We start from the raw sequence: 144179 nt of genomic DNA on the forward strand, positions 1-144179 counted from the left end.
GATAGCCCTTGGAGAAGCTACCACGTCAGGGACTCCTCTCTTCCTCTTCAGGGGGGAGGAAGTTGCCACTGATTTGTGACCCAAGTCAGAAAGCACAGGCTTCATAGCCTGCATAAGCGCTCTGACAATGGTACCAAACCAGGGCTGCTGACTGACAGTCACGCTGTCAGATACTCCCTCTGGAGGGAAGGGGATCGTTCGATCCCTTGGAGGAGTCGACGCATGGGGGTTCACCTGTTGAAAATCTGCAATGGAGGAAGAAGATAGTCCTTAGACCTGTCCTGGAACCTCCCCTCCTCTGGCGATCGCGCTGTTCTGCGCTTGCGGGGAGGGGAACGCGATGATGACCTGCCCGCCTGTATCCCTATAACTCAAGCGTGATCGCGTTGGCGATCGGTGCGCCGATCACGCTGGTGATCGCGTGAAAAGCCCTGTTCTGGGTCGCGCGTGAATGAATCTTGCGCAGCCAAATATTCATGCTCTCGCGCGCGCGTAAGCGTGGGCGTGCGAGGTTGAGGGCGCAGGTGCGTGGGCGTGCAAGGTTGAGGGCGCAGGTGCGTAGGCGTGCGAGGTTGAGGGTGCAGGTGCGTGGGCGCGCGTAGGGGATGGCGAGGGCGTGTGGCGCACAGGAGCTATCTTATGAGGCGAGGTAGAAGGCTGGATGCGAGGTAGAAGGCTGGATGCGAGGGAGCGCAGTAGGCTGATGTGCTACTGATGAGCGCGAGTGCGCAGCAGCACGCTGGCGTGTGTCTGTCAAGACCGGGCGTGGGCGTGATTGCGCGAAGGTGAGTTTAGGCGCTGGCACGTAGGCGAGCGGTGTGCAGGTTGCGCAGTTGCCTTAGGCGATCGCAAGATAGCTGAGCGAACAGGATGCGCAGGGTGATCGTGAGATAGCCGGGCGCACCGGAGATCGTGGGCGAGCATGGCGCACATCAGGATGTGGGCGCACAGGTGTGCGCTGTTGCGATGGGCGCACAGGGCACGCAGCAGGAATTGAACCCGTAGGTGTGCACTGTTGGGTTGGGCTCGCATTGCGCAAAACTGGAACTGGGCGCGCAGCTGGAACCTCGCGCGTTACTGGAACCTTGCGCACAGTCAGTATATTGTGCGCAGTAAGTAGAGAGTCCAGGGGAGCCCGTGAGCGCCCGTGCCCTATCTTTGGAACCTCCTGGACTGCGCGCTGGGATGTAGAAGCGCGCTGATGCGTTGGCGAGCGCGTGTGCCCTATAACAGGAACAGCGCAAGGTTGGCGCGCATCACTCTTGGTAATATAAGAGTGCTGGGGGTCTAGAGGCACCTGTGAGAGCCTGTGCGCTAACTTAGGTGCCTCTTGGACAGCGCGTTTAACAGGAACTGCCGGGCGCGTTTGCGCAGGCGAGCACGCTAATTCAGGAACTGCTGATGGGTGCGGGCGTGCCGAAGGTTGTGGGCGCACAGGGGAACCCTGGCGCGTAACTGGAACATTTGCGTGCACGCGCGCAGGTGAGCACAGTGGCGCTAAATCAGGATCAGCAGCAGCAACAGCAGAAGGGCGCGCAGGTATAACTTGGCGCGCAAGGGTTTGATGCGCAGTTTTGCGCTCATTACCCTTTTGCCCCGAAGGGACCGATGCCTGCGCAATGTCAGGTTTAGATGACACATAGCGCGCATCATCCTTGAAAGGAGACGGCAGGTCATCATGTCTGGAGGGTGACTGGATACAAAGTCCCGAAGGACGACCATCCTCCGACGGGGATCGCGAACGATCTCTGGAGAGGTCTAAGGTGGTAGCTGGCAGGAACGGTGATCGGCGAGTTGTCTCCTCCGCAGAGGACTGCGAGGATGACGAGCCGAAGAGGCTCCTCTTAACTCCCTTGTTAGGAGAAGGAAGACCTCTACGGCGAAGGGGAGGCCGAGCCTTCCTCCTTATATGCACAAGAGGGGCCGTTGGATCAGAACTCTGACCTTCGTAGGACCTCCGCAGAGGAGTCTCTGTTAGTGAACTCCCCCTGAGGTGGAGAATCACCGGCACGAGAGACCGTAGGACTTAGTTCCTCCCTCGAAGGATGTTCGGAGGGGGAAACTAAGCCTTCAGCTACCTCAGCAACAACAGGCACAGGTGTTTGATCAGAAACACTCGATGCCTCTGTTACAACAACGTCAACGACAGACAGAGGATCTATCCCTGCTGTCGTCGGCGATTGTTTAACAGCTGCACCCAGTTTGATCATGTCAAACAGGGCTTCCTTAGAGGGCAAACCCTGAAGCCCCAAAGAAGCCCAAAGCTGTAATAAATCATTATTATTAACAGGCAATTGAAAATCAATATCCTCCTCCGGGGGAGGAGGGGCAGCTGCCTCGCTATGGGAGGCAACTACCTCTCCCGCACCCAGGGATCGGTCAACAGCAATGCGGTCTATGCTACCACTCGCCGGCCTCTCAGAAGAGACCGATCGAGTGGGAGCTTCGGAGGAGGAAAGGGCTACGGAAGAAGAAGCCTTGGAATTTTCTCTCTTCAAAGAAACCTCTGAAGGAGAAATATGACAAATTCGGAGATAATTTGTATTTTTCCTAACCATACAAACCTTAGCTATTTACATAGGGTTTACTTTCAGCGTAGCTGAAATGACGAGCCATTAGATTTTAACGAGGGTTAAACTATCCCCCCGCGCTAGTTAGCACGGGGGTAGGGGAGGGGTAGCTAGCTACCCCTCCCCCCCTACACCAGTGAGCTGCCTCACTTCACTTAGAGGTAGGACTTGTCTTGGGGGACAGGGCTGGTGGGCAAATATGTGTAAATAGCTAAGGTTTGTATGGTTAGGAAAAATACAAATTATCTCCGAATTTGTCATTTGTTCCGTAACCGAAATACAAACCACGCTATTTACATAGGGTGACTTACCCTTAGGTAGGGTGGAAAGTCCCCAGCCTTACTGGCTTTGGCTTACCCGCTGACTCAGAATCCGAGTGAGCAGCAGTTCAAGAAGATGAGTCCCTGCGCCTCGCAGGTTTCTTGCTACGCAAGAAACGAGCGGCCTACATAAGTTGTGTGTGGAGAGATGAAGTGTGACTCGTCCTAGGAAGTTGACCTGATGTCCTTTATATGGAATTCTAGGCTAAGACGTCCCCATACCACCTCGTCAGGGTATGGGGACGCGACAGTATTATACTTTATACTAGGAACACAAGGAAGCATGGTTTACCTGCAGAGGCTTAAGGTCAGCTATGCAGAGACCCAGGATACTGCACTCCCCAAGAGAGGGGAGAATGAAGAAAGAAGTAAGGGCCAGACATACTCTTTCATTCACGCAGACTAAAACCGGGTAACAGTGCCCTCAACCTTCTGCTACTTGTCCATTAAGGAGCCTGAGGTTAGGCCAGCTGTTGTGCAGCCACCACAGGGCCGATAGAAAAAGTATCGAGGCTCCTGTGGGTCACGTACTGCAGGTAGTGGGCTGTGAAGGTCGTTTGACGCTTCCAGACCCCAGCTTGTAGCACCTGCGTCACAGAGAAGTTTCTCTTGAAGGCCAGGGACGTAGCTATGCCCCTGATATCATGTGCCCTAGGGCGACATGACGGAGGAAGGTCCGTCGAATCCAGGCTGAGATGGTATTCTTGGTGACCCTCCTCTTCGTCCTTCCCGTGCTCACAATCAGAGCTTGCACGCGGGGATGGACTGCAGCTGTTCTCTTGAGATAATGTCTCAGACTTCTTACTGGACAGAGTAGCAGATGATCTGGGTCATCTGTTACGGAACGGAGACTCAACCCTGAAGGAGTCGAACCGTGGGTCCGGCACTCCAGGGTTCTGAGTCTTGGCAACAAACTCAGGGACGAACCTGAACGTTACCTCCCCCCATCCCCTTGAATGGGCGATGTCGTATGAGAGACCATGAAGTTCACTGACTCGCTTGGCCGAAGCCAGAGCGAGCAGGAATACCGTCTTCCAAGTCAGGTGTTGGTCAGAAGCCTAGCGTAATGGTTCGAACGGAGGTCTCTTCAGAGCCCTGAGGACCCGAACCACATTCCAAGGAGGCAGTCTCACTTCCGACTGAGGGCAGGTAAGCTCATAGCTACGTATGAGTAAGGAAAGTTCCAGCGAGGAGGAAATGTCTATTCCTTTCAGCCTGAAGGCAAGGCTTAAGGCTGAGCGATAGCCTTTCACCGCAGAGACCGAAAGGCGCATTTCCTCCCGCAAATAAACGAGGAACTCCGCTATTGCTGGAATAGAGGCATCGAGGGGAGAGATACCCCTCCCACGACACCAACCACAGAAGACTCTCCACTTCGCCTGGTAGACCCCTGCGGATGACTTTCGCAGGTGTCGAGACATCCTTTCCGTAACTTGTTGCGAAAAGCCTCTCTCAGTGAGGAGACGCTGGATAGTCTCCAGGCGTGAAGCCGAAGTGATACTACGGCTTTGTGGAAGATGTTGCAATGTGGTTGTCTGAGTAGTTCGTGTCGTGGGGGAAGCTCCCTCGGGGGTTCCGTCAGGAGCTGCAGAAGGTCCGGGAACCACTCTGCATGATGCCATAGCGGAGCTATTAAGGTCATCGACAGGTTGACCGATAGTCTGGTCTTGTTGAGCATCCTTCACATCAGACAGAACGGTGGGAAGGCGTACACGTCGATGTTGTCCACCGTTGTTGGAAGGCATATTGCTAGAGTGCCTTGGGGTCCGGGACTGGGGAGCAGTACAGCGGCAGCTTGAAATTCAAGGCTGTCGCGAACAGGTCCACTGTCGGGGAACCCCACAAAGTCAGGACTTTGTTGGCTACTTGAGGATACAAAGACCACTCGGTACTCACTATCTGCGAAGCTCTGCTCAGACTGTCGGCGAGCACATTCCTTTTGCTAGGAATGAAGCGAGCCGATAGTGGAATCGAGTGGACTTCGGTCCATCTCAGTATCTCTACTGCAAGATGGGATAGCTGTAGTGAAAAGGTACCTCCCTGCTTGTTGATATAAGCCACTACTGTGGTGTTGTCTCTCATCACCACCACGGAGTGGCCCGCCAGGATCTGTTGGAACTGTTGAAGGGCCAGAAATACGGCCTTCATCTCTAGCAGGTTGATGTGGAGGTACTTTTCTGATTCTGACCATAGGCCTGAGGCCCTCTGGTTCAGAACGTGGGCCCCCCACCCTTCTTTTGATGCGTCCGAAAACAGCATCAAATCCGGGGGAAGGACGAGAAGATCCACTCCCTTTCGAAGGTTGTCGTCGGTCAGCCACCATCGCAGGTCGGTCTGTTCCGCAGGTCCTATCGAGACCAGAGAGTCAGGGGAATCGATGCCTTGATCCCACTGGGACTTGAGCCGCCACTGCAGGGATCTCATCCTGAGGCGGCCGTTAGGAACTAGACGGGCCAAGGAGGCTAGGTGACCTAAGAGACGTAACCAAGATTGGGCTGAAAGGTCTTCTCGTCTGAGGAAAGGCTTTACAACCCTCCTCAGCCTTGCTATCCTGTCGTCTGATGGAAAGGCTTTGTGGAGATTGGTGTCTAATATCATGCCTAGATATACCAGTCGTTGTGTTGGGAGCAGAGAGGACTTCTCCAGATTTACCATGATCCCTAGATCTTGGCAAACTCCCAGAAGCCTGTCTCGGTGTTGAAGAAGGGTCGACTCCGAGTCTGCCAATATCAGCCAGTCGTCCAGATAACAGAGGAGACGGATGCAGTTCCTGTGCGCCCACGAAGATATCAGTGTGAACACTCTGGTGAACACCTGAGGTGCTGTGGAGAGACCGAAACACAGCACCTTGAACTGGTAGATCTTGTTGTCTAGGCTGAATCTTAGGTACTTCCTGGAAGACGGATGGATTGGGATCTGGAAGTACGCGTCCTTCAGATCCAGTGTGCACATGAAGTCTTGCGGTCTCACTGCAAGTCTGACCGTGTCTGCTGTCTCCATGCTGAACGAAGTTTGCTTGACAAACTTGTTCAGGGCTGAGAGGTCGATGACGGGTCTCCAGCCTCCAGATGCCTTCTTTACAAGAAAGAGTCGACTGAAGAAGCCTGGGGAGCCGTCTACGACCTCCTGGAGAGCATCCTTCTTGAGCATGGTCTTGACTTCTGCCCGATGGGCTAGCCCCTTTGCCGATCCCATGGCATAGGAGCTCAACGACACTGGATTTGCTGTCAGGGGAGGTTGAGATGATATGAACGGGACGCGATATCCTTGTCCGATCACAGGGACCGTCCAGGAATCAGCCCCGTGTTGCTGCCACCTGAGCACGCAAGTTTGCAGGTATCCCCCCACAGGTGGACATGCAGGAGGATTGCCACTCCTAGCGTTTGTGGCCTCGGCCGCTCCTTCTAGGATTTCTGCCTCCCCTGGAGGACTTTCCGCCCTTCTTGTCTTTGACAGGGAAGGGCTGCGGTTTAGACACCTTGGTCTTAGCTGCCGGAGCCTGCTTCAGTGTCCTGCAAGGCTGCTGTTGTTGTTGAGGAGCTGGAGGTTTGTAGGGCCGAGATGTAAGGGCCTTCTGGAGGAGCGAATCATGACTCGTCTTCCTCCACCTCTCAGCTGTCCGTTCTACATCCTTGGGCTCAAACAGGTTTCCACCAAGGATGGAGGAATGTCTGAGCTTGCTGACATCCATAGCGGGGACCTTCGGGTGGAACCTCTCAGTCACCGCATCACGACGCTTAAGAATCGAGTTAGCCCACAGGTTAGTGACCTGGTGAGCTAAAAACTCGATGGAGCGCGTGCCCGAGAGGAGGAAGGTCTCCAGGGCCTTCCTATTGCTCTCCTTGGACAAGTCCTCAGAGAGCAATAGGATGCCCAGAGACCCTAGCCAGACATTCAGCCATGAAGTGGCCTGCATGGCACACTTCGCGACTTTCTCTTGGCTCAGGATCTCGACGCTGAGAATGTCACCTGCCGGGCATTGAGTTTCTCTAAAGAGAGACCCCTGGTGAGCTCTTCCACGGAGTGGTGGAGGGGAAGAGCTAAACAAGACTCCTCCATGATCTTGAAGTACCTCCTTTGCTGAACGCGAGGAGGTGGGAGGAGCTTGTTCCCGGCAAAAGAACGGCTGGAGGAGGCGAGCTCGGAAAGCTGGCCCTCGACCTTGTCCCTGGCACTCTTCACCCCCTGGGACCAGGGCAGGGCTGCACTATTCTTGGGGGGCTTCTGAATACCGTAAACATGGTCCAGGACCGTATCCTTGTCTTCGCGAGGGGCGGTCTCCGGGTCCTTAAAACTATTGAGTTGCTTCATTAGATTAAGGACCTGCCAGAAGGCGTGCTCCGACTCGCGCTGCTCTCCTCCTTGTGGACTGGCAGCTAAGTCTCCTGTCCCCATTGGCTCTTCATGGGGGGGACACACGGACGTTCTCCCGGGGAAAGGTTGGCTCTGGACGACACCTCGATGATGACTTGGGTATCGTCTTTGAGTCCTTGGGTTCCCTCCTGGGAGGGATACAGGACTCCAGCAAAGAGGTCTGGAAGGTCCCTCCTACGCAAGACGTTTCTCTTCCTTGAGGTGGGGTTCCTCAATGTGCCGTGGAAGAGTGCCTCAGCTCACTGGATTCTCCCGAGGACGGGAAAGGTTCGTCCACAGGAGAAGGAGAAAACGCCTGCAAAGGGGAAGGGGCCTTCCCGACGGACCTCTTGGGAGCCAGCTTAACCCTGGGAGAAGTTACCGCGAAATCCACTCCTCTCCTTCTCTTCAGCGGGGGCGAGGGAGCCTTTGGTTTTAGTCCCAGATCGGCGAGGGCTGGCTTCATAGCCTGCACGACCGCTTTCATCAGGGAACCAAACCAAGGCTGATGGCTGACTGACGTAGTGTCAGCGATTCCCGCTGGAGGGAAGGGGATCGGCTGATCCTTAGGAGTGGAAACTACAGGGCCAGCCTGAAAAGAAGAAAGGGAAGAAGAATGTTGCCTGGAACTCTCCGATGAGTCTTCCTGCTCCTGGACGCGTGCTCGGCGCTTTCGAGATGGCGATCGCGAGGACAATCTGGAAGCATGCGGCCCCGGTAACTCGCAAGGTTGGGCGCGCTGCGAAACCCGGCGGGAATCGCGTTGGGGGTCGCGCGATGGCAGAATCGCTGAGTCGCGCGTGGGCGCTGGGTTGCGTGTGGGCGCTGGGTCACGCGCGGGCGACCGTTGGCGTGCAGGCGCGCGGAGATGAGGGCGCGGGCGCGCGTGGGTGTGCTGGCGAGTTGGCGCGCGGGCACATGGGCGCGAGGGCGAGTGGGCGCGTGGACGCGTTGGCGAGGGGGCGCGTGGACGCGTTGGCGTGGGGGCGAGGGGGCGCGCAGGCAAAGGTGTGCGTGAATGCACAGGTGAGGGTGTGCGCGAGTGCCTGGGTGATTGCTGGCGATCAGAAAAACGATGGCGCATAGGCGAATGGTGGAGCCTTGGCGAGAGGAGGCGCGTTGGTGAGCGATGGCGTGTTGGCGAGCGATGGTGCGTTGGCGAGCGATGGCGCGTTGGCGAGCGATGACGCGTTGGCGAGCGATGGCGCGTTGGCGAGCGATGGCACGTTGGCGAACGAAGACACGTGCGAGTAGGCGACCGACTGCGCACAGGCTAGTTACAGCGTGGGCGAGTCGGAGACCTGTGGCGATCAGACGCGTGGGCGCGTTGGTGAGCGTTCGCACACAGGCGAAGGATCGCGCAGGCGCGTAGGAGAACGCTAGCGTGTAGGAGATCGCTGATGCGTAGGATGGCGCACAGTGGCGCGGAGAGAAGTTGCCAACTGGGGCGCAGGGCCAGGGGGCGTTGAAGTGCTCGAGGGCGAAGTCTCGTGGGCGGGCTCAGGAGTTGACTCGTGGGCGCAGGGGCGCGCATGCACTTTAGAAGTGCGCGCAGGAGAAAACGCACGGTGTTGCGTAGGCGGCGGTCGACGCGCAGGGGAATGCTGGCGAGGCAACGGAACAATGTCCTTGCCTGCACCCAGATCCGAAGATCGTGGGTGCGTGGGCGAACGTTGGCACGCATCAGGAACTGGGCGTGTAGTAGTGGGCTGACGAGCAGGAGGTTGACGGCTCTCAGGAGACTGTTGACGCGCAGGGCGCGCAGCAGGGACCGAAGGGCGCGTGCGCGCAGGCAAGTGCTGGCGAGCAGGAGAGCGCTGGCGAGCAGGTGAACGCTGGCAAGCAGGAGAGCGCTGGAGATCAGGAGAGCGCTGACGAGCAAGAGAGCGCTGGCGATCAGGGGTGCGTTGGCGATCAGGAGAGCGATGGCAAGAAGAGTCTGACGACTCGTCCGCAGGAGAGCGCTTGCGCGCAGGAGGGCGCTGGCGAGTAGGAGAGCGCTGGCGAGCAGGTGAACGCTGGCGAGCAGGAGAGCGCTGGTGATCAGGAGAACGCTGGCGAGCAGGAGAGCGCTGGTGATCAGGAGAGTGCTGGCGAGGAGAGTCAGGAGACTCTTCAGCAGGAGAGTGCTGGCGAGCAGGAGAGCGCTGACGATCAGGAGGGCGCTGGCGATCAGAAGAGCGATGGAGCTTGCACGCTACTAAAGGGCGCACAGGTCAAACCTGGCGCGGAAGAGACTTACCCACATTGTGGGATAAGCCCTTCTGCCCCGAAGGGACCGTTGCTTGCGTAGGCAAGGAAGATCTGGAAGGCACAGGAGATCGCGAACGATCTGCGGAGAGGTCCAGTGATGTTACTGCCACGGTCTGCTCCCGACGAGAAGAGTCCTTTGCAGGGGACGACGAGGATGAAGACCCGAAGAGAAGGCGCCTCTTAACTCCCTTGTAAGAAGGAAGGCCTCGGCGACGAAGAGGAGGGCGAGCCTTGCGGCGAACACGACCTCGAGGCAGGGTATCACCGTCGTCAGTCCTCCGAAGAGTAGTCTCTGTTAGTGCACTCCCCCGAGGGGGAGCAACACTCGCAGTAGAGACCGTTGGACCCAGCTTCCCCCTCGAAGGATGTTCGAAGGGGGAACCTGAGCCTTCAGCAACATCCGCAACAGTAACAGCTGGGGGTTTGACCCGACCCGTCGGACACCTCTGCCACAACAACGTCGACAATAGCCAGAGGGTCTACCTCTGGTATTACCGGCGACTGTTGGACAGCTGCCCCCAACTGGATCAGATCAAACAGGGCTTCCTTGGAGGGCGAGCCTTTAAGCCCCAAGGAAGCCCAAAGCTGGAAAAGATCATTGTTAGAAAGTCTGGTCATAATCCACAAAATCAATAATATCCTCCCCCGGAGGGGGAGGGGGAGCTGCCTCGCTAAGGGAGGTAACACCCTCTCCCGAACTCCGAGATTGGGAAACAAAAGAAGGACCTACGCTACCACTCGGCGGCCTCTCACGAGAGACCGAACGAGTGGGAGCTTCGGAGGAGGTTCGGGCAATGGAAGAAGAGTCCTTGGAGCCTTCCTTCCCCAGGGCAGTCGCTGAGGGAGAACAGTCTCACTTAGAACACTTCTTACGCCGCCGGGCAAACCTCTCCAACTGGGCGGTAGGCCACTCCCTACATTCCATACAAACATTATCACTTTCACACCGTTGACCTCGACACTGCGGGCAAATGGAGTGAGGGTCTGTATCGACCGCCGACATGAATATTCCACAGGGGCGGTCGGGAAGTCCTGGGCATTTCCGCATAATGGGAAGAAAAGGTAAACGCCAACTTCAAATACACACACACACTGAAAGAAAAAGAAAAACAGATTAAGGCTGTCAAATATGCGAGGACGGGACAGACACGTCTGTACATCGTCCGAGCCAAAAGTGAAGTGAGGCAGCTCACCGGTGTGTGGGGGGGAGGGGTAGCTAGCTACCCTTCCCTACCCCCGTGCTAACTAGCGCGGGGGTAGTTTAATCCTCGTTAAAATCTAATGGCTCGTCATTTCAGCTACACCGAAAGTAAACCCTATGTAAATAGCGTGGTTTGTATCCCTTTTAGCCTTCTTCTTGCGGCGCCGGGCAAACCTCTCCCACTGGGAGGTAGACCACTCCCTACACTCAATTCATAAGTTAGACCTATCATACCGTTGGCCCCTACACTGAGGGCATGAGGAGTGAGGATCGGTGTCCGTGGCCGACATAAAGGTACCACAAGGGCGGCCGGGTTGTCCAGGGCACATACGCGTGATGAAAGAATAGAGGCCAACTTCAAACACACATTGAAAGAAAAAGCAAAACAAATTATGGCAGTCAAAACGCAGGAGAGCGCAGACAGGTCTGTCGTCTCTCCGAGCCAAAAGCAAAGTGAAGCACTCACTGTGTGTGTGTGAGGGGGGAGGGGTAGCAAGCTACCCCTCCCTAACCCCCGCTAACTAGCGATGGGGTAGTAAACCCTCGTTAAAATTCTTATGGCTCGTCATTCAGCTACGCCGAAGTAATTACCCTATGTAAATAGCGTGGTTTGTATTTCAGTTACGGAACAAAGACAAAATAGCTCACTGTACCCAACAGCCTTAAATTTAAATTGTGAATGAAAGAAGTTTAGTAAAAATAACAGGATATATGTTGTAATAACAAATATAACAAAGAGATGGTAGGTAGAGAAACCCTAGATATATATTGTGTACAGAAGAAGGTGAGATATAACGGAGAAGATACAAAATCAACCTGTAGAAACTGCATAATGTAGAAGAGATATGAGGGGAACCATGTTTTGTTTAACCTCACAACAGGAAGACCTGACAAATATTCAAAATAGGCTACTGATAGCAGAAAATTCATTGTAAGGCACTTTGAATATTCTATATCACCAAGGATTAGCTGTAAGATATCTGGCACCAGCCATGTTCATTAACCACAACCGTTTGTTATGAAGTTTGAGAAAATGGCATAACATATCAAAACCACCACTTCTCTGATAGTGTTACCACAAAAGTAGAGGTTGTTTTCATCCCCCTAATACAGTATTACCAGATTCTGAGTTGAAGATTTCAATAGGTATTGTCTACTATCATCGTACTGTTTTGGTCAAAGTTCCTTCATACACCTTGCAAGGATTTCTTACTCACTGAACAGCTGATTGACATAAACTACCGGTTCATTCTTTTCCAGGGAACAGCATTTATCTGCTGCTAGATGGTTCTAACATCACAAGAAATGCTTCCTTTTTTCTTAAATAAATCTATCACACTTTCCTGCACATTTTTGAAAGAATTTTATATTGCCCTTTAAAACTTTCTTGTAAAATTTCTATAATTTTCCAATACTTTCTAATAACTTCAATAACCTTTGACACTTTCCTGTATGAAATCTATAGATTCCTTTCAGATTGTCAGAATGACTAAAAACTCCCTTGACAGGAAAGGACGATCACTTCTCTTTCTTATGAGTTTGCATGTGCTTCTTCAGAGTGCTCGAGTGAGAGTACTTCCGCTGACATTCCATGCAGGAGAAGGCTTTTTCCTTCGTGTGAGTCCTCATATGAATTTTCAGGTTACTCAACTGTGAAAACTTACACGGACACTGGATGCAGCAAAAAGGTTTTTCCCCCGTATGCGTCCTCATGTGCAGCTTCAGATTACTCGACTGGGAAAAACTGTTCCGACAGATGGTGCAAGCAAACGGCCTTTCACCTGTATGCGTCCTGAGGTGATTCTTCAGAATACCCAGCTGGGAAAAGCTGGTGCGGCACACGGGGCACGTAAAAGGCTTCTCGCCAGTATGAACTCGCATGTGTAACTTGAGGTTGCTGGCGAGGGAAAAACTGCTCAGACACTCCGTGCAGGGAAAGGGCTTTCCTCCCGTGTGCTTGCGCATGTGCCTCTTCAGAGTGTTCGACTGTGAGAAGCTCCTTTGGCATTCGACACAGGTGAACGGTTTTTCTCCCGTGTGAGTCCTCATGTGCACCTTCAGCTCATTTGAGCGAGAGAAGGTCTTCTCGCACTCTGTGCAAGGGAAGGGCTTCTCACCAGTGTGCTTTCTCATGTGAGTCCTGAGGTGGTTCAGCTGGGAAAACCTGGTCTCGCATTCCGTGCAGGCGAAGGGCTTTTCTCCGGTGTGCGTCCTCATGTGTGACTTAAGATTCACCATAAGGGAGAAACGGCTGTCGCAGACAGTGCAGGCAAACGGCTTTTCGCCCGTATGGGTTCGCAGATGCAATTTGAGATTGCTCAGGAGAGAGAAACTGCTCTGGCAGTCATCGCACTTGAACGGTCTCTCCCCCGTGTGCGTCACCATGTGTCTCCTAAGACTGCTCGACTGCGAAAAACGACTTTGGCAAACCTCACAAGAATAGGGTTTTGTTCCGGTGTGTATCCTCATGTGTAGTCTAAGGGTACTTGATTGGGTGAAATTTCTTTGACATTCGGAGCAAGTAAATTGTTTCTTTCCCCTTTTTGGGTTATTTGTGGGACTGAGTAGTGGCCCACTTTCTTCAGCCCCATCAGTGGACATCAGTCGACTCTCCCAGGCATCAGTTCCCCGAGATAAAACTTTTTCTTCTTCATCGCCATTGTTCTTGTGACTCTCCCGATCTAATGGGCCTTCTGTATCATTGTTTATTACCTTCAGTTGGACATTTTCTTCTGTCCCTTTATCTTCCAACCCTCTATCACAGCTTAGAGGGTCTTCTTCGACCTTGACTGACGATTTACGTGAAAATTTTGCACAAAATTCATCCGAGTTTGTAAACCCCTCTTCATTCTTGACTTCTATGTATTCAAAAGGTTCTCGTTTGATTGGCGACATCAATGACTGGTCTCTTGCTTCCATCATTACAAGGAACGGTGTCTAAAGCACACAAGGAAGCTCTCTTTGGCCATATTTTTACCTTAAAAAAATAAAGACAAATATTACAAGATCAATGATATTTTCTTCTTAACACTAACTATTTCTTTTATTGCAACTGACATGACAAATTTGGAGGTAATTTGTATTTTCCTGATGATACAAACCTTAGCTATTTATAGGGGTATTACTTTCGGCGAACCTGAAAGGACAAGCCATTGATTAATAGGGGTGACTCACCCATTAGGAGGGTGGATGTCCCTGCCAATCTGACTTTTTGGCCTTACCCAGGGTACTCCCTATTGTGCAGAGATTATTGCGACAATACGGAGACCCTAATACCTCGCTAAACCTGCTAAGCATGGTCTGCGGCCTACGCAAGCTGTGTGTGATGAGAAAGTAGCAATGTGACTGTCGAGGTAAAGGTTATTATGAGACTTTCAGGGAATAACCGAGGAGACCGAGAAATTCCCAATACCACCTCGCCAGGTATGGGTACGCAACAGTATTGGGAAAATACTAGGATACACAAGGGAGCAATGGTTTACCTGCAGAGGTTTGAGGTCAGCTTCTGCAGAGGACCGAGGATGCTGATTTCGCTAAGAGAGGGGAGGATGAAGAAAGGAAAAGAGCAAGACTTTCCCTTTCATTCACTCAGACTAAAACCCGGGTAACCAATGCCCTCAACCTGCTGCTACTTGTCCAATAAGGACCTCAAGGTACTAAACCAGCTATTGTGCATCCACCACAGGACCGATAGAAAATGTATCAAGGTTCCTATGTGTCACGCTTTGCAGGTAGTGGGTGGTGAACGTAGTTTGGAGTCTCCACACGCCCACTTGCAATACATGCGTCACACAGTAGTTCTTCTTGAAGGCCAAGGACATAGCTACACCCGACATCGTGAGCTCTGGGACGACGTGCTAGAGGAGGATCGGGGTTCAGAGCAAGGTTAACGACCCTGCGAATCCATGCGTAGATTGTGTTTTCCGTGATCTTCCTCTCGTTTCTGCCTGTGCTGACGATCAGTGAGGGCACTCTGTGCCAAAGCTAATGCTGATCTCTCGAGGTAGCGCCTCAAACATTCTACTGGGCATAGTAACAGATGATTGGGTTGTCAAGGATAAATATGTTGTTTTAAACAAAGGCTAAGCAGTAAAGTAGGGCAGATATTGCCGAGCAATCACCTTGTCTCCCTGATCCATGGGTTTTTGGGAAGCAGTTCAAGCCGCTTTCATTTTTGCTTGGTATAATTGTATTTGTTGATTCAAGCACATGTGTACTGAATCCGTTTCCATGTCAACAGGTACACCGGGGAGAGGGGACGTAGAGTGAGAACCAGTATGGTGCGGTTACGTCACCTGCCACCCACAGGCGAGACAGGCCAGACACCCCCAGCAATGTAGGGGAAATAAGAAAGCACAATCCATGCAACAGTTAGTTGAGTTTGAGTCCTACTCGTGAGTTTCTTTTAATTTAAATGTCCTCCCGTCCGCTCTCCCCGGGTATTGTACCAGGTAAAAGTAAATTTGTAATTGACTGATGAAATCATTTAAGAGCCAGTGAGAACTTACAACTCTTTTGATATGCACCCTCAAGATTTAAAGTTGTTTCATCTCGCTTTCAAGACGATTTCTACTCATTGTAATTGTGAAAATTAACTTTGATAATAAATCCTCTTCGAGTTTAAAAGCTCGTCTGATTCATCGCCTCTGACCATGTATTATCATGTAGTTTCCCACGCCCTTATGACAGGGTCAACAGTCACAGAGCAGAGACTTGTTATCCGGAACTAGTCAAATCTAGGATCCAAAACCCTGGATTCTGAGTCTTGGCAACAAGCTCGGGGACGAAGCTGAAGCTTACCTCTACCCACCGTCTTGAATGGGCGACATCAAACGAAAGACCATGAAGTTCGCTAACTTGTTTGGATGAGACCAAGGTGAGCAGGAACATTGTCTTCCAGGTTAGAAGGCAAACTGTTGCCTGTTGTAATGGTTCATACACGGATCCTTTTAGGGTCCAAAGAACTTGAACCACATGTCATGGGGGAGGTCTCACTTCTGACTGAGAACAGGTAAGATCATAACTCCGTATGAGGATGGAAGCTCTAAAGATGAAGGAAGGCCCATTTCTTTCAGTTTAAAAGCGAGACTCAAGGTTGAAAGATAGCTTATAACCGTTGAAACCGAAAGATTCATTTCCTCCCTCAATGCACGAGAAATTCTGCTATTGCTGGAATAGTGGTATTGAATGGATTGAGACCCCTTCCGCGGCACCAACCACAGAAGACATTCCACTTCGCCTGGTAGAATGAAGCTGATGACTTTCGCAGCTATCCAGACATTCCCTTTGCAACTTGTTGTGAAAACCCTTGTGGAAATGTTGACATGTGGTTGTCTGAGTACATTGTGTCATGGAGGAAGTTTTCTTATAGGCTCCATCAGGAGCAGCAGAAGGTCAGAGAACCATTCCACGTGATGCCATAGCGGAGCTATGAGGGCCATTGAAAGACTGATTGATGTTCTGGTCTAGAGTACTCTTCTCATCAGATAGAATGGTGGGAATGTGTATATGTCGATGTTGTCCCACCGTTGTTGGAATGCATCTTGTCAGAAGTTTGGAATCTGGGACTGGGGAGCAGTCCAACGGGGTCCTGAAGTTCAGGGCTGTTGCACACAGGTCCACAATCAGGATGAAGCAAGCTGATAGTGAAACCGAGTTGATTTCACCTCAACTCAGTATCTCTACTGCTAGATGGGATAGAGCTGCGAAAAAATATCGCTTTGCTCCTTGATCTAAGCCACTACTGTGGTGTTGTCGCTCATCGCCACCACTGAGTGAACAGCCAGGAACTGGTGGAACTCTTGAAGGGCCAGAAAAAAATGGCCTTAATCTCTAGTAGATTTATGTGAAGGTACTATTCGGACTCTGCCCAAATATCTGAGGCCGTGTGGTGCACCAAGTGGGACCCTGCCCCCACTTCTTTTGAAGCGTCTGAGAACAGCATCAAATCAGGAGGGATGAGAAGATCAACACCTTTCAGGGGATTCTTTTCTGCCAGCCACCATTCAAGATCAGTCTTTTCTTCTAATCTCATGGGAATCACAGTGTCCAGGGAATCGAAGGCCTGATTCCAAATGAACTTCAGACGCCACTGGAGAGAGCAAATCCTGAGGTGACCGATGGTAACTAGCCGGGCCAAGGATGATAGATGTCCAAGGAAACGTAGCCCCTTCTGGGCTGGGAGTTCTTCTCGTTTGAGGAAAGGCCTTGTGACTTTCCTCAGCCTTGCTATCCTGTCGTCTGATGGGAAGGCTTTGTGGTGTTTGGTGTCTAATACCATGCCCAGGCATACCAGTCTTTGAGTGGGAAGCAGGGAAGACTTCTCAAGATTACCATGATCCCCAGATTTTGGCAAAGCCTCAGAAGTGTGTCTCGGGGCTGAAGAAGGGTTGCCACTGAGTCTGCGAGGATTAGCCAGTTGTCCAGGTAACAAAGGAGACAAATGCCAAATCTGTGAGCCCAAGATGACACCAGGGCAAACACTCTTGTGAAGACCTGAAGTGCTGTGGAAAGGTCGAAAGACAGCACCTTGAACTGGTATGTCTTGTTGTTGGTGTTGAATCTCAGATACTTCCTTGACGGATGGATTGGGATCTGGAAGTATGTGTCCTTTAGATCCAGTGTACACATGATGTCCTGTGGTCTTATCGCTAGACAGACCGTGTCTGCCGTCTCTATACTGAACGAAGTCTGTTCGACAAACTTGTTCAAAGCTGAGAGATCTTTAACTAGCCTCCAGCCTCCAGACGCCTTTTTCATAAGAAAGAGTCGACTGAAGCTTGGGGAAGAGTCGAGGACTTCCTGGAGAGAGCCCTTCTCCACCATGGTCTGGACTTCGGTCCGAAGGGTCTGCTCAGAAGCACTGGATTCTTGATTAATGGAGGGAGAGGTAAAATGAACGCGACACGATACCCTGAATGAATCATGGAGATCGTCCAAGGTTCGGCCCTGAGCTGCATCCACCTGGTCCAGCAGTTTTGTAGGCATCCCCTTACTGGTAGACAAGCAGGGAGATGACCTCTCCTAGCGTTTGCAGTTTTTACCGCAACCTCTGATGTTTTCCTCCATGATTGGACTTGTTGCCTTTCCTGTCCTTGATAGGAAAGGGCTTCTACGACACCTTCGTTTTCTAAACCATTGACGTTTTAATAGTTGGTTTCGTAAGGCTGGTCTTTGGAGGGGCTGGAGGTCTGTAGGGCCGAGCTGTTAGGGCTCTAAGAAGGAGGACATCCATGTTGGAGTTCCTCCACCTCTCTGCAGCCTGCTCAACATCCGTTGGATCGAAGAGGAAGAACCCCTTCATGGAGGAGTTTTGGAGCCTAGCGATCTCAGCGTTAGGGACCTGCTGGTGCAATCTCTCGGCCACGACATCCCTTCGGGCAAAAGCCTGGTGTGCCGGAGGATGTTGAGATGAAAGCGGAGACAGAGGCAAAGGTCGGTAACCAGAGGAGACAGGATGGACATTTTCTTCTGAAGAAGAAGACTGAGGAGGCGAAGAGGTGAAAGGGCTCGTGCCGCCAACTGACGATGTACGAGCGTGGGATGGGCAGGCTGATCAACAGCAGGCCTCCAAAGAGGAAAGGGAATTTCGTCAGAGAGACGTGCCTTGGACTTTGCTCTCCCCTTGAAGGATGTTCCTCAGAGGAAGGAGCACAGACCTCGGCAGCGGAAGATGGAGAAGACGCAGTCCCAGGAGCAGCTGGCAGGACAGCAGACGAGCTCTCCGAAACAACACGTCGACAATGTACAAAAGGTCAACGTCCCATGCTGACGCTAATAAGAGTTGACGAGCGATACCGCGAAAAACGTGGGGTCGATCGCTACCGTCGAGCGAGAGGTGGGGCGGTGAATCAACTACTCTCGACGAGGCGATTCATGAATCGCTGGATGTTTCAGACTGGTGTTATCCCACTGGGTCACTACCTGGTGGGCCAGAGAGAAGGAAGGTCTCCAAAGCCTTCCTGGTACAACAGTGAACTATTGTTACCCAACCTACCTTCCTAGCAGCCACAACCACCGCCTTTGGTGGCTGTAGTTGGTGATCCTCTTTGCATTAGGATGTGATGGCCACTGACGCGTTGGAGAGTGTCGGGAAATCTCCTGCTCAAGACGCGATGGTGATTGCTAACGTAAAGACCGATGACTTGATGATCGATAAGAGTCCCCGCATTGACGAGCGATACCACGATCAATCGTTACCGCTGCACAAGAGGCAGGTCGGTGTGTCGACAATCCATGAGTAGGCGATTCACTCGTAGCCGATGAGAGATGATTCACGGTGAAGTGAATCACGAACAGGTGGGCGAATGCGTTCGGTAAGGAAGCAACGTGATGGTTTGGGAACGCTTTCAGTTACAGCCGAATGCTGGTTCGTTAAATGACGGATGAGCGATTCTCGAGACGATAAAAGCCTAATGAATGAATGAATGAATGATTTAAAGTTTTCAGGCATCCTGACATCTAAGGTTATTGACGCCGGAGCGACGCTTGTGGTCGCTGAGGAAAACGCTGTTTGTAAGAAGCTGAGGAGCAGGTGAACGTTAACAAGCAGGCGATTTCCGAGGTGGTGGAAGAGCAGGCGATTCTTGCATAGCAGAAGCTTGACGAGAAGTTGAATGCGTAAGCGATTCACGTGTAACTGAACGCTGTGGTAGTACACGAGTTGTCGATTGTTGACGATGATCAGGCGATTCACATGTAACTGAACGCTTAGGTGGTACATGAAATGTGGATCGTCGACAATGGTCAGGGGATTCACAAGATGATGAAAGCGTCGGCGATTCACGTTCTACTGAACGTTGGTGGGACTGTCGAGCAGGTGAGTGTTGTGAAGGCTGAGCGATTCACGCTCCGGAGGGCGATTACGTTCCGAAGGGGAGAGACGCGTTAGACTGAAACGCTCTGAACAACAGCTGAACGCTGGCTTGTTGAGCAAGAGTTTAACCGTTGACGAGTTACGAATCCCTGGACGAGCAGGTAGGCCGACGATTCACACTGAGGCAATTCATGCACCGTTGGGCGTTTCATGCTCTGACCGTGATCAATGCGTTTTGGTTACAAGACACGTGAGAACACTGTCGGGGAGGAGATTGAAGTTCCCGACACTGCTGAGTACGCGATTCCAAACAGCTGGAACAGCCGGCTATTGTCGAGATGCAAGTGGTTCACGCGTAGCAGGCGATTCCCAAGAGGGAGATGGAAGAGCAGGCGGCTGTCGAACTGCAGGCGATTCTCGCGTAGCAGGAGAAATACGAGAGGTTGAACGAGCAGGCGATTACAGTATTGATATACAAGTGATTCTCGCGTAGCAAGCAATTTACGAGAGGTTAAACGAGTTGTCAGCTGTACGCAATTGGCTAGGCAATATACGAACTGACGGGACGGTGGGAAATTCTCACGTTGCAGATCGATGGTGAACCTGACGAGCTGTAGAACATCAAGCAGATGCCTGACGAGACGGAGAATGCTGCCGATGAATTGCAGCTGGGAGCTCAGGCAGAGCAATGTGACCCTCGTGAGGAGACACATACTCAGGAGGAGATCGAAAACGATCCCTTGCAGGCGATGAATGAAGCGAAGTTCGTTGAGGAAAGGCCGATGACGGAAGCGAAGGTCGGGAACCAAAAATAGGCAGGCTACATAGGTTCCTCTGAAGAGGAAGACTGCGGAGGCGAGGATGAACACAGCGAGGACTTCTGCCACCAACCCAATATCAAACAGCAACCAATGGATCAGCAAGCTAACTGTCAGCAGGTCTCTAAAGAGAAGAGGAGTCTCTATGAGAGCCCCTTCACTTGAAAGGGGAGCCCTCACAGGAGAGACAAGAGATGATGATGGGAAGTTTTCTCTCAGTAGGGAGAAACAAAGCCCAACATCTGGGAAGAAAAACTCTCCCTCGGAAGGTTAAGAAATCCAACCCCTGGAGATGGCCCGCCAGGCAGGGCTCTTTGCTTCCCATCAACAAGCCTTTGTTCAAGTTGAAGGTCTGCATTGAGCATTACCTGAGAAAATGTAGCCGGAACTAGTTCCTCGAGGTTAGCGTGATGATCAGGAGCTGCCGCAGGCGCAGGAGAACAGGAAAGTGATGGCCCAGTGACAGCAGATTTCCCCGGGTTGAAAGGTACTGGTTTTTTACGTCTGTTATCATAGTCAAACAAAGGAGAACGGCAGCGCTAACTGAGGAAATTAAAACAAACTATGTAATAAAAAACTCCCTCGGGAGGCGCACCTATTTCGTGGACGGGAAAGATGTCCACCAAGAGAACAGACAAAAATTAAGGACTGCGCACTCCCTTCCCCAGCCGACATCAATGGGAGGGGGAGAGCCAGCATAAAAACTGTAACAAAACAAGAATTACAATTAATTAATTCAGCTGAGAAAAATAACTATTCGAGAAAACCACAACCCTCCGACGGGAAGGAGGGGGACCCCACAGACACAAAGCTGAAAGTTTAATTACGACAGTTATAATTTTACTTAATTAATGAAGAAAACCATTCGGAAGCGTAACCCAACCCGCGAACGGGAAAGGTGTTACCCCCGTGCAGTATACTGCTGGCCGCCCACTCCCTTCCCCCAGCAGATTCTTCTAAGAACACGTTCGGCGTCAATGACCTTAGATGTCAGGATGCCTGAAAACTTTAAATCAATCAATCAATCTACGAACACCTAGAGGGGAGGATGGCAATAACAGCCGAACGGAGGAGTATCTAAATGATGACAATTCCCCAGTGATGGCGGCCGTTGTACGGAAGGCCATCCACCAACGGGAAGACTGATGACCAAGAAAGAACGGTCGGAAGGGAAGGTTCTCCGTCCTTGAGAACCTGCCAAACTACGCTGTCACACACACACCACAACACTAAAAAGAAAATCTGCAGCATATATATAAAAACATGACAAATTCGTAGGAAATTTGTATTTTTCCTAACTATACAAACCTTAGCTATTTAATATGGGTAATTACTTTCGGCGTAGCTGAAATGACGAGCCATTAGATTTTTAACGAGGGTTTACTACCCCACCGCTAGTTAGCGGGGGGGTAGGGGGATAGCTTGCTACCTCCCCCCCTCACACACACCTGCGCTTGAGCTCACTTTGCTTAGAGGTAGGACTTCACGGGGGATAGGGCTGGCGGGCAAGTTTGATTAAATAGCCAAGATTTGAATAGTTAGGAAAAATACAAATTACCTACGAATTTGTCATTTGTTCTGTAACTGAAATACAAACCACGCTATTTAATATGGGTGACTCACCCCTTAGGAAGGGTGGTAAGTCCCAGCCAGTGCTGGGTTTTGGCTTTGCCCGGAGACTCAGTATCTGAGTGTATCAGCACTCAACAATAAAGAGTCCCTGCATCTCGCTAAAACCTTGCTGGGCAAGGGCTGCGGCCTGCATAAGCTGTGTGTGAAGGTATGAAGTGTGACTCGTCCTAGGAAGTTGACCTGTAGTCCTTTATAAGGAAACTTAGGCTAGGACTCTCCCAATACCACCTCGTCAGGGTATGGGGACGTGACAGTATTACCTTAATACTAGGAACACAAGGAAGCATGGTTTACCTGCAGTGGTTTGAGGTTAGCTGTGCAGAGAACCAAGGATGCTGCTTTCCCCAAGAGAGGGGAGGATGAAGAAAAGAATAAGGAGAATAAGGGCCAGACAAACCTTTTCATTCACGCAGACTAAGACCGGGTAACAATGCCCTCAACCTTCAGCTACTTGTCCATTAAGGAGCCTGAGGTTTTAAACCAGCTGTTGTGCAGCCACCACAGGGCCGATAGAGAACGTATTGAGACTCCTGTGGGTCACGTCTTGCAGGTAGTGAGCTGTGAAGGTCGTCTGACGCTTTCACACCCCTGCTTGTAGAACCTGCGTCACAGAAAAGTTCTTCTTGAAGGCCAGGGACGTAGCTACGCCCCTGACATCGTGTGCTCTAGAGCGATGTGACGGAGGAGGGTCAGGATTCAGGGACAGATGGATTACCCTACGAACCCATGCCGAGATGGTATTCTTGGTAAACCTCCTCTTTGTTCTCCCAGTGCTCACAAACAATGCTTGCACCTGGGGGCGAACTGCAGCCGTTCTTTTGAGATATAGCCTCAGACTCCTTACTGGGCAAAGTAGGAGATGGTCTGGGTCATCTGTTACAGAACGAAGACTCGAAATCTGGAAAGAGTCGAACCTAGGATCCCACACTCCCGGATTCTGAGTCTTAACAATAAACTCAGGGACGAATCTGAACGTTACCTCCCCCCATCCCCTTGAATGGGCGATGTCATACGAGAGACCAAGAAGTTCACTGACTCGCTTGGCCGAGGCCAAAGCTAGTAGGAACACCGTCTTCCAAGTTAGGTGGCGATCTGAAGCCTGGCGTAATGGTTCGTAGGGAGGTCTCTTAAGAGACCTGAGAACTCAAACCACGTTCCATGGAGGAGGTCTCACTTCCGACTGAGGGCAGGTAAGTTCATAACTTCGTATGAGTAGGGAAAGTTCCAGCGAGGAAGAAATGTCCACTCCTTTGAGCCTGAAGGCTAGACTTAAGGCTGAGCGATAGCCTTTCACTGCCGAGACTGAAAGGCGCATTTCTTACCGCAAATACACGAAGAACTCCGCTATTGCTGGAATAGTGGCATCGAGTGCAAATATACCCCTTCCATGACACCAACCACAGAAAACTCGCCACTTTGCCTGGTAGACCCCTGCGGATGACTTTCGCAGGTGTCCAGACATCATGTTCGCAACTTGTTGCGAAAATCCTCTCTCAGCGAGGAGATGCTGGATAGTCTCCAGGCATGAAGTCGAAGCGAAGCTACGGCTTTGTGAAAGAGATCGTGTCGTGGAGGGAGTTCTCTCGGAAGTTCCGTTAGGAGCTGCAGAAGGTCTGGAAACCATTCCGTGTGATGCCATAGTAGAGCTACAAGGGTCATTGAGAGATTGACCGATATTCTGGTCTTGTTGAGCACCCTCCTCATCAGACAGAACGGGGGAAAGGCGTACAAGTTGATGTTGTCCCACCGTTGTTGGAAGGCATCCTGCCAGAGTGCCTTGGGATCCGGGACTGGGGGGCAGTATAGCGGGAGCTTGAAGTTCAGTGCTGTAGCGAACAGATCCACAGTCGGGGAACCCCACAAAGTCAGGACTTTGTTGGCTACCTGATGATCCAAAGACCACTCGGTACTCACTATCTGTGTCGCTCTGCTCAGACTGTCGGGGAGCAAATTCCTCTTGCCTGGAATGAAGCGAGCTGATAGTGGGATCGAGTGGACTTTGGTCCATCTCAGCATCTCTACTGCGAGATGGGATAGCTGCTCTAAAAAGGTACCTCCCTGCTTGTTGATGTAAGCCACTACTGCGGTGTTGTCGCTCATCACCACCACAGAGTGACCCGCCAGGTATTGTTGGAACTGTTGAAGGTCCAGGAATACGGCCTTCATTTCTATCAGATTTATATGGAGGCACTTTTCTGATTCTGACCACAGGCCTGAGGTCCTGTGGTGCAGAACGTGGGCCCCCCACCTTTTCTTTGATGCGTCCGAAAACAGCATTAAATCCGGGGGGAGGACGAGAAGATCCACTCCCTTTCGTATGTTCTCGTCTGTCACCCACCACTGAAGGTCCGTCTGTTCCGCAGGACCCATAGGGATCATGACGTCCGGGGAATCATGACCTTGATTCCACTGAGACTTGAGTCGCCATTGAAGAGATCTCATTCTGAGGCGACCATTGGGAACTAGACGGGCCAGGGATGAGAGGTGACCAAGGAGACGTAACCACGATTGGGCTGGAACCTCTTCTCGTCTGAGGAAAGGACTCGCGACCCTCCTCAGCCTTGCTATCCTGTCGTCTGATGGGAAGGCTTTGTGGAGATTGGTGTCTATGACCATGCCTAGATAAACCAGTCTTTGAGTGGGAAGCAGAGAAGAGTTCTCGAGATTTACCATGATCCCTAGATCTTGGCAAAGTCCCAGAAGTTTGTCTCGGTGTCGAAGAAGGGCTGACTCCGAGTCTGCTAAGATCAGCCAGTCGTCCAGATAACGGAGGAGACGGATGCCGATCCTGTGTGCCTACGAAGATATCAGGGTGAACACTCTAGTGAAAACCTATGGTGCTGTGGAAAGACCGAAACACAGCACCTTGAACTGGTACACCTTGTTGTCTAGGCTGAATCTTAGGTACTTCCTTGAAGACGGGTGGACTGGGATCTGGAAGTACGCGTCCTTCAGGTCCAGTGTACACATGAAGTCTTGTGGTCTCACTGCAAGTCTGACCGTGTCTGCTGTCTCCATGCTGAACTAGGTTTGTTTGACAAACCTGTTCAGGGCTGAGGTCGATGACTGGTCTCCAGCCTCCAGACGCCTTCTTTACAAGAAAGAGTCGACTGAAGAAGCCTGGGGACCCGTCGACTACCTCTTGGAGAGCGTCCTTCTTCAACATGGTCTGGACTTCTGCCCGAAGGGCCTGCCCCCTTGCCGATCCCATGGCAAGGGAGCTCAACGACACTAGATTCGCTGTCAGGGGAGGTAGAGATGCTGTGAACGGGACGCGATATCCCTGACTGATTACGGAAATCGTCCAGGAATCGGCCCCAAGTTGCTGCCACCTGTTTGCACAACTTTGAAGGCATCCCCCCACTGGTGGACATGCAGGGGGACTGCCAATACTAGCGTTTGCGGCCTCGGCCGCTCCCTCTAGGATTCTTTCCTCCCCTAGAGGACCTTTTGCCTTTCTTGTCCTTGACAGGAAAGGGCTTAGACACCGTTGTCTTCGCTGCAGCTGCCGGTTTCTCAGCAGCCTGCTCCACGGCCTTAGGCTCGAACAAGGTCTTCCCCAAGACGGAAGAATGTCTGAGCCTGCTGATACCTACACTGGAGACCTTATGGTGGAATCTTTCAGACACTGCATCTCGACGTTTCAAGATGGAATTAGCCCACAAGTTCGAGACTTGGTGGGCTAGAAACTCGATTGTACAAGTGCCTGAGAGTAAAAAGGTCTCCATGGCCTTCCTGGTACTCTCTTTGGACAAGTCCTCGGATCGTAACAGGATGCCCAGAGACCCCAGCCAGATATCCAGCCACAAAGTTGCCTGCATGGCACACTTCGCCACCTTCTCCTGGCTAAGGATCTCCGTTGCGGAGAATGAAACTGGCCGGTTAGAGAGTCTCTCTAAAGGAACTCCCCTGGAAAGCTCTTCCACAGAATGGAGTAGGGGAAGAGCTAAACAAGTCTCCTCCATGATCTCAAAGTACCTCCTCTAATGGACACGAGGAGGCGGGAGGAGTTTGTTTCTGGCACTGAAACGGCTGGAGGAGGCGAGCTCGGAGAGCTGGCCTTCGACCTTATCTCTGGCACTCTTAACCCCTTGAGACCAGGGCAAAGCTGCGCTGGCTCTAGAGAGTTTTTGAGTACCAAAGGCCCGGTCCAAGACCGTGTCCTTGTCCTCACGAGGAGGAATCTCTGGATCCGCAAACCCGTTGAGATTCCTCATAAGGGTCAGAACCTGCCAGAAGGCATGCTCTGATTCCTGCAGCTCTCCTCCTGAAGGGCTAGCAGCGAAGTCTCCTGTCCCCAAAGGCTCTTCTTGGGGGGACTCGTGGACGTTCTCTGAGGGCTTGGCTGGCTCTTGTCTAGTCCTTGAGGATGACTTTGGGAAAGTCTTAAGAGTCTTTCAACTCCCTCCTGGGAGAGATGCAGGACTCCAGCAGTGATGGTGGGAGGCTCTTCTCCACCCCTACCCGAGAAGACTTCTCGGCACGAGACGGGGTTTCCCCCATTGGTGCGGTGGGGAACGCCTCACCTCGTGTAACTCCCCTGAGGACGGGAAATCTTCGTCCAAAGGGGAGGGAGAGAAAGTCTGGGGGGGTGGAGAGGCCTTCCTCAAAGACTTCCGAGGAGTCAGTTTCGCCCTTGGAGAAGTTACCACGTCAGATACTCCTCTCTTCCTCTTCAGGGGAGAAGAAGCTGCCAATGATTTGTGGCCCAGCTCAGAGAAGACAGGCTTAAAGGCCTGCATGACCGCTCTGACGATGGACCCAAACCAAGGCTGCTTACTGACAGCTGCTCTGTCAGAAACTCCCTCTGGAGGGAAGGGGATCGTTCAATCCCTAGGAGTAACCAAAGGAGGGTTTGCCTGAAAAGATGAAGATGAAGGGGAAAGTTCCCTGGACCTATCCGGAAGCTTCCCTCCCTCTGGTGAGCGCGCTGTTCGGCACTTGCAGGGGGGGGGGGGTGGAACGTGATGATGATGACCAGGCCGCACGCTGTCCTGCAGCCTCACGTGTGGGATCGCGCTGGGGATCGCGCTGGCGCGATAGGATTTGCCCTGGTTCGCGCGCGGGGGCGATGGCGAGGGCGCGCGATCTGGGAATGGCAGAGGGTGCGCAGAAGGCTGGATGAGCGCTCGCGCGCGCGAACGCGATTGTTCGCGTGAGCGCAGGATCTGGCTGGAGAGCCTGTGAGGCCGATAACGTTGGGCGCGCGCGCAGGGGATATATCCCTTGCGCGCGGGCGCGCATGACAGCACACATGGTGCGCAATCTCGTGGGCGCGCGATGGAGATTGCGCGCGATGGAGACTGCGCGCGATGGCGCGCAGGTGAATACTCGAACGCAGGCGGGGTCCGATGGCGCGCAGGGGAAGAGGATGTCTTCCCCATTGCGCCCGGATCTGAAGATCGTGGGCGTGCAGGAGATCGTTGGCGCACAGGAGAACGTGGGTGCGCATGGCGCGTATCAGGATGAGGGCGCGCAATAGCGCGTTGCCGATCAGGAGAGCGCTGGCGCGCTATAACAGGAACAGCTGGCGAGCGCTTGCGCGCTATAACAGGAACATTAGCAGGTGAGCGCTTGCGCACTATCACAGGAACAACTGCAGGCAAGCGCTTGCGCGCAGGTGAACAATGGCGCGCAAGGGACTTATGCACAATTTTGCGCGAGTCCCTTATGCCCCGAAGGGACCGTTGCCCGTTTAATAACAGGATGAGTAGGCGACCACAGCGCATCAGCAGCCAGGAACGGCGACGGCAGGTCAGCAGGTCTGGAGGGTGGAAGGTCGGCGTGCCCTTTGTAAGGACGACCTTCCACCGAAGGAGATCGCGAACGATCTGCGGAGAGGTCCAGTGATGTAGCTGGTAGGGTTGGTGAACGACGGCGAGGTTCCTCTGCGGTGGACTGCGGAGATGAAGAACTGAAGAGGCGCCTCCTAACACCTTTGTGAGGTGAGGTGAAGGAAGGCCTCTACGGCAAAGAGGAAGGCGGGCCTTACGCCTTATACGCCCTCTGGGGGCCGTGGGGTCAGCGGGCTGACCATCAGCAGTCCTCCGAAGAGGAGTCTCTGTTAGTGAACTTGCAGGAGAGACCATTGGACTTAGCTCTTCCCTCGAAGTATGTACGGAGGGGGGAACTAAGCCTTCAGCTACATCAGGAACATCAGGAACAGCAGGAGCAGAGGTTTGAAACAACTCATCGGAAGCCTCTGCCACAACAACGTTGACAATAGACAGAGGATCAATCTCTGCTAAAGTCGGCGATTGTTTGACAGCTGCTCCCAACCTGATTATGTCAAACAGGGCTTCCTTGGAGGGCAAACCCTGAAGCCCCAAGGAAGCCCAAAGCTGCAACAAATCATTGTTAGACATAGATACATTAATATCCTCCCCCGGGGGAGGAGGAGGAGCGGCCTCGCTATTAGAGGCAACTCCCTCTCCCAAACCCCGAGATCGGTCAACAGAACTACGGCCTACGCTACCGCTCGACGGCCTCTCGGAAGAAGCCGATTGAGTGGGAGCTTCGGAGGAGGTTTGGGCCACGGAAGAAGAGCCCTTGGGATTTTCTCCTTTCAAAGAAATCTTCGAAGGAGAAATATCCCGTCTGGACTTCTTCTTCCGGCGCCGCGAAAACCTCTCCCACTGGGAGGTAGACCACTCCCTACACTCACCACACATATTACTCTTATCACACCGTAGGCCCCTACAGTAAGGACACAAGGTGTGGGGGTCCGTGTCTACCACCGACATATACGTACCACAAGGGCAGTCAGGTAATCCAGGACACTTACGCATCGCAGAGGCCAACTTCGCACACAATCTGTCAAAGGAAAAGCAAAAAATGACAAATTCGGAGATAATTTGTATTTTTCCTAACCATACAAACCTTAGCAATTTACATAGGGTTTACTTTCGGCGTAGCTGAAATGACAAGCCATTAGATTTTTAACGAGGGTTAACTACCCCCCGCTAGTTAGCAGGGGGTAGGGAAGGGGTAGCTTGCTACCCCTCCCCCCCCCACACACCTGTGAGTTGTCTCACTTCACTTAGAGGTAGGACTTGACTTGGGGGACAGGGCTGGCGGGCAAATATGTGTAAATAGCTAAGGTTTGTATGGTTAGGAAAAATACAAATTATCTCCGAATTTGTCATTTGTTCCGTAACCAAAATACAAACCACGCTATTTACATAGGGTGACTTACCCCTTAGGAAGGGCGGAAAGTCCCCAGCCTTACTGGCTTTTGGCTTTACCCGGGGACCCGAAAACTGAGTGAGCAGTACTCGAGAAAAGGGGTCCCTCCACCTCGCACTTTCCGATGCTTGCTACGGACGTGCGGCCTACATAAGTTGTGTGTGGAGGAAGTTGTGACTCGTCCTAGGAAGTTGACCTGGAGTTCTTTAGATAGAAATCTAGACTAGGACGTTCCCAATACCACCTCGTCAGGGTATGGGGGATGCAAACAGTATTACAGTTAATACTAGGAGCACAAGGGAGCATGGTTTACCTGCAGAGGTTGAGGTCAGCTATGCAGAGACCAGGATGCTGCTTTCCCCAAGGGAGGGGAGAATGAAGAAAGAAGGAAGGGCCAGACATACTCTTTCAATCACGCAGACTAAAACCGGGTAACAATGCCCCCAACCTTCTGCTACCTGACCATTAAGGAACCTGAGGTTAGACCAGCTGTTGTGCAGCCACCACAGGGCCAATAGAGAATGTATCGAAGCTCCTGTGGGTCACGTCCTGCAGGTAGTGGGCTGTGAAGGTCGTCTGGCGCTTCCACACCCCAGCTTGCAAAACCTGCGTCACAGAGAAATTTCTCTTGAATGCCAGGATCGTAGCGATGCCCCTGACATCGTGCGCTCTAGGGCGGCATGACGGAGGAGGGTCAGGATCCAAGGTATGTTGAATAACCTTCCGGATCCAGGCTGAGATGGTGTTCTTGGTGACCCTCCTCTTTGTCCTTCCTGTGCTTACGAATAACGCTTGCACCTGAGGACGGACTGCAGCTGTTCTTTTCAAGTAATACCTCAGACTCCTCACTGGGCAAAGTAACAGATGGTCTGGGTCACTTGTTACAGAACGAAGACTCGTTACCCTGAAGGAGTCGAACCGTGGGTCTGACACCCCAGGGTTCTGAGTCTTGGCAACAAACTCAGGGATGAACCTGAACGTTACCTCCCCCCATCCCCTTGAATGGGCGACGTCGTAAGAAGGACCATGAAGTTCACTGACCCGCTTGGCCGAGGCCAAAGCGAGCAGGAAAGCCGTCTTCCAAGACAGGTGGCGATCAGACGCCTGGCGTAATGGTTCAATCGGGGCTCTCTTCAGAGCCCTGAAGACCTGAACCACGTTCCAAGGAGGAGGTCTTATTTCTGACTGAGGGCAGGTAAGCTCATAGCTGCGTATGAGTAGAGAAAGTTCTAACGAAGAGGAAATGTCCACTCCTTTCAGCCTAAACGCCATGCTTAAGGCTGAGCGATAGCCTTTCACCGCTGGAACTGAAAGGCGCATTTCCTCTCGTAAATACACAAGAAACTCGAGTGGAGAGATACCCCTCCCACGACACCAACCACAGAAGACTTTCCACTTCGCCTGGTAGACTCCGATAGAGGACTTGCGTAGGTGACGAGACATCCTGTCCACAACCTGTTGCAAAAATCCTCTCTCCGTGAGGAGACGCTGGATAGTCTCCAGGCGTGAAGCCGAAGCGACGCTACGGCCTTGTGGAAGATGTTGCAGTGTGGTTGTCTGAGTAGCTCGTGTCGTGGGGGGAGTTACCTCAGAAGCTCCGTCAGAAGCTGCAGAAGGTCCGGGAACCATTCCGCGTAATGCCACAGCGGAGCTACAAGAGTCATGGAGAGATTGACCGATAGTCTGGTCCTGTTGAGCACCCTTCTCATCAGACAGAATGGTGGGAAGGCATAAACGTCGATGTTGTCCCACCTCTGCTGAAAAGCATCTTACCAGAGAGCCTTGGGGTCCAGGACTGGAGAGCAGTACAGGGGCAGCTTGAAGTTCAAGGCTGTCGCGAACAGATCTACTGTCGGGGAATCCCACAAAGTCAGGACTTTATTGGCTATCTGAGGATCCAAAGACCACTCGGTACTCACTATCTGCGTCGCTCTGCTCAGACTGTCGGCGAGCACATTCCTTTTGCCCGGAATGAAGCGAGCCGAAAGTGTGACCGAGTGGGCTTCGGACCACCTCAGAATCTCTACTGCAAGATGGGATAGCTGTCGAGAAAAGGTACCTCCCTGCTTGTTGATGTAAGCCACTACCATAGTGTTGTCGCTCATCACCACTACGGTGTGGACCCGCCAGGGTCCATTGGAACTGTTGAAGAGCCAGGAAAACGGCCTTCATTTCTAGCAGGTTGATGTGGAGGTACTTTTCTGATTCTGACCCGAGGCCTGAGATCCTTTGGTTCAGAATGTGGGCCCTCCACCCTTCTTTTGACGCGTCCGAAAACAGAGTCAATTCCAGGGGGAGGACGAGAAGATCCACTCCCTTCCGAAGGTTCACGTCGTTCAGCCACCACCGAAGGTCCGTCAGTTCCGTGGATCCTATAGGAACCAGAAAGTCCGGAGAATCGGAGCCTTAATTCCACCGGGACTTTAGCCGCCACTGCAGGGATCTTATCCTGAGGCGGCCGTTCGGAACTAGACGTGCCAGGGAGGAAAGGTGACCTAGAAGACGCAACCACGAATGGGCCGGAAGCTCTTCCCGCCTGAGGAAAGGTTCTGCGACCCTCCTCAGCCTTGCTATCCTGTCGTCTGATGGAAAGGCTTTGGGGAGATCGGTGTTTAATATCATGCCTAGATATACCAGTCATTTCGTCGGAAGCAGAGAGGACTTCTCGAGGTTTACCACGACCCCCAGGTCTCGGCAAACCTCCAGAAGCCTGTCTCGGTGTCGAAAACTCCGAGTCTGCCAGGACCAGCCAGTCGTCCAGATAACGGAGGAGACGTATGCCGTTCCTGTGCGCCCAAGACAAAATCAGAGCGAACACTCTGGTGAACACCTGAGGAGCTGTGGAGAGACCGAAACACAGCACCTTGAACTGGTAGATCTTGCTGTCTAGGCTGAATCTCAAGTACTTCCTGGAAGACGGATGGATTGGGATCTGGAAGTACGCGTCCTTCAGATCCAGTGTGTGCATGAAGTCTTGCGGTCTCACTGCAAGTCTGACCATGTCTGCTGTCTCCATGCCGAACGAAGTTTGCTTGACAAACTTGTTCAGGGCTGAGAGGTCGATGACTGGTCTCCAGCCTCCAAACGCCTTCTTTACAAGAAAGAGTCAACTGAAGAAGCCTGGGGAGCCGTCGTCGACCTCCTGGAGAGCATCCTTCTTGAGCATGGTCTCGACTTCTGCCCGAAGGGCTAACCCCTTTGTTGATCCCATGGCATAGGAGTTCAGCAGCACTGGATTCGCTGTCAGGGGAGGTGGAGATGTCGTGAATGGGACGCGATAACCTTGGCTGATCACAGAGACCGTCCCAGAATCGGCCCCAAGTTGCTGCCACCTGTGCACGCAACTTTTCAGGCATCCCCCCCACAGGTGGACAATCCTAGCGCTTGCGGCCTCAGCCGCTGCCTCTAGGATTCTTACCTCCCCTAGAGGACTTGCCGCCCCTTCTGTCCTTGGTCTGAAAGGGCTGCGGCTTAGACATCCCTGTCTTAGCTGCCGGAGCCTGCTTCGGTGTCTTGCAAGGCTGCTGTTGCTGTTGAGGTGCCGGAGGCTTGTAGGGCCGAGATGTCAGGGCCCTCTATAGGAGAAAATCTTGATTCGATCTCCTCCACCTCTCGGTTGTTCGTTCTATGTCCTTGGGCTCGAGCAGATCCCTCCCAGTAATGGAGAAGTGCCTGAGCCTGCAGACGTCCACGGCGGGGACCTTCGGATGGAACCTCTCGGCCACTGCGTCGCGACGCTTGAGGATTGAGTTAGCCCACAGGTTAGCAACCTGGTGAGCGAGGAACTCGATCGAACGCGTGCCTGAGAGGAGGAAGGTCTCCAAACCCTTCCTATTGCTCTCCTTGGACAGATCCTCAGAGCGCAATAGGATGCCCAGAGATCCCAGCCAAACGTCCAGCCATGAAGTTGCCTGCATGGCACTCTTCGCGACCTTCTCAAGGTTCAGGATCTCCGACGCCGAGAACGTCACCTGCCGGGCAGAGAGCTTCTTGAGAGGAGTTCCCCTGGTCAGCTCTTCCACGGAATGGTGGAGCGGAAGGGCCATACTGGACTCCCCATGATCTCAAAGTACCTCCTCTGATGTACTCGAGGAGGTGGGAGGAGTTTGAATCCGGCAAAAGAACGACCGGAGGAGGCGAGCTCGGAGAGCTGGGCTTCGAAACTGTCCCTGGCCCCTTTCACCCCTTTGGACCAAGGCAAAGCTGCGCTGGACTTAGGGGGTTTCTGGGTGCCGTAGACTTCATCTAGCACCGTGTCCTTGCCCTCACGAGGGGCAGTCTCCGGGTCCTTAAACTTGTTCAGCTGCCTCATCAAGCCTAGGACCTGCCAGAAAGCGTGTTCCGACTCGAACTGGTCTCCTCCTTGCGGACTGGCAGCTAAGTCTCCGGTCCCCAAAGGCTCATCTTGGGGAGATACGTGGACGTCCTCCCGGGGTTTAGTTGGCTCTGGACGTATCCTGGATGACGATTTAGGAATCGTCTTGGAGTCCTTGGGCTCCCTCCTAGGAGGAATACAGGACTCCAGCAAAGAGGTCCGGAAGGGGGCTTCTTCGCGAGCAGCTTCTCTCCGAAGAGGAGGGGTTCCTCCCATTGGGGCCGTGGGAGACAACCCTGCCTCGCTGGACTCTCCTGAGGAAGGAGATACCTCGTCCACAGGAGAAGGAGAAACAGCACGCGTAGGAGAAGGCGTAGGAGTCCTCCTAACCGACCTCTTGGGAGCCAACTTCTCCCGAGGAGAAGTCACCTCGAAGTCCACTCCTCTCCTTCTCTTCAGCGGGGGTGAGCCTGCCGTTGGTTTAAGTCCTATATCAACGAGGGCAGGCTTCACAGCCTGAACCACTGCGTTCATAATGTGACGGAACCAAGGCTGACGGGTAACTGACGCAGTGTCAGTTATCCCCGCTGGAGGGAAGGGGATCTCATGATCCTTCGGAGTGGACACCACAGGGCCTGCCTGAAAAGAAGAGGAAAAAGAGTGTTGCATGGACCTCTCCGTAGATCCTTCCTGGTCCTGGTCCTGGTAGGTAATCCTACGCTTGTGCGGAGGCGATCCAGAGGCTGATCTGGAAGTCCGTGTCCCTGTCGGTTGGCCGCGCTGATGTTCCCTGTGGGAATGGGAATCGCGGCGGTGTGGAAGAATGCGCGTGGGTGTGTTCGCTCACGGGCGAGGGGGCACGTGGGCGCGTGGGCGCGTGAGCGAGGTGGCGCGCGGGCGCGCGGGCGCACAGGCGAAAGGACACGATGGCGCGTTGGCAAGGGAACGCGTTGGCGCGCACGTGAAGGAGCACGAGATCGCGTGGGTGAAGGTGTGCGCTGAGCACTAGGCGATTGACGGCGGCGCGGAGGAGAACGGCGATGGTCAGGCGAAAAAAGTCGCGAGCGACTTGGCGAGCGTTTGCCAGGCGGAAAGCGCTGGCGCGTTGGAGAACGCTGGCTCGATGGCGAGCGATGTCGCGTGCGTTCCGGAGAACGATGGCGCGAACCACGAACAGGCGAACGACTGCGCGCAGGAGATTTATCGCGCGGGCGAGTCGGAGACCTGGGGCGAACAGACTGAAGAGGGCGAGGGCGCTCAGGAGAGCGCTTGCGCGCCGGCGAGTGATCGCGTGAACGCGCAGGAGAACGTTGGCGCGCAGTAAGATTACTGTACTGCGCACATCTGAAGAGGTGGACGAACGCGCAGGCGAACGCTCGCGAACAGGAGCTTTAGCTCGCTGTTGCGAAGGAGCAGAAGGGCGCGCAGGGGCACGTGGGCGAGGCGACGGGTTAGTACCCTTGCCTAAGTCCAGATCAGGTGATCGTGGATGAGATGATGATCGTTGGCGCGCTAGGCGCACATCAGGAACAGGTTGAGCAGTAGCGCGGCTGCGCACAGGAGAACGTGGGTGCGCCTTGCGCACATCAGGAACATGAGGGCGCTGCTTCGCAAGAGACCTGCGAGAAGGAGAGCGCTGGCAAGCAGGTGATCGCTGCCGCGCAGGAGAGCGCTGGCGAGCAGGTGATCGCTGCCGAACAGGAGAGCACTGGCGAGTTAAGTCCGAAGACTGTAACTCTGGGGAGCGCTTGAGCGCTACTGCACGCGAACGCGCAGGTGGGCGCGCAGGGGAACCCTGACGCGCAAGGGACTTACCCACACCGTGAGTAGAGTCCCTTAACCCCGAAGGGATCGGTGCCTGTTGGATAACAGGGTGAGAAGGCGCCCAAACCGCATCTGCAGCCAGGAACGGAGAAGGCAGGTCGGAAGGTCTGGCAGGCGTAGGGGATCGCGAACGATCCGCGGAGAGGTCAAGGGGCGCTGCTGTGACGGGCTGCTCCTCTTTAGGGGGAGGATCAGGAGAGGACGACCCAAAGAGGCGCCTCCTAACTCCTTTATAGGGAGAAGGAAGTCCTCTGCTGCGAAGAGGCCGATGGGCCTTACGTCGAATACGACCACGAGGAAGGGCGTCCGGGTCATCAGTCCTCCGAAGAGGAGTCTCTGTCAGTGCGCTCCCCCGAGGGGAAGACCAGCCCGCAGGAGAGACCGTGGGACTCCCCTCCCCCCTCGGAGGATCTTCGGAGGGAGGAGGAGAGCCATCAGCAACATCCGCAACAGGAGCAGTATCAAGGGTTTGACCAGACCCGTCGGAAGGGTCGGCCAAAACAGTGTCGACAAAATCCGAAGGGAAGACCTCCGGTATTACCGGCGACTGTTTGACCGCAGCCCCCAACTGGATCAGGTCAAACAGGGCTTCCTTGGAGGGCGTGCCCTTAAGCCCCAAGGAAGCCCAAAGCTGAAAAAAATCATTATTAGCAACAGTTTGGTCGAATTCATCGAAATCCAAAATATGCTCCCCCGGAGGAGAAGAGGGAGCTGACACGCTAAGGGAGGCAACGCCCTCTCCCGCACCCCGAGGTCGGGAAACACCACTAGGGCCTGCGCTACCACTCGGCAGCCTCTCACGAGAGACCGATCGAGTGGGAGTTTCGGAGGAGGTTCGAGCGGCGGAAGAGGAGTCCTTGGAGCCTTCCTTCTTCAAGGTTGCCCCTGAAGGAGAACGGTCTCTCTTAGAATTCTTCTTACGCCGGCGGCCGAACTTCTCCCACTGGGAGGCAGACCACTCCCTACACTCACTGCACGTATTCTCCCTATCACACCGTCGGCCTCGGCACTGTGGGCAAAGGGTGTGAGGATCGGTGTCCTCCGCTGACATGAAGGTCCCACAAGGGCGGCCAGCGAGTCCAGGGCACTTGCGCATAACGATGACAACGGTCGAGGCCAACTTCCAAGCACACAGAACTAGAAAAAGTAAAAAATCAAATTAAGGCTGTCATTAACGAGGAAGAAAAACAGCAACGTCTGTCTTCGTCCGAGCCAAAAAGTGAAGTGAGACAACTCACAAGTGTGTGGGGGGGGGAGGGGTAGCAAGCTACCCCTTCCCTACCCCCTGCTAACTAGCGGGGGGTAGTTAATCCTCGTTAAAAATCTAATGGCTCGTCAATTCAGCTACGCTGAAAGTAAACCCTATGTAAATAGCGTGGTTTGTATTTCGGTTACGGAACAAAGAAAGATTAGTAATGACTGTCAGAAGGCGAGGGTGACAGCGGACACGTCCGACTACCACCCGAGCCGAGAGCAAAGTGAGCTCAAGCGCAGGTGTGTGTGAGGGGGGGAGGTAGCAAGCTACCCCCCTACCCTCCACTAACTAGCGGTGGGGTAGTAAACCCTCGTTAAAAATCTAATGGCTTGTCATTTCATCTACGCCGAAAGTAATTACCCATATTAAATAGCGTGGTTTGTATTTCAGTTACGGAACAAAATGACAAATTCGTAGATAATTTGTATTTTTCCTAACTATACAAACCTTAGGTATTTACATGGGGTAATTACTTCGGTGTAGCTGAACGACGAGCCATAAAAGTTTTAACAAGGGTTTCCAGTGGGGTAGTAAACCCTCGTTAAAAATCTAATGGCTTGTCATTTCATCTACGCCGAAAGTAATTACCCATATTAAATAGCGTGGTTTGTATTTCAGTTACGGAACAAAATGACAAATTCGTAGATAATTTGTATTTTTCCTAACTATACAAACCTTAGGTATTTACATGGGGTAATTACTTCGGTGTAGCTGAACGACGAGCCATAAAAGTTTTAACAAGGGTTTCCAGTCCAGAACCACTCTCAATGCCGACGTGTCTTTCTTTGGAACTGTAAACAGGTGGCCTTGGAACTTCAGCGATCGAACCCGTTTGATTGCTTTCTTCTTGAGTAACTCTGTGGTGTACTCTTTCAGGATGTGAGTGGGTCTCTGGAAGAAGGTCACTGGTGGAGGTGGAGATCCCTGTGACCATTTCCAACCCAAACTTTTGGATATTATGCTGTGAGCCCACGGACTAAAGGTCCAATGGTCTCGAAAGTGATAAAGTCTCCCACCTAACGGGAACACATCATTGCGAGGGAGTGAATCTAGGTCCCTTCCCTCCCCGAGAACCCCTTGCTCTAGGTCCGCCTCGCTGGCGGCACTGTCCTCTACCTCTGTAGCTTCCTCTCTGGTGTCCACAAAAGGAACCGGAGGGTTCGTAGCTAGGGTTGTATGCAGGAGAGGACATCCAAGTGGGGTTGGGTTGTGTACCTGGGGGAGCAGTGATTGATTGATTGATTTAAAGTTTTCAGGCATCCTGACATCTAAGGTCATTGACGCCGGTAACATTTAATTTATGTATACAAAAATAAAAAATAAAATAAAATAAAAAATAAAAGAGTATTCAATTAAAATCATAAAAGTTGAATGTCATAAAGGTTAAATAGTTTTCAGAAGACCTGCTTCTGAAATAAATCTAAAAATGCCACTTGCATGGTAGGACACATCATTTCCAAGATTCTTGGCAAGGATGAACCTGCCACCCTCACCTCGAGCCTCAAACAAATATCTATTCCTTAAGTTGTTATAATTGGGGCATTCGGTCAACAAATGCCTTACTGTTAGAGGTACTAAACAGTTGTCACAATACGGTTGGTGTTGGCCCTTCAGCAGAAAATCATGTGTCACCAGAGTGTGACCAATACGGAGACGACAAAGAGACTTCTCCCATTTTCGGGGCATCATATTATACCTCCAAGGAGATATGTCATTTGTTACTTCCCTCATTTTATTGCCACCTTGACTATCCCATTGCTGTTGCCATTTATTGCAAACCAATTTCTTGATGTCAGGTAAGAAATCATTACAGGGAATGGGATACCTTCTTGGCAGCAACTCGGATGCAGCCTCCTTAGCCAGTGAATCTGCCTTCTCATTCCCGGACACACCTACATGTGCTGGAACCCAACAAAATTGAACTGTTATACCTCTCCGTCCAATAATGAAAAGCCATTCTAAAATCTTTAAAACTAGAGGGTTATTAGAATTAAAAACTTCCATAGCTTGAAGGACACTCCTTGCATCACTAAAAATTGTAAAATTACCCTCCTTCTCTAACGCTATTTTCTCAATAGCGGTTAATATGCCATACAGTTCGGCAGTAAATATGGAAGCGGTCAGAGGAAGTGCACCTCTACAATTAAGACCATTACTATGTACTCCAAATCCAATGCCAGCATCAGATTTGGAGCCATCAGTATAGATAAAAATTGATCCTCTATGTTCTTTAACATGTTCATTAAAAAGAGACCTGGCTTCTAGGTCTGACATATTCTTCTTATCTCCAATAAAATATTTACAAAAAGATATCTCTGGTAACTTCCATGGAGGCGTTGATGATACCTTGAATGGAAGTACCTTATTTCTAATTATATCCAGACTATTTAATAATCGTTTCACCCGAAAGCCATAAGGTTGAGGAGATTTTGGGTGCAACTCAAGTATGATGCGTGTCTTACAAGGCTTGTAGTCTGAAAGGCTAGAGAGTTAGGGAGTCTTTGCAATCTAAACCAATACCGAAGAATGGAAGACATTCGGTAAAGGTCTAGAGGTAACTCTCCAGCATCAACAAGGAGACTTGGCATAGGCGAGGTTTTAAAAGCTCCAGTAGACAATCTAATACCTGCATGATGTATCGAGTCTAATATTTTTAACCGGCTTGGGGTGGCTGAAGAATATATTTCACAACCATAACTAATTTTGGAAAAAATCAAGGCCTTGTATAATTTTATAATAGTATTGCGGTCTGCCCCCCATGATGTATGGGACAATACTTTTAAGATATTCAGAGCTTCAACACATTTAGCTTTTAACGCCTTCAAGTGAGAAACCCATGTAAGCCTACAATCAAATATCAAACCTAAAAATTTAGCTTCTCTTGCACATGGTATCCGTTGACCTTTAATGTATATATCCGGGTCTGGATGTACTCCCCGGATACGACAAAAATGGACAATGGTAGTTTTACTTGTCGAGAACTTAAATCCATTCATGTCAGCCCACTGGATAATTTTATCAATAGAGAGTTGGATTTTTCTCTCAACCATTGCCATTCTAGTGCCAGCAAATGATATTGAGAGATCATCCACAAATAATGTTGAGAGAACATCCTGGGGAATGGCTGAGGATATCCCATTAATTCCTAGTGCAAAAAGGGTTACACTCAGCACACTACCCTGAGGAACTCCTTCTTCCTGGCACTTACTTTCTGATAGAGTCTCCCCACTCTCACTTGAAAAACTCTACGTGAAAAAAATGCCTGAATAAATAGTGGCAGCTCTCCTCTCAATCCCAATTCATGAATGGTTTTAAGTATACCATATCTCCATGTGGTATCATATGCCTTTTCAAGGTCAAAAAATACTGTAACATGGTGCTGTTTGGAAGCAAAGGCTTCACAAATAGAAGACTCTAGTTGTATCAACACATAAGTCGTTGAGTGCATTTTTCGGAATCCACGTTGAATCGGTGATAAAATACCTTTCTTTTCAAGGTACCCCATCAGCCTTGCATTGACCATTTTCTCCATGATTTTACATAAACAAGATGTCAATGCAATAGGACGATAGTTTGCTGCTAAAAACTTGTCTTTACCGGGATTTAAAAAGGCTAAAATAATGGCTAGTTCCCAAACACTTGGGTAACTATGATCATGCCATATTCTATTAATAATACTTAAAATAAATAGCTTTGTATTAAAATGTACATGTTTAATCATTGCATATGGAATTCCATCGGGTCCAGGGGCTGTATCATTGCAATGAGCAAGTGCGAAATCAAATTCTCTTTCAGTGAAAGGAGAATTATATGACTCTTCCCTTCTTGTTGCAAAATTTAAAATTTTCTTTTCTTCAGTGCTCCTATACTGGTGAACAGGGGCTCCTTCACACTTGCTGGATACATTTGAAAAATGATTAGCCAGGGCATTGCTAACATCATTTACTTCATTTACATACTGGCCATTCACCTTCAACACTGGTGGTGGGTTGGGGGTGAATTTGCCAGCTATCTTTTTTACTTTCCTCCACACAGAAGATGGTGGTGTTCTACTGTTAATGGAGGAAACAAAAGCCATCCATGACTGGCGCCTTGCTTCTTTCATGGCACGACGGAACTGTGCTCTACATTTCTTGTACATAATTAAATTCTCATCAGTTCTGCGTCAGCGCAATCGTGTTAGAGATCTTCTTGTGGCTCTGTGGAGGGCAGTTAGTTCTGAAGACCACCACAGGACTGGTCGTCGTTTGAATAACCCTGTTGTTTTGGGAATTGAATTGACTCCTGCTGTATGAAGAGTTCCATTTAGTAGGTCTATGGCATCATCAATACTTTCAAACTGTTCTGCTCTCCCTTCGATTTTACTTAGCTCAGAAAATTTAACCCAGTCTGCCTTGTCTAGATTCCAACGTGGCGATCTTTGCAAAGGCGGACCCTTGTTGGTGTTTATAATGATTGGTGCATGATCACTAGTATGCCAATTATCTAATATCCTCCAATCAAAATCAAGAAGGCAGTTAGAGCTTGCAACTGAAAGGTCAATGCATGACAAGGTACCTGTCTAAACATGGAAGTGCGTGGGCTCTCCTGTATTAAGGAGTCCCACATCCTCATTCTCCACAATTCATGAGATAATATTGCCCCTTGTGTTTGCTAAAATATCACCCCATAAAGGATGTCTACCATTCATATCTCCCAGTAAGAGAAATGGTTGAGGGAGTTGATGAATGACCTCAGCTAAATCATCATATAAAATATCATCATTTGGAGGCAAGTAGAGAGAGCATATTGTATATTTTCTTCCTATATCAATTTGTAAAGCCACTGCCTGCAGTGTTGTACATATAGACATAGGTATTTGGGGAACATCTTGACGAACGTACATGAGACTTCCACCATGGCTCCCTGCTTGATGATTATATGGTGTTCTATAGCTAACATACTCTCGAGGACTAGGAGTGTTAGCATCAAGCATACTTTCCTGTAGACATACAACTATGGGGGAATGTTCGTGAATTAGGAGCTTAAGTTCTTCAAATTTTGCCCTTAAACCCTGACAGTTCCATTGCAAAATTGACGAGAAAACTATGGATTATTTCAGGAAGACATCTTGGATGAGGTCTTCCCATTAGCAGTTTTTAATCTAACATTATTACCTGTAGGTTTCTTCAGAGATGGTCTTGTTATGTTGGGTTTTAGGTTGGTGTTTTTCTTTGTATCTTTTTTTATATATTTGTTGAGGGGGATGGTGGACCTCAACTTGAATTTCTGATTTATTCAAATTGTCTTCTGGTTGGTCGCCAACATCATATTTATTTGATGTCATAATTCTAGTATTTCTTATGGAAGGGGGTGAGAGAGATGGAGGTCTCTCTCTTTTACGATTAATAGGTTGCGAGTTACCAGGTTTTTGTACCTTCCCCACTACAGGTACACCTGATAACTTGGTGTCAGGTGGAATCTCCATTAAATCAGGCAAGGATATGGCCTGGGTGAGGTTAGTACTATCTTTTGTAATGGGGGACAAAGGTTTGATAGTGGTGGGCAATGTCTTTTTGTTGATACTCAATGATAAATCTTTAGGAGGAGATGTTCTTGTCTTATGCAGCACTTTATCAATAGATGGTGAATTCCTTTTTCGAGAACTACCTACAGTAGTAGGTGGGTGAGATGATTCCCGAGGAACTTTTCCTCCTGTTTTTAATGTCTTTGCATAAGTATTAGATTTATTTAATAATCTCTTGGCATGCTCCACGCTTACATGTTCAATAATTGATTTATTGAGGGCAGCCTCTTCTAACTTATAAAACTGGCAGCCACTATCATTAGATTTATGATTAGAGTTGCAGTTTAAGCACCTTGCCTCAAGTGTACAATCCCCATGGTAAATATTGGAGCAAGTATTACAAATTTTTTCATTATTGCAAACTTTGGAAGGTTGTCCAAATTTAAAGCAATTATAACATTGCAGTGGCTTCTGCTTAAAAGGTTGAACTCTGATCCTTTCGTTTTCTATGTCTATTTGGAAAGGTACATCCGCATCCTGGAAAGTAAGAACAATCATTGATGTTCCAGGTACTTTATGTACTTTCCACACTGATAGAGGACACATAGCCAATATCTCCTCTTCAGTAAATTCATACAGATCCCTATTTAATACCACTCCCCTTCCATAGCTAAAGTTTAGATGGGGTTTGATGTCCAGTTTTATATCATCAATTACTGTCTTCAAATTGGACAGTATAACAGACTGTGTGTATGACTTGGCCTTTATCAAGTAACTTTTCTTCCCGAATCGAGATATATCTCCAGGTGCGATCGTACCTACCTTCCTCTGAAGAAATTTGCAGATCTTGAAATAATTTTCCGTACCTCCTACAGATTGAGCAAGAAGCCACATTGGTGGTTTTGGTTTTCTTTGGGATGGCATATCTGCCTCTATATCTTTATCAGCCCAGTCTGCTGGTCTGTAGACATCCAGATCTTTAGGTGCCCCATCACACAGAGCACCCTTAACACTCATATTACCTACTTTAATATCAACAATATTACGGCTTGCATTAAATGCTTCCTCATGACAATTAAATGATAACCAAGATTCCCAATTATCATCTTGAAGTTTCATTCTAATTTCTTTTATTGATCCGTAACACTCAAATATTTTATGTAGCACCTCATAATTAGCTTCTAAAGGGATTTGGGTAACGTGCAGGACATTCAGTTTTCCTGTGTTGCCCAAATTACCCTTTTTCCGAATGTTTAAAGAACAGTCCTTTTTAGTTCCTACGTCGTCAACGGAGTTTTCTTTAAATGAATTGCCAGAGGTCGTCAACACTGCCGGGGGCTAGTCAGCATATCCAGGGGAGGTGGGGTCATTGTCACAAGAATCCATCAGAATAAAGAAAAGAGAAGAGTGATTTTTTGAATAGTTTGATTTACCTGCTTGAGAACATCAATGCATCACATGTTGGGAAGGAAATTTGCACTCTCCACTACCGGCACAGTGAGAGTATACTTCCCAGATGGTCCACTCCATACCCTACCCGAAGGATAGCATCAAAACAGATATAGAGGCACAGGTGTAAGCTGAACCCGCCTGTTAGGACTGAGACCAAGAAACTATGGAATCATCCTCCCCATATCTGTAATAACAAGCTTCCGGCCAAAAGCCGAGAGTCCTACCCCAAGCATTGGATCCCCCTGGATTCTGAAGACCCAACACTTGAGAATAGTTCCGCCAAAAAGGTCCAAACCATCTTCGGGATGGCTGAGATCATCCAATACTCTCACATATAGCTTTGAGCACAAACACCTCCCAACCGTGACCCCTTTCCCATACATCAAAGCAGGCAGCAATACCGGATGTAGAAACATCCGCCCAAGTGGCAATAACAGACGTAGAAACATCCATGCCATAAAAAAAAAGATAATAAACATACATATATATGTAAAAAAAACACATATACATATGGAAAATTTTACTCATAGGGTTGGGACAGCATCATGAAAGAAAGTTTATAATATTAGGAGAAGGTTGAAGTAATATAAAGAGGAAGAAAAAGATAAGAAAGAGAGAAATTTAGATTCGAACTGGGGGAGTAATTTCCCCAAGTTCGAGAGCCTTCTTGCCCGTCACCAAGTTTCAGCACGGGAGTGAAATGCCGTGCTGAAGCTCAATGACTTCATCAAGGCATTCTCTCATTAAGAGGGGGGGGGGAGCAGTGAGGTAGACCACCTGTTGAGGGGGAGCCGGTTGCTGAGAAGTCGAAGCAGAGGAAGACTGTGTTGACGTGTGGGGGACTGACGATTGATGGTAGTGACCCCGGTTTGTCTTGTAAGGGGTATATCTCTGCTTCTTCTTGAAGAAAGTTTGTTTGTGGGCTTCGATCTTCCTTTTGGCAGTGAGGCCTCACCTTACTTGCAAATTTTGGTTTGCCCTCGCAGCGTCCTGAAGGACTTTGTTAACTTCATCCTGAGGGAACAGGGTCTTACCCCAGCAGGAGGACACTATCAGCCTCTTTGGTTCATGTCTGATAGAAGCCTCAGACAGAACGTATTTCCTGCAGCTAACCCGAGCCGACCAGAATTTGCGGAGGTCGACTTGGTAGGCCAGAAGCAGGTTCTTTTTGAATACCCTGAACAACGTCTCAGTCAGGTAAAGCGAGGCTAGGGACTCTGCGGAGGTGATGGAGTGGAAGGACCAAGCTAACCTATTCCGTGCCTCGAACTCAGTCTTGAGAAGATTCTCTGGTAATTTGGGAAGCTTCTCAGAAAAAAGAGTAGAGGCGCAGTCTGGGTCTAGCTTCCCTACCGTGAAAGTAGAGGAAGCGTCATCCCAGGTAGCAGAGGTACTCGGAATGAGCATGGAAGTGGGGTCCGTCTCTTTAAGAGCCGGCATGGCAGAGCCTTCTTTGACGGCTTGTATAGTGAGATCTGTCACTTTATCAATAATAGGCAAGGTAATGGCAGGAGCTGTTGTAAAGATGGTGTAGGCACCTTTGTGTGGGGTGAGCTTGGAGTTGGCACACCCCCATTCAGACAGAGTCCTGGCCCAGACAGCTTGGACCTGTTCTTTTGGAAATATCACCGTTTCCTTCGGTACCTTGTCCATCATAACCAAGGCATGCTCTTTCAAACGAACAAAGCCGTTGAATGGGAATTCTAGCCCCGGGGGGGGGTAAAATTCTAGGTCCTCTAGAGGGCGGGTGCCTATGCTATCTAGAGTTAGAGTACCATCTATGTATGGAGCATGCAAGGCAAACCTCCATGGGTTGTTTTTATCGAAGGGGGGTAACTTCGACGCGTCTGGGGCTGAAGGCGGAGGAATCTGAGTTCCGGAGCGGATCACATTCGCCACCATATCTTTTAGCTCCGTCAGAGCCCCAGAATGTTGCTGAATTTGCTCCTTGACTATATCCCTGATCAGGTCGACGGGGAGGGAGGGTTCCTGAGAGCCACCCGGCGACGAAGCTTTGGACTTGGCGGACTTCGACTTCTTAGAAGTCACGGTTTTATGGGAAGCAATAGGAACATCAGGAGCAGTCGAGGGTCCGGGGACCGGTGACGTAGACAATGGCAAAGCTGATGACTTAAAGGTACGTAGTGGCTTCACCTTGGGTCGTACGGGGACGGAGGGATCCCGAGGAGAAGCCGTAGGCTTATCAAAGCCAAGAAAGGAAGAGGTAGAGGAAGGAGTAAGAGATAAAAAAGGGTCCATCAACTCGACACCACCTACCTACTCGTCCATGGGCTCGACGTCCAAATCCAAAGATGACACGTCCCCCGCTAATAAAGCTTCTTCTTCTGTGGGGATGGTCGCTCTAACCGCTTCAATCAAAGGGGCAGCCGCCTCCGGCGAGACTGCCGCAGTGGTAGAGCCTGGGAAGAGTCGAGAGGTCATGTCTCCGTCGAGGAGATAGGGTGTGCCAGACGGAGCATTTCTGCCGAAGCCTGACACCCAAGGACGAAGAGCAGCTCTTGCTGACCAAAGAGACTCATCATCGGCCTGAAAGAGGTGAGGGGATTAATGATGAAGGAGAAAGATCGTTCTCCGCAATAAGCGATGTACAGTAAACCCTCGTTTATCGCGGTAGATAGGTTCCAGAGGCGGCCGCGATAGGTGAAAATCCGCGAAGTAGTGACACCATATTTACCTATTTATTCAACATGTATATTCAGACTTTTAAAACCTTCCCTTGTACGTAGCACTGTTAAAAAACTACCCTTTAATGTACAGAACACTTAATGCATGTACTACAGTACCCTAAACTAAAACAGGCACAAATATTAAAGGCGATTTTATATCATGCGTTTCCTAAACACGCTAAAAAGCATGATAAAAAATGGCAACCAATGTTTTGTTTACATTTATCTCTGATCATAATGAAGAGACAAACTGGAGGTAGAGCTTTGCTTATTACCCAGACATATTTCCCATACTTTTCCCTTAAAACTACATCACATCTTCCTACTTTAGAGAGAGAGATATATATATATATATATATATATATATATATATATATATATATATATATATATATATATATATATATATATATATATATATATATATATACATAAATACATGCATACATATATATATATATATATATATTACTGTATATATATGGGTTATGGAAAAAATCCGCGAAGTGGTGAATCCGCGATGGTCGAACCGCGAAGTAGCGAGGGTTCACTGTATACATAAATAAGGAACAAATTAAATCATCGCCAAAGGATAAAAGGAACAAACCAAAACCAACTTACGTCATCGTTCAGGAGTAAGGAGGACAACCCGTAGCAGAGCGTACACGACTCCGGGAACCACACCATGTATGGGGCTTGTCCCGGCTCCCGAGTAAATGAGATGGCACAATGCGCATGTGACCAGCATAGGTCATGTCCAACGGGATCATTGAAAGCAGCGGGGCAGCCCTTGGCAGCGCAGCAAACCTTCTGTAAAAGAAAGGAGACATGAGTCTGGATGTTCCTTGAGACTCTGGTCAGGGATTAAGATCTACTAACAGAGTCTAGATAACATTAAATATGTGTGCATAGAATGGTTCAGTGAATGAGAGCCAGAGCTCCATATTAATATATTAATATAAAATACCATGCACCGGAAAGCGCCGGAGCAAGCTAAAAAGGTTTCGGATCACTATAAGTATTATTAAAATAAGAATAAACTAATGTACGCTGCGGAACCTCGGACGGAGCCGAGGATTCAGTGATAGGCCAGTAACCAAATAAAATGTAAATACAAGCAGCAGAGAAAAGCTAAGGCTAACATCAATGCTAAGCGTATTGGTGATCTCCGGTGAAGCTGGAGGTCCGGTGAAAGGACCAGAATAACTAAGTTGTGATAAATAACGAATATTTCATGTGGATATGGCTGTAGCCGGAGTCTGGGTGCAAGGCCCTGCCAGAGGGTTGCACTCTAAATGATATATAACTAGGTTCCAATCTCAATGAGTATCCCTCATGGCGGAGTAGAACTCAAGGCGGAGTGGATGAATGTTCAGATCCTATTCCCAAGTCGTAGCGGGGAGAGGACGGAACTACGAGGGGAACGGGTGACGGAATAAAGCTGGCCCAAAACAATGACTCACACACGAACAGGACCTATTAATAACGCTAGCTATATTAACAGTAACCACATAATAAAATAAATCGTAAAACATCATATACCCATAGAGGGAGAGGGGGGAGGGAGAACCCGTGATCGTATAAAACGGAAAACGGGAAATCCACCACTACTACTCGAGGCTAAGAAAGAAAACGAGAGAAAGGGTAACTCGTGACTGTAGCAACAGAAAACGAGAACTCCATGCTCTCGCTCTTGTGATTACACTATAAAGAACCTAAAAGCACACTATAATATGATATAAGTATAACAATAAAATTGTAACGTCAATCAAGACTAAGAACGAAGAATAATGTCTGCGTAACAAAATTTAAAAGGATATAGTCCACTGACGAACGCCTCTCGGGGCGGGTACTAAACTATAATAAAGCCAGAACGCTATTCTTTGTTCGTCAAGACTGGAGTTGCTAGCAAAAAGTACCATAGGAAATAAAACTAATAGTAATAATAATAATAATAATGGTTTAAAAGGCGTAAGGCCAGTGACTTAACCAAGAACCTAATTGACAGAGTACCAAAATGGGCAAGACTAACATATAATTCCCAGTGAGGCAAATCAAAACAACAATGGCTGCCGACGCCGCGGAAGGCTAAGCCGGTCGAAATAAAAAACACAATACTGGGAATAGAACAACTGCCCGGTACTGCAAAAAGCTGTCAAAACAAACTATGGTACTTAACATTGGTAATGGTGAAGTAGGAGCTTCGGTCATAATGAAAATAGTCCAGGAAACTTGAAAACACCGAGAGCACAAAATTCTACAACCAAGCTAGCAAGTCCAAAACAGAAGGATGTCCTAGAGGGCGCTAGCATCGGGCGTTGGTGGCGTGGCTCAAGTGCGGTATCTAGGGCCTCTGTTACGGCCCTTCCCTTTGATGAAGGAATTATCTAAATGGAAGACAGCCTGTGAATAGTGGCTTTCACACGCCCCTGCTTTTTACACGACACCCACAAGGTGCTCGCGCGAGGGTAGTAACCTCTGCATTCCATGCTTTTATCTTTCTCTGGTATATTTGGAAGGTTTATATCAGAAAAGTGTAAAGAAGGACCCTTTTCACCGGGCGTCACAGGTCTCTCCCCAGAAATAGATTTTTCCTTCGTCAAAATCCCTTTTTTCCTAACTATACAAACCTTAGCTATTTACATGGGGTAATTACTTCGGCGTGGCTGAACGACGAACCATAAAAGTTTTAACGAGGGTTTCCTACCCCACCGCTAGTTAGCGGGGGGTAGGGAGGGGTAGCTAGCTACCCCTCCCCCTCACACACACCAGAGAATACTCCACTTTACTTAGAGGTAGGACTTATCTTGGGGGACAGGGCTTGCGGGCACATAACTGTAAATAGCTAAGGTTTGTATAGTTAGGAAAAATACAAATTATCTACGAATTTGTCATTTGTTCCGTAACTAAAATACAAACCACGCTATTTACATGGGGTGATTTAACCCTTAGGAAGAGTGGTAAGTCCCGGCCATACTGGCTTTGGCTTGCCCGGGGATTCCATATTCGAGAGATAAAGTACTCGAACAATAGGGAATCCCTGCTCCTCGCTGGCGGTTGTGAAACTGCCGCGGCCTACGTAAGGTGTGTGCGAAGGTGAAAAGTGACTTGTCCCAGGCAGTTGCCCTGGAGTCCCTCAGAAGGAATTCCAGGCTAGGACTCTCCCAATACCACCTCGTCAGGGTATGGGGACATGACAGTATTACACCTAATACTAGGAACACGAGGAAGCATGGTCTACCTGCAGTGGTTTGAGGTCAGCTGTGCAGAGAACCCAGGATGCTGCTTTCTCCGTGGGAGGATTGATTGATTGATTTAAAGTTTTCAGGCATCCTGACATCTAAGGTCATTGACGCCAGTAACATTTAATTTATGTATACAAAAATAAAAAATAAAATAAAATAAAAAATAAGAGTATTCAATTAAAATCATAAAAGTTGAATGTCATAAAAGTTAAATAGTTTTCAGAAGACCTGCTTCTGAAATAAATCTAAAAATGCCACTTGCATGGTAGGACACATCATTTCCAAGATTCTTGGCAAGGATGAACCTGCCACCCTCACCTCGAGCCTCAAACAAATATCTATTCCTTAAGTTGTTATAATTGGGGCATTCGGTCAACAAATGCCTCACTGTTAGAGGTACTAAACAGTCGTCACAATACGGTTGGTGTTGGCCCTTCAGCAGAAACTCGTGTGTTACCCGAGTGTGACTAATACGGAGACGACAAAGAGAAGTCTCCCATTTTCGGGGCATCATATTATACCTCCAAGGAGATATGACTTTTGTTACCTCTCGCATTTTATTCCCATCTAGGCTATCCCATTGCTGTTGCCATTTATTGCAAACCAATTTCTTGATGTCAGGTAAGAAATCATTACAGGGAATGGGATACCTTCTTGGCAGCTACTCGGATGCAGCCTTCTTAGCCAGTGAATCTGCCTTCTCATTCCCAGACACACCTACATGTGCTGGAACCCAACAAAATTGAACTGTTATACCTCTCCGTCTAATAATAAAAAGCCATTCTAAAATCTTTAAAACTAGAGGGTTATTAGAATTAAAAACTTCCATAGCTTGAAGGACACTCCTTGCATCACTAAAAATTGTAAAATTACCCTCCTTCTCCAACGCTATTTTCTCAATAGCGGTTAATATTCCATACAGTTCGGCAGTATATATGGAAGCGGTCAGAGGAAGTGCACCTCTACAATTAAAACCATTACTATGTACTCCAAATCCAACGACAGCATCAGATTTGGAGCCATCAGTATAGATAAAAGTTGATCCTCTATGTTCTTTAACATGTTCATTAAAAAGACACCTGGGTTCTACGTCTGACATATTCTTCTTATCTCCAATAAAAATATTTATAAAAAGATATCTCTGGTAACTTCCATGGAGGCGTTGATGATACCTTGAATGGAAGTACCTTATTTCTAATTATATCCAGACTATTTAATAATCGTTTCACCCAAAAGCCATAAGGTTGAGGAGATTTTGGGTGCAACTCAAAGTATGATGCGTGTCTTACAAGGCTTGCAGTCTGAAAGGCTAGAGAGTTAGGGAGTCTTTGCAATCTAAACCAATACCGAATAATGGAAGACATTCGGTAAAGGTCTAGAGGTAACTCTCCAGCATCAACAAGGAGACTTGGGATAGGCGAGGTTTTAAAAGCTCCTGTAGACAATCTAATACCTGCATGATGTATCGAATCTAATATTTTTAACCGGCTTTGGGTGGCTGAAGAATATATTTCACATCCATAACTAATTTTGGAAAAAATTAAGGCCTTGTATAATTTTAAAATAGTATTGCGGTCTGCCCCCCATGATGTATGGGACAATACTTTTAAGATATTCAAGCTTCAACACATTTAGCTTTTAACGCTTTTAAGTGAGAAACCCATGTAAGCCTACAATCAAATATCAAACCTAAAAATTTAGCTTCACTTGCACATGGTATCCGTTGACCTTTAATGTATATATCCGGGTCTGGATGTACTCCCCAGATACGACAAAAATGGACAATGGTAGTTTTACTTGTCGAGAACTTAAATCCTTTCATGTCAGCCCACTGGATAATTTTATCAATAGAGAGTTAGATTTTTCTCTCAACCATTGCCATTCTAGTGCCAGCAAATGATATTGAGAGATCATCCACAAATAATGTTGAGAGAACATCCCGGGGAATTACTGAGGATATCCCATTAATTGCTAGTGCAAACAGGGTTACACTCAGCACACTCCCCTGAGGAACTCCTTCTTCCTGACACTTACTCTCTGATAGAGTTTCCCCCACTCTCACTTGAAAAACTCTATGTGAAAGAAATGATTGAATAAATAGTGGTAGTTCTCCTTTTAATCCTAGTTCATGAATTGTTTTAAGTATACCATATCTCCATGTGGTATCATATGCCTTTTCAAGGTCGAAAAAACTGTCACATGGTGCTGTTTGGAAGCAAAGGCTTCACAAATAGAGGACTCAAGTCTTATTAACACATCAGTTGTTGAGTGCATTTTTCTGAATCCACATTGAATCGGTGATAAAATACCCTTCTTTTCAAGGTACCACATCAACCTTACATTGACCATCTTCTCCATGATTTTACATAAACACGAAGTCAATGCAATAGGTCTATAGCTTGCTGCTAAAAACTTGTCCTTACCGGGTTTTAAAAAGGCTAAAATAATGGCTAGTTCCCAAACACTTGGGTAACTATGATCATGCCATATTCTATTAATAATACTTTAAAATAAATAACTTTGTATTAAAATGTACATGTTTAACCATTGCATATGGAATTCCATCGGGTCCAGGAGCTGTATCATTGCAAGTAGCGAGTGCGGAATCAAGTTCTCTTTCAGTAAAAGGAGAGTTATACGATTCTTCCCTGCCTGTTGCAAAATTTAAAATTTTCTTTTCTTCAATGCTCCTGTACTGGTGACCAGGAGCTGCTACACTCTTGCACGATACATTTGAAAAATGGTCAGCCAAGGCATTGCTAACTTCATTTCCTTCAGTCACAAACTAACCATTCACTTTCAACACTGGTGGTGGGTTCGGGGTAAATTTGCCTGCAATTTTTTTTTATTTTCCTCCATACAGAAGATGGTGGTGTTCTACTATTAATGGAGGAAACAAAAGCCATCCAAGATTGGCGTCTAGCTTCTTTCATAGCACGACGGAACTGTGCTCTACACTTTTTGTATGATATCAAATTTTCATCAGTACGGCGTCTACGCAATCTAGTCAGGGATTTTCTGGTGGCTCTGTGCAAGGCTGTAAATTCTGAGGACCACCACGGGACTGTTCGTCTTTTGAATAGTCCTGTTGTTTTGGGAATCGAATTGATTCCTGCAGTATGAAGAGTTCCATTTAGTAGGTCTATGGCATCATCAATACTTTCAAACTGTTCTGCTCTCCCTTCGATTTTACTTAGCTCAGAAAATTTAACCCAGTCTGCCTTGTCTAGATTCCAACGTGGCGATCTTTGCAAAGGCGGACCCTTGTTGGTGTTTATAATGATTGATGCATGATCACTAGTATGCCAATCATCTAATGGCCTCCAATCAAAATCAAGAAGGCAGTTAGAGCTTGCAATTGAAAGGTCAATGCATGACAAAGTACCTGTCTGAACATGGAAGTGCGTGGGCTCTCCTGTATTAAGGAGACCCACATCCTCATTCTCCACAATTGATGAGATAAAATTGCCCCTTGTGTTGGCCAAAACATCACCCCATAAAGGATGTCTACCATTCATATCTCCCAGTAAGAGAAAAGGTTGAGGGAGTTGTTGAATGACCTCTGCTAAATCATCATATAAAATATTATCATTTGGAGGTAAGTACAGAGAGCATATTGTATATTTTCTCCCTATATCAATTTGTACAACAACTGCCTGCAGGGTTGTACGTATAGACATAGGTATTTGGGGAACATCTCGACGAATGTACATGAGACTTCCGCCATGGCTCCCTGCTTGTTGATTATATGGTGTTCTATAGCTAACATACTCTCGAGGACTAGGAGTGTTAGAATCAAGCATACTTTCCTGTAGACATACAATTATGGGGTAATGTTCATGAATTAGGAGCTTAAGTTCTTCATATTTCGCCCTCAAACCCTGACAGTTCCATTACAAAATGGAGGAGAAAACTATGGATTATTTCTGGAAGACATCTTGGATGAGGTCTTCCCATTAACAGTTTTTATTCTAACATTAGCTGTAGGTTTCTTCAGAGGTGGTCTTGTTATGTTGGGTTTTACATTTGTGTTTTTCTTTGTATCCTTTTTATCTATTTGTCGAGGTGGATGGTGGACCTCAACTTGAATTTCTGATTTATTCAGTTTATCTTCTGGTTCATTAGAAACATCAACAGACAAAGCATCAAATTTATTTGATGTCATAACCTTAACGTTTCTAATGGAGGGTGGAGAGAGAGATGGAGGTCTCTCTCTTTTACGATTAATAGATGGTGGGATTCGAGGTTTTTGCACCTTTCCCACAACAGGTGCATCAAGTTAGTCTTAAGTGGAACCTCCATCAGATAAGGCAAGGACATGGCCTGAGAGAGGTTTGTATTATTTTTTGTAATGGCGGCTGAAGGCTGTACAGCAATGGGCGATGACCTAGTGTTAATACACCGTGGTAAAGCCTCAGGAGGTAATATGGTTACCTCGTTATTTGACATTTTGTCAGATAGTATACTTTTTTTTTAGCTATTGGCAGCGCTAGGTTGGTTTGATTTTAATGCCTTAGCATATGTATTTGATTTATTTAATAGTCTTTTGGCATGGGTCACACTTATATGTTCTAAGTTTGATTTGTTGAGGGCAGCTTCCTCCAACTTATATAGCTCGCAGCTCTTGTCTGTGGATTTGTGATTCGAGCTGCAATTTAAACACCTGGCTCCAAGTGCACACTCTCCATGGTAAGATTTGGAGAAAATACCACACATCTCATTTTTGAAAACTTTGGACGGGTGCCCAAATTTAAAACAATTAAAGCATTGCAATGGCTTCTGCTTGAAGGGTCTTACTTTAATCCTTTCGTTCTCGATAATAATATGAAAAGGTACATCAGCATCCTGGAACGTAAGGATTATCATTGATGTACCTGGGACTTTATGAACTTTCCATACATTTAATGGACACATGGCCAGTATCTCCTCCTCTGTAAAATCATATAGATCTCTGTTAAAAACTACGCCCCTTCCGTAGCTAAAATTTAGGTGGGGTTTGACATCTAACTTAATGTCATCATTACTTATTTTCATATTGGACAATATTACCGACTGTGTACTGGATTTGGCATGGATAAGGAAACTATTTTTTCCAAAACGAGATATATCGCCTGGTGCAATAGTTCCTACTTTTTCTGAATCAATTTGCATATTTTAAAATAATTCCCTGTAACCCTCTTTGATTCAGCTATAAGCCACATCGGTGGTTTTGGATTTCTCTGGGAGGGCATAACTAAATCTGCGTCTTTTTCCAACCAATCGGCAGGCCTGTACACATCCAAATCTTTTGGTACCTTATCGCAGAGAGCAGCCGCGACATTCAAGTTATCAATTTCAATATTATTCAAGTTACTTATTGCACTAAATGCTTCGTCATAACTACTATAAGATATCCATGAATCCCAAGTTTCAGCTTCAAGTTTCATCCTTATTTCTTTTATGCATCCATAGCATTCAAATGCTTTACATAGATCATCATAATTTGTATCTATTGAAATTTGTGTAACATGAAGGATTCGAAGTTTCCTCGTGTTACCTAAATTACTCGATTTTGAAATATCAGTAGAATGGTCCTTTCCCGTTCCGAGGTCATCAACAGAGCTTTCCCTTATCACATTAGCAGAGGTCGTCAACAGTGCCAGGGGAGAGTCAGTGTATCCAGGGGACGGGGGTTCGTTCCTTAAAGAATCCATTAGACGAGAGAGAGAAAAGGGTTAGTTTGATGTACCTGCTCGAGAATGTTAGGCCATCACACATCGGAAAGGAAATTTGCACTCTCCACTATCGGCACAATGAGAGTATACTTCCCAGATGGTCCACTCCATACCCTACCCGTTGGATAGCATCAAAACAGATATAGAGGCACAGGTGTAAGCTGAACCCGCCTGTTAGAAATGAGACCAAGAAATTATGGAATCATCCTCCCCATATCTATAATGACAGGCTTCCAGCCAAAAGCCGAGAGTCCTACCCCAAGCATTGGATCCCCCTGGATTCCGAAGACCCAACACTTGAAAATAGTTCTGCCAAAAAGGTCCAAACCATCTTCGGGATGGCTGAAATCATCCAATACTCTCAGATATAGCTTTGAATGCAAACACCTCCCAACCGTGATACCTCCTCCCACTCATCAAAGCAGGCAGCAATAAAGGATGTATGAACATCCCTGCCGGGGCTACAATGGATTTAGAAACATCCAAGCCATAGGAGAAAAAAAAATAATAAATATATATGTACATAATATATACACATATATAATGAGGGAAATTTTTCTCATAGAGTTTGGAAAGCGAGACTAAAGAAAGTTTATGAAATTAGGATAAAGTCGAAGTAATATTGAGACAAAGAAAAAGGTGAAAGAGAGAAATTTAGATTCGAACTGGGGGAGCAATTTCCCCAAGTTCGAGAGCCCTCTTGCCTGTCACCAAGTTTCAGCACGGGAATGAAATGCCGTGCTGAAGCTCAATGACTTCATCAAGGCATTCTCTCATTAAGAGGGTCCGTGGGAGGAGAGGATGAAGAAAAGAATAAGGGCCAAACAGATCTTTTCATTCATGCAGACTAACACCAGGTAACAATGCCCTCAACCTTCTGCTACTTGTCAATCAAGGGGCCTGAGGTTTAGACCCGCTGTTGTGAAGCCACCACAGAGCCGATAGAAACGTATCGAGCCTCCTGTGGGTCATGTCTTGCAGGTAAGGGGCTGAGAAGGAGGTCTGATGCTCAACATCCCCGCTTGAAGGACCTGCGTCACTGAATGATGCTCCATGAAGGGAAGGAACGTATCTAAACCCCTGACATCATGGGCTCTAGGGCGATGCGACGGAGAAGGGTCAGGATTAAAGGCAGGGTGTAGCACCCTGCGAATCCGGGACGAGATGGTACTCCTGGAGACCCTTCTCATCGTTACCCAGGATCCAAGAACGAGACTTGAGCCTGGAGAACGAACTGCAGCTTGCTCTTTGAAGACGCCAGCTCAGACTCCCTACCGGCAAGGTAGGAGATGGTTCGAGTAATCTGCTACAGGACAGAGACTCGAACCCTGGAAGGTGTCGAACAGCGGGTCCGGCACTCCCGGATTCTGAGTCTCGGCAACAAACCTCAGGGACGAACCTTAAAGTTGCCTCCCCCTAACCCCCTGAATGGGCAAAGTCGTAAGAGAGACCATGTGACTCGCTTGGCTGAAGATAGGCCAGCAGGAACACCGTCTACCCAGAAAGGTGGTGATCTGGGGACTTACGTAGTGGTTCGTCAGGGGGTCCCTTTAGAGACTCGAGGACTCGAACCACGTCCCAAGGAGGAGGTCTCACCTTCGACTGAGGGCAGGAGAGGACAAGGCTTCCCATGCGAAGGAAGAGTTTCAGCGGGGGAGAAATGTTTGTCCCTAGAACCTGGAGGCAAGACTTAAGGCTGAGGGATAGCCTTTCACAGTCGAAACTGAAAGGCACATTAATCCCGCAATCCCACCAGGGGCTCCGCCATTGCTGGTAGCGGCATCGTGTGGAGGGATGCCCTCTCCCCGACACCGGCCACAGAAACTCGCTCTTTCGCCTGGGAGACTACTGCGGAAGACTTGCGCAGGTGTCCAGGCCTCCTTTTCGCCACTTGTGGAAAAATCCTCTCTTTGAGGAGAAGCTGGAAAGACTCCCGGCGGGAGGTTGGAGCAAGCTATGAAGGCAACACATCGATGGTGTCCCACCGTTGCTGGAAAGCATCCTACCAGAGGGCCTTGGGATCCGTGACCGGGGAACAGTACAGCGGGAGCTTGCAGCTCAGTGCTGTAGCGAAACGGTCCACAGAGGGAGCCCCACCGAGACAGGACTTGTAGGCTACTCGAGGATCCAAAGACCACTCAGAATGTGGTGTCCGTGACACACTGCTCAAACTGTCGGCGAGCCCATTCCTTTGTCTGGAATCAAGCGAGTTGCTAAGGAGACCGAGGGGGACTCGGACCATCCCGGTATCTCTACCGCAGGATGGGATGGTTGTACTGAAAAGCACCTCCTTGTCTGGGCCAGAAAACCATCACTGTGGTGTTGTTGATCCTCATAACCACAGAGTAGTCCGCCAGGCTAGGTGGAGCTACTGAAGAGCCAGAAACACGGTTTCCATCTCTAGTAGGTCTAGAGAAGGTTCTTCCTGGTTCTGACCACCGGCCTGAGGACACGTGGGTCAGAACGTGGCCCCCCTCCCCCCTTTCCTTTGACGCGTCCGAAGACAGCATCAAGTTGGGGGAAGGACGAGAAGGACCACTCCCTATTGTAGGCCCTCGTCTGCTTCCCACCCCTATGGGTCCGTCTGTACCGGTTGTCCCCTAGGGGTCTCGGCATCTGGGGAGACGTGTCCCGACTCCCCCGCGCCCCGAGTCGCCACTGGAGAGAACTCATCCTGAGGCGACTGTGGAAACCAGACGGGCCAGGGAGGAGAGACGTAACAACCTTGGGTTGGGGGGTCTTCTCGCGTGAGGAAAAGTCTCGCGACCTTCCTTTGCCTCGATACCCTGTTGTCTGAAGGGAAGGCTTCAGGAGATAGGAGCCTAAGACCAGGCTCGGTATACCAGACTCTGAGAGGGCTGCGGGGAGGACTCCTCGAGGACCACCATGATCTTTAGAACTTGGTAAAGTCCGAGGAGCTTGTCCCGATGACGGAGAAGGGATGCCTTTGAGTCAGCCAGGATCGGCCAGTCACCCAGGAAACGGAGTGGCCGGATGCCGATCCTGACAGCCCGTGAAGAGATCCGAGTGGAAGTATCGGAGAACTGTTGAGGTGCTGTGGAGAGGCCGAAGCACAGCCCTTGAACTGGTATATCCGCCTTCCAGGCAAACTCCACAGTACTTCCTTGAAGATGGGTGAACCGGGACCGGAAGTACGAGTCCTACCGGACCAGAGTACACATGAAGTCTTGTGGTCTCACTGCAAAGCTGACCGCGTCTGCTGTCGCTATGCTGAGCGGAGACTGTTTGACAACCCTGTACAAAGTCGAGAAGGGAAGGAGATGATTAAGGAGGCCTCGGAACCCGTTGGCCACCTCTTGGAGGGGGCGTATCTCTGACATGGACTGAACTTCCACCCGGAGGGCCCGTCCCCTCACCGATCCCTACCCAGGGAGGAGGGAGGGGCTCAATACCAGCCGGGACTGTTGAAGAAGACAAGCTCGGAGAGCTGGCCCTCGGCCTAGTCTCTGGCGCTCTCCATTCCCTGAGACCAGGGCAAGCTGCACTGGCGTAAGGGAGTCCTTGGGTGAGTAGACTCGGTCCAGGACCGTATCCTTCCCTTACCGAAGAGGAATCTCTGGATCTGGGATCCCCTTGAGGTTTCTCCTGAGGGCCAGAACCTGCCAGGATGCAAGTTCCGACCCCTGGAGCTCCTCCTCCTGATGGACTGGCAGCGAGGTCTCCCATCCAAGGAGACTCTTCCTGGGGAGACTCGTAGACATGCCCCAAGGGTCCAACTGGATCCTGACGGATCCTTGCGGAAGACAGGGCCTTAGGATCCCTCCTAGGAGGGAAACAGGACCCCAGCGATGAAGGATGTAAGGCTTCGCCCCCTCCACACGATAGGACCCTCAGGAAGAGGCGGGGATTCTCCCTATGGAGTGAAGGGGGAGAGGTCCGGGCCTTCCGACCCTCCTGGGATGGGCAATGCTCATCCGCAGGGGAGGGGAGATGAAGTCTGAGGAGGGCTAATCGCCTGCGTAAGGACTCACGAAGGGACAGGATAGTTCTTGGGGAAGATACCATGCCAGGGATTCCTCTCACCCCCTTCAGGGGGAGAAGAAGCTGCTACTGATTAGTGACCCCAGTCAGAAGGCACAGGCTCATCACCTGCTTGAGCGCTCTGACGACGGCATCCCACCAGGGATGCCGACCAACCCTCGCGCTGACAGGGAGTCCCTCTGGAGGGAAGAGGATCTTTCGATCCTCTGTGGGAGATGACACATGAGGGTTCGCCCGTAGAGAATCTGCAATGAAGGGAGAAGAGACCTTTGACCTGTCCGGAAACCTCTCCCCCTCCGGAGAGGGCGCTGCTCTGCGCTGCGGGGAAGGGAAACGCGGAGGTGGCCTGACTGCCATAAGCCCTGATGTAAACAGGGCGCGGTCGAGTCGGAGAATGGTGCGCCAATCACGCTGACGATCGCGCGAAAAGCACAGGTCTGGGTAGCGCGTGAATAAAGCATACGTAGCAGAATAACCATGTCCGCGTACCCGTGTGAGCGTATCGGCATCCGCGTGAACGATCCCCGCGCTTGCGCGCGTATGAAGATCGCTGGCGCTTGCGCGTGAAAGATCGTGGGCGAGGGAAACCATCCCACGCGCGAACGATCTCGGCGAAAAAAGATCGCCGGTGCTAGCGCCGTCGGCGATTGCATGTGGCAAACTATCCCACGCGCGGAAGAATAACGCTGACGATCTTCGGTGCTTACGCGAGTACGAAGATCGTCGGCGCTAGCGCGAGAGAAGACCGTAGGAGTCAGTGAGCGGGCAACCATAGTGCCCGCGTGCGTATGATCTCCAACTATGTAAGACGATTGTTGCCGATTCGCGCGAGCAAGGACGATCTTCGACGCTCACGCGTAAGCGAAGATTGTTGGCGCTCGCGCGTGAGAGAAGATAGTCGGCGATCACAAGCAGGAAAACCTCGGTGCCCGCGTGCGGACGATCTACGACGATCGGAGGCGGGAAACCGCGCGCGGACGATCCATGCGATGATTGTGTGAGCCTCAATGGTCGCGCGCGGGAAACCATCCCGCAAACGGAACAATCTTTGGCGCTTACGCGTACTATGAAGATCGTCGGCGCTCGTGCGCCTAGCGCTAAATCCGAAGATCGGCGGCGAACGGCCGTCGACGATGGCGTGCGGAGAACCGCGCGAGGATGGCCTCGATGCCGTGCGCGTGAAACCATCCCGCGCACAGAACGATCATCGGAGCTTATGCGTACTAAGGAGATTGTCGGCGCTTGCGCGCTTAGCGCCGGATCCAAAGATCACTGGCTAACGGCCGTCGATGATCGCGTGCGGAGAACCGCGCACGGACGGCCTCGTTGTCACGCGCGGGAAACCATCCCGCGCAGAGACCGATCCTCGGCGCTTACGCGCACTAAGAAAATCGTTAGCGCTGGATGCGAAGATCGCCGGCTAACGACCGTTGTCGGGTTAACAATCTTCGACGATCGCGCGCGGAAGAACCACGAGCGGAAGGGCCTTGAAAATCGCGCGCGGGATGGTTTCCCATGCGCGGGCGATCTACAGTATTTATGCGTTAGCGCGTAGCAGAAGATTGTCGACTAACGATCCTCAGCGATCGCGAGATCGCGCGCGGGATGGTTTCCCGCGCGAGGGCGATCATCAACGCTTACTCGTTAGCGCGATCAGAAAGTTGTCGGCTAACGATCCTCGACGATCGCGAGATCACGAGCTGGAAATAATCCCGCACGCGGGCGGTCTTCCGCGCTTATGCGTGAGTGAAGATTGTAAGCCCCTGTGCAACAGAAGATCGTCGGAAATGGTTGAAGGATCGCTAACTCGTAGATCAGGAACTGGGATGTGTCCCTAAAAGGGAGGGCATCCCCTGAAGAGGACCAGGAGGTCTACTTCAGTGCCGACGATAAACTGATTGATTGATTGATTGATTGAAAGTTTTCTGGCATCCTGACATCTAAGGTCATTGACGCCGATACCATTTACTGTATATGAAAATTAAAAGAGAATTCGATTAAAACCATAAAAATTAAGAAGTCATTAAAATAGTTAAATAGTTTTCAGAAGACCTGCTTCTGAAATAAATCTAAAAATTCCGCTCGCATAGTAAGACACATCATGTCCAAGAATCTTGGCAAGGATAAACCTGCCATCCTCACCTTGAGCCTCAAACAGATATCTATTTCTTAAGTTAGTAAAATTAGGGCATTCGGTCAACAAATGCCTCACTGTTAAAGGTACTAAGCAGTCCTCGCAATACGGTTGGTGTTGGCCCTTCAGCAGAAACTCGTGTGTCAACCGTGTGTGACCAATACGGAGACGACAAAGAGTCGTCTCCCATTTTCGGGGAATCATGTTATACCTCCAAGGTGATATGATATTTGTTACTTCCCTCATTTTATTGCCGTCTTGACTGTCCCAGTGCTGTTGCCATTTATCACAAACCAATTTCTTGATGTAAGGTAGGAGATCGTTACATGGAATGGGATACCTCCTTGGTAACAACTCGGATGCCGCATTCTTCGCCAGTAAATCTGCCTTCTCATTCCCAGACACACCTACATGTGCTGGAACCCAACAAAATCGAACAGTTATACCTTTCCGTCCAATAATAAAAAGCCATTCTAAAATCTTTAAAACTAGAGGGTTACTAGAATTAAAAACTTCTAAAGCTTGAAGAACACTCCTTGCATCACTAAAAACTGTAAAATTACCCTCCTTTTCCAAAGCTATTTTCTCAATAGCGGTTAATATGCCATACAGTTCGGCAGTAAATATGGAAGCTGTTAGAGGAAGTGCACCTCTACAATTAAAATCATTACTATGTACTCCAAATCCAACGCCAGCATCAGATTTGGAGCCATCAGTATATATAAAAGTCGATCCCCTATGTTCTTCGACATGTTCCATAAAAAGAGGACTGGATTCTAAGTCAGTCATATTCTTCTTAACTCCAATAAAGTATTTACAAAATGATATGTCAGGTAATTTCCATGGAGGTGTTGATGATACCTTGAATGGAAGTACCTTATTTCTAATTATATCCAGACTACTTAAAAATCGTTTCACCCGAAAGCCATAAGGTTGAGGAGATTTTGGGTGCAACTCAAAGTATGATGCGTGTCTTACAAGGCTTGCAGTCTGAAAGGCTAGAGAGCTAGGGAGTCTTTGCAATCTAAACCAATACCGAAGAATGGAAGACATTCGGTAAAGGTCTAGAGGTAACTCTCCAGCATCAACAAGGAGACTTGGGATAGGCGAGGTTTTAAAAGCTCCAGTAGATAATCTAATACCTGCATGATGTATCGAGTCTAATATTTTTAACCGGCTTGGGGTGGCTGAAGAATATACCTCACAACCATAACTAATTTTGGAAAAAATCAAGGCCTTGTATAATTTTAAAATAGTATTGCGGTCTGCCCCCCATGATGTATGGGACAATACTTTTAAGATATTCAGAGCTTCAACACATTTAGCTTTTAGCGCTTTTAGGTGAGAAACCCATGTAAGTCTACAGTCAAATATCAAACCTAAAAATTTGGTTTCCGATACACATGGTATCCGTTGACCTTTAATGTATATATCCGGGTCTGGATGTACTCCCCGGATACGACAAAAATGGACAATGGTAGTTTTACTTGTCGAGAACTTAAATCCATTCATGTCAGCCCACTGGATAATTTTATCAATAGAGAGTTGGATTTTTCTCTCAACCATTGCCATTCTAGTGCCAGCAAATGATATTGAGAGATCATCCACAAATAATGTTGAGAGAACATCCTGGGGAATGGCTGAGGATATCCCATTAATTGCTAGTGCAAAAAGGGTTACACTCAGCACACTACCCTGAGGAACTCCTTCTTCCTGGCACTTACTCTCTGATAGAGTTTCCCCCACTCTCACTTGAAAAACTCTACGTGAAAGAAATGCCTGAATAAATAGTGGCAGCTCTCCTCTCAATCCCAATTCATGAATGGTTTTAAGAATACCATATCTCCATGTGGTATCATATGCCTTTTCAAGGTCAAAAAATACTGTAACATGGTGCTGTTTGGAAGCAAAGGCTTCACAAATAGATGACTCAAGTCGTATCAACACATCAGTCGTTGAGTGCATTTTTCGGAATCCACATTGAATCGGTGATAAAATACCTTTCTTTTCAAGGTACCATATCAGCCTTGCATTGACCATCTTCTCCATGATTTTACATAAACAAGATGTCAATGCAATAGGACGATAGTTTGCTGCTAAAAACTTGTCTTTACCGGGTTTTAAAAAGGCTAAAATAATGGCTAGTTCCCAAACACTTGGGTAGCTATGATCATGCCATATTCTATTAATAATACTTAAAATAAATAGCTTTGTATTAAAATGTACATGTTTAATCATTGCATATGGAATTCCATCGGGTCCAGGGGCTGTATCGTTGCAATGAGCAAGTGCGGAATCAAATTCTCTTTCAGTGAAAGGAGAATTATACGACTCTTCCCTTCTTGTTGCAAAATTTAAAATTTTCTTTTCTTCAGTGCTCCTATACTGGTGACCAGGGGCTCCTTCACACTTGCTGGATACATTTGAAAAATGATTAGCCAGGGCATTGCTAACTTCATTTGCTTCAGTTACATACTGGCCATTCACCTTCAACACTGGTGGTGGGTTGGGGGTGAATTTGCCAGCTATCTTTTTTACTTTCCTCCACACAGAAGATGGTGGTGTTCTACTGTTAATAGAGGAAACAAAAGACATCCATGACTGGCGCCTTGCTTCTTTCATGGCACGACGGAACTGTGCTCTACATTTCTTGTACATTATTAAATTCTCATCAGTTCTGCGTCTACGCAATCGTGTTAGAGATCTTCTTGTGGCTCTGTGGAGTGCAGTTAGTTCTGAAGACCACCACGGGACTGGTCGTCGTTTGAATAACCCTGTTGTTTTGGGAATTGAATTGACTCCTGCTGTATGAAGAGTTCCATTCAGTAGGTCTATGGCATCATCAACACTTTCAAACTGTTCTGCTCTCCCTTCGATTTCACTTAGCTCACAAAATTTAACCCAGTCTGCCTTGTCTAGATTCCAACGTGGCGATCTTTGCAAAGGCGGACCCTTGTTGGTGTTTATAATGATTGGTGCATGATCACTAGTATGCCAATCATCTAATGTCCTCCAATCAAAATCAAGAAGGCAGTTAGAGCTTGCAATTGAAAGGTCAATGCATGACAAAGTACCTGTCTGAACATGGAAGTGTGTGGGCTCTCCTGTATTAAGGAGTCCCACATCCTCATTCTCCACAATTGATGAGATAATATTGCCCCTTGTGTTGGCCAAAACATCACCCCATAAAGGATGTCTACCATTCATATCTCCCAGTAAGAGAAAAGGTTGAGGGAGTTGTTGAATGACCTCTGCTAAATCATCATATAAAATATTATCATTTGGAGGTAAGTACAGAGAGCATATTGTATATTTTCTCCCTATATCAATTTGTACAACAACTGCCTGCAGGGTTGTACGTATAGACATGGGTATTTGGGGAACATCTCGACGAATGTACATGAGACTTCCGCCATGGCTCCCTGCTTGTTGATTATATGGTGTTCTATAGCTAACATACTCTCGAGGACTAGGAGTGTTAGAATCAAGCATACTTTCCTGTAGACATACAATTATGGGGGAATGCTCATGAATTAGGAGCTTAAGTTCTTCATATTTTGCCCTCAAACCCTGACAGTTCCATTGCAAAATGGAGGAGAAAACTATGGATTATTTCTGGAAGACATCTTGGATGAGGTCTTCCCATTAGCAGTTTTTAATGTAACATTATTACCAGTAGGTTTCTTCAGAGGTGGTCTTGTTATGTTGGGTTTAACGTTGGTGATTTTCTTTGTATTCTTTTTATCTATTTGTTGAGGTGGATGGTGGACCTCAACTTGAATTTCTGATTTATTCAGTCCATCTTCTGGTTCATTAGAAACATCAACAGACAAAACATCAAATTTATTTGATGTCATAACCTTAACGTTTCTAATGGAGGGTGGAGAGAGAGATGGAGGTCTCTCTCTTTTGCGATTAATAGATGGTGGGATTCGAGGTTTTTGCACCTTTCCCACAACAGGTGCATCAGGTAAGTTAGTCTTAAGTGGAACCTCCATCAGATCAGGCAAGGACATGGCCTGAGAGAGGTTTGTATTACTTTTTGTAATGGCGGCTGAAGGCTGTACAGCAATGGGCAATGACCTAGTGTTAATACACCGTGGTAAAGCCTCAGGAGGTGATAAGGTTACCTCGTTATTTGACATTTTGTCAGATAGTATACTTTTTTTGGAGCTATTGGCAGTGCTAGGTTGGTTTGATTTTAATGCCTTAGCATATGTATTTGATTTATTTAATAATCTTTTGGCATGGGTCACACTTATGTGTTCTAAGTTTGATTTGTTGAGGGCAGCTTCCTCCAACTTATATAGCTCGCAAATCTTGTCTGTGGATTTGTGATTCGAGCTGCAATTTAAACACCTGGCTCCAAGTGCACACTCTCCATGGTAAGATTTGGAGCAAATACCACACATCTTCTCATTTTTGCAAACTTTGGACGGGTGCCCAAATTTAAAACAATTAAAGCATTGCAATGGCTTCTGCTTGAAGGGTCTTACTTTAATCCTTTCGTTCTCGATAATAATATGAAAAGGTACATCAGCATCCTGGAACGTAAGGATTATCATTGATGTACCTGGGACTTTATGAACTTTCCAAACATTTAATGGACACATGGCCAGTATCTCCTCCTCTGTAAAATCATATAGGTCTCTGTTAAAAACTACGCCCCTTCCGTAGCTAAAATTTAGGTGGGGTTTGACATCTAACTTAATGTCATCATTATTTATTTTCATATTGGACAATATTACCGACTGTGTACTGGATTTGGCATGGATAAGGAAACTATTTTTTCCAAAACGAGATATATCGCCTGGTGCAATAGTTCCTACTTTTTTCTGAATCAATTTGCATATTTTAAAATAATTCCCTGTAACCCCCTTTGATTCAGCTATAAGCCACATCGGTGGTTTTGGATTTCTCTGGGAGGGCATGACTAAATCTGTGCCTTTTTCCAACCAATCGGCAGGCCTGTACACATCTAAATCTTTTGGTACCTTATCGCAGAGAGCAGCCGCGACATTCAAGTTATTAATTTTAATATTATTCAAATTACTTATTGCACTAAATGCTTCGTCATAACTACTATAAGATATCCATGAATCCCAAGTTTCAGCTTCAAGTTTCATCCTTATTTCTTTTATGCATCCATAGCATTCAAATGCTTTACATAGATCATCATAATTTGTTTCTATTGAAATTTGTGTAACATGGAGGATTCGAAGTTTCCTCGTGTTACCCAAATTACTCGATTTAGAAATATCAGTAGAATGGTCCTTTCCCGTTCCGAGGTCATCAACAGAGCTATCCCTTATCACATTAGCAGAGGTCGTCAACAGTGCCGGGGGAGAGTCAGCGTATCCAAGGGATGGGGGTTCGTTCCTTAAAGAATCCATAATAGTAAAGAGAGGGAAAAGAGTTAGTTTGATGTACCTGCTCGAGAATGTTAGGCCATCACGCGTCGGAAAGGAAATTTGCACTCTCTACTATCGGCACAATGAGAGTATACTTCCCAGATGGTCCACTCCATACCCTACCCGAAGGATAGCTAAGCTGAAATTTGAACATTCTACAATGGTAGTTAGGAAAACTCTTCAAAACAATTCACCAAATTTATTATAAACATTTCAGAAAAATAAAAATGCTATAAATGTTCTATTTCGATTGCTTGAAGGTGGTTATATCTAGGGGTAATTTCCAAACTACTTTCAGCTTTTCCAACCTCACCTGTATAAACAACAAAAATGAATATATCAAAATATAATAAAAGAAAGGAAATTATATAAATTCAATTTGAACAAAGTATATATGAATAAATCGTAAATTGCATATATGATCTATATAAACCTAATAAGCCATTACCGATAATGTTGGAAGTGCTCGCCAATGTAAGAAACAGGGAATTTATCCTCGGACTAAGCCACTTCAATTAAACATATGGATAAATGATATCCTGGAAAATGAAATACATTCCGACATCAAACACTGTCCTGAAGCTATAAATATAAGCAATATAATTTTATATAATGTATTCACTATAACATTCACCCTTCGAATTAAATCTAATATAAAGTCTTACCAATAATATAAATAAGAAAGATGAACGCAGGATGATAACCCAGGACGACCTAGCTTCACCAATTATACCTAAGCGAAAGTATTGTAAAAGTATCAAAATTAGTTTAATAGTACACTATATATATCTATCAGAGAGGAAGGAATTTATTTCAATATTGGTGCTTTGAAGGCTTAAGGCAACGGATAATGATTACCATTAAACATTACGAAACCCCTAACAATGCTTGGTTCTCACCTTTATCCATGCAAGCTATGAGACGAGTTCGAATGCTCTCGAAGTTTAAAGTTTCATGCCGAAGGAAGCTCAGAGTCCAAATTAAGGGAAGTTAGTTCATGATGAATAACTTCGTAAATGTGTTAACACTTGAATCACGTAACCCGGACATGGTTCGATAAAATAGCAACACAGTACAAATTCAATGATAAAAATCTTGTAGTACAAGTTCAATGCAGCTAAAATCTTCGAGTCCAGATACTGCCAGTGAAGATATGGACGGTATGGTTTGCTAGGCCAGACTGACTTGGGTATATCCATGAACCTCCCAAGTAAAGAGAAAATGGCGTGATTAGCAGGCTTGTTAGCTAATTACTTAGCTCGTAGTAAGCAAGCAGGACTTAGATGGTACCAAGCATATAAATGTAATTTAACTAGTTATTTTAATAGTTTAAGAGAAAAGTCCTCCTTACTTCAATAAATACATATATAAATATACTAATAAACTAACGTAAGAAATACTAATTTCCGTTTAGTCCACGGAAGAGGATGAAGATTTTTCAAAGGTAAAAAATCTTCATCGCTGTAAATGAACATATGAAATTAGAGCAAAATTTTTCTTGTTCTTTCCTCACTTACCGTAGCAGCTTTTCTTTTAGGCCGCGAGGAAATTTTCTTTCTATCAGCACCAGGAACATTCTTATTATCAGTATTACAAACTACATCATCAGTAGTATTAATTTCAAGGAAAGGAATTATTTGACTTGCATGTAACTTACTAATCTTTTTAGTTTTCCCTTTCAGTACAGTTACTTGTGTCACCTCTCCCAAATCATTACTTACAACTTCGCGAACTAATCCTAGGGGATAATTACTCCTTTTAGTATGTTCCTCCTTCACAAGAACTACATCTCCTGGCTTTATCAATGCATGAGAAACCGGACGATACCTGTCCTTTCGGTCAATAGCTTGATATAATAAATTACCTAAAAACTCATTATGATAAATATTATTAAGATTTTCTTTAACCTTGCACAACCCCTGGTAACTCCTCTTTATGTCTCTGGAATCAAAATCTGGATCTTGTGGAATGCTCTGCAATTCAGGAATCAAATTTAAAGAAGACAGCTCATACCCTCTGATCAAATGTTCAGGGGTGATTGGTTCAGGAAGAGAATCTTTACTATCATTTCTAACAACTTCCTTAAAAGCTATGGGACGTCTATTAGCGAGATGGATCACATTACATACTAAAAATTCAAAATCCGAATAGGATAAAATGTTATTCTTTATTGCTCCAAAAATTAACCTTTTTACCATTTTAACGCACACCTCAACCATAGATCCCAACTGACTAGCACCTTTGGAATATTGTTGAAAGGAAAGAGGGGCAACATTATTTTCTTCAAAATAAAGTAAAGTTTCTGGATCCCTGATAAACGATGTAATAATATTAGCTCCGGCTACAAGCTGCGATCCCTGATCACTAATGCACAACTGAGGGATCCCATACTCCAAACAATGCATCTGAAAAGCTCTTAAAAATTCACTTACATTTAAACTTTTAACTATCTTCATATTAATTGCTCTAGACCAAGTACAAGTCAAACATAATAACCATACTTTATGTGTCCCACCACTAACTTTAACTGAAAATGGACCAAGATAATCTATAAATATATTGGCAAAAGGTACATTAGATGGATTACAACGGAAATCTCTATAGGAATTCTGATTAAGTTTAATGCTACGACTATTGAACCGACGGCAATGAACACACTGCTTCAAAGCTTTCTTAACAGTAGAAAAATGTTTGGGTATGAAATAATTTCTTCTTAATTCGGTCAATACGGCATAACTACCAGAATGAAGTAATTTATCATGAGCATTCATTATAATAAGTCTTGTGAGATAACTATCATTAGGCAGTAGAATGGGAAACTTGTTATCTTTGTTTAAATACCACTTCTTAAATTTACTTCTTACTCTAAGCAAACCTTGCTCATCAAAAAATATGTTAAACTTTGTCACAATAGATGGAATGTCTTTAATAGGCACATTAACTTGACTGAAATATTCAAAAACTTCAGAAAAATATTTCTTCTGCTCAAAAGATATCAATAAATTAAGGGCTTGAACAAAGTAGGGAGTACTAAAATCGTCATTATCACACTTCAACCCTGCTCTAACTTTCCATTTCTGGACACACATCAAAACTCTCCGATATACTAGCACTAGTCTCCTAAAACTGGAAAACCTGTTAATATCAATGAGAGGCTCCGCACTGGACAAAAGCACAGAAAGACCATGGGAACAATTGCTCTCTTCACCAATTTCAAATGCTGGTATTGTGACTGATAGCTCTGGAATATTGGCTTCATCCAAACTAGGTCCTGAAAAATAATTTGAATTCATGAGCTGATTATACGACACACATCTTGTCACCAAATCTGCAGGATTTGCCTTACCAGAAACAAATTTAAAAGTGACAGGAAACATTTCACACTTTCTCTGAATATTATGAATCCTGTTGCGAACAAATGTTGTGTGTTTATTCATTTTATCTAGTTTAGATGAAGATGCATTAAGCCAATGTAAAGCACAAATGGAATCTGTATATAAAGTTATATTCACAATCTGTAGAGGCTTCATGCAATGTGACCCAGATAAGTCATTGAAAATTTCCATAGCACATTCTACTCCTAAACTTATTGCATTTAACTCAAGGGCTGGTATCGACTTGCCATCTAGCTGTTTATTAACTAGCCTATTTTTGGCATGAACGAAGCTAAGCTTATTAGACTCATTATGAAGCAAATAAAGGACACATCCATATATATCACGACTGGCATCTGTAAACACTAAAATACTATATTCACCATTACGAGGACCAACAGATCTAGAAATACGTAAAGGTGCTGCTCTGTTACACTGCTTTGAAATATTTTGCCATTCCTTCTGCAACTCCTGAGATAGTATTTGATCCCATCCAAGTTTCTTTCGACACTGTAATTTATGCATAAATAATCTACACCTGTTAAATAATGGCATATTAAATCCAAAGATATCGAACTGGGAAGCAATAGTTTGCAATATGGACCTTTTAGTCTTAGCTTCAGCATTTAGATTAATGGGCTTTGTAAATATCTCATCAGAGTACCTATCCCATGTTAGACCGAACAGTTTATTTGTTTCAGGAGTGACTACTTTATTCTCTACATCAATTACATCCTGTAAATCCCTATCATTAGTGACAATCTGTTGAACCTTGAAATTGTATGGCTCAAAAATACATGGAATCTGTTTATAAGCCCAATATAAACTCTCTGAATCATTGAAAGTGACAGCTCCATTATCCATATATATAAGTGAATATATTAAATGCTTCAATTCAGACAACATTGACTGGTCAGATGCTTGTGCAACTAATATGTAATACAGAGATATCATAAGTAAAAATGGGCTGCATCTCAATCCAAACGGAAGCCTAACATTCTTAAATGCAACCAAGGAAAAATCTCCCTTACTAACATTCTTGTACCAGTAAAACAGTAATCTAGCTTGGTCAGCTTCACTTAAAGCAAGCATATTAAACGCCTTCTGCAAATCAAAAACTAACAAATAATTATCAAACCGTAAATTAAGGAAAGATGATGACAATTTCTGATTCAAAATAGGTCCTGAAAACATACACTGGTTATGTGATAAAGATGTGCTTTTAGAAGATTCCTTGAGATTAGACAAAAACACTACCCTACATTTAGTCGACTCTCTGTCTAGCTTAAAAATAGGCATATGAGGCAAAAAAGAGAAGTAGGGATGTTCAGCCTTGTAAACCTCTAAATCATATATTGGCTCAATGATACCCAACTTAATCTGCTCTTTAAAAGTTTGATCAACTAATTGTAAATGACCTTCATTCTTCCTGAGCTTCTTAAGGTTTGACCTAAGTATGAGCTTAGATAACACCTCATTTTTAGAAAGTAAATGAGACACTTTGGTATTCCATGACAAAGGAACTTCTATCCTTCCGTCAGATCTTCTACTAATCTGTTTTAAAGTAAATTCAGTTAACTTTTCGTCAAGGTCTGTATTAGTTTCACAATAATTCGTTTGATCATAATTCAAGAAATATTTGCACTCAGATTCGAGAATTTGATCAGTGGCACGCTGCAATTGTCCCTCCAAAATATCACCCTTATCATTAAGGACTGAAAAAAATGTATTAGTAGTAAACCCTGATAGGCAATTTTCTTCCAAAATATCAACACTATTGCTAAGAAAAAAAGAATTGCTATAAACATGGATATTAGAACAATTAGCTTCCTTACTTACTGATAAACAAGCTCCCAATCCCCCATCTGTACCTCTGAAATTGGCAAGCAAAGCTTCAATATTACCAGTGAGCATTATTCCTACCTTAGATTCAATGTACACAGAGGGACTCACATTACCAATCACTATCTCGTTTCCCGTTAAGCAACTGAAAGAATCTGTGCCCAGCAAAAGATGCACATTATCAATTTTCCTCAAATTACTATTCAACAATTTATCAGCAAGAACTAACCCTTTACTGTGCACAGCTTCAACAAGTTCACCAAGAAAGGGTAACTCCAAATTAATGCTTATCTCCGGAACCACAATTGCCGAAATATGCTCCACTGAATCTCCAATCCTAAGAGGCATCTTAATAACTTTAGTACAGTACCTTTTACTCTCATTAAAACCCTTGACAGTGAGCTCAATGTTTGAGTGAACAATTTTAAACTTGTGTGAATTTGCTAATCTAGCAGACACAAATGTACTCTGAGAACCGCTGTCCTTCAAACCCCTATAGACACTATCATTGCCCTCAAGAGAAAAAGTAAATGTGGGCAATATGGAATTCGTCGAGTACTGGTGTGTTACAGCAACTCCACTGCTAGCCTCCTGTTTGGCATTAGAATTAAGTTTATTAGTCCGAGATGATCCATCCCTTGCAGATTCTGACACACAAAGGTAACTCATGTGATAACCATTACAATTTATGCAACGCTTTTTAAACCTAAACCTACACTCGCTAGACATATGGTTTAACATTCCACATTTTACACAACCTCCGAAAGACTCAATTATGTGAACTTTTTCTGCAGGAGTAGAGAATTTCTGACATTTATTAACATAATGATTAGTTTCCTTACTATCACTTCTACTACAAAGGAGACAGTTTGGTACAGAAGATTTACTTTCCATTACTTTAGTTTTAATGGCCAAACTATCAGTACTGTCTTTAACAGGAGTATTTCTGAACTTATTTCTAAACTTAATCTCTTGAGGAGTTTTACCTTTAGTACTTTCGTACCTCTCACTAGCATTAAAAAAATTATCGAGAATATCATCCAAAGAGGGGTGAGTTTTCGTGGTGATTTGAACCAAGTGACTCTTGAAATTATCATTAATTCCACGCCAAGCAAAAAACCTTGTAAACTCATTAGCATCAATTTTTAACGTCCTAACAGCCTCACAAATAGTTCTCAGATTTGAGATATATATGAAAGGATCATCCTTCTCTCCAAGCTTAAGATTCAACAATTTCTGGATGGTAGAATTTATTCTAGCTTCTTTAGAAGCAAAAGCTGAAACCAACAACTCCTTGGCATCTTTATAAGATTGCTTGTCAGCTTCTAAGCTATACAACAAATACTTAGCCCTACCATCTATTTGCTGTTTTAGTAAAAGCAACAAATCCCTATCTGGATAACTAAATGCACTGGTTGTGTTTTCAAACTCGGTTATGAACCTTAAAAAATCTTCCCCTTCTCTACTACTAAATTTCGGAAGAGGAGCTGTGGGCTGCTTAAGCAAACTTCTAGCAGTATCAGTTACATTAGAACAAGGATTTGCAGAAACATCCAGCAAGGGCAATAACCTTTCTATTTTATCCAAATAATCTTGACATGAATTTAATTCAGTTTCTAAATCAGCCTCAACTACAGTTTCTCTATCAAAAAATTTCTCGGCTAGAATCTTACTATCGAGATCAGACAACTTTTCCTTATAATGTAAGAGAATAGCTCTCTCAGACAAACGCTCAGAAGGATTAAAGGAATCATAATTATTAACATTATTAAAACATTCAGTGACCTTTTTCCTAATAGTCTTCCGCTGACCTACAAATACCTGTAACTTATTCATAATTAACAAAATATAACGAGCTAGAAAAGAAAATTGATTATTGGACTCTGAGCAACCCTCAAACACAAGAATTTTACTCCGGCAAATTCAGCTGTCTCCATCAAAGCCCCACGTTGGGCGCCATAAGCTGAAATTTGAACATTCTACAATGGTAGTTAGGAAAACTCTTCAAAACAATTCACCAAATTTATTATAAACATTTCAGAAAAATAAAAATGCTATAAATGTTCTATTTCGATTGCTTGAAGGTGGTTATATCTAGGGGTAATTTCCAAACTACTTTCAGCTTTTCCAACCTCACCTGTATAAACAACAAAAATGAATATATCAAAATATAATAAAAGAAAGGAAATTATATAAATTCAATTTGAACAAAGTATATATGAATAAATCGTAAATTGCATATATGATCTATATAAACCTAATAAGCCATTACCGATAATGTTGGAAGTGCTCGCCAATGTAAGAAACAGGGAATTTATCCTCGGACTAAGCCACTTCAATTAAACATATGGATAAATGATATCCTGGAAAATGAAATACATTCCGACATCAAACACTGTCCTGAAGCTATAAATATAAGCAATATAATTTTATATAATGTATTCACTATAACATTCACCCTTCGAATTAAATCTAATATAAAGTCTTACCAATAATATAAATAAGAAAGATGAACGCAGGATGATAACCCAGGACGACCTAGCTTCACCAATTATACCTAAGCGAAAGTATTGTAAAAGTATCAAAATTAGTTTAATAGTACACTATATATATCTATCAGAGAGGAAGGAATTTATTTCAATATTGGTGCTTTGAAGGCTTAAGGCAACGGATAATGATTACCATTAAACATTACGAAACCCCTAACAATGCTTGGTTCTCACCTTTATCCATGCAAGCTATGAGACGAGTTCGAATGCTCTCGAAGTTTAAAGTTTCATGCCGAAGGAAGCTCAGAGTCCAAATTAAGGGAAGTTAGTTCATGATGAATAACTTCGTAAATGTGTTAACACTTGAATCACGTAACCCGGACATGGTTCGATAAAATAGCAACACAGTACAAATTCAATGATAAAAATCTTGTAGTACAAGTTCAATGCAGCTAAAATCTTCGAGTCCAGATACTGCCAGTGAAGATATGGACGGTATGGTTTGCTAGGCCAGACTGACTTGGGTATATCCATGAACCTCCCAAGTAAAGAGAAAATGGCGTGATTAGCAGGCTTGTTAGCTAATTACTTAGCTCGTAGTAAGCAAGCAGGACTTAGATGGTACCAAGCATATAAATGTAATTTAACTAGTTATTTTAATAGTTTAAGAGAAAAGTCCTCCTTACTTCAATAAATACATATATAAATATACTAATAAACTAACGTAAGAAATATAGAGGCACAGGTGTAAGCTGAACCCGCCTGTTAGGACTGAGACCAAGAAATTATGGAATCATCCTCCCCATATCTATAATGACGGGCTTCCGGCCAAAAGCCGAGAGTCCTACCCCAAGCATTGGATCCCCCTGGATTCCGAAGACCCAACACTTGAGAATAGTTCCGCCAAAAAGGTCCAAACCATCTTCGGGATGGCTGAAATCATCCAATACTCTCATATATAGCTTTGAATGCAAACACCTCCCAACCGCGATACCTCCTCCCACTCATCAAAGCAGGCAGCAATAAAGGATGTATGAACATCCCCGGCGGGGCTACAATGGATGTGAAAACATCCAAGCCATAGGAGAAAAGAAAAAAAAATAAATAAATAAATATATATGTACATAATATATACACACATATAATGAGGGAAATTTTTCTCATAGAGTTTGGAAAGCAAGACTAAAGAAAGTTTGTGAAATTAGAATAAGGTTGAAGTAGTATTGAGAAAAAGAAAAAGGTAAAAGAGAGAAATTTAGATTCGAACTGGGGGAGCAATTTCCCCAAGTTCGAGAGCCCTCTTGCCCGTCACCAAGTTTCAGCACGGGAATTAAATGCCGTGCTGAAGCTTAATGACTTCATCAAGGCATTCTCTCATTAAGAGGGACGATAAACTGAGGGACTGCTAAATACTCCAAGGAGTGGTCTCTGTGAAGTACCTTTCCCGCGAACGGGAGAGGTGGCCTTCGTAGAAGAGACTTAGAGACACCGAAGGCTGAACCGCTGGAGAGCGCCAGTGCGCTATCTCAGGAACCCCAACGATGTGCGCAAATGCGCAGGGAACGTTGGTAGCAGCCTAACAGAATACTGGAACAGGGTGTCTCTAAGGAAGTCTCAGGAACAGCAGTCGAGCGCTAGCGCGTAAGGGAACGTTGGTGCGCAGGTGATACCTGGCACTTAAGGGACTTGCTCAAGGTGTGAGAAAGTCTCTCCTGCCCCGAAGGGAAGAGCCCGTTAGATAACGGGGGCGTGGTCGCCAAGGCGCGTCTGCAGTCAGGAACGGATACAGCAGGCAACAGGTACACTGAGGGACGAGAGACCAAGGGTCTAACGTAGCTTGAGTAGCAAGGCCCCGAGGGGATTAGTTGCAAGACCCTGAAGGGTCAATGCAACGAGAAACCGAAGTCTCGCCGTCACTAATCACCGAAGTGTAAAAGTGACTAAAGTTACGAGAGCCCGAGGGAACTGCGTAACTAAAGTTCCGAGACCCCGAAGGGTCAGGGAAAAAGAGAAACCGAAGTTTCCCTGACACTAAACACCAAAGTGCTAGTGACTGAACAGCAAGCTGTTGACAACAGGAACAATCCTCCGAAGAGGAGTCTCTATGAGTGGCCTCTCTCGTGAACGAGAGAGGTGAGCACTTCGTAGAAGAGACTGGTGATGGAGCCCCGAAAGGCCGTGAGATCAGCAGACGTAAACAGGAACAATCCTCCAAAGAGGAGTCTCTGTGAGTGTCCTCTCACGCGAACGGGAGGGGACACTTCGTAGAAGAGACAAAAGGAGCGATCCTCCGAGGAGGAGCCCTTAGTGCGGCCTCCCTCGCGAACGAGAGAGGGCCAGACTGATCCTGCAGCTGCTCAGCCCCTTGAGCGTAGCTACAGAAGCGACCGTTCAGCCCCGAGAGCATAGTCGCTAGTACCATGGTCTAGCCTTGCAACCGCTCAGCCCCTTGAGCAAGTCACAAGGGCGGCCGCTCAGCCCTGACAGCATAACCGCCTAAGGACCAGGGAAAAGTAAAAGGGAAGTTAACTAACTACCCTGGAGGCGAACCTCCTTATCGTTCTAGGATGCAATGAAGACCTGGCAGTAGTCACGGGGAAACTTCTAAGAGAAGGGAACGCCCCTGACGAAAGCCTTGAGAGACGGCGGCGAAGCCGACTCCCCAGGATAAACAGGATAGCTCTGCTTCGAAGGCACACACAACAGGCACGAAGAAACAGCATCGTAAACTGGAAAATAAAACAGAATAATTATTTAGCAGAAATTCCCCCGGGTGAAACTCCAAAGAGAAACCCCGAGGGAAAGAACATAAGAACGAAAGAAGGTATGCGCCCCCCTCCCCCACCCGGCATTCCCAGGTGAGGGGGGGGGAGACGAAAGATAACAAAACAGAATTACAGTATAACATGATAATTATGCAACTGACTTTGAATGTTCCAAGGATCACCGACCCCCGAAGGGACGTGAGCCCTGAGCTGAAAAGTTAAAACACAATTATATTCATAAAAATAATTGAGACAAATAAAACGAAATAGCGACTCGGTCCTGAGAAGCTATCGTAGGCGTAGTACGGAGTAAGAGGTGAACGACCTCAAGAGAAGGGCCGGTCTACACGAAGGCAACCATGGTGGCCTAGGAGTGAAAGGCCGTGATCACGAAAAGATCGTGGTGGCCTGCAAAGCCGGCGAACACTCTCGTAGACGTACACAACACACACCGCACAACACCGAAAGCAAAGGAAACTTACTATTTTCTATACACAAAAATATATATAAACATCAGTAATGTTTAAATATATTAAGTATAAGAAAAGGTAAGTTAAAAGACAAAACAATAATGGCCGTCGAGTGAGGATAGGAGCGGAGACCTCCGATCGCTATCCGAGCCAAAAGTAAAGTGGAGTATTCTCCGGTGTGTGTGAGGTGGAGGGGTAGCTAGCTACCCCCCCCCTTACCCCCCCCCCCCCCCCGCTAACTAGCGGTGGGGTAGGAAACCCTCGTTAAAACTTTTATGGCTCGTCGTTCAGCTACGCCGAAGTAATTCCCCCATGTAAATAGCTTGGTTTGTATTTCAGTTACGGAACAATTATGTTTTCGTATACAGTATAGTATATAAGTTAAAAAGTTAACAAGTCAAAGATTAATGGCAGTCTAAAAAAAGGCGAGGAGGAAGAGCGGTGACAACCACTCTCCATCCGAGCCAAAAGCGAAGTGGGCTCAATCACAGGAGTGTGAGTGGGAGGGGTAACAAGCTAACCCTCCCCCCCCCCCTACCCCCAGCTAACTAGCGGGATAGGTAGTTAACCCTCGCTAAATTTTACTGACTTGTCCTTTCAGCTTCGCCGAAAGTAATACCCCTATAAATAGCGTTGGTTTGTATTCTAGTTACAGAACAAATACACTTTTCACTTAATTCTCTGCTACCTATTTTCAATATATTTGTATCCTCATTTTTTTATATTCTTATATTTACAATTCATGAATATAACAAAATGAATTAAAATTGTAAAAATTATAATTTGGAACAGTACACAATCAATTACAAAAATATGACAAATTTGGGAGTAATTTCTATTTAGCATAAAAATCTGGAGCTCTTTAAGAGTGTATTATTATTTCGGTGAAGCTGAAAACTAGTTGAAATTAACCGTCACTTTTAAATTAATTAGCACAGGACTTAAAAGGGGGTTGGTACTAGCAGGCCAGTATGATTAAAGAGCTCCAGGTTTGTATGCAAGGGAAAATACAAATACTACTGTATAACTCCCAAATTTGTCATTTTCCCTACGCAAAATACAAACCTTCCACTCTTTAAGAGTGCAGACTCACCTTTAGGTGGGTGGAAGTCCTGTCCAACTGGCTGGAAACTGTCCCGGGATGGCCTGTAGTTCAGTAAGACTCTTGAGGGATCCTCGCACCACGTTGTCCTCTTTGGTAACGGCCTGAGTAATCAATTGCTGGAAGGAAAAAATATGACAAATTCGGAGATAATTTGAATTTTTCCTAACCATACAAACCTTAGCTATTTACATTGGGTTTACCTTTCGGCGTAGCTGAAATGGAGAGCCATTAGAATTTAACGAGGGTGTATTACCCCCGCGCTAGTTAGCAGGGGGGTAGGGGAGTGGTAGCTAGCTACCCCTCCCCCCCTCACACACCGGTGAACTGCTTCACTTCACTTAGAGGTAGGACTTGCCTTCGGGGACAAGGCTGGCGGGCAAATATGTGTAAATAGCTAAGGTTTGTATGGTTAGGAAAAATACAAATTATCTCCGAATTTGTTATTTGTTCCGTAACCGAAATACAAACCACGCTATTTACATTGGGTGACTTACCCCTTAGGTAGGGTGGAAAGTCCCCAGCCATACTGGCTTTGGCTTTACCCAGGGACTCAGAATCCGAGTGAGTCGCACTCGAGAAAAGGAGACCCTGCACCTCACAAGTTCCTTGCTCCGCAAGGAAACGTGTGGCCTATATAAGCTTCTGTGTGAAGGAAGAAAATGTGACCCGTCCTAGGCAGTTGACCTGGAGTTCCAGAAGGAACTCTGGGTTAGGACGTTCCCAATACCACCTCGTCAGGGTATGGGAGACGCGACAGTATTGACTCAATACTCGGAACACAAGGAAGCATGGTTTACCTGCAGAGGTTTGAGGTCAGCTATGCAGAGACCAGGATGCTGCTTCCCCAGTAGAGGGAACGATGAAGAAAGAAGTAAGGGCCAGACATACTTCTTTCGTTCATGCAGACTAAAACCTGATAACAATGCCCTCAACCTTCTGCTACCTGTCCAAAAAGGAGCCTGAGGTTAGACCAGCTGTTGTGTAGCCACCACAGAGCGATAGAAACGTAACGATCCTCCTGTGGGTCACGTCCTGCTGGAAGCGGGCTGCGAAGGTCATTAGACGCTTCCAGACTCCAGCTTGTAGCACCTGCGTCACAGAGTAGTTCTACTCGAAGGCGAGGGACGTTGCGATGTATCCGACATCGTGCTGTAGGGCGACGTGACGGGGGAGGGTCTGGATTCAGGTCGAGATGAATGTCCTTGAGTCCGAGCTGAAGAGGTATACTGGTGACTCTCCCCTATGTCCTTCCTGTGCTCCCAACCCGGCTGCACGTGAGGACAAACTGCAGCTGTTCTCAAAGATAACCCCTCGATTCCTTTACTGGCAAGAAGGAGAAGGTTTGGGTCATCTGATACAAAATGGAGCCTCGAAATCTTGAAGGAATTGGACCGAAGGGCCGGGACCCCAAGATTCTGAGTCTAGTAAACAACTCAGGAGCGAACCTGAATGTTGCCTTCCCCTATTCTCTTGAAAGGGCGGAGTCGTACGAGACCAAGAAGATTGCTTACACACTGGCCGAGGCCAGAGTGAGCAGGAGCACCGTCCCCCAAGACAGAATACGATCAGAGGCCTGATGTAATGGTTCTTGAGAAGATCTCTAAAGGGACTAAAAGAGTCTGAACCATGCTCCATGGAGGAGGTCTCACTCCGACAGGGGGCAGGGACGTTCGCAGCTTCGCATGAGCGAAGAAAGGTCCAGCGGGAAGGAAAAAGTCTATTCCTTTCAGCCTGAAGGCCAGGGAAAGGCTGAGCAATAGGCTTCACTGCCGAGAGCGGAAAAGCATTTCCTCCCGCCGAAAAGCAATAACTCTGTAACTGCTGGAGAAGAGGCTTCGAGGGAAGAGGTATCTCTCCCACGACACCAACCACAGAAGACTCTCCACTTCGCCTGGTAGACCCCTGCGGATGACTATCGCAGGTGACGCGACCTCCGCTCCGCGACTGTAGCAGGTTGTCTCTTCTTGAGGAGGCGGTGTAGCGTCTCAAGGCGTGAAGCCGAAGCGAAGCAACGGCTCGTGAAAGATGTTGTAGTGTGGTTGTTTGAGTAGCCTGTGCCGTGGAAGAAGCTCTCCCAGGAGTTCCGTCAGGGGAAGCAGAGGGTCCGGAAACCGTTCTGCGTATAGTCACAGTGGAGCTCTCAGGGCCATCGAAAGGTTGACAGACAACCTGGCCGTGTTGAGACCCATTCTCAACAGACAACAATGGTGGGAAGACGCAGGCGTCGATGTTGTCTCCCACCGTCACCGGAAAGCATCTTGCCAAAGAGTCTTGGGGTCTGAGACCGGGGGGAAGAACAGCGGAAGCTTGAAGTTCCAGGCTGTCGCGATCAAGTCCCCCAGGCCAGGAGTTGCTGGTTACTACAGGCCAAAGACCCCCAGGTACTCTCCATCTGCGAGGCTCTGCTCAGATAGTCAGAGAGAACATTCCTCTGCCCGGAATGAGCGAGCCGATAGTGGTATTGAGAGGACCTCGGATCATCCCAGTATCTCTACTGCAAGATGCGAAGGTATGAAAATGCGTCCCTTGCTGATTAGAATACGCCAGTACCATTAAGTCGTCGCGCACGGAGCGACTCGGCAGGAACTGTAGGATCTGTAGAGGGGCCAGACTACGGCCCCTAAGCCTGCCTGAATGATGGGGAGGTATCCTTCCGGTCCTGACCATAGGCCTGAACCGGAACATGCCGCCCCCCCCTTTTCTTTGACGAGTCAAAGAACAGCATCAAAATGTGGGGAAAGGACGAGAATATCCACTCCCATCAAGAGGTTCCATAGGTCAACACCCATTGCAGGTCTAAACGTTCCGCTGGTCCCATAGGGGCCAGAAAGTCCGGTTAATCGTTGCTTTGATACCACCGGAACTTGGGTCGCCTCACAGGGAACTTATCCTGAGGCGACCGTTCGGGACTTTAGACGGGACAATGAGGAAAAGAGACACAGGAAACATTCCAAGGTAGGGCTGAAAGCTCTGCTTGACTGAGAAAAGGTACTGCGACTCTCCTCAGCCTTGCCACAGTCAACTGAAGGGAAGGCTCGGAGAAGGAGACAACACCATCTGGTGTTCCCAGGCGGTCACCCATCCAAGTACTGGCCAGACCCAAAGTTGCTTAACTTCGCTGATCGGACGAGAAGCGGTGTTTTCAACGTGGTATGGCCGTTGACTCAATATCATGGCTAGATACTCCAGATGTTGAGGCAGAAGTAGAGAAGGCTCCTAGCAAATTACCATGATCCCTCACTCTTGGAAAAGACCCGGAAGCTTGTCCCGGTGTTGGAGAAGGTCGAACCCGAGCCTACCGGGGTTGACCAGACCTCCAAATAGCGAAGGAGGCGAAAGCCTGCTCCTGAGCGGCCAGGAGGAAAGCAGGCAGAGTTCTCTGGGGAAAACCCTGCGATGCCGCGGCGGGATCGCCACACCGCATCTTGAGCAGGAACACCTGTAGCCTATGCTGAATTCCAAGAGCTTCCTGGAAGATGGATGGAATGGAAACTGGAAGTACCCGTCCTTCCGATCCAGAGCCTAAGGAGTCCTGCAGCCTCGTTACCAGTCTGATCGACTCTGCTGTTCCACGCTGGACGAAGTTTGTTCGACAAACTTGATCAGATCTGAGAGGTCGACGACGGAAACTCCCTTCTCAGATGCTTTCCTACGAGAAAGGATCGACTGAAGAAGCCGGGGGGTGAAGCCGTCGACGACCCTATGGAGGACCTTCTCCTAAGGCATGGATCCTTCTGCCCAAACGGGCAAAACTCTTGCCACCCCATGGCATAAAGGTTCAGTGACACTGGATTCGCTGACAGAGACGGAGAGATGGTAAGAGCTAGGCGCGATATCCTTGGCTGATCACGGAGATCGTGCAGGAATCGGCATCAGGAAGCTGTTATTCGGATGAGTAACCTTAGGCATCCCCCCAGCGTGAGACCTGCCAGGGGGGGTTGCCAATCCTAGAGTTTGTGAACTCTGCTGCTCCCTCTAGGATTATGCCTCCCCGGGAGAGCCTCCCATGCTACCTGTCCCTGACAGGAGGGGACTGCTATTGTAAACCTTGCCTTAGCTGCTGTAGCCGGTCCAATAACTTAGGCCGACGAGGCTGAAAGAAGAGGCGTTGGAGGCCTGCAGGGTCTGGAAGAAAGCGCCTTGGAGGAGTGAAAACGGAAGTTGACTTCCTCCGCACAACAGCAGTCCATGTATCTGTCCTTGGGCTCAAACAAGCTCTTCCCAAGGATGGAAGAGTGTCTGAGCTTGTCGACATCCACGGATGAGACACCCGAGGGGAAGCTTTCGGTCACTGCGTCTAGATGCTCAAACATCGAGTTCGCCCGCAAGATCGAAACTTGGCGACGGAACGCAAAGGTGGTTGACCCTGAGAGGAGGAAAGTACCTATGATCTTCCTGGAGCTCCCTTGTACAAAACCTCGGGTCGCAACCGAGAAGGGAAAGGACCTGGTAAGCCCCTTCCACGGGACGGAGAAGAGGAAGGGCTAAACCAGTCACCCCTTGCCCGACGGAGAAATCTCGAAAGGAAAATTCCCTGGCACGACCCTTCCAGGGAATGACGAGGAGGAAGGGCTAACCCAGGTTCTGGAAAGAATGTTGCCCAGACCTCTCTGAAGATTCTTCCTGCTCTTGCATGTGCCATGCTCTGCGTTTACGGGGTGAAGACCGTGTTCTGGAAATACGCGTTCCAAAAGACTAGACAGGCTGGCCGTGTTGCGAAACCCCGACGGGAATCGCGGTCCCAATCGCCCTGGTGCTCACGCGATGGTAAATCAATGGTTCGCGTGTGGCCGAACGTGGAAGCGCCAGTGCGCGGGCATGCAGGAGCGCGGACGAAAGTGCGCGAGGGAGTGCAGAAGGAGGGCGAGCGTGGTTGGAAGGGCGAGAGCTGGCAGTCGGAATCCGATAGTTCACAGGCGAGTGATGACCCGTAGGCAAGCAATGGCTACTGCAGGAATCAAGCCGGCGCTCGCGCGATGGAACACCGCCGGTTCGCGCGATGGAACCCCGTCGGTTCGCGCGATGGAACACCGTCGGTTCGTGCGATGGAACACCGTCGGTTCGCGCGATGGAACATCGCCGGTTTGTGCGATGGAACACTGCCGGTTCGCGCGATGGAACACCGTCGGTCCGCGCGATGGAACACCGTTGATTCGCGTGATGGAAATACCGTTGGTTCGCGTGAGGGCGAACATTGGAGCGCACGTGCGCGGGCGCATGGGCGTGCAGGAACGTGGGCGTGCAGGCACGTGGGAGCGCGGGTGAGCGAAGGCGGTCAGGAGACCGATGGCGCGTAGGCGGGCGATGGCGCATTGACGGGCGATGGCGCGTCTTGGCGAGCGACGGCCCGTAGGCGAGTGAAGGCGTGTTGGCAAGCGATGGCGCGTCGGCAAGCGATAGCGCATTGGCAAGCGACGGCGTGTTGGTGAGCGGTGGTGCGTTAACAAAAACGCTAGCGCGCAGGCGAAGAATCGCGCGTAGGAGATCGCTGACAGGTAAGAGACTAGGGATGATTAGCGCGCATCGCGCTAATCAGAAGGAGCGCAGGTGCATCAGGAAGGTGAGCGCTGATGCGAGCTGTCAATCAGGCGATCCTGGACTGTCAGGAAAAAACCGTTGGTGCCCATTGGTGCATGGCAGGAAAGGGCGCGCAGATGTGCGCTGGCGATTGAAGGAAGCTGGCGCACAGAAGGACAGAAGTAAAGGCGAGCGCTGGCGAGCAGGAGGAAGATCTACGGCAAGACTCAGCTACCGGAGATCGTGGTCCACAGCAGGCAAGTGCTAGATCGCTACTGATGGTGTCCAGGGGACATGACACGCGTGGAAGATCGATGGCGATCGTTGACGCGCAGGAGATCGCTGACGAGCAGGCGAACGTTGACGCGTCTGTGGTCGCTGGCGAGCTGGTGATCGCTGGCGAGCAGAAGGCGACGCGTGGAATCCTGTGCGTAGAAGAAGAGTCCTTGTCCAAGACCTGAACCGAAGTTCTGGGTTGCGCGGGCGAACGTGGGCGCGTATCAGGAACTGGAAGCGCAGGTGCGCTCTGACGGGCAGGAGATCTAGAGCGCTCAGGAGACCGATGGCGCGCAGGGCGCACAACAGGAACAGCAGGGTGTTCGGAGTTCTCAGGAGAGCGCTGGCGAGCAGTGGAGCGACGATCATCAGGAGAGCGCTGACGAACAGGAGAGTGCTGGCGAACAGGAGAGCGCTAGCGATCAGGAAAACGCTGATGAGCAGGAGAGCACCTGTGCGCTAACATTGAGCAGGAGAGCACCTGTGCGCTAACACTGAGCAGGAGAGCACCTGTGCGCTAACACTGAGCAGGAGAGCGCCTGTGCGCTAACACTGCAGAAGGGCGCGCACGGGAACCCTGACACGCAAGGGAAGCACCCCCGTGGGAGGCAACCCTTTGCCCTGAAGGGACCGTTGCCCGTCGGAAGACGAGGTCAGACTGCTGTCCATCTGCACCAGGGGCGGAAGGTCAGGAAGGCGTTGGAGATCGATCCCCGGAGAGATCTAAGGAGGTAGGAGCTGCAGGCTGCATAAGGAGATTCAAAAAGGCGCCACTTAGCACCCTTATAGGGAGATGGGAGGCCCTTACGACGAAGCGGACGGTGAGCCTTACGGCGAAGGCGGCCAACAACAACAACAGCAGAAGAGTCCTCCGAAGAGGAGTCTCTATGAGTGTACTCCCTCGCGAACGAAAGAGAAACACTTCGTAGAAGAGACGGGTCAGCCAGTGACATAAAAAGAGCAATCCTCCAAAGAGGGGCTCCTGCAGTTGCCCAGCCCCTTGAGCGTAACTGCAGGTGCGACCGCTCAGCACCAAGAGCATAGTCGCACGAAATAAAGGCAAGAGAAGAAACCCCCAAAGGGTAAAAAACTCAAGCCTGGACAGGAAAACTTCCCTCGGAAGGAAAGTTACCCACCCAGGAGGCGAGCTCGAGTGTTCTAAAATGAACTGGAGAGCTGTCAATCGTCACGGGAATACTTCCAGGAGAAGGAGACACGCCCCTGACGAAGATCTATAGGGGAGGCAGCAACAGCCGAATCCCCGGGCCTCAACAAGACAGCTCACTCCGTTGTCACATTACAGAAACGAACTAAATCGGTAACTGTGAAAAATAAAAACAAGAATCATTAGTTAACATTCATTCCCCCGGGAAGACCCCAAAGAGGAAACCCGAGGGAAAAGAACACAAAAATTACACAACAGGCACGTGCCCTCACAACCACTTACACTCACGGAAGGAGAGCTGTAACCAACACAGAATTATAACATTTATAATTATTTAACTATGTAATTATGTAATTTAAAAATGAATGAACACTAAAAAAAAAAAAGAACGAAAACCCCGAAAGGAATCGTTCTACAAAAGCTGAAAAATTAACAAATACAATTAGATTCATAAACTAATTGAGACAAACGTACGGCGTAGCAACCCCACCCACACGGGATGGAAGCTACTCAGACGTAGTAACGTAGTAAGGGTGAACGACCTCAAAAGAGAGAGAGAGAAAGACCGTAGTCAAACTCGATCGCGACCCAAGAAATTACACCGTGGTGGCCTAACTGCCGAGGGCTTCACGGAGATATCGTACACTACACACACACAAACTCTGAAAAGGAAACTTACTGATTTCTATACTCAAATATATACATAAACACTAAAAAATTTTTACATATATATTAAGTAAAAGAAAAGTAAGTGATTATGTAAAGACAAGACAAAAACAATGGCTGCCAAGCAAGGACAAAGACAGACGTCTGTCCATTGTCCGAGCCAAAAGTGAAGTGAAGCAGTTCACCGGTGTGTGAGGGGGGAAGGGGTAGCTAGCTACCACTCCCCTACCCCCCTGCTAACTAACGCGGGGGTAATACACCCTCGTTAAATTCTAATGGCTCGCCATTTCAGCTACGCCGAAAGGTAAACCCAATGTAAATAGCGTGGTTTGTATTTCGGTTACGGAACAAAGATTAATAGTTATATGAGTTGAGGGGCTAATAGCAGATCCCATCACAATCGGAATCATAACTTCCCACTGGGCAGGCGAGCAACTTTCAGAGCAAGATACTCGCCCGCAGAAAATCCAGATCAGCTGTGCATAAGCCCTGGGATGTTGAACCACAAGAGAAGGGAGGATGAGAGTAAGAAGTAGCCAATCACTCTTACATTCATCCTAGACTTACCCCGCGGGGTAACCTCCGCCCTTGATCTTCTGCTATTTGTCCCCTAAGGGAGCTGTGTGAGCTGCCACCACAGGACCAATTGAGAAAATGTCTAGGCTCTAGTGGGTTATATCCTGCAGGTAGTGGGCAGTGAACGTTGTTTGGCATTTCCACCTGCCTGCAAGTAGTACCTGCTGTACCGAGAGGTTTTTCCTAAATGTCAGTGAAGTGCTAACCCCTCTGACATCGAGTGCACGAGGGCGTCTCCTTGGTTATAGAACATCCTGAGCCGTAGCTCTTTCAATCACACGCCAGAACCACGAGGAGATCGGGTTCTTCGTGACTCTCCTCTTTGTTCTTCCTGTGCTCATGAAGACTGTTAATTTGAGGTCTGGCTCTTCTTGTTCTCTTAAGATATAACCTCAGCGCTCTTATGGGGCATAGTAAAGGTTGATCAGGATCGTCTTTTACTGACCGAAGACTCTCAATCTGGAAGGAGACAAACCTAGGGTCAGCTACCGCTGGATTTGGAATCTCCGAAATGAAACTGAGTGACCTGCCCCATCCCCTTTAATGGGCGATGTCATAGGGAAGGCTAAGAAGCTCGCTGACTATGCTTGCAGAGGCCAGGGCTAACAGGAAAGCTGTCTTTGGAGTGAAGTCCTTGTCTGAGGCTTGTCTCAAATGCTCGTAAGGGGCTCCTTTCAGGGACCGTAGGACCTTAACAACGTTCCACGGGGGTGAAACGTTGTAAAAGAATTTATAACAAATGCTTTGGGAGAAGTTACGGGTGCTTTAGTATTGGAGGGTAAAACGAGAGAAGTTACAAAGAGACATGTGTTTAACCTTATACTTCTATTAAGACCTAAAAAGACTAATGAGGAAATTCAGGATGACAAAACTTCAGATGCTGAAATTACTGAACAACCTCGAATTACAGTTAAAGAGAGAGCTGCGGCAGAAGTTTGTGAAAGGAGAAATATGACAAATTCGTAGTTAATTTGTATTTTTCATAACTATAAAAACCTTAGCTATTTACAAAGGGTAATTACTTCGGCGTAGATGAATGACGTTCCATAAGAATTTTAACAGGGGTTTACTACCCCACTGCTAGTTAGCGGACGGGGGGTAGGACTTATCCCGGGGGACAGGGCTGGTGGGCAAATATGTATAAATAGCTAAGGTTTGTATGTTAGGAAAAATACAAATTATCTACGAATTTGTCATTTGTTCCGTAACTGAAATACAAACCACGCTATTTACATAGGGTGACTCAACCCTTAGGAAGGGTGGTAAGTCCTTGCCATACTGGCTTTGGCTTGCCCGGGGACTTCATATTCGAGTGTTTACGTACTCAGACAATAGGGAGTCCCTGCTCCTCGCTAGCATGTTGTGCAACTGCTGCGGCCTACGTAAGGTGTGTGCGAAGGTGAAAAGTGACTCGTCCTAGGAAGTTGACCTGGAGTTCTTCAGATGGAAATCTAGGCTAGGACTCTCCCAATACCACCTCGTCAGGGTATGGGGACATGACAGTACTACACTTAATACTAGGAACACAAGGAAGCATGGTTTACCTGCAGTGGTTTGATGTCAGCTGTGCAGAGAACCCAGGATGCTGCTTTCTCCAAGGGAAGAGAGGATGAAGAAAAGAATAATGGCCAGACATACCTTTTCATTCATGCAGACTAAAACCGGGTAACAATGCCCTCAACCTTCTGCTACTTGTCCATTAAGGAGCCTGAGGTTAGACCAGCTGTTGTGCAGCCACCACAGGGCCGATAGAAAACGTATCGAGCCTCCTGTGTGTCACGTCTTGCAGGTAGTGGGCTGTGAAGGTCGTCTGACGCTTCACCACCTCAGCTTGCAGGACCTGCGTCACTGAATAATTTTTCTTGAAGGCCAGGAACGCAGCTATGCCCCTGACATCATGCACTCTAGGGCGACGTGACGGAGAAGGGTCAGGATTCAAGGCTAGGTGTATTACCTTGCGAATCCAGGCTGAGATGGCATTCCTTGTGACCCTTTTCTTTGTTTTCCCAGTGCTCACAAACAAGGCTTGAACCTGGGGATGAAGTGCAGCTGTTCTTTTAAGATACAACCTCAGACTCCTTATTGGGCAAAGTAGGAGATGGTCTGGGTCATCTGTTACAGAACGGAGACTCAAAACCCGGAGAGAGTCGAACCAAGGGTCCGGCACTCCCGAATTCTGAGTCTTGGCAACAAACTCAGGGACGAATCTGAACATTACCTCCCCCCATCCCCTTGAATGGGCGATGTCGTATGAGAGACCATGTAGTTCGCTGACTCGCTTGGCCGAAGCCAAAGCTAGCAGGAACACCGTCTTCCAAGTAAGGTGGTGATCTGAAGCCTGGCGTAATGGTTCGTAGGGAGGTCACTTTAGAGACCTGAGAACTCGAACCACGTTCCATGGAGGAGGTCTCACTTCCAACTGAGGGCAGGTAAGTTCATAGCTTCGTATGAGAGGAGAAAGTTCCAGCGAGGAAGAAATGTCCACTCCTATGAGCCTGAAGGCAAGACTTAAGGCTGAGCGATAGCCTTTCACTGCCGAGACTGAAAGGCGCATTTCCTCCCGCAAATACACGAGGAACTCCGCTCTTGCTGGAATAGTGGCATCGAGTGGAGAGATACCCCTTCCACGACACCAACCACAGAAAACTTGCCACTTCGCCTGGTAGACCCCTGCGGATGACTTGCGCAGGTGTCCACACATCCTGTTCGCAACTTGCTGCAAAAATCCTCTCTCCTTGAGGAGATGCTGGATAGTCTCCAGGCGTGAAGCCGAAGCGAAGCTACGGCTTTGTGGAATATGTTGGAGTGTGGTTGTTTGAGTAGCTCGTGACGTGGAGGAAGTTCTCTTGGAGGCTCCGTAAGGAGTTGCAGAAGGTCCGGGAACCATTCTGCGTGATGTCATAGCAGAGCTATGAGGGTCATTGATAGATTGACCGATATTCTGGTCTTGTTGAGTACCCTCCTCATCAGACAGAACGGGGAGAAGGCATACACATCGATGTTGTCCCATCGTTGTTGAAAGGCATCTTGCCAGAGAGCCTTGGGATACGGGACTGGGGAGCAGTACAGCGGGAGCTTGAAGTTCAACGCTGTAGCAAACAGATCCACAGTCGGGGAACCCCACAAAGTCAGGACTTTGTTGGCTACTAGAGGATCCAAAGACCACTCGGTACTCACTATCTGCGTCGCTCTGCTCAGACTGTCGGCGAGCACATTCCTTTTGCCCGGAATGAAGTGAGCCGCTAGTGTGATCGAGTGGACTTCGGACCATCTCAGTATCTCTACTGTCAGATGGGATAGCTGTTCTGAAAAGGTACCTCCCTGCTTGTTGATATAAGCCACCACTGTGGTGTTGTCGCTCATCACCACCACAGAGTGACCCGCCAGGACTTGGTGGAACTTCTGAAGTGCCAGGAATATGACCTTCATTTCTAACAGATTTATGTGAAGGTACTTTTCTGATTCTGACCACAGGCCTGAGGTCCTGTGGTTCAGAATGTGGGCCCCCCACCCTTTCTTTGATGCGTCCGAAAACAACATCAAGTCTGGGGGAAGGACGAGAAGATCCACTCCCTTTTGTAGGTTCTCGTCTGCCACCCACCACTGGAGGTCCGTCTGTCCGGCTGTCCCATAGGGATCAGGGTGTCCGGGGAATCGTGTCCTTGATTCCACCGAGACTTGAGTCGACACTGGAGAGATCTCATTCTGAGGCGACTGTTGGGAACCAGACGGGCCAGGGAGAAGAGATGCCGAGGAGACGTAACCACGATTGGGCTGGAAGTTCTTCTCGTGTGAGGAACGGTCTCGCGACCTTCCTCAGCCTTGCTATCCTGTTGTCTGATGGGAAGGCTTTGTGGAGATTGGTGTCTATGACCATGCCTAGATATACCAGTCTCTGAGAGGGTGCAGAGAGGACTTCTCGAGGTTTACCATGATCCCTAGATCTTGGCAAAGTTCGAGAAGCTTGTCTCGGTGGCGAAGAAGGGTTGCCTTCGAGTATGCTAGGATCAGCCAGTCGTCCAGATAATGGAGGAGACGGATGCCGATCTTGTAAGCCCATGATGAAATCAGGGTGAACAATTGAGGTGCTGTAGAGAGACCGAAGCACAGCACCTTGAACTGGCAGATCTTGTTGTCTAGGCATAATCTTAAGTACTTCCTTGAAGACGGGTGGACTGGGATCTGGAAGTACGCGTCCTTCAGGTCCAGTGTACACATGAAATCCTGTGGTCTCACTGCAAGCTTGACCGTGTCTGCTGTCTCCATGCTGAACGGAGTCTGTTTGACAAACCCGTTCAGTGTTGAGAGGTCGATGACTGTCTCCAGCCTCTAGACGCCGTCCTTACAAGAAAGAGTCGACTGTAGAAGCCTTGGGACCCGTCCACAACCTCTTGGAGAGTGTCCTTCTTCAACATGGTCTGGACTTTTGCCCGGAGGGCCTGTCCCTTTACCAATCCCATGGTAAGGGAGCTCAATGACACTGGATTCGCTGTCAGGGGAGGTAGAGATGAAATGAACGGGACGCGATAACCCTGACCGATTACGGAAATCGTCAGGTATCTGCCCCGAGTTGCTGCCACCTTGTCGTGCAACTTTGTAGGCATCCCCCCACTGGTGGACATGCAGGGGGACTGCCAATCCTAGCGTTTACGGCCTCGGACGTTTCCTCTAGGATTTTTACCTCCTCCCCTGGAGGACTTCTTGCCCCCTCTGCCCTTGGCAGGAAAGGGCTTAGACACCTTCAGCTTTGCTGCTGTTGTCTTCTTTGTGTCCTTAGCTGGAAGGGGCTGCTGGAGGCTTGTAAGGCCTCGATGTTAGGGCCTTATGGATGAGGGAGTCCTGATTGCACTTCCTCGACCTCTCAGCAGCTAGCTCCACGTCCTTAGGCTCGAACAGACTCTTACCGAGAACGGAAGTGTCTGAGCCTGCTAACGTCGGAACTGGGGACATTCTGGTGGAATCTCTCAGCCACTGCGTCCCATCGTTTGAGGATCGTGTTGGCCCACAAGCTCGAAACTTGGTGGGCAAGAAACTTAATGGTACGGGTGCCTGAGAGCAAGAACGTCTCCAGTGCCTTCCTGGTACTTTTTTGGACAAATCCTCCGAATGTACCAGGATGCCCAAAGACCCCAGCCAGATGTCAAGCCATTAAGTTGCCTACATGGCACACTTCGCCACCTTCTCCTGGCTTAGGATCTCAGTTGCGGAATAGGACACCTACCGGTTGGAGAGTCTCTCTAGAGGGACTCCCCCAGTGAGTTCTTCCACGGAATGGTGTACTGGAAGACCCAACCAAGTCTCCTATAAGATCTCAAAGTACCTCCTCTGATGTACTCGAGGAGGAGGGAGGAGCTTGTTACCGGCGCTGGATCTATTGGAGGAGGCAAGCTCAGAGAGCTGGCCCTCGACCTTGTCTCTGGCACTCTTCATACCCTGTGACCAGGGCAAAGCTGCACTGGCCCTAGAGGGTTTCTGGGTGCCGTAGATTCAGTCCAGGACCGTATCCTTTCCCTCACGAGGAGGAATCTCCGGGTCTGGGATCCCGTTGAGGTTCCTCATGAGGGTCAGAACTTGCCAGAACGCATGTTCTGACTCTTGGTGTTCTCCTCCTGAAGGACTGGCAGCAAAGTCTCAAGTCCCCCGTGGCTCTTCCTGGGGAGACTCGCGGACGTTCTCCGAAGGTCTAACTGGTTCCTGTCTAGGCCTTGTTGAAGACTTAGGGACAGTCTTCGAGTCCTTGGGTTCCCTCCTGGGAGGGATACAGGACTCCAGCAACGATGGATGCAAGACCTTCCCCACCTCTGTATGAGAAGACTTCTCAGGAAGAGGCGGAGTTTCCCCCATTGGTGCGATGGGGGAACGGACCAGCTCTTCCGACTCTCCTGAGGATGGGTAATACTCACCCGCAGGGGAGGGAGAGAAAGTCTGAGGGGGGGAAGGAGTCTTGCGCAAGGACTTGCGAGGAGACAGGATAGCCCTCGGAGAAGTTACCACGGAGGGAACTCCTCTCTTCCTCTTCAGGGGGGAGTAAGTTGCCATCGATATGTGACCCAAGTCAGAGAGAACATGCTTCATAGCCTGCATAAGAGCTCTGACAATGGTACCAAACCAGGGCTGCTGGCTGACAGTCGCGCTGTCAGACACTCCCTCTGGAGGGAAGGGGATCGTTCGATCCCTTGGAGGAGTTGCCAAACGAGGGTTTGCCTGATGAGAAGCTGAAAAAGAAGAAGAGGAATCCTTAGACCTGTCCGGAAACCTCCCCTCCTCCGGCGAGCGCGCTGTTCTGCGCTGCGGGGAGGGGAACGAGATGATGACCTGTCTGCCTGAAGCCCACTTGCAACTCGTGCGTGATCGTGTTGGCGATCGGGGCGCCGATCACGCTGGTGATCGCGTGAAGAGCCGTGTTCTGGGTCGCGCGTGAAAGAATTGTGCGCAGCAGGAATTTCGCGCTCGCGCGTAGGCGTGGGCGTGCGAGACTGAGGGCGCAGTGGCGCGCAGGAGAAGGCGCGTAGGAGATGGCGAGGGCGTGTGGCTCGCAGGAGCTGGTTTAAGAGGCGGAGTTGAAGGCTGGCTGCGAGGGCGCGCAGTAGTTTGATGTTGTACTGGTGGGCGCGAGTGCGCAGCAGTACGCGGGCGCGGGCGTGATAGCGCAGCCTCATGATAGCGCGAGGGTGAGTTTGCGCGCTGGCGCGCAGGCGAGCGGTGCGCAGGTTGCGCAGTTGCTTTAGCCGATCGTGAGATAGCCGGGCGCGCAGGTTGAGCAGGTGCCTTAGGCGATCGTGAGATAGCCGGCGCGCAGGTTGAGCAGGTGCCTTAGGCGATCGTGATAGCCGGGCGCGCATCATCAGGATGTGGGCGCACAGGTGTGCGCTGTTGCAATGGGCGCACAGGGCGCGCAGCAGGAGTCGAACGCGTGGGTGTGAGCTGTTGGGTTGGGCGCGCATCGCGCGCAACTGGAACCTGGCCCGCAGCTGGAACCTGGCGCGAAACTGGAACATTGCGCGCAGTCTGGAAGGTGAGTCCATGGGTACCTGTGAGTGCCCGTGCACTAGCTTAGGCACCTCCTGGACTGCGCGCTGAGATGTGGAAGTGCGCTGGCGCATTGGTGAGCGCATGTGCGCTGTGACAGGAACAGTCACAGCGCATAAAAGAAGAGCGCTGGGGGTCTAGAGGCACCTGCGACCGCCTGTGCGCTAACCTAGGTGCCTCTAGGACTGCATGTGGTTCAGGAACTGCCGGGCTCTTGTGCGCAGGTGAGCGCGTGTGCGCAGGTGGGCGCGGCCGCGCTAAATCAGGAACTGCTGATGGGCGCAGGAGCGCCGAAGGTTGTGGGCGCGCAGGGGAACCTTGGCGCGTAACAGGAACAATTGCGCACACGCCCGCAGGTGAGCGCAGTGGCGCTAAGTTTGGATCAGCAGCAGCAGAAGGGCGCGCAGGTATAACCTGGCGCGTAAGGGCTTGATGCGCAGTTTTGCGATCAAGACCCTTATGCCCCGAAGGGACCGGTGCCTGCGCAATGACAGGATTTGTCGGCATATATAGCGCATCAGCCTTGAAGGGTGACGGCAGGTCAGAAGGTCTGGAGGGTGACTGGTTACAGGGTCCCGAAGGACGACCATCTTCCGATGAGGATCGCGAACGATCTCTGGAGAGGCCAAGGTGGTAGCTGGCAGGAACGGTGAACGGCGAGTTGTCTCCTCCGAAGAGGACTGCGGGGATAACGAGCCGAAGAGGCGCCTCCCAACTCCCTTGTGAGGAGAAGGAAGGCCTCTACGGCGAAGGGGAGGACGAGCCTTCCGCCTTATACGCCCACGAGGGGCCGTTGAATCAGCGAGCTGACCTTCATAAGGCCTCCGCAGAGGAGTCTCTTTCAGTGAACTCCCCCGAGGAGGAGAATCACCTGCAGGAGAGACCGTAGGACTTAGTTCCTCCCTCGATATAGGGTGTTCGGAGGGGGAACCTAAGCCTTCAGCTACCTCAGCAACAACAACAGGCACGGGTGTTTGAACAAAAACACTCGATGCCTCCGACACAACAACGTCAACGACAGACAAAGGATCTACCCCTGCTGTCGTCGGCGATTGTTTGACGGCTGCACCTAGTTTGATCATATCAAACAGGGCTTCCCTGGAGGGCGAACCCTGAAGCTCCAAGGAAGCCCAAAGCTGTGATAAATCAGAGTTATTAACAGATAAATGAGAAATAATATCCTCCTCCGGGGGAGGAGGGGCAGCTGCCTCGCTATGGGAGGCAACTACCTCTCCCACACCCCGGGATCGGTCAACAGCAATACGGTCTACGCTACCACTCGCCGGCCTCTCGGAAGAGACCGATCGAGTGGGAGCTTCGGAGGAGGAAAGGGCTACGGAAGAAGAAGCCTTGGAATTTTCTCTCTTCAGGGAAACCTCTGAAGGAGAAATATCCCTTTTAGACTTCTTCTTACGGCGCCGGGCAAACCTACACTCATTACATATGTTACCGCTATCACACCGTTGGCCCCTACAGTGAGGACATAAGGTGTGGGGATCGGTGTCAATGGCCGACATAAAGGTCCCACAAGGGCGGCCAGGTAATCCAGGGCACGTACGCATATTAGAATAATAGAGGCCAACTTCAAACACACTCTGTAGAAAGAGAAAGCAAAAAGACAGATTAATGGCAGTCACAAGAGAGGGAGAGAGCAGACACGTCTGATCGTCTCCCGAGCCAAAAGCAGAGTGAAGCACTCACTGTGTGTGTGAGGGGGGAGGCAAGCTACCCCTCCCTACCCCTCGCTAACTAGCGGTGGGGTAGTAAACCCTCGTTAAAATTCTTATGGCTCGTCATTCAGCTACGCCGAAGTAATTACCCTATGTAAATAGCGTGGTTTGTATTTCAGTTACGGAACAAAAGATAATTTTAGCAAACTTTGATTAGGCGATGGTTTGAACAATGTTTTCATGGTAAAGATTGGTAGTTCTTATATGTATCAGTTCTATTTTTTTTATATCACAAGTAGGGATGTAAATCTCCAGGTTTGAAATATCAAATTATATGGGTAATTTAATGTTTTTGCTGGGAGTGTACAGAGATATTAATTTAACATTTCATTTAGATATGTATGAAATGAGAGTGGTGAGAGACTGGTAGACATGTGTGTTGAACAAGAGATGGTAATAAGTGCTAGCTTCTTTAAAAAGAAAGAAAAAAATAAGTATACATGGGTAAGAATGGCAAATGGAAGAGTAGTAGAAAGGGCATTAATGGATTATGTGTTGATAACTAAAAGAATGTTTGGAAGATTGAAAGACGTGCACGTGTTTAGGGGTATGGCTAACGGTATGTCTGATCATTTTTTGGTGGAAGGAAAATTAGTTGTAGCAAAAGAGTGGGGGAATAGACTAGGTGGATGTAAAAGGGAGGTAGTGAGGATTGAAGAGCTAATAAAACCGGGGGTAAAAAGTAAATATCAGGAAAGGTTGAAAATGGCATATGACGAGGTGAGAGTAAGAGAAACTGGTAATTTAGAGGAGGAGTGGAAGTTAGTAAAAGAAAATTTTGTTGGGATTGCAAGTGATGTATGTGGCAAGAAGGTTGTTGGATGCAGCATGAGGAAGGGCAGTGAATAGTGGAATGAAGGAGTGAAGGTAAAAGTGGAAGAGAAAAAGAGGGCTTTTGAAGAATGGCTGCAGAGTAATAGTATAGAGAAGTATGAAAAATATAGAGAGAAAAATGTGGAAGTAAAGCGCAAGGTACGTGAGGCAAAGAGGGCAGCTGACCTGAGGTGGGGTCAGGGATTGGGTCAGTCATATGAAGAGAATAAGAAGAAGTTTTGGAAAGAAGTGAAGAGAGTAAGGAAGGCTGGCGCAAGAATTGAAGACAGTGAAAGATGGAAATGGAAGGTTGTTAAAAGGAGAGGAGGCAAGGAAAAGGTGGGCGGAATATTTTGAAAGTTTGCTGAATGTTGAGGATAATAGGGAGGCAGATATAATTGCTGTTCCAGGTGTTGAGGTGCCAGTGATGGGAGATGAGAATGAGAGAGAGATTACAATAGATGAAGTGAGGAGAGCACTAGATGAAACGAGAGTAGGAAAAGCATCTGGTATGGATGGTGTGAAAGCTGAGATGTTGAAGGAAGGGGGTGTGACTGTACTTGAATGGTTGGTGAGATTGTTTAATATGTGTTTTGTGTTGTCAATGGTACCAGTAGATTGTGTTTGTGCATGTATTGTACCACTATATAAGGGTAAGGGAGATGTGCATGAGTGTTGTAATTCAAGAGGTATTAGTTTGTTGAGTGTAGTTGGAAAAGTTTATGGTAGAGTATTGATTAATAGGATTAAGGATAAAAAAGAGAATGCAATCTTGGAAGTACAGGGTGGTTTTAGAAGAGGTAGGGGTTGTATGAATCAGATTTTTAAAGTTAGGCAGATATGCGAGAAATATTTAGCAAAAGGTAAGGAGGTGTATGTTGCGATTATGGATCTGGAGAAAGCATATGATAGAGTTGATAGGGAAGCAATGTGGAATGTGATGAGGTTATATGGAGTTGGTGGAAGGTTGTTGCAAGCAGTGAAAAGTTTCTACAAAGGTAGTAAAGCATATGTTAGAATAGGAAATGAAGTGAGTGATTGGTTTCCGGTGAGAGTGGGGCTGAGACAGGGATGTGTGATGTCGCCGTGGTTGTTTAACTTGTATGTTGATGGAGTGGTGAGAGAGGTGAATGCTCGAGTGCTTGGACAAGGTTTAAAACTGGTAGACGAGAATGACCATGAATGGGAGGTAAATCAGTTGTTGTTTGCAGATGATACTGTACTGGTTGCAGACACAGAAGAGAAGCTTGACCGACTAGTGACAGAATTTGGAAGGGTGTGTTAGAGAAGGAAGTTGAGAGTTAATGTGGGTAAGAGTAAGGTTATGAGATGTACGAGAAGGGAAGGTGGTGCAAGGTTGAATGTCATGTTGAATGGAGAGTTACTTGAGGAGGTGGATCAGTTTAAGTACTTGGGGTCTATTGTTGCAGCAAATGGTGGAGTGGAAGTAGATGTACGTCAGAGAGTGAATGAAGGTTGCAAAGTGTTGGGGGCAGTTAAGGGAGTAGTAAAAAATAGAGGGTTGGGCATGAATGTAAAGAGAGTTCTATATGAGAAAGTGATTGTACCAACTGTGATGTATGGATCGGAGTTGTGGGGAATGAAAGTGATGGAGAGACAGAAATTGAATGTGTTTGAGATGAAGTGTCTAAGGAGTATGGCTGGTGTATCTCAAGTAGATAGGGTTAGGAACGAAGTGGTTAGGGAGAGAACAGGTGTAAGAAATGAGTTAGCGGCTAGAGTGGATATGAATGTGTTGAAGTGGTTTGGCCATGTTGAGAGAATGGAAAATGATTGTCTGCTAAAGAAGGTGATGAATGCAAGAGTTGATGGGAGAAGTACAAGAGGCAGGCCAAGGTTTGGGTGGATGGATGGGGTGAAGAAAGCTCTGGGTGATAGGAGGATAGATGTGAGAGAGGCAAGAGAGCGTGCTAGAAATAGGAATGAATGGCGAGCGATTGTGACGCAGTTCCAGTAGGCCCTGCTGCTTCCTCCGGTGCCTTAGATGACCGCGGAGGTAGCAGCAGTAGGGGAGTCAGCATTATGAAGCTTCATCTGTGGTGGAAATGTGGGAGGTTGGGCTGTGGCACCCTAGCAGTACCAGCTGAACTCGGTCGAGTCCCTGATTTAGGCTGAAGGAACATAGAGAGTAGAGGTCCCCTTTTGTTTTATTTCATTGTTGGTGTCGGCTACCCCCCAAAATTGGGGGAAGTGCCTTGGTATATGGATGGATGTATGAAATTCTATTTGCTATTTCCTTTTTGTTTTCGTGGATAAAGTTATTGACGTGAAATAATTTAGATTACATGTAACTTTGGAGATTCTCTTTTCAATATTTTTCTTTCAGTAAAATTAGCTTGAGTAAATTTAAGAGGATCTATGTATTTTATTAATTACTTAAGTGTACCCAAATAGTTCGAGACCACCATTTACTGCTTTTCCGAGCGTAACTGTATGATGTTTACTTCGAAAGTTAGCCCTGACGGGACACCAGATTACTTTTGCCCTCCACTGCGAACATTTAACTCTCCAAAGCTTCCATTCAGTTTAATATAGTGGTCTTATTGCTCCATTCTAATGGATAAACTATAGGACCTTCGTGATCATCCTCCCTAACTTTGGATTGACGGATGGGCGGTAATGTGGATCTCATGGATTTGCTACTCTTCAAAAGGCTTGCGCCAGTGAAGAAGGCACTCTGGATTATCAGTGAATTCAACAACGCTTATGGAGGATCCGTTTACTTGAACAAGCAGCGCATGGCATTCTTTGAGGTAGGTCTCGTTCTGTTAGCACATCAAACTAGACTTTAAAGTTGCTGTTTTAAAAAAGCGTATTCACCGAACCTCCATCCATATACCAAGGCACTTCCCCCAATTTTGGGGGGTAGCCGACACCAACAATGAAACAAAACAAAACAAAAAGGGGACCTCTACTCTCTACGTTCCTTCAGCCTAACCAGGGACTCAACCGAGTTCAGCTGGTACTGCTAGGGTGCCACAGCCCAACCTCCCACATTATCCACCACAGATGAAGCTTCATACTGCTGAGTCCCCTACTGCTGCTACCTCCGCGGTCATCTAAGGCACCGGAGGAAGCAGCAGGGCCTACTGGAACTGCGTCACAATCGCTCGCCATTCATTCCTATTTCTAGCACGCTCTCTTGCCTCTCTCACATCTATCCTCCTATCACCCAGAGCTTTCTTCACACCATCCATCCACCCAAACCTTGGCCTTCCTCTTGTACTTCTCCCATCAACTCTTGCATTCATCACCTTCCATTCAACATGACATTCAACCTTGCACCACCTTCCCTTCTCGTACATCTCATAACCTTACTCTTACCCAGGAGTTAGAATTCTGGAGACCTAAAGGTAAATTCTCTGGGAATATCACTGTAGTTCAAATATCCCTTGGAAGCTACTTATAGGAACCTTCCATCAGGACGACATGGCTATCTCACCCAAAAATAGATTTTTCGCTTCGCTCAAAATCCGTTCTTTGGTCTAGGTAGAATCTTAGATAGTTCCTGGAAGACAGATGGATTGGGATCTGGAAGTATGCATCCTTCAAATCCAGAGTGCACATGAAGTCATGCATCCTTCAAATCCAGAGTGCACATGAAGTCTTTCGGTCTGATAGCGAGTCTGACCGTGTCAGGAGTCTCCATCCTATATGGAGTTTGCTAGACAAACTTCTTGTTCACAGGGGGGAGAGATCGATGACTGGTCTCCAGCCTCCACACGCCTTTTCAACAACAAAGAGTCAAGTGTAAAATCCTGGAAACCCGGCACAGATCTCTTGGAGAGCACCTTTCTCCAACATGGTCTGGACTGTGCCCCGAAGGCTTGACTCCTTTGCAGATCCCTTCGCATGGGAGAGGCACTTGAATCAGTGGAGGGAGAGATAACGTGAACGGGATGGGATACCCAGAACAGATCACCTCGACCGTCCAGGGTTCAGCCCCCGTGGTGAAGCCACCTCTGCCATCCGCTGTTCAGGCTTCCCCCCACAGGTGGACATATGGGAGGACTGAACGTCCTCGCAAGGTCGACCTCAGCCAGACTCCCACTTGCCTCTGCCTCCACGGAAGGACTTTCTTCCTCGAAAGGGCTTATTGGACATCCTGTGACCCTACGCTCAGTCTCTATCCTTTTTTGTCGGCGGTCTAGGAGCTGGATTCCTTTGTGGCTGAGGAGGGTGAGGTCTTGAAGTCAAGGCCTTGTGAATGAGAGTCCGTATTGGACTTTTTCCACTTCTAAGCCACCTACTCAACATCCTCTGGATTGCACAACGAACTCTCCTCGAAGGGGGCGCAACTGAGCCTTGCTACCTTTGCCTGAGGAGTTGTCTATGGAACTTCCCTATTACGGCACCCCGTCTCCTCGAGATGGTGTTGGCCCAAAGGTTCACCTGTTGATGAGACAGGAACTCGATGGCCCGCATGCCGGATAAGAGGAAAGTCTCCATAGACTTCCTTGTAGACTGTTTGGATCAGTCCTGAGACCAGACCAATTGTCCTATATATGTCAACTGAAATCAAGCCGAGAGGTAGCCTGCACAGCATACCTCGTGACCTTTTGCTTGTTCAGGCTCTTGGAGACTGAGAACGAGACAGGCAGTCCTGTTAACTTCTCAAAGGACGTGCCCTTCGAGAGTGCCGCTATAGAATGGTCTAGAGGCAAAACTAGTAGCGGCTCATTGAGGATCTCATAATACCTCCGCTGTACGATAAAAGGCGGCGGGAGGAGTTTGGAGGAGGAGCTGGTGCGAAGGGAAGAAGACGAACCAGTCGCCTAAGACAACCTTCTGCTTGGCCCTTGTCAATGCCTTTGACCAGGGCATAGCTGCACTGGCCTTCAGGGGTCTCTGAGTGCCATAAAACTGGTCTAGGAACGTATCCTTACCTTTAAGAGGGGCGACCAATGGATCTGGCATCCCATTGATGATTCGGATGCAGGCTAACACCTGCCAGAAGGCGTGTTCCGTCTCCTTTCGCTCCGCTTCCGTCATTTTACGGCTAGCGGCAGCTGGCAAAATGTCCTCATAATCATTCTGCTCATCTACTTCTGAGCTCTCATTCATAGGAGCCAAGAGTTGGTCAAGGTCATCATCAAGATCGAGGACGTACTCGATTCTCTCTGAGTCTCCACTCAAGGTAAGGGAGGCCTGGCCGAAGATTTCAGTATGATGAATAAACCTTTCGGCTCTCTGCACTGAGGCAGAAGTTCCTTCATTAGTATAGGCCTTGCGGCTTCCACTGACCTGTGGGAGAGATGGGACTCCGCAGGGACAGGAACTGTGTTATACCAAGAAAGGTGAGGTGCCTCCCTTGGCACTACCTCGACTAGAGTCAGACGGAACGAGTCCGTAAAGGAAATTGTCTGGTCCTCCTTGGAAGGAGAAGGTCTAATCCTCTTTCTCTTCCCTTTGGGTCTTGTCTGTGGAGACTTGAACGTCAGGGGACTCCTCTGCGGTTCTAGAGCCTTCTCTTCCCTGGCTCTCTTGTGAGGAAGGATGTTCTTCTCACGTAAAGGCATTGTCGGAGCAGAGTCCTTAGAGTTACCCCTAGGATCAACATGGGGAGAGAAGGCCTCGGATGAGACGAGGCAACAGGGGAGTTCTGGGATTGCCGTCTAAGGACTGAAAGCGGGGACTGACCCTGTCAAAGTTTGCTGCATTACGTTAAATAATGCTTTAAGTCATGGGGGGGTCGCAGGCTCCCGATGTGCTGTGAGGGAGGTCCTTAGGGCAGTGCACATTCCTAGGCTTAGGTAACTTAACAGGTACCTTAGCCTTCTTACCTGAAGGCATGATCGTCACAGGCCTTTCCATCGGGAGAGGAACTGGGCGTTGTCGGGTGGGCATCAGGTGCTTCGGGGAAAGTGGATATCCCCGAGGCTTGAGAGACTGGTGGGAATCTCCCTTAGCAGGAGGTTTCCCCACGGAAGGGAACCCTCCTGCAGCCAGAAAAGTGATAGAGCCTCGTCTGGGGACGAGGGTACCACTGGTGCTGGACGAGAGTTTTCACGTGGTTGGAATTTCACAACACCGATCTCTGCGTGACGCTGCCATGCCACAAGAAGCTCTGTCACGAGACGCTTTCACGTCACGTTGACTCTGGTCTGCCACGCAATGAAGCAAGAGACCGAGCAGGAGCAAGGGGGCGAGACCCAGGAGGAGGAGCTAATTTGGATCGCGAATCAATTTCGCATAGCCCAGAAAGACCGTCGTGACGAGAACCCGAATCAGAAATCGTGCCGTGAGAAACCCTAGGGTTCATGTGAAGAGGACCTAAAGGGTCTGCAGGGAAACGAGAGCTCAAAGGCTCCTCATAACACAAGTCACGAGAGCCTAAAGGCTCTTCATGAGAACCGAAAGACTCGTCATGACTAAGGTCCAAACAACCGAAAAGTTCCTCGTAACGTTGGTTACGAGAGCCTGAAGCTTCTGCGTAACCAGTGACGCTAGAACCCAAAAAAGTTTCACATAAAGGGGGATCAAGTTTCCCTGTTACGAGAGCCCAAAGTGAAGCGGAAACCAGATGGCTCAGTAGTCCCGGTAGTCACCTTCAATGTCCTGATAGACCTAGTTGCTGAAACACACGTCAAGAATGCTCAATGGGGGACTGGGAAAATGAAAGCGAAGCTCCATCAACTCTTTTGGCACAAATCTTTGATTAATGTAATCAGGGATATGTGCTGGACGTGTTGGGAATGTCAGAATTGTAAGGTTTCAAGGGAGGTGGTTGCCCCGCCAACCTTGAAAATAGTGACCTCTCCTCCTTTTGAATTGGTTGCTATGGACCTTGTGAGTCTCCCAACAACCATTACTGGTTTTATTGGGTGCCTGATGGTAGTCGAACATTATTCCAAGTGGGTGACGGCAGTACCCATAAGGAATAAGAAGAGCAGTACGATATGCCAGGCGCTTGAAGACCGAGTTTTTCCTGTTACAGTATTCCACGTGTTCCAGTCCGAATATTGACTGATAACAGCCCTGAGTTTATTTCCCAGGAATTTACTTCGTTGGAGTGGTACAATGTTGTACATGTGAAAACAATTCCGTATAATCCCTCTAGTAATGATGAAGTGGAGTGGGTGATCCGTACCATTGGTGAGTTACTGAGGGTGATTTCCGGGGAATCTCAGAAATGGGACCAGTACTTACCCTGAGCAGTTCTCAGCTACAACCATTCCCATCACACTGAGATTGGCTGTACTCTGAGAAAACAGTGAAGGCTGCTCACGATGTTGACAGTATCCAGTTTCTGTCAGCAGAAACCAGAGACCCATGGGCTGAAGGACATCCTCGGTACAAACTGTTTGAGGGTTCTCTGGTTCTTAAGAAGGTTCACCAGTTGGGACACCGTCTGTCGAACAAGCTCATCCCTAGGTTTGAGGGGGTATTACGTGTTACTGAGGTACACGAAAATAAGGTCACCCATGAGCTGCAGAGACTGTCTGATGGTGAATTGGTAAAAGCTCACCATATTCAGTTAAAGGCCAAGATTGGACCTCCAGTCTATCTTAGGAGGCACTTTCTCTGGTATCTGAGGGGGCCTCATCCTGTAACTGAGACTCAGAATAAACCAGGACCTGTGGATGATAGTCCGACTTCCTCTGAAGTCTCTGAGAGTTCTGGTTCTAGTAGTAATGGTGACTCCTATGGGGTGGCTGCAACAGTTGCGTCATACCTTTTGTCTTGGGACTATAACAAGTCAAGACAACAAAGGAAAAGTTACCGTCCTAATAGAACTATTATTCAGGCTAACCCCATCCTTAAGCCAGCTAGAACTTATGAGAGGAAAAGAGCACTAGATGCTTGGTTATATCCTCCAGAAAATTTTGATGAAAGTCCTGTATTGAAGCCTGAATCTATACGAGATTGTGTGGTCCTCCAACTGTGGGAGAACAGCCCCACTGAAATGTGTGAAACCCTGATTTTGACTCCTGAATCTGTGGTTCACTCTCCTGTGCCCAAATTTCCAACACCCCAATTCTTAGACTCCTCTTTCCGAGAGAAAGGTGTTGTTTATCCTCCAGGGAGTTGGGAATTCTGGGAAGTTTCCAGCATTACGTTGTTTGAACCACTTTTTGTTGGCTCCAAGAGTTCCAGTCCAGACTGGTCAAGACCTGCTAGTTTAGAAAGCCCTGTTTCTGACTCAGCAGTGTCCTTTTATCCTGATTAGGACTTTCTTGGCTTTTTGCCACCCAATTGTGACGACCGACTGTTGCCTGCAAATCCTACCTCTAGTGGATATAGTCCACCATGGACTAGGTCAAAAGGTCCAGTTCCTGACCTACCTTTAGTTCAGCCTCGAGTCATGGAGTGGAGGATTTGTCTCACTGATCAGACAAATACTACAAAGAGGGAACTGTCCTCCATTCCTGAGCCACCTCAGAATTCAGACCGTTTCCACCTTTATGATGGTAGATTAAAACACCGGTTGGAACTCAAGGTTGAAGTGGCACAGCCAGGGATATATAATCTAAACGCTACAGCACTGTTTGGGTCGTCTGAAACAGAACTTTACCCCGAGTCATCGCTGGTTTTTTCGGGATTTTTATTGTCCTCTTCCGAGTCTACGGATTCTGTCTCTGGTTCACCTGAGAGAATGTTGATAACCCACAAATGCCAACTGCTATGCGAGGTTATTGATCGATTAAAGACACCCCGTTTGTACCGGCTTAGCCTGTTTCCGGTGCTGTGGGAAATTAATATAGCTCATCAGCAGATTGCTGAATCCCGGCGCATGTCCCGACAGAATTTTGAGACTCAGAAGAACTATAAATCTCCCACTGAATTAATCACTGAACAAAATATTTTTTTTTTATATCAAGTTTTTATACAGTAATTACTTTTTTATTAGACTTTTTTGATTCCCACATTGGGGTAGTTAAAAGGCTGTAGAACAGGACACCTTGTGTGAGGAAATCTGTATTTAGTCACTGTTTGTGTAATTGTTGTACTAATTGTTGTACTGTAAATTGACCTTGACCGTGACAAAGTTATAATAGATTTAGTAATTTTTTATTATCCTGTAATAGTCCAAAATCAATGTTTTGTATTCTTTAAAATTGATTTTGGTGAGGAATTTTGAGATGGACTGAAGATCTAGGGGGGGGGGGGGAATGTGGAGAAATACATAAGTAAAATACAAATTATTCCTAGATGTATTACTTATTCCATTTTGTAGTTTGTTTTAATTGTATTTTTTATCCTGTTTAATTTGTTTATCGTCAGTCCCTCACTCAAAATGACAAATTCGTAGATAATTTGTATTTTTCCTAACTATACAAACCTTAGCTATTTAATAGGGGTATTACTTTCGGCGTAGCTGAAATAACAAGCCATTAATTTTTAACGAGGGTTTATTACCCACACCGCCAGTTTCTGGTGGTAGGGAGGGTAGCTTACTACCGCTCCCCCTCACACACCTGTGATTGAGCTCACTTTGCTTAGGGGTAGGACTTCAAGGGGGATAGGGGTAGCGGGTAAGTTTGCTTAAATAGCTAAGGTTTGTATAGTTAGGAAAAATACAAATTATCTACGAATATGTCCTTCGTTCCATAACTGGAATACAAACCACGCTATTTAATAGGGGTGACTCACCCATTAGGAAGGGTGGACGTCCCAGCCAATGTGGCTTTTGGCTTTTACCCGGGGGCTCCTTATCTGAGTGTGTCAGCACCCAAGGAATAAGGAGTCCCTGCGCCTCGCTAAAACCTTGCTACGCAAGGTTCGCGGCCTATGCAAGCTGTGTGTTGAGGTATGTAGAAGTGTGACTGTCCTGGTAAAATTATTCCAAGTTCTTTAAAAGGAAAAACTGTGCACCAGGACTTTCTCAATACCACCTCGTCAGGGTATGGGGACGCAACAGTATTAATCTTAGTACTAGGTACACAAGGGAGCATGGTTTACCTGCAGTGGTTTGAGGTCAGCTATGCAGAGAACCAAGGATGCTGCTTTCCCCAAGAGAGGGCAGAATGAAGAAAAGAATAAGGGCCAGTCAAACTTTTCATTCATGCAGACTAAAACCAGGTAACAATGCCCTCAACCTTCTGCTACTTGTTCAATAAGGAGCTTGAGGTTTTAAACCAGCTGTTGTGCAGCCACCAAAGGACCGATAGAGAACGTTTCAAGTCTCCTGTGGGTCACGTCTTGCAGGTAGTGGGATGTGAACGTGGTCTGACGCTTCCACACCCCAGCTTGAAGAACCTGCGTCACTGAATAGTTTCTTTTGAATGCCAGGGATGTAGCTATGCCCTTGACATCATGAGCTCTGGGGTGACGTGACGGAGGAGGATCTGGATTCAGTGCATGGTCAATGACCCTGCGAATCTACGCTGAGATGGTGTTCTTGGTGACCCTTCTCTTGGTCCTTCCTGTGCTAACGAATAGTGCAGGCACACGAGGACGGGCTGCGGCTGTTCTCTTAAGATACAGCCTCAAACTCCTCACTGGGCATAGTAAGAGATGGTCTGGGTCATCTGTTACAGTACAGAGACTAGAAATCCGAAAGGAGTCGAATCGTGGATCCGCTACTCCCGGGTTCTGAGTCTTAGCAATAAACTCAGGGATGAAGCTGAACGTTACCTCTCACCATCCCCTTGAATGGGCGATGTCGTATGAGAGACCATGAAGTTCACAGACTCGTTTGGCCAAAGCCAAAGCTAGCAGGAACAACGTCTTCCAAGTCAGGTGGCGATCTGTTGCCTGGCGTAATGGTTCATAGGGAGACCTGAGAACTTGAAACACGTTCCATGGGGGAGGTCTCACTTCTGACTGGGGGCAGGTAAGTTCATAACTCCATATGAGTATAGAAAGTTCTAGCGATGAAGAAATGTCCATTCCTTTCAGTCTAAAGGCGAGGCTTAAGGCTGAGTGATAGCCTTTTACTGCCGAGACTGATAGTCACATTTCTTCACGCAAATACACGAGGAACTCCACTATTGCTGGAATAGTGGCATCGAGTGGAGAGATACCCTTACCACGACACCAATCACAGAAGAATTTCCACTTTCCCTGGTAGACTGCTGCTGATGACTTATGCAGGTATCCAGAAATCCTAATCGCAACTTATTGCGAAAATCCTCTCTGAGAGAGGAGATGCTGGATAGTCTCCAGGTGTGAAGTTGTAGCGATGCTACGGCTTTGTGGAATACAGTGGACCCCCGGGGTACGGCGTCCCCAGCTTACGTTTTTTTCACGTTACGGTGTGGAATACGATGTTTTTTCGTCCCCTTGTTACGGCATTTTCCCCACCTTACGGCATCAAATTCCAAAATTCAAACTTGGCGGTCGGTAGGCGTATGACTGTGCGAATCACTCGCCTACCACCACACTCATACGTCACTACGAAGCTGGTCTGCTATTGGTCGGCGTCACGGCGTCACTAAGATGCCGATACGCTATTGGCCGAAATCCCTCCCACAATGCCTGAGAGAGATGCTGCCTCTCTCTCTCTCTCTTTGTTAATCGCGCGCTCAGTTCAGAATCTTGTGTGTGTTTTGTAAAGACTTGATCTCGTGTGAGTGCTTGCGATATCGTATTTTATGTGCATTTTAGTGCTTAATTCCAACTTTAATTCATTAGCCATGGGTCCCAAGATTGCTAGTGATGTTAAAGGGAAAAGTAAGAAGATGATTACTAGGGAAACGAAGCTGGAGATATAAAGAAATACGAAGAAGGCATGCGTATCGTTACCCTCGCTAGTACATATGGCCGTAACCAGTCAACGATTGGTACAATCATCAAAAACAAGGAAGCCATTAAAGCAAGTAAGTCTTCTAAAGGCATGACTGTCCTTGCCAGTGGAAGGACCTCAATCAACGACGAGATGGAGAGACTCATTCTACTATGGATTAAAGAGAAGGAAATCGCTGGTGATATACTCACGCAATCGGTAATTTCGCACAAGGCGAGCGCCATCTTTACTGATCTCGTGGAAGCCCGGAGAGACGGCGGAGACGAAGGAACGTCACAGCAAGCCCCCCAAGAGTTCAAGTCTTCTCATGGGTCGTTTGATCGCTTTAGGAAGAGGAATGGTATTCACTCAGTCGTCAGGCATGGAGAGGCGGCCAGTTCTGACAAGAAAGCAGCAGAAGAATTCCTCAAGAAGTTTGAGAAATTAATTTCCAGAGAAGGCTACATTCCTCAGCAAGTGTTTAACTGTGATGAAACTGGCTTTTTCTGGAAGAAAATTCCCCGTCGTACATATATCACAGCAGAAGAAAAGAAACTTCCTGGCCATAAACCAATGAAGGACAGACTTACCCTCACATTTTGTGCAAATGCCAGTGGGGACTTAAATTAAGCCCCTACTGGTGTACAATCAGAGAATCCTCGTGCCTTCAAGGCACAAAATGTCACGAAGGATAGGCTCTCAGTATTTTGGAGGTCTAATGCCAAGGCCTGGGTCATGAGGACCATAATTATTAAGTGGGTAAACGTTTGCTTCGGTCCTGCTGTCAAGAAATTTTTAGAGGAGAACAATCTTCCTCTAAAATGTCTCCTGGTACTGGACAATGCCCCTGCTCACCCTCCTGGCCTCGAGGCCAACATACATCCTGACTTCTCCTTCATTAAAGTTCTCTATCTGCCACCGAACACCACCCCTCTCCTCCAGCTTATGGACCAGCAAGTGATTGCCAACTTCAAGAAGCTTTACACGAAGCATCTGTTCAGAAGATCCTTCGAAGTGACCGAAAGCATATGGGCAAGCGTTGATTTGCGCGCGCGAACGATTGGTGGCGCGCGGGCGAGAGATGGTGCGGTGGCGAGTATTGGCGCGCATGTGTGGGCGCGTGTTGGCGTGCGCGCTCGGGCGAGTGCCGGACGCATATGTCCTGGTGCAAGCGCGTAGGAGACCTGGCACGCTGGAGAGCACTGGCGCTTATGAGAGCGCTGGATTGCGCACGCATTGGCGCTTAGGAGAGAGCGTTGGTGCACAGGAGAGATTTGACGTGCAGGAGAGCGCTGGCGCGCTGGAGAGCGCTAGCGCGTAGGTGAGCGCTAGCGCGTAGGTGAGTGCTGGCGCGTAGGTGAGTTATGGCTCACGGGAGAGCGATGGCGTGCGGGAGAGCGCTGGCGCATAGGAGATCATGGACGCGTAGGAGACCGTGGGCGTATGGGCGCGCGGGCGCCTGTTGCAGCTGTCGCCTATGAGCGCGAGCAGGAGAAGGGGCGCGGAAGCGTTGTAGCGCACTGACAAGCAGGCTGTTGATGACGAGCTGCTGGTGAGCGCTGATGTCCTGTAGGAGGTTGGTGAGCTGTAGGGCGATGGCACGCAGCTGCGCACTTCAGTAGGGCCTGAAGAGGCTTTACCGAAAACAGGAACGGTGAAGGAAGGTCTGAAGGGTGGCAGGTCAGGAACTGGGATGTTCCCTTTGTGAGGGCGCACATCCACCGAAGGAGATCGTGAACGATATGCAGAGAGGTCCAGGACCGAAGTCGGTGGACTAGTAGCAAGTCCAGTGACGGTCGAAGGTCGAGGGCCAGATGACTGCAGCGGAGGCTCCTCTATGGGTGACCGCTGCGACGACGAAGCAGAAGTACCGAAGAGGTGCCTCTTCACCGGTATGAAGGGAGACCTATAAGGTGGAGTGGAGGGCGAGCTTTCCGACGAAGGCGCCCTCTAGGGTCCTTAGGATCAGCAAGCTGACCTGACAGTGCGCTGCAGCAGTCCTCCGAAGAGGAGTCTCTATGAGTAAACTCCCCGGAGGGGAAGAAACACTCGCAGGAGAGACAGACGTTTGACTTAGTTTCCCTCTAGAAGGATGTTCAGGAACGGGGGAAACTAAGTCGGCAGCAACCACTGGAGAGTCTGGAGGGGCAGAGGAGTCAGATGTAATCAAGGGTGACACCTCTGACACCACAACATCAACAAGGGCCAGAGGATCTACCTCTGACGGCAGCAATGACTGCTGAACAGAAGCACCCTTGCGGATGAACTGCAGCAATGCGTCCTTGAAGGGCGGACCCGAGAGCCCTAAGGAAAACCAAACCTGCAATAAAGGAGTAGGTGACAAGGCCTCACCCGGGGGGAGAGGTGGGGCCGCTTCGCTAGGGGAAGCAACACCATCTATCGAGGACCGGGGTTGGCCGACATTAAATTGGTCTACGCTACTACTCGACGGTCTCTCGTAAGAGGCCGAATGAGTAGGAGCTTCGGAGGAGGGTAGGGAGACGGAGGAAGAGGCCTTGGGTTTTCCTACCTTCGAAGGAACCTTCGAAGAAGAAATATCCCGCTTAGACTTCTTCTTCCGCCATCGCCCAAACCTCTCCCACTGGGAGGAAGACCACTCCCTAAACTCATTGCACTTATTATCGCTATCACACCGTTGACCTCTGTAAGAAGGACAAAGGGTGTGGGGATCTGTCTCCACCGCCAACATAAATGTTCCAGAGGGCCGGCCAGAGTGTCCAGGGCATGTGCGCATGGTAGCAAAGTCAACTTCACAAATACACACTAGAAAGAAAAAGCAAAAAAACAGATTAATGGCTGTCCAATAAAGGCTACCCTCCCCTATCCCCCCCTAACTAGTGGTTTTTGTAGCTAACCCTCGCTAAACTTTAATGGCTCGTCATTTCAGCTACGCCGAAAGTAATACCCCTAATAAATAGCGTGGTTTGTATTCCAGTTCCGGAACAACTGTTTTTTAAAATTCTCTTTCAATTCACTTCCTCATCCAAGATATTCCCCGTTCTAGCCTGAAGTTCTTTTATTTGTAAAATCACTTTTTCCTCTCCTAATGGTTGTAGTGTTCAAATAAATTGAAATATAGCAGCCGCTATTTACAGTGGACTCCATGCATGCCGATAATAAGTGAGACGGCATACCTGTAGAATAGTATTAAGCAAATACAGTCCTAGCTGGGTCCCCTTGTTCAGTATAAAATCAAGGGGTGGTGCCCAGTGTCTAGTTCATCCTTGATTGTTTGCTTTTTGCCCGGATTTCTGGGTATTCCACCGTTTTGTCTTTTTGTGTAGTGAACGTTGGAGTGTGGTTGGCATTCAGACACTAGGCAGTCTGCATGCTACATCTGATCACAGTCCGCAAACCACTACAATGAGAGCCTCTAGGCTCAGCGTGACAAGAGTCCGAAAACTCTCCATCATGAAAGCCGAAAGACTTGTCATGACTACCCTTGCTTGTTGATGTAAGCCACTACTGTGGGGTTGTCACTCATTACCCCTACTGAATGATCCGCCAAAAAGTGTAGAACTTTTAAGGGGCCAGGCAGACAGCATTCTTCTCTAAGGGATTTATGTGAAGGTACTTTTCGAACTCTGACCAAAAGCCTAAGGTCATGTGATGCAACACATGGGCCCCCACCCTTCTTTTGATGCGTCGGAAAACAGCACCAAGTTTGGGAGAAGGACGAGAAGATTGATACCCTTTAGCAGATTTTTGCCTGCCACCCACCAATCGAGATCCATCTGTTCCTCTGGTCCAGTGGGGATCAGAATGTCCAGGGTATCAAAGGCCTGATTCTCGTTGGGCTTTAGTCGCCATTGGAGGGATCGTATCCTGAGGCAGCCGCTAAGAACTAGACAGGTTAGAAACGATAAGTGTCCGAGGAGACATAGTCACCTTTGAGCTGGGAGCTCTTCTCGTTTGAGAAAAGGTCTCGCGACCTTCCTGTCGTCTGATGGGAAGGTTTGGTGGAGGTTAGTGTCTATTATCATTCCTCGGTATACCAGTCTTTGAGTGGGAAGCAGGGATGAATTCTCGAGGAATACCATGATCCCCAGATCTTGGCAATGCCTCAAGAAGTTTTCTCACTGCTGACAAAGGGTTGCCACAGAGTCTGCTAGAATTAGCCGGTCGTCCAGGAAACATAGGAGACGGATGCCGGTTCTATGATCCCAGGATGAAACTAGGGCCAACACTTTTGATGACCTGGGGTGCTTGTGGAGAGACCGAAGCACAGCGCCTTGAACTGGTATTTCTTGTCGTCTAGGCTGAATCTCAGATACTTCCTTGAAGACAGATGATATTGGGATCTGAAAGTATGCGTCCTTTAGGTCTAGGGTACACATGAAGTCCTATGGTTTTACCGCTTGTCTGACCTTCTTCAACATGGTGTGGACTTCGGCCCAAAGGGCCAGCTCCCTTGCGGATCCCTTCATATAGGAGCTCGTTGATGCTGGGGTCTTGACCAATGGAGGAAGAGATGAGTGAACGGGACGAGATACCCTGAACGTATCACGGATATTATCCAGGGTTCAGTCCCGAGCTGCATAAGGCAGGAAAGGATCTTTTAGACACCTTGTTTTCCATTACTGCAGTCCTGTTTTGTAGTTCTCGATGAGGCCAAATGTGGACTGCCTGACTCCCCTGCGGGTTTTGTAGTCCATGATCAGAACTTTTAAGGGTCCCTGGACTCGGAGGTGTTACAGCCTTCTGTTGGTCACCCGTAGAGGAAAGGATGGAATCCTCTCCGGGTTTTGAGACTACTCTGCGATCCCTCGGGACTTCCTCAATGAACGAAGGCCGGAAAGAGTTGGTTAAGGATTCTTCCCTGTGAGAGAACTCAGTCTGAACTGATACGGGCCAGGCAATGCTTGACCTTATCTTGGAAGCCCTGACGGGAAATCTACACAATACTTTGATAAAAATAGAAAAAAATTTCTATCTCATACTGGGATTGAACACTAGCGCCTTCAAATGATAGGCCAGGTCGCTTCCAACCATGCCACCAGCAGCTCTGGTGATTCTGTTCCTTAGAACAGCGCCATTCTGGCGAATGTTGACAATGGTCAAGGGCTGGTTTTCGTGACCGCTGCACAATCGGAGAGTACTCACGACTAGTCACCTGTCGACGACCTGCTGATGGGGACTGCCGATTGTTTAGTGGATTGGCATGATTGAGAAAGACGAGCAGAAGAGCTGGTGTCGTTTGCCTTCCGATTTCTCGGGGCAACGTCGTGTAGATGGTGATTGGCGAGTATTTGAAAGCTGCTGGTGGGCTGCCGAGCAATGAACTGCCGGCGAGTGGCAATTGACTGATAGATTGATTGAAAGTTTTCTGGCATCCTGTGGCGAGTGGTGAGCTGTCAGCAATCAGCAGAATGGTGATCGGTGAATCGGCAATCAGTGAGCCAAAGATGAGCAACGAACCGTAGGGGAGAGATGAATGGCTAACTTTTGGTGAGTGGCGAGCGGCTAACCATTAGCGAGCGGCGAATGGCTTACCATTGGCAAAAAGCAAACGGAGGGTGACTGACAAGCAGTCGAAGACTGCATGATCAGTTGACGAGCGGTGATCTGCCGTTGGTCAGTGGGCTGATTCTGCGATTGGCGAGTTGGTGATCGAAAAGCCAAAGGTGAACAGCGAACCGCTGGATAAGTCACCGAGTGGCTAACCATTGGTGAATGGCGAACGGCTGCACAGGCGATTCATGAGCTGCCGGCAGAGCAGGCAATTCACGAGATGCAGGTTAACGAGTGGCAGGACGATGAACCTGAACCTGACGAGACGGAGAAAACTGTACAGGAACTCCGCGAGCAGGTGAACGATAAGCAGATGGTTGGCAAACAACTGCTTAATGCTCAGAAGGAGAAATATGTCCTTTCTAAGGAAGCACATCCTCCGGAGGAGATCGCGAACGATCCTTGGCAGGCGAGGAACGAACCAACATAATACTGTACATGAAACAAAATACATTATATTGTTTTTGTCAACAAAAATATTGATTGCGTTTTGCTATATACTACAAAATAATTTACTTACATTGCTTGATAGAGCAATAATACCTTCAATATATCTCTAGAACGCACAGCGCAATTGATCGATGGTTGTACTATCTATCGATGTCTGCACTAATGATGAATCTATAGATGGCGCAGCGCGATCGACCGATAGCGCAGATAAGCCGATGGCGCATAACATATATAAGAGGACAGTTGCTCCCGTGTGTATAGAAAATGGGAATTTTCTTCCCATTTTCTACTTGTTCGTAAGATACAGCCGTTCTACTACAAAAACACTACACAAGAACACCGTCTAACCTTAACTTCCCCACCTAACCCAACATACTACCCGTGTCCTTACCCACTTACCTTAGAAAACAGCCGTATTCTTAGCCAACCATCGTCATACCTACACCCCCACCGTATTCTTAGTGACAGGTATGAAAATAGGAGCGTTATGGGGCATGGCCGTCATCATACATACACCCTACAGTTTTTATTTCCTCTAAAGGGAAAATGGTCACTTGTTATGGACATCTTCCTTCAATACGAATCCAAGAAGTTTCAAAACTGTGAAATAAGTAATAAGAAAGTCTAAATTGACACCAGAATTCATCTGTGACATCACTATTCAACCAAATGATATAAAGGATTAACTGATAAAGAAATTAAATATGACATTTATCAATGGTATCAAAGCTGCCTCCTACTTCCCTACGAGGCTTTCCAAATGTGAAGTAAATAAAAAGTATTAAAACTTAAATTGCATGTAGTTGCTCGTCTATATTGACGATCAAACTGGATTTAATTAGGTATCTATGACAGAAAAATATTTCTAATAAACGCATAAATATATGACAAATATAAGGTTGAATACACTGACTTACTATGGTCATATTAATCGGGAAATAACATCCTATGTTCTACGATCGAGCTGTCAGGGTCAGGGTCGAGGTCAATGTAAACAAACGAAAATCTGAACCACCGGGTTTTGGTGACATTTGATTAGTATAATATTTATTTAATTAATAATACTTTTTCTCAATTCTATTTTTCTATTTATTCAATCATAATTAATAAAAAACATTTTTCGGGTCTCTCTCTCCCTCTCTTATCAATAAATAACAGTAGAATAGATATTATTCTACAAAACGTTACAAAGATAAATTCGTGGGAATGCTGAGATCGTACTTGCGAGTGAATAGTTGCTTTTCCTAAATCCAATTATCGCACAAAATTATTATTATTATTATTATTATTATCATTATTATTATTATTATTAAAATTATTATTATTATTATTATTATTATTATTATTATTATTATTATTATTATTATTATTATTATTATTATTATTGTGGCGAAATTTCACCGGTTTATACAAATAGCCCGATGTACTGGGCTGAATCACAAGGTCTGAGGGACAAACTTTACAAAACCATCGGGGGAGTAAATAGAATATGGCTATAATTAAACAAGTTTTATTATAAAAATAATAATCTAATACGAAAGAAACATGAAAAATTAACCTTTACTTGACATACAAAAACATGTGACCGAAAAAAAACTATGTCCACTTCGGACTCGAGATATTAGCAAAATCAATTGAACATTTATAAAGATATCTCGATAAACCCCTTATCGAGACCCTTAAACGTGCTTTACACAATAACACTGATCCCCTGGCACAAGGATCGACAAAATATTAACAGATAAAAACTTTACAACAACTCTATCAAGACCTACACGGAAACCGACCTGGGTACACTAGGGGGTGGGGAGAGAGAACAATTAGATGGGACTTACTCTGATTGGGGACGTCGGATCAAAGAGGGCGAGCAAGCCTTGCAACTTCCTACGTCACCTTTTTGGCGCGATTTGTCCTGAACCTAAATTTCTAGATTGGATTTTTTTATCATGTTACAATAGAATGACGTTATTTTTCCTAATCTTAAATTACTAGTAATTGATTTCATTAGTCTCAGCGCCTTCCTACCAGGCGGTTTCTCTATTTGGTTCTAAACATTCCCGTCTTGAACTACATTCATTCGCCCGCGAGTTTTCTCCTCTCCCTCCAATTTGACATAGTCGTAGGCGGAGTCAAATGGCGGGAATTTTGATTGATCAGGTCAAAATTCCCGACATCCTCCAAGCCCCAAAATAAGGAGCGATGAAACGTCGGTCAATTGGATGGAGCTAGACTCGGGGTGAGGGGAGTGACTTACTCCGAAACTCTGTTAGGCTTGCTGCGTAGCGCTCCGCAACGACTCGAACAGAGTACGCACAATATACAACAGCAATGTTACCCTGGGGTAATAAACACAATCAATAATATACAGTCATACAACAGTTCAAATTAGGCAATGGGCCTAGCAATTCTAATGCACTCGTGTATAATACACATAAGGAACAGCAGAAATAAGTGATAATGTACACACACATTTTACAGAATTCAAATGGCAAGCAATTAGGCAATGGGCCTAAAAAAAATAGAAAATGGCAATGGAAATGCATACATTACAGTTCAAATGCAAAGGCAATTAGGCAATGTGCCTAAATCAAACAGAAAATGGCAATGGAAATGCACACAATTCAAATGCAAAGGCAATTAGGCAATGGGCCTAAATCAAACAGAAAATGGCAATGGAAATGCACACAATTCAAATGCAAAAGCAATTAGGCAATGGGCCTAAATCAAACAGAAAATGGCAATGGAAATGCACACAATTCAAATGCAAAGGCAATTAGGCAATGGGCCTAAATCAAACAGAAAATGGCAATGGAAATGCACACAATTCAAATGCAAAGGCAATTAGGCAATGGGCCTAAAATAATCAGAAATGGCAGAAATGCATACATAACAATTCAAGTGCAAAGGCAATTAGGCAATGGGCCTAAGACAATTCAGAAAATAGCAGAAATGCATACATAACAATTCGAGTGCAAAAGCAATTAGGCAATGGGCCTAAGACAATCAGAAAATGGCAGAAATGCATAAATGACAATTCAAATTCAGTCTGTCTCAACTCACAATAATCGAGACTTCTATAGCGCTGCTACATGCAGGCTGTTATTTAATGGAGTACAAGAGGGAGGGGTTGGTTCTGTGCAACGCTCGGTCTGTACGCACGAGAGACCATCCCGTCCCCGTTCTCCACCCCTACGCACTTCCAACCTCCGCAGATTCACGCACACCTCACAAACTCCACCCTCCCTACCTTCCAGATAGGACATGCCCCCTTTTCACTCACTGTTTACAGCTACTTTTTATATATCATCACTTTTCAGCAGACAGTCCATTAGTTCTCGCTGTTTCGTGGCAGCCCTTCTCAATGGGCGTGCAGAACGTCTTTGTGCGTTTGTCTGCTCTGATTCAGTTTCATTTTCATTTTCACTTCTTTCACTAACTGCATAGTTCTCACCTTTCTCGTCGTTGTCATCCATTCCTGTGGCTGGTTGTTGAGTTGTCGTAGCTGTTGCCATACCCTGGTCGTCCCCAGACATCTCCGCTATCACTGGCATTCCGGCTGTCGAACTGTACGCGCCCTCTTCTCCGTCATCGCCGTCGTCTCCTCCATCGTCATCCTCAGAGGGGGCTATTTCTAGGGGAACCAGGTGGCTGACAGCTCGCAGCGATTCGACACCCTCAAACAACACTTTCACCGAACGCACGACTCCGTCGTCGTCAGGATACGTCTCCACGACACGTCCCAGAGGCCAAGTCGCTCTTTTCTTATTCTACTGCTTAACTAGCATGATGTCTCCGGGGTGCAGCTTTGAGGGTTCCCCGGGCCGACAGTCGTGCCGGGCTCTCAAGGCACTCAAGTATTCCCTTCTCCAACGTTCTCTGAACGTTCTTAGTGAATCTGTCATTCTTATGTAACGATCACGTAGCTTCCGAGAGGTGAAGGTTGCGTTGAGATGGTCGTCCGGTAAGATTGGTGCCATGAGGTGGACTTGGTGTCTTCTTATCAAATGGGAGGGGGTGAGGACTTCATCCTCGCGCTCGTCACCGCTGTACATAAGCGGTCGATTATTCACCACTGCTTCTGCTTCTTTCACGAGGGTTAGCACGTGGGCGTCCGGCAGGTACTTCTTTCCGAGGGCTATCTGGAGGGTCCGTTTCGTTACTCCTATCAAACGCTCGAAGAACCCACCTTTCCAAGGTGCACGGGGCGTCTGAAACCGCCACATTATGCCAGTTTTCCTCAGGAACTGCTGGACTTCATCCTCTTCATAAAGTCCCTGCAGGAGGTGGCTGGCAGCCTTGAAGGTTTGATGGTTATCGGACATGATGAGCTGTGGGGCACCGTGGGTGGCACTAAACCGTCTAAGTGCCAACACGAATTCTTCTGCTTCCAAAGAGGGACAGAAGTCAAGGTACACGGCTCTGCTAGCCATGCAGGTTATGATAAGTATATATCCTGGCCGTGTCTCAGTGTGAATTGCTGCTGTGTGGTCCACTCCGACCGCCGTGAACGGTTTTGTGAGGGTGATCCTTTCCTTTGGCAGGGGGGGTGGTGGTGGCTGTCTCGTTAGAGGCTGGAAGGCTAGCTTGCATTCAGGGCATTGCCACACGGTTCGCTTTGCAATGGAACGTAGACCCGCCACCCAACATTTCTGTCGAAAGATACCTATTAGAGTATTCACCCCACAATGCAAATGTCACTGATGTAAATATTTTAAATACATCCTAACTAAATGCCCTTTGGCTGGCAAGAGAATTAAATGATCAGTTTCTCCTACATGAGACACTCGTCCCCTAGTGCAGATGAGATTATCTACTAAAACTAAATTCAATTGTCTGACAAAATTAGCAACTTCACGAGGGGGTCTGACTCCGCCCTCTAAGTAGGCATAAACAGTAGGCAAATAATGTTTTTGCTCTAATTGTACAACAATACTGAACGGATGCCGTTCTATCTTAGCAAACTTTAAAACTAGTCTGGCTACTCTTAACAAGAATTGGAACCCTACTTCCCTTTTCAGGATGTCCCAAATCTCGCCTGGGGGGGGGGGGGGGTAGGACACATCTCCTCCCTCAACTCCTGCACCGCCGCTACTACGTGAGTTTGATGTAGTAGATCTTCCTCCTCGTAAGGAACAGGCTTTCCCGTGGTCCTGAGGAATTCTGGACCGTTCTTCCACAGGGAGTTAGCTTGCAATTGTTGAGCCGTTGCACCTCGGGATAGGATATCGGCAGGGTTCTGATGACTAGGGACATGGTTCAGACTGAAACTACAAACCTGCAGAATAAAAATAATTTCCGCCACTCTGTTAGAAACAAACACATTTTTATTAGACCTGGCATCGGGAGATGCTACCCATGCCAACGTTACCTTACTGTCGGTCCACAGTACTATTTCCCATGGCTCGATCAGTTTCTTGAGCGTTCTTGCTAGTTTGCTGCCTAACAACAAGGCCAGTAGCTCTAGCTTAGGGATCGTCAGCTTGCTCATCCCTTTCGGAGTGATCCGGGTCTTACTCGTTACCAGACTTACCCGATTGCATTCGTCCCTAGTATATGCCACTGCTCCATATGCCTTACTGCTGGCATCGGTGAACATGTGAAGTTGTAAGCCTCTTCTTCCTATCGATCTTTGAAAGGTGATGTCGCTCACCGCTTTCAAATCATTCAACAATTCACTTGCCTCTTTAGCCCTTTCTTCTCCTAACACATCATCCCAACCTACATTATCCTCCCATAGTTGTTGAAGGAAAAGCTTTCCCCTTACAAATAATGGGCTTATCAAACCTATCGGATCATAAATGGAGACTAATAGGGAAAGTACCCTACGCTTCGTAGGCACCCATCCCTCCCCCAACTCACAGATCCTTTTACTTTCTTTCACACACAATCTGTCCACGTCCCGGGCCCATCGCAGCCCTAGCACGTTCACACTCACAGGCTCACTCCACTGTTTCTCGCTATCGAAGGCCAAGTGATTGCTGGCCCACCCTTCTAAGGGCATACCCGCCCCCTTTAAGATGTTATGAACAGACTCATGCTCTTGCCTCATATGTTCTATATCTTCAAATGTGGCCAGATAATTATCGACATAAAAGGATTTTACTAAATCTGGGCGCCCTTCGTCTTTAAAATGACAATTTAATATTTGTTGTAGCAAAAATGGACTAGCTGTGATGCCGAACACCACGACTCTAAAGGCGAAGGTAAGCGCTCGACCAGCTGCCTTGCGCCACAGAAATCGTGTGTATTTGGCATCACGAGGATCTAACAAAACACGATGGAATGCTTTACTTATGTCGGCTAACATGGCATATCGATTCAACCTAAACCTTATAATTAAACTATATGCTACCTCTACCAAATTGGGCCCAGGTAAGAGACATTCATTCAATGACTTGCAACCCTTTGACTTTGCCGAGGCATTGAACACGATTCTAAGGGGGGTGGTACGGCTATCTTTCTTAACACCAAAGTGTGGCATGTAATAACCTTCCACTACGGGATTTTTCACCTCTGATATAAAACCTGCTTCCATATATTCATTTATCACTCCCTGATATTGTTCAAAATATTTCCTATCCTTTCTGAATTTTGTCTGCAACGACTCTAACTGCGCCACAGCGTTACGATAATTTGTTTCTGGCCTAGCATCCGACCTGAATGGTAGGCTAACCTGATATCCCTCAGGTTTTCTTACAACGCTTTGCGATACCTTTCGCACGGCCTCGGCCTCGCGAACATTGTATTGCTCAGATGGGGCGATGCCAACACGGTCTAATCGCCATCACTCATCTACATCATACAGATATGGCTCGTCCGTGATTCTGCACACTCTCAACGTTCTTACTTGTTCGACCTTTTCCCCTTGGAACAGCCACGGTGGCACCTTCCCGTACGGGGACATACCATTATGCGTTAAGAAAAGATTTATCCCATTTACTTTTTCAACACCTATGATGAAATAGCTAAAATAATCAGCCCCAACTAAAATGTGAACGTTCTTCATGGTATCTGATTGGTTTGCTGGATCAGCTAACGTGACTCCCTTGGTCAACAGATGCTGTCTGACCTTTACATAACCCACGTTATGTATCGGGACGTCCACGTGTTCGTGTGCCACCAACTTCATACGCACGATTCTTTTCCCCATTTCAACTCTGCAACTTACCACATCGTATTGTCCGCTTATTTCCTCGGAACCAAACGGAGCTATATTCAAGGATTCTCTTCCTACCACCGGTAGGCCTAATTGACGGGCAATTTTTGCAGAGATGAAGCTCCTCTGGCTTCCTGAGTCGAGAAATAGGCGGACTCTCTTACTACCTTGCTTTTGTTGTATACCTGCCATGGCTGTTGGCAAGATAGTGCATGGGAGGTCCACATCAGACCTCTGCGCGATCTTTGCGCTCGTGCATGGTTTAGATTCTACTTTAACTTTGGATGGACGGGGGGCAGTTTGGTTCTGCGCAGGCGTCGCATTTACTACGGGGCGGGACGTTGTTGATTGACTATTACTACTATGACTAGGGATTGATTGCGGTCTACTCGCATCGCAAATTGCAGTGTGGTGCTTAGCATTACAGTTTCTACAGGAATTTGAAACGGGACAATTATTGCTACGATGGCCTGATTTCGTGCAATTAAAACAAAGACCCCTTTTTAGCAAAATGCGACGTCTAGCAGCTACGTCAGTCACTTGGTGACATCCGTGAGGCGGATGCCGTTCGCTACAAAATGGGCAGGAATTATGGTGGATGGGATGGGTTTTCGGTCTTACACTACTGTCTGGTCTTTTGTCACTCTCAAGACTGTCGCCTCTCTGCAACGCATCGTCTTCTAACATTCTCACAATAAAATCTATTACCTCAAAAAACTCGTCCAACGTATAGTCGCATTTCCTCAAATGCTCTACCACTTTGCGGTATAGTTTTCCCTCTGACAGTTTTTGATTAATGAGGCTCATGACCATGCCCTGGCCTAAGTCATTGGTACTAAGTCTTTTGATTTGTTCAATAATGATGGTCAACTCAAAATGGAACCTTTTGAGTTCTACTGGGTTTAGTGACGGCACAAAGATGTTGGCTAATTTACGGTGCAGAATCACGAGTGTCTGGTGCACGTTGCCATACTGCTTATCTAATAGGTCTAATGCTACACTATAGTTCGCGGCGGTTACACTTAGAGATTTGATGATCCTAAGCGGCTCTTTGCCCAACGTCCCCAATAAATATGTGAATTTAGACACTTCGTCTAAATCAGCTCTTCGATCCACGTGGATCGTGAATAGTTCACGGTACGATGCGTACTCTTGCACTTCCCCTTCAAACGTGGGGAGAGGCAGCGGCTTCAACCTGGGGAGGGCAACATTCCCCGTTGAAGGGCCTTTCACTTTATCTATTCTATTGTACAACAGAGTGGAAGCACGTGTCGCTTCACCTAACATATGCCTAATTCGGGCTTCGATATTAGATTCTAATTTAACGCGCTGGCTTTTGTATAGCTCTTTAAGCTGTCGGACCTCTGCCTGCAACTCCGTTACCAAATTCTGGTAAACGGACTCGGAGTAGGTCTCTATCAGCGCCCTTTGCGTTTCGCTTAGTAAATCCTCCAGTAGGCCCATCGACGCCTCGATATGAACGATCGTGGACACAGCCATCTTAATTAACTTTACTTTACGTTTAGGGGGGTTGGGCAAGGCAAGGAAAGAAAGATAATTTTACGTTAAGAAGGGACTCAAACTGACCCACGTGGGCGATCGCACATCGGGACGTAGACGAACCTTTGATTGTTCCTTCTCTCCCACCCTTAAAGGCACATACTCTAATTAGTCCCGTCCGGCTCTGGGAAGCACTTGTGATCCGGTTCGAAGGACCAAATGTGGCGAAATATCACCGGTTTATACAAATAGCCCGATGTACTGGGCTGAATCACAAGGTCTGAGGGACAAACTTTACAAAACCATCGGGGGAGTAAATAGAATATGGCTATAATTAAACTAGTTTTATTATAAAAATAATAATCTAATACGAAAGAAACATGAAAAATTAACCTTTACTTGACATACAAGAACATGTGACCGAAAAAAAACTGTGTCCACTTCGGACTCGAGATATTAGCAAAATCAATTGAACATTTATAAAGATATCTCGATAAACCCCTTATCGAGACCCTTAAACGTGCTTTATACAATAACACTGATCCCCTGGCACAAGGATCGACAAAATATTAACAGATAAAAACTTTACAACAACTCTATCAAGACCTACACGGAAACCGACCTGGGTACACTAGGGGGTGTGGAGAGAGAACAATTAGATGGGACTTACTCTGATTGGGGACGTCGGATCAAAGAGGGCGAGCAAGCCTTGCAACTTCCGACATCACCTTTTTGGCGCGATTTGTCCTGAACCTAAATTTCTAGATTGGATTTTTTTTATCATGTTACAATAGGATGACGTTATTTTTCCTAATCTTAAATTACTAGTAATTGATTTCATTAGTCTCAGCGCCTTCCTACCAGGCTGTTTCTCTTTTTGGTTCTAAACATTCCCGTCTTGAACTACATTCATTCGCCCGCGAGTTTTCTCCTCTCCCTCCAATTTGACGTAGTCGTAGGCGGAGTCAAATGGCGGGAATTTTGATTGATCAGGTCGAAATTCCCGACAATTATTATTATTATTATTATTATTATTATTATTATTATTATTATTATTATTATTATTATTACTATTATTATTATTATGATTATTATTATTATTATTATTATTATTATTATTATTATTATTATTATTATTATTATTAGCCAAGCTACAATCTTAGTTGGAAAAGCAAGATGCTATAAGCCCAAGGGCTCCAATAGGGAAAAATAGCCCAGTGAGGAAAGGAAATAAGGAAATAAATAAATGATAAGAACAAATTAACAATAAATCATTCTACAAAACATTAACAACGTCAAAACAGATTTATTATTATTATTATTATTATTATTATTATTATTATTATTATTATTATTATTATTATTATCATTATTATTATTATTATTTACCAAGCCACAACCTCAGTTGTAAAAGCAGGACGCTGGAAGACCAAGGGGCCTGTCGGGAATTTTCGAACTGATCACTCGAAATTCCCGCCACTTAACTCCACCTACGTTACGTCAAATTGGAGGGAGGGTTGAGAGAACTCGCGGGCGAATGAATGTGGTTTAAGACGAGACTGTTTTAGAACCTAGAGAGCAACCGCCTGGTAGGGAAGGTGCTGAGGTTAAAGAAATCGAGCATTTGTAATTTATGATTCAGAAATTTAATATCATTTTATTGTAACATGATGAAAATATCCTATCTAGAAATTTAGGTTCAGAAAAACCGCGGGAACAAGGTGTCGTCGGGAGTGCAGAGCTCAGTTCTGCCTCTTTGGTCCGACGTCCTCAGCAAAGATAAGTCCTTATTTTAATTGTTCTGTCGGGAATTTTCGACCTGATCAATCAAAATTCCCGCCATTTGACTCCGCCTACAACTACGTCAAATTGGAGGGAGAGGAGAAAACTCGCGGGCGAATGAATGTAGTTCAAGACGGGAATGTTTAGAACCAAAAAGAGAAACAGCCTGGTAGGAAGGCGCTGAGACTAATGAAATCAATTACTAGTAATTTAAGATTAGGAAAAATAACGTCATCCTATTGTAACATGATAAAAAAAATCCAATCTAGAAATTTAGGTTCAGGACAAATCGCGCTAAAAAAGTGACGTCGGAAGTTGCAAGGCTTGCTCGCCCTCTTTGATCCGACGTCCCCAATCATAGTAAGTCCTATCTAATTGTTCTCTCTCCCCACGCCTATTGTACCCAGGTCTGTTTCCGTGTAGGTCTTGATAGAGTTGTTGTAAAGTTTGTATCTATAAATATTTTGTCAATCCTTGTGCCAGGGGATCAGTGTTATTGTGTAAAGTAATTCTAAAGGTCTCGGTAAGAGGTTTATCGAGATAACTTTATAAATGTTCAATTAATTTTGTTGATACCTTGAGTCCGAAGTGGACATAGTTTTTTTTCGGTCACATGTTCTCGTATGTCAAGTAAAGGTTAATTTTTCATGTTTCTTTCGTATTAGATTATTATTTTTGTAATAATATTTGTTAAAAATAACCATATTCTAATTACTCCCCCGATGGTTTTGTGAAGTTTGTCCCTAAGACATTGTGATCTGCCCAGTACATCGGGCTATTTTGTATGACCCGGTGAAATTTCGCCACATTTGGTCCTTCGAACCGGATGACAAGTGCTTCCCAGAGCCGGACGGGACTAATTAGAGTATGTGATTTTAAGGGTGGGAGAGAAGGAACAATCAAAGGTTCGTCTACGTCCCGATGTGCGATCGCCCACGTGGGTCAGTTCGAGTCCCTTCTTAACGTAAAATTATCTTTCTTTCCTTGCCTTGCCCAACCCCCCCCCCCCAAACATAAAGTAAAGTTAATTAAGATGGCTGTGTCCACGATCGTTCATATCGAGGCGTCGATGGGACTACTGGAGGATTTACTAAGCGAAACGCAAAGGGCGCTGATAGAGACCTACTCCGAGTCCGTTTACCAGAATTTGGTAACGGAGTTGCAGGCAGAGGTCCGACAGCTTAAAGAGCTATACAAAAGCCAGCGCGTTAAATTAGAATCTAATATCGAAGCCCGAATTAGGCATATGTTAGGTGAAGCGACACGTGCTTCCACTCTATTGTATAATAGAATAGATAAAGTGAAAGGCCCTTCAACGGGGAATGTTGCCCTCCCCAGGTTGAAGCCGCTGCCTCTCCCCACGTTTGAAGGGGAAGTGCAAGAGTACGCATCGTACCGTGAACTATTCACGATCCACGTGGATCGAAGAGCTGATTTAGACGAAGTGTCTAAATTCACGTATTTATTGGGGACGTTGGGCAAAGAGCCACTTAGGATCATCAAATCTCTAAGTGTAACCGCCGCGAACTATAGTGTAGCATTAGACCTATTAGATAAGCAGTATGGCAACGTGCACCAGACACTCGTGATTCTGCACCGTAAATTAGCCAACATCTTTGTGCTGTCACTAAACCCAGTAGAACTCAAAAGGTTCCGTTTTGAGTTGACCATCATTATTGAACAAATCAAAAGACTTAGTACCAATGACTTAGGCCAGGGCATGGTCATGAGCCTCATTAATCAAAAACTTTCAGAGGGAAAACTATACCGCAAAGTGGTAGAGCATTTGAGGAAATGCGACTATACGTTGGACGAGTTTTTTGAGGCAATAGATTTTATTGTGAGAATGTTAGAAGACGATGCGTTGCAGAGAGGCGACAGTCTTGAGAGTGACAAAAGACCAGACAGTAGTGTAAGACCGAAAACCCATCCCATCCACCATAATTCCTGCCCATTTTGTAGCGAACGGCATCCGCCTCACGGATGTCACCAAGTGACTGACGTAGCTGCTAGACGTCGCATTTTGCTAAAAAGGCGTCTTTGTTTTAATTGCACGAAATCAGGCCATCGTAGCGATAATTGTCCCGTTTCAAATTCCTGTAGAAACTGTAATGCTAACCTCCACACTGCAATTTGCGATGCGGGTAGACCGCAATCAATCCCTAGTCATAGTAATAGTCAATCAACAACGTCCCGCCCCGTAGTAAATGCGACGCCTGCGCAGAACCAAACTGCCCCCCGTCCATCCAAAGTTAAAGTAGAATCTAAACCATGCACAAGCGCAAAGATCACGCAGAGGTCTGATGTGGACCTCCCATGCACTATCTTGCCAACAGCCATGGCAGGTATTCAACAAAGGCAAGGTAGTAAGCGAGTCCGCCTATTTCTTGACTCAGGAAGCCATAGGAGCTTCATCTCAGCAAAAATTGCCCGTCAATTAGCCCTACCGGTGGTAGGAATGGTATCTTTGAATATAGCTCCTTTTGGTTCCGAGGAAATAAGCGGACAATACGATGTAGTAAGTTGCAGGGTTGAAATGGGGAAAAGAATCGTGCGTATGAAGTTGGTGGCACACAAACACGTGGACGTCCCGATACATAACGTGGGTTATGTAAAGGTCAGACAGCATCTGTTGACCAAGGGAGTCACGTTAGCTGATCCAGCAAACCAATCAGATACCATGAAGAACGTTCACATTTTAGTTGGGGCTGATTATTTTAGCTATTTCATCATAGGTGTTGAAAAAGTAAATGGGATAAATCTTTTCTTAACGCATAATGGTATGTCCCTGTACGGGAAGGTGCCACCGTGGCTGTTCCAAGGGGAAAAGGTCGAACAAGTAAGAACGTTGAGAGTGTGCAGAATCACGGACGAGCCATATCTGTATGATGTAGATGAGTGGTGGCGATTAGACCGTGTTGGCATCGCCCCATCTGAGCAATACACTGTTCGCGAGGCCGAGGCCGTGCGAAAGGTATCGCAAAGCGTTGTAAGAAAACCTGAGGGATATCAGGTTAGCCTACCATTCGGGTCGGATGCTAGGCCAGAAACAAATTATCGTAACGCTGTGGCGCAGTTAGAGTCGTTGCAGACCAAATTCAGAAAGGATAGGAAATATTTTGAACAATATCAGGGAGTGATAGATAAATATATCGAAGCAGGTTTTATATCAGAGGTGAAAAATCCCGTAGTGGAAGGTTATTACATGCCACACTTTGGTGTTAAGAAAGACAGCCGTACCACCCCCCTTAGAATCGTGTTCAATGCCTCGGCAAAGTCACAAGGTTGCAAGTTATTGAATGAATGTCTCTTACCTGGGCCCAATTTGGTAGAGGTAGCATATAATTTAATTATAAGGTTTAGGTTGAATCGATATACCATGTTAGCCGACATAAGTAAAGCATTCCATCGTGTTTTGTTAGATCCTCGTGATGCCAAATACACACGATTTCTGTGGCGCAAGGCAGCTGGTCGAGCGCTTACCTTCGCCTTTAGAGTCGTGGTGTTCGGCATCACAGCTAGTCCATTTTTGCTACAACAAATATTAAATTGTCATTTTAAAGACGAAGGGCGCCCAGATTTAGTAAAATCCTTTTATGTCGATAATTATCTGGCCACGTTTGAAGATATAGAACATATGAGGCAAGAGCATGAGTCTGTTCATAACATCTTAAAGGGGACGGGTATGCCCTTAGAAGGGTGGGCCAGCAATCACTTGGCCTTCGATAGCGAGAAACAGTGGAGTGAGCCTGTGAGTGTGAACGTGCTCGGGCTGCGATGGGCCCGGGACGTGGACAGATTGTGTGTGAAAGAAAGTAAAAGGATCTGTGAGTTGGGGGAGGGATGGGTGCCTACGAAGCGTAGGGTACTTTCCCTATTAGTCTCCATTCATGATCCGATAGGTTTGATAAGCCCATTATTTGTAAGGAGAAAGCTTTTCCTTCAACAACTATGGGAGGATAATGTAGGTTGGGATGATGTGTTAGGAGAAGAAAGGGCTAAAGAGGCAAGTGAATTGTTGAATGATTTGAAAGCGGTGAGCGATATCACCTTTCAAAGATCGATAGGAAGAAGAGGCTTACAACTTTACGTGTTCACCGATGCCAGCAGTAAGGCATATGGAGCAGTGGCATATACTAGGGACGAATGCAATCGGGTAAGTCTGGTAACTAGTAAGACCCGGATCACTCCGAAAGGGATGAGCAAGCTGACGATCCCTAAGCTAGAGCTACTGGCCTTGTTGTTAGGCAGCAGACTAGCAAGAACGCTCAAGGAACTGATCGAGCCACGGGAAATAGTAATGTGGACCGACAGTAAGGTAACGTTGGCATGGGTAGCATCTCCCAATGCAAGGTCTAATAAAAATGTGTTTGTTACTAACAGAGTGGCGGAAATTATTTTTATTCAGCAGGTTTGTAGTTTCAGTCTGAACCATGTCCATAGTCATCAGAACCCTGCCGATATCCTATCCCGAGGTGCAACGGCTCAACAATTGCAAGCTAACTCCCTGTGGAAGAACGGTCCAGAATTCCTCAGGACCACGGGAAAGCCTGTTCCTTACAAGGAGGAAGATCTACTACATCAAACTCACGTAGTAGCGGCGGTGCAGGAGTTGAGGGAGGAGATGTGTCCTACCCCCCCAGGCGAGATTTGGGACATCCTGAAAAGGGAAGTAGGGTTCCAATTCTTGTTAAGAGTAGCCAGACTAGTTTTAAAGTTTGCTAAGATAGAACGGCATCCGTCCAGTATTGTTGTACAATTAGAGCAAAAACATTATTTGCCTACTGTTTATGCCTACTTAGAGGGCGGAGTCAGACTCCCTCGTGAAGTTGCTAATTTTGTTAGACAATTGAATTTAGTTTTAGTAGATAATCTCATCTGCACCAGGGGACGAGTGTCCCATGTAGGAGAAACTGATCATTTAATTCTCTTGCCAGCCAAAGGGCATTTAGTTAAGATGTATTTAAATTATTTACATCAGTTACATTTGCATTGTGGGGTGAATACTCTAATAGGTTTCTTTCGACAGAAATGTTGGGTGGCGGGTCTACTTTCCATTGCGAAGCGAACCGTGCGGCAATGCCCTGAATGCAAGCTAGCCTTCCAGCCTCTAACGAGACAGCCACCACCACCCCCCCTGCCAAAGGAAAGGATCACCCTCACAAAACCGTTCACGGCGGTCGGAGTGGACCACACAGCAGCAATTCACACTGAGACACGGCCAGGATATATACTTATCATAACCTGCATGGCTAGCAGAGCCGTGTACCTTGACTTCTGTCCCTCTTTGGAAGCAGAAGAATTCGTGTTGGCACTTAGACGGTTTAGTGCCACCCATGGTGCCCCACAGCTCATCATGTCCGATAACCATCAAACCTTCAAGGCTGCCAGCCACCTCCTGCAGGGACTTTATGAAGAGGATGAAGTCCAGCAGTTCCTGAGGAAAACTGGCATAATGTGGCGGTTTCAGACGCCCCGTGCACCTTGGAAAGGTGGGTTCTTCGAGCGTTTGATAGGAGTAACGAAACGGACCCTCCAGATAGCCCTCAGAAAGAAGTACCTGCCGGACGCCCACGTGCTAACCTTCGTGAAAGAAGCAGAAGCAGTGGTGAATAATCGACCGCTTATGTACAGCGGTGACGAGCGCGAGGATGAAGTCCTCACCCCCTCCCATTTGATAAGAGGACACCAAGCCCACCTCATGGCACCAATCTTACCGGACGACCATCTCAACGCAACCTTCACCTCTCGGAAGCTACGTGATCGTTACATAAGAATGACAGATTCACCAAGAGCGTTCAGAGAACGCTAGAGAAGGGAATACTTGAGTGCCTTGAGAGCCCGGCACGACTGTCGGCCCGGGGAACCCTCAAAGCTGCACCCTGGAGACATCGTGCTAGTTAAGCAGGAGAATAAGAAAAGAGCGACTTGGCCTCTGGGACGTGTCGTGGAGACGTATCCTGACGACGACGGAGTCGTGCGTTTGGCGAAAGTGTTGTTTGAGGGTGTCGAATCGCTGCGAGCTGTCAGCCACCTGGTTCCCCTAGAAATAGCCCCCTCTGAGGATGACGATGGAGAAGACGACGACGACGGCGATGAAGAAGAAGAGGGCGCTGACAGTTCGACAGTCGGAATGCCAGGGATAGCGGAGACGTCTGGGGAAGACCAGGGTATGGCAACAGCTACGACAACTCAACAACCAGCCACAGGAATGGACGACAACGACGAGAAAGGTGAGAACTATGCAGTTAGTGAAAGAAGTGAAAATGAAAATGAAACTGAATCAGAGCAGACGAACGCACAAAGACGTTCTGCACGCCCATTGAGAAGGGCTGCCGCGAAGCAGCGAGAACTAATGGACTGTCTGCTGAAAAGTGACGATATATAAAAAGTAGCTGTAAACAGTGAGTGAAAAGGGGGCGTGTCCTATCTGTAAGGTAGGGAGGGTGGAGTTTGTGAGGTGTGCGTGAATCTGCGGAGGTTGGAAGTGCGTAGGGGGTGGAGAACGGGGACGGGATGGTCTCTCGTGCGTACAGACCGAGCGTTGCACAGAACCAACCCCTCCCTCTTGTACTCCACTAAGTAATAGCCTGCATGTAGCAGCGCTATAGAAGTCTTGATTATTGTGAGTTGAGACAGACTGAATTTGAATTGTCATGTATGCATTTCTGCCATTTTCTGATTGTCTTAGGCCCATTGCCTAATTGCTTTTGCACTCGAATTGTTATGTATGCATTTCTGCTATTTTCTGAATTGTCTTAGGCCCATTGCCTAATTGCCTTTGCACTTGAATTGTTCTGTATGCATTTCTGCCATTTTTTGATTGTCTTAGGCCCATTGCCTAATTGCCTTTGAACTTGAATTGTTATGTATGCATTTCTGCCATTTTCTGAATTGTCTTAGGGCCATAGCCTAATTGCCTTTGAACTTTAATTGTTATGTATGCATTTCTGCCATTTTCTGAATTGTCTTAGGCCCATTGCCTTTGCACTTGAATTGTTATGTATGCATTTCTGCCATTTCTGATTATTTTAGGCCCATTGCCTAATTGCCTTTGCATTTGAATTGTGTGCATTTCCATTGCCATTTCCAGTTTGATTTAGGCCCATTGCCTAATTGCCTTTGCATTTGAACTGTAATGTATGCATTTCCATTGCCATTTACTGTTTGTTTTAGGCCCATTGCCTAATTGCTTGCCATTTGAATTCTGTAAAATGTGTGTGTACATTATCACTGATTTCTGCTGTTCCTTATATGTATTATACATGAGTGCATTAGAATTGCTAGGCCCATTGCCTAATTTGAACTGTTGTATGACTGTATATTATTGATTGTGTTTATTACCCCGGGGTAACATTGCTGTTGTATATTGTGCGTACTCTGTTCGAGTCGTTGCGGAGCGCTACGCAGCGAGCCTAACAGAGTTTCGGAGTAAGTCACTCCCCTCACCCCGAGTCTAGCTCCATCCAATTGACCGACGTTTCATCGCTCCTTATTTTGGGGCGTGGAGGATGTCGGGAATTTTTGACCTGATCAATCAAAATTCCCGCCATTTGACTCCGCCTATGACTACGTCAAATTGGAGGGAGAGGAGAAAACTCGCGGGCGAATGAATGTAGTTCAAGACGGGAATGTTTAGAACCAAAAAGAGAAACCGCCTGGTAGGAAGGCGCTGAGACTAATGAAATCAATTACTAGTAATTTAAGATTAGGAAAAATAATGTCATCCTATTGTAACATGATAAAAAAAATCCAATCTAGAAATTTAGGTTCAGGACAAATCGCGCCAAAAAAGTGACGTCGGAAGTTGCAAGGCTTGCTCGCCCTCTTTGATCCGACGTCCCCAATCATAGTAAGTCCTATCTAATTGTTCTCTCTCCCCACACCTATTGTACCCAGGTCGGTTTCCGTGTAGGTCTTGATAGAGTTGTTGTAAAGTTTGTATCTATAAATATTTTGTCGATCCTTGTGCCAGGGATCAGTGTTATTGTGTAAAGTAACTCTAAAGGTCTCGGTAAGAGGTTTATCGAGATAACTTTATAAATGTTCAATTAATTTTGTTGATATCTTGAGTCCGAAGTGGACATAGTTTTTTTTTCGGTCACATGTTCTCGTATGTCAAGTAAAGGTTAATTTTTCATGTTTCTTTCGTATTAGATTATTATTTTTGTAATAAAATTTGTTAAAAATAACCATATTCTAATTACTCCCCCGATGGTTTTGTGAAGTTTGTCCCTAAGACATTGTGATCTGCCCAGTACATCGGGCTATTTTGTATAAACCGGTGAAATTTCGCCACATGTTCTCTCCACTCTACCTCGTGTACCAGGTTGGTTGTAGTAGAAGTTTGTGTGCAAGATGTTTAGTTTTTATATCGCAGTTTAACGTAGAGATCCTTGTGATTGGGGATCTGAATCTTGAATTAAATAAGAATAGGGATATTTGGTGTGTGATTCGTTGTGTACTGAATTCGAATTGGCACTATTTTCAGTTTGTTAATGAGTCCGGTGTGGACTTTGTGCTTGAAGAGCACGTGTTACATTACAAAGAGTCAGCCTTGTATTTTATTAAGTCTTGTGAATGCTTAAGGATGTTTGTCTTGTATCAGAGTTTATTTTTGTAATAAAATTGTTAAAATATAGCTGTATTTTAGTTAACTCCTGGAGGGTTTTGGGAGTATTGCCTCTTCAAGGCCTTGTGATCCGCCCAGTACATCGGGCCGATTTAATAAACTGGTGAAATTCACAACATTTGGTCCTTCGAACCGGATCGCAAGCGCTTCCCAGAGCCGGATAGGACTAAATTAAAATATGAGCTTTTGAGAGAGAGAGAGAGAGAGAGAGAGAGAGAGAGAGAGAGAGAGAGAGAGAGAGAGAGAGAGAGAGAGAGAGAGAGAGAGAGGAACAATTAAGGTCCTCAACGTACCGATGTGCGATCGACCACATGGGTCAGTTTTTTGAGTCCCTTCCTAACGTAAAATTACTTTTCTTTCCATGCTTTGCCAACCCCCCCCAAACATAAAGTAAAGTTAATTAAGATGGCGGTGGCCACGATCGTGCACATCGAGGCGTCGATGGGCCTAATAAACGACTTACTTAGCGAAATGCAAAGAGCACTATTAGAGACCTATTCTGAGTCCGTTTACCAGAATTTGGTAACGGAGTTGCAGGTACAGGTCCGACAGCTAAGAGAGCTATACAAAAGCCAGTGTGTGAAACTAGAGTCTAGTATTGAAGCCCGAATCAGGCACTTGTTAGGTGAAGCTACACGCGCTTCTACCCTACTGTATAATAGGATAGACAAAATGAAAAGCACTTCAACAGGGAATGTTGCCCTCCCCAGGTTGAAGACGCTGCCTCTCCCCATGTTTGAAGGGGAAGTGCAAGAGTACGCATCGTACCGTGAGCTCTTCACAATCCATGTGGATCGAAGAGCGGATTTAGACGAAGTATCTAAATTCACGTATTTATTGGGGACGTTGGGCAAAGTGCCAATTAGAATCATCAAATCTCTAAGTGTAACCGCCGCGAACTATAGTGTAGCATTAGATCTTTTAGATAAGCAATATGGCAACGTGCACCAGACACTCGTGATTCTGCACCGCAAATTAGCCAACATCTTTGTGCCGTCACTAAACCCAGTAGAACTCAAAAGGTTCTGTTTTGAGTTGACCATCATAATTGAACAAATTAAAAGACTGAGTACCAATGACATAGGCCAGGGCATGGTCATGAGCCTCATTAATCAAAAATTGTCAGAGGGAAAGCTCTACCGCAAAGTGGTCGAGCATTTGAGAAAATGTGACTATACGTTGGACGAGTTTTTTGAGGCAATGGACTTTATTGTGAGAATGTTAGAAGACGATGCGTTGCAGAGAGGCGACAGTCTTGAGAGTGACAAAAGACCAGACAGTAGTGTAAGACCGAAAACCCATCCCATCCACAATAATTCCTGCCCATTTTGTAGCGAACGGCACCTGCCTCACGGATGTCGCCAAGTGACTGACGTAGCTGCCAGACGTCGCATTTTGCTAAAAAGGGGTCTTTGTTTTAATTGTACGAAATCAGGTCATCGTAGCGATAAATGTCCCGTTTCAAATTCCTGTAGAAACTGTAATGCTAAGCACCACACTGCAATTTGCGATGCGGGTAGACCGCAATCGATCCCTAGTCATAGTAATAGTCAAACAACGATGTCCCGCCCCGTAGTGAATGCGACGCCTCAGCAGCCCGAAACTTCCCCCCGACCACCCGAGACTAAAGTAGAGGCTAAACCATGCACAAGCGCAAAGATCACGCAGAGGTCTGATGTGGACCTCCCATGCACTATCTTGCCAATAGCCATGGCAGGTATCCAACAAAGGCAAGGTAGGGTAGTCTCCATCTTACAAGGGTGATTTTTGCCAATTTTTTTTTCTTTGCTAAAAGTCTTCCTTTTGCCTATCAGAAGGCCGTGATATGTGTAGAATTCATCTCCAGCCTCTATAATGCCCCCCATGGTCATCAACGCCCCCCTTATGTTGATAGTAAAAATAAGAAATATCATTGGTAATTGTCTAGTTTTTATAGTTTACCCCTTAAAAACTGTTCAAAAACGTTTTCTAATATCAGTGACATCAAAGAAAATAAGCTTAGGGGTGACTATGATTTTATATCCAATATTTCTGTCATCAGACAAAAATCGTAATTTCTTGTTTTTTCTTTTTCGGGAGAGGGGTGTATTTATTTGCTTGTCCTGCTCTTATGCCTTAAGTAATATAATATTTAGATGTTTTAGGCTATCAAGTGACATTATACCTACAAAAACACAGAAGGTTTTTTCCCTAAATCGAGATTTTAATTTTTGGTGAATATTTATTTCTAGGTTTCCCACCATCAACGGCTTGGCTTTCACTAAAGTTATTGCTCGTTTTTTTTTCTTGCTGTGTGCTTATTTGCTGTTCGATTTTGATAAAACTTTGTGTGCTTGTTCCAGGTGGATAAACAAACATAATAACAGAGCGAATTTCAATTCAAGACAGTAGTTTCTCACTGGTCACCAAATAACATTTAAGTCGCTAGCTCCGATTTTCACATTTTTATTCATAATATCCTTTATTTTCCCTGTAGGATGATAAAACTTACAGAGGATATGCCTTATTATAGTGCGAATAATGCCTGAAAATTTCATTAGCGTGTCTTGATTAGTGTATTTTTGGCAAATATTTTTTACGATTGACACCCATTCAGGGTGGAGCCTACCCTAAGCGAGTCCGCCTATTCCTCGACTCAGGAAGCCAGAGGAGCTTCATATCAGCAAAAATTGCCCGTCAATTAGGCCTACCGGTGGTAGGACGAGTATCCTTAAATATAACTCCGTTTGGTTCCGAGGAAATAAGCGGACAATACGATGTAGTAAGTTGCAGGGTTGAAATGGGGAAAAGAATCGTGCGCATGAAACTAGTAGCACATGAGAGCGTAGACGTCCCGATACATAACGCTGGTTATGGTAAAGTCAGACAGCATCTGTTGACCAAGGGAGTAACGTTAGCCGATTCAGCCAACAAGTCGGATGTGTTGATGAATGTCCACGTATTAGTAGGGGCTGACTACTTTAGTTATTTTGTAATAGGCGTGGAGAGAGTGGATGGGATTAATCTCTTCCTGACGCATGATGGCATGTCGCCATATGGGAAGGTGCCACAGTGGCTACTGCAAGGGTAGAGGATTGAGCAGGTGAGAACGTTGAGAGTGTGCAGAATCATGAACGAGCCATATCTGTGTGGTGTAGATAAGTGGTGGCGTTTAGACCGTGTTGGCATCTCCCCATCTAAGCAATACACTGTTCGCGAGGCCGAGGCCATGCAGAAGGTATCGCAAAGCGTTGTGAGAAAACCTGAGGGATATCAGGTTAGCCTACCATTCGGGTTGGATGTTAGGCCAGAAACAAATTATCGTAACGCTGTGGCGCAGTTAGAGTCGTTGCAGACCAAATTCAGAAAGGATAGGAAATATTTTGAACAATATCAGGGAGTGATAGACAAATATATCGAAGCAGGTTTTATATCTGAGGTGAAAGATCCCATAGTGGAAGGTTATTAAATGCCACACTTTGGGGTCAGGAAAGACAGCCGTACCACCCCCCTTAGAATCGTGTTCAATGCCTCGGCAAAGTCAAAGGGTTGCAAGTCATTGAATGAATGTCTCTTACCTGTGCCCAATTTGGTAGAGTTAGCATATAGTTTAATCATAAGGTTTAGGTTGAACCGATATGCCATGTTAGCCGACATAAGTAAAGCATTCCATCGTGTTTTGTTAGATCCTCGTGATGCCAAATACACACGATTTCTGTGGCGCGAGGCAGCTGGTCGAGCGCTTACCTTCGCCTTTAGAGTCGTGGTGTTCGGCATCACAGCAAGTCCATTTTTGCTACAACAAATATTAAATTGTCATTTTAAAGAGGAAGGCCGGCCAGATTTAGTAAAATCCTTTTATGTCGATAACTATCTGGCCACATTTGAGGAATTAGAACATATGAGGCAAGAGCATGAGTCTGTTAATAACATCTTAAAAGGGACGGGTATGCCCTTGGAAGGGTGGGCAAACAATCACTTGGCCTTCGATAGTGAGAGACAGTGGAGTGAGCCTGTGAGTGTGAACGTGCTCGGGATGTGATGGGCCCGGGACGTGGACAGATTGTGTATGAAGGCAAGTAAGGGGATTAGTGAATTGGGAGAGGGATGGGTGCCTACGAAGCGTAGGGTACTTTCCCTGTTGGTCTCGATTTACGATCCAATAGGTTTGATCAGCCCATTATTTGTAAAGGGAAAACTTTTTCTCCAACAACTATGGGAGGATAATGTAGGTTGGGATGACGTGTTAGGAGGAGAAAAGGCTAAAGAGGCAAGTGAATTGTTGAATGATTTGAAAGCGGTGAGCGACATCACCTTTCCAAGATAGATAGGCAAAAGGGGTTTAGAACTACATGTGTTCACCGATGCCAGCAGTAAGGCATACGGAGCAGTGGCATATACCAGGGACAATTGCAATCGGGTAAGTTTAATTACAAGCAAAATGAGGATCACTCCGAAAGGGATGAGCAAACTGACGATCCCCAAGGTCGAGCTGCTGGCCTTGTTACTAGGCAGCAGATTAGCAAGAACTCTCAAGGAACTGATCGAGCCACGAGAGATAGTCATGTGAACTGACAGCAAGGTAACGTTGGCATGGGTAGCATCTCCCGATGCAAGGTCTCATAAAAATGTGTTTGTTTCTAACAGAGTGGCGGAGATTGTTTTTATTCAGCAGGTTTGTAGCTTCAGTCTGAACCATGTCCCTAGTCATCAGAACCCTGCCCATATCCTATCCAGAGGTGCAACGACTCGACAACTGCTAGTTAACTCCCTGTGGAGGAACGGTCCAGAATTCCTCAGGACCACGGGAAAGCCTGTTCCTTACAAGGAGGAAGATCCGTTACATCAAACTCATGTAGTAGCGGCGGTACAAGAGTTAAGGGAGGAGATGTGTCCTACCCCCCAGGCGAGATTTGGGACATCCTGAAAAGGGAAGTAGAGTTCCAATTCTTGTTGAGAGTAGTCAGACTAATTTTAAAGTTTGCAAAAATAGAACGGAATCCGTTCAGCATTGTTGCTCTGGTAGAGCAGAAACATTACTTGCCTTCAATTTATGCTTACTTGGAGGGCAGAGTCAGACCCCCTCTGAAGTTGTCAATCTAGTAAGACAGTTGAATTTAGTAATGAAAGATAGACTCATTTGTACTAGAGGACGAGTGTCCAAGTTAGAGGAAATTAATCAGTTAATTCTCTTGCCAGCCAAAGGGCGTTTAGTTAGGGTTTATTTAAAAAATTTTCACAGTTTGCATTCACATTGTGGTGTGAATACTCTAATGGGTATCTTTCGACAGAAATGTTGGGCAGCGGGTCTGCGTTCTAGTGCCAAGCGGGTGGTAAAGGAATGTATGGAGTGTTGGCGCGCCTTCCAGTCTTCGTCGAAACAGCCACCACCACCCCCCCCCCTACCGTAGGAAAGAACTACCCTCGAGAAACCCTTTACAGCAGTTGGAGTGGACCACACAGCAGCCATACAAACTGAAACGCAGCCAGGGTACATCTTGATTGTAACGTGCATGGCCAGTAGGGCCGTGTATCTTGACTTCTGCCCCTCCTTGGAAGTGGAAGAATTCCTCTTGGCTTTAAGGCGATTCTGCGCAACGCATGTTGCCCCCCAATACATTACCTCTGATAATCACCAGACGTTCAAAACCACCAGCCACCTCCTGCAGGGACTCTACGAAGAAGATGAAGTTCAGCAGTTCCTGAGGAGAACGGGAATACAATGGAGGTTTCAGACGCCCAGAGCATCTGGGAAGGGTGGATTCTTCGAGCGGCTGATAGAGATGTCGAAGCGAACCCTCAAAATATCCCTCGGCCAAAAGTATCTACCGAACGCCCACGTGTTGACACTGGTGAAAGAAGAAGAAGCCGTAGTCAATAATCGCCCGCTTATGTACAGCGGCGACGGATGCGAGGATGAAGTCCTCACCCCTTCCTATTTGTTAAGAGGACACCCAGTCCTCCTCATTGCACCGCTCTTACCGGACGAGCGCCTCAACACGACCTTCACCTCCCGGAGGCTACGTGATCATTATTTGAAACTAACAGACTCTTTGAAGAGATTCAGAGAGAGGTGGAGAAAGGAATATTTGAGTGCCTTGAGAGCCCGACACGACTGTCAGTCCGGGTAACCCTCCAAGCTGCACCCTGGAGACGTCGTGTTGGTAAGACAAGAATATCAAAGAAGAGCTACGTGGCCCCTTGGACGTGTTGTAGAAACGTATCCGGACGACGACGGCGTCGTACGTTCAGCCAAAGTGTTGTTTGAGGGAGTCGAGTCACACCGAGCTGTTAGCCATCTGGTTCCCCTGGAAATTACCCCCTCTGTGGAGGATGATGGAGACGGAGACGACGACAATGGAAAAGAGGGTGTGTACAGTTTGATAGACGGAATGCCAGGGATCGTGGAGACATCTGGGGACAACCAGGAAATGGCTCCGGCTGCGACATCCCAACAACTGGCCATAGAGACCTTCGACAGTGACACTCATGACGAGAACAATATGTTCAGTGCGAACAGTGAAGGTGAAAAGGAATCGAAGCAGACGAACGTTAAAAAACGTTCTGCACGCCCACTGAGAAGGGCGGCTGCGAAGCAACGAGAAATGATGGATCGTCTGCTAAAGGTGACAGTCTATGAAATGTAGCTGCAAACAGTAAGTGAGAGAGGGAGTGTCTCCCTGGTAGGTAGGGAGGGTGAAGTGAGAAAGTTTGTAAGTGGCATGAATCCACGGAGATTGGAAGTGCGTAGGTGTGGGGAACGGGGACAGGATAGCCTCTCGTACTTACGAAACGAGTGTTGTACAGAGCCAGGCCCCTCCCTCTTGTTCCCCTAAGGTGGTAGCCCACATGTGGCAGTGTAAAAAGTGATTTGATTAATGTAGAGGGCAGGTTGCCTTGATTCTGTGTATGAATACATTTTTCCGCTGTTGTATACACATATGCTGAAATTGAATATTTTAGGCCCATTGCCTAATTGCTTTTCCAATTTTTCATAATTATATTCTATATGTGAATACATTTTTCCTTCTGTTCGTATATATGTGTATGATAACTGATTTCTAGGCCCATTGCCTAAATTGCTTTTACATTTGAACTGTTATGTATGCATTTCCATTGCGATTTTTTTTTATCATCTTAGGCCCATTGCCTAATTGCCTTTACATTTGAATTGTTATGTATGCATTTCCATTGCTATTTCTTGATTTGTTTTAGGCCCATTGCCTACTTGCTTTGCCATTTGAATTCTGTAATATGTATGTGTACATTACTGCTAATTTCTGCTGTTTTCATACACGAATGACAAGCTGATTTGTCTTAGGCCCATTGCCTAATTGCCATTCCATTTGACTCCTCATATGTATTATTCACGAGTACATTTCAATTGCTAGGCCCATTACCTAATTTGAGCTGTTGAATAGGTACATTTGGATTATTATGTTGTGTACACCTGTAAGAGTTTATTGGCCCGGGGTAACATTGCTGTATGTTGTACATTGTGTGTACTCTGTTCGAGTCGTTGCGGAGCGCTACGCAGCGAGCCTAACAGAGTCTTGGAGTAAGTTACTCCCCCCACCCCGAGTCCAGCCTTGTCCAATTGACCGACGTTTCATCGCTACTTTATTTTGGGGTGTGGAGGATGTCGGGAATTTTCGAACTGATCACTCGAAATTCCCGCCATTTAACTCCACCTACGTTACGTCAAATTGGAGGGAGGGTTGAGAGAACTCGCGGGCGAATGAATGTGGTTTAAGACGAGACTGTTTTAGAACCTAGAGAGCAACCGCCTGGTAGGGAAGGTGCTGAGGTTAAAGAAATCGAGCATTTGTAATTCATGATTCAGAAATTTAATATCATTTTATTGTAACATGATGAAAATATCCTATCTAGAAATTTAGGTTCAGAAAAACCGCGGGAACAAGGTGTCGTCGGGAGTGCAGAGCTCAGCTCTGCCTCTTTGGTCCGACGTCCTCAGCAAAGATAAGTCATTATTCTAATTGTTCTCTCCTCTCTACCTCGTGTACCAGGTTGGTTGTAGTAGAAGTTTGTGTGCAAGATGTTTAGTTTTTATATCGCAGTTTAACGTAGAGATCCTTGTGATTGGGGATCTGAATCCTGAATTAAATAAGAATAGGGATATTTGGTGTGTGATTCGTTGTGTACTGAATTCGAATTGGCACTATTTTCAGTTTGTTAATGAGTCCGGTGTGGACTTTGTGCTTGAAGAGCACGTGTTACATTACAAAGAGTCAGCCTTGTTTTTCATTAAGTCTTGTGAATGCTTAAGAATGTTTGTCTTGTATCAGAGTTTATTTTTGTAATAAAATTGTTAAAATATAGCTGTATTTTAGTTAACTCCTGGAGGGTTTTGGGAGTATTGCCTCTTCAAGGCCTTGCGATCCGCCCAGTACATCGGGCAGATTTAATAAACTGATGAAATTCACAACAGGGCCCAACAGGAAAACAGCCCAGCGAGGAAAGGACAGTGAGCCAAGCTTCACCAACGATAACTGACAGTTTATTCAAACATACGTGGGAATATAATACAGGGTGCGGACGGAAAAGTAGCATGCGCGCAGGTGCCAATTCGGCTTGAACTGACCGCCAAAATATATGTGTTTTTACACATGCACAAATTACAAGTCAATAGAAATAGGTAATGAAATAATAAATACAAGAAATTGTAGCTCTGAGGGAGCGGAATAAATATATACAGTTAGCCACAGTGTGGCGAAAGGAAAATTTAAATAAAATAGAGAATTCGGTGAAATTGCTGGACGACGGAGGAAGTGATGTCCTTAAAAGTACTCCCCCCAAGACATCAGGCGGCGTTGAGGGCTGATGAGACTAATCTTCGTATCGTTTCGGGCGTCGGAGGGTTCCTCTTATTCTTGAACGGAGGGGCGCGTCGGCGGTCGGTGTATGGATCGCTACCTCTCGTCGTCGTTTGTTGCTTTTCTTCTCATTGGGTGCCTTGTTTTAAGGTGGCACTCTGGATCTGCCAGGTCCCGCAGAGGCAGTGTCGCTCCCTTCGAGAAACGCCGGTTTCATGCGGTCTATTGAGACCCGATCTTCTTGGCCATGCACGTCGAGAAGGAAGGCTTTCGTCGTTTTCTTGATTACTCGGTAGGAGCCTCGATAAGGTCTGGATAGCGGCTGTCGATGAGCGTCGACACGGACGAAAACATACCGGCAGTCATCCAGGTTTTTTGGCTTGAAATGCTTAGTCCTGTCCTGGTAAGTTTTAAGACATGGCCTGAATTTCCTGGGGATGTCCCTAAGATGATCCAGCTGCATGTCGTCGGTTGATGTGGGAAAGAATTCGCCGTGCACTGCGAGCGCCTCTCCGTAAACCTTTTTGGCGGGCGATGGCTCGCCATCTGCGCGAGGGGCGGTGCGAAGGCCGAGGAGTACCCAAGGAAGTCGTGATTTCCATTCCCCGTCGGTGCAGCTCGCCATCAGGGACGCCTTGAGGGCGCGATGAGTTTGTTCGACCATGCCAATTGCTGCGGTGTTGTATGCCGTGGTGCTGTGGAGAGTTGTTCCCATCAGGTTTGCCAGAGCGAGCCATATCTCTGACAGGAAAGCGGGGCCTCTGTCTGTCGTGATGTCGTCAGGAACGCCAAATCTGCTCACCCAGCTTGACAAAAGGGCTTCGGTGCATGCTTGGGTCATAGCTTCGGTCATTGGCGATGCTTCCAACCACCTCGTGGAGCGATCGATGATTGACAGCAGGTAGCGAGCAGATCCCGAAGGCGGCAACGGTCCCATGACGTCGATGTGTATGTGACCGAAACGTCTTTTCGGTTGGGGAAAATCACCTATCCCCGATTCGGTGTGGCGGCTGATTTTGCTTGATTGGCAGTTGATGCATGTCTTCGCCCATTCCCGGGTATCCTTTTTTATCCCTGGCCAGACAAACTTTTCAGACAGAAGGCGAGCAGTGGTGCATCCCGAGGGGTGTGAAAGTCCATGGATGATGTCGAATATTTTTCTTCTGCAGGATGCTGGAATCCAGGGACGTGGGCGGCCGGTGCTGGTGTCGCAGAGGATAGTTACTCCTGCTGGCCTGAGGGGAATCGCAGTTATCTTGAGCACGGATGGCCCCGTCAGGTGATCCTGTGCCTCATGGTCGGTGCGCTGCTCGGATGCGAGGTTGGCGTAATCGATTCCCAGGTGGATTGCGTCGATTTCAATCCTTGAAAAGGCGTCCGCGACTGGGTTTTTCTTTCCGGGAACGTAGCTTATGGTGCACCCGAATTCGGCGATTGCAAGATGACGTTGTTGTCGGAAGGACCATGCGGCTGTCGATTTTGTGAAGGTGTGTACGAGAGGTTGATGGTCCGTTGCGATTGTGAAGGGTGTGCACTCCGGGATGTGCCTGAAGTGGCGGACGGCGAGGTAGACGGCGAGGAGTTCCCTGTCGAAAGTGCTGTATCTTGTTTCGGCGGGTTTCAATTTCCTGCTGAAGAATGCCAGCAGTCGAGGAGAACCATCGACGAGCTGTTCCAGCATAGCCCCACAGGCGACGTTGCTGGCGTCGATCGTCCGTTGCAAGGGGGCGTTATCGTCGAAATAAGCCAGGGTGGTGGCTTTTGCGAGGGCGTCCTTTGTCCGGGTGAAAGCGTTTTGTTGGGGAAAACTCCACTCAAGTTTCTTCGCCTTTCCCTTCAGGACGTCGTCGAGGGGTGTCAGGGTCTGTGCGACATTGGGGATGAAACGCCTGTAGTAATTGACCATCCCCAGGAACTCTTGAAGTTGGCGGGTGGTCGTAGGTACCGGGAACTTTCTGATGGCGTCCACCTTGGTTGTCATGGGTTTTACCCCGCACGAGGATACGCAATGACCGAGAAAGTCCACTCCTTCCGCGCCGAACGTGCATTTGTAGAAACGTACGACCAGGCCATTCTCCTGTAGGCGTTTGAGGACAGCGCGGATGTGCCTCCGGTG

At 47.3% G+C, this 144179-nt stretch overlaps 2 protein-coding genes and 1 non-coding gene across 5 annotated transcripts; all 3 read right to left on the reverse strand.

Moving 5' to 3' along the window:
- Window positions 1-11281: 11281 nt before the first annotated feature.
- LOC137618669 (gastrula zinc finger protein XlCGF57.1-like) lies at window positions 11282-115190 on the reverse strand. 3 transcript variants are annotated; one of them, XM_068348808.1, is made up of 4 exons: window positions 115098-115170; window positions 114580-114780; window positions 78726-78853; window positions 11282-13674 (listed from the first exon to the last, which is right to left on the reverse strand). In XM_068348808.1, exon 4 carries the CDS (start codon window positions 13617-13619, stop codon window positions 12216-12218), a length of 1404 nt encoding a protein of 467 aa, XP_068204909.1. In that variant the 5' UTR covers window positions 13620-13674; window positions 78726-78853; window positions 114580-114780; window positions 115098-115170; the 3' UTR covers window positions 11282-12215. The 3 variants fall into 3 exon arrangements, with proteins under 3 accessions (XP_068204909.1, XP_068204910.1, XP_068204911.1); XM_068348809.1 differs by lacking the exon at window positions 114580-114780 and having other exon boundaries at window positions 115098-115190; XM_068348810.1 differs by lacking the exon at window positions 78726-78853.
- LOC137618665 (uncharacterized) lies at window positions 67787-74573 on the reverse strand. The gene is made up of 2 exons (XM_068348801.1): window positions 74181-74573; window positions 67787-74045 (listed from the first exon to the last, which is right to left on the reverse strand). The coding sequence occupies exon 2, from the start codon at window positions 73742-73744 to the stop codon at window positions 68174-68176; it is 5571 nt and encodes a 1856-aa protein (XP_068204902.1). The 5' UTR covers window positions 73745-74045; window positions 74181-74573; the 3' UTR covers window positions 67787-68173.
- LOC137619351 (5S ribosomal RNA) lies at window positions 81783-81901 on the reverse strand. Its single transcript, XR_011039902.1, has one exon. It is a non-coding gene; the product is annotated as a 5S ribosomal RNA (ribosomal RNA).
- Window positions 115191-144179: the final 28989 nt, after the last annotated feature.

This window comes from Palaemon carinicauda, chromosome 25 (assembly GCF_036898095.1).
Source record: "Palaemon carinicauda isolate YSFRI2023 chromosome 25, ASM3689809v2, whole genome shotgun sequence".
In the NCBI taxonomy this organism is placed as follows: domain Eukaryota; kingdom Metazoa; phylum Arthropoda; class Malacostraca; order Decapoda; family Palaemonidae; genus Palaemon; species Palaemon carinicauda.

Bases quoted from the DNA above. Each gene is read 5' to 3' on its own strand.
- LOC137618665 (XM_068348801.1), bottom strand. From the start codon at position 73,744: ATGAATAAGTTACAGGTATTTGTAGGTCAGCGGAAGACTATTAGGAAA.
- LOC137618669 (XM_068348809.1), bottom strand. From the start codon at position 13,619: ATGATGGAAGCAAGAGACCAGTCATTGATGTCGCCAATCAAACGAGAA.